Here is a 121,305-nt window from a genome sequence, read left to right as displayed (position 1 = left end):
GTTCTCCGCTAGTGCAAACTCATAATTGGGTACAATCGACTGCATTTAAACCTAATAGCTTACTCTGTGCTATGCTGCATTGGAAATATGGGTGCCCTCCAGTCTTGTTGAATTTCCCAGTCTAAGGTTCCCCGCGTTCAAGCTGAATGAAATGACATACAGAGAAGAAAGAGGGAGCCTGGAGACTAAAAGCACAGGCACAAGGTTGAAAAGAAAAAGGTTTATTTAAGAGACTGACATCTTCAAGAAAAAGGGATTAAGAAATATAGAATGCTATTTCAAAATGAAAATGACCATCTGGGAGAGGGACATCGCTGGTGTAGAATTCTATAGCCATACAAACTAGCTCTTGGTCAGCAAGAGATTATAATATAATACACATGTGTGTCTCTGCTTAACAAGAGATTTACTCTTTCCCTTCCCCCTGTTCTTTAGCAGGGATGTTCATGTTACAGAGACCCATTGCTAATCTATTAATTAAAATCATTTTTATTCATTCCAATTCACGGAATAAATGTGTCACAATGCTGTTGCACGTCAACCTACAAGTAGGGGTTCACATGACAATGCTTCTTCATATTTATCTTTCTGTGAACCCAGAGAACTAGCCTGTCAACCCAAAGGCAAGGCTAAACCCCTTTGCACTGGCACCTAATTTTGTCTTTGTGCTGAGAAGTTTTGCTTTTTTAAAAAAGGAACATTCTGTTTCGCTGCCTCTCATCTAAAGTCTGGATTTATTACTTCACTGAGAAGTGCGGCCAAGACTCAGCATCCTTGAGGCAGCTCAGAGCTGTTCTACTATCCTTAAGCCAATTTCACTTTTGATTTTATCACATGAGCCTCGGTCTTGCCATAATCACATTATTAAAAGAGAATTAAACCATACTGGTTTTGAAGCTTTTGTTACTATACTTCAATAGCATGAGAGGCCTTTTGCGCTATCAAGGGTCCTCACATGCTCACGAAAACGGGGAGAGGACTGTATAACCTATTCTCTACTAGCTGGAAGAGCTTTTGCAGCAGTATTTTGTGAAGTGTACTATTTGGCTTCCACACTTCCATGCTGCCTGGCAAATAAACTCTCACGAACTTAACATTATCTAGCCTTTGTCAGTGATAGCTACATGTTTAGTCCCTTACCTATTGGCTTTGTATTTTGCCAGTTGGGAGGCATAGTGTGAGAAACAGCATGTTTATACATCTAATCCTGAAAGGCAGAGCAGACTATAAGACACACTTCGCCCATGTTCCACCAGTAGGGCTACTGTGTGTTTGTTGTGTGCCTTCCAGTCATTTCTGACGTATGGTCATCCTAAAGAGGTTTGCCATTGCCTTCCCCTGAGGCTGAGAAAGCGTGATTTGCTTAAGGTCATGGTTGAGCTGGGAATCGAATTCTGATCTCGAGAGTTTTGTCCAACACTCAAACTATTACGTGATGCTGGCACTTGTGAAAATATAGCTGTATTAATATTGAAAAAATCCTGATAACACACAGGAAACAAGACATAATTTATTTTAACATACAAAATAAAAAGCAACAGATGTTTCTAAAAGCCTCAGTTACACATTTTTTTTGGAACGGTGCATGTCTGAGGAATTCTTACGGCATTTTGGATGGTCTTGTTTCCCTGCTAGGTTTGTGTGGCTATCTTTTCCTAATAAGAACCAAATGTTGTTTGTGGAAATGACTGGAAATGACACTCATGATCAGAATGGTCGGTTCTCTGCCCACTCTTTTGAAAAACAAATGCTAAGACATCAATTAAATTGTTTCAGAAAGCAGCAACTCTTGCATAGACTAGCCTCTTTAATCTTTGTAGACAGTGTGGGAGAGGGAATCCCAAATAAGGGCCTAAATATTAATTCATTCCTTCTGGCTTGGCCTGAAGAGAAAAGGAACCATACTGGATGCTGAGAAACTGTTTATTGATGTATTTCTTCACTACTACATTTGTACCACACCTTTCAGCACGGGCCAGATTCATACATAAAATGTTTAATGTGACTATTTTTAATTTCCTTGGCCATGCTACTTTTACATGTCTATGAAACTGCTCCTGGTTTAAGGACAAATAATGGTCTAAAAAAGCATGGGGGAGTGGTGTCAAAGTTGGGCCAATAGCTGCTATGGAATTTCAACCAAAGGTACATTTAGGTGAATTTGGAAAATTTCTGCTCACAAAAAAGGAGTTTTATTAGGAAGGGTCACTGGTCAATTATAAAATTCCAGGTTCAGTCCTAAGTTCAGTCCTTTGCTAGTGGGCAAGGAAAAACTCTTATCACAAGTAATGGAAAGTGCAACCTCCAGTCTTTTATGTGGCATGAAATGCACGCCCAAGCCCTGTAAACTGTCCACTTCCACACTCAAAATTGTTTTTACACCATTTTAGGGTGGAAAGCCACCTGAAAATGGTCCAAAAATGGTGTTCTTCCTACCCTAATGTTTTTCTTGTATATTTTCACTACCAATTCATTTTCTATTCCTACTGCAGGATGGGTTTTTCTGCCTTCTGCCCTAAGAGTTTCCAATACAGGCCAGGGTAAGTCTGTATCCACTGTTTCAATTCTTCACCCTGTATTTAGAGGCTTGGATTCCCAGGCATCTCATTTTATAAGGGAGATAACATATGTGGAAGCTTGGATCCAGTCCTGTATCAGTGATATGGGATGCCCCAAATCCCAAGCCCCTGAACTCTGGATAGTGAGTGCCAACCATGTTCCCAACAGACCTAGACCTTGAGCATTAGATATGCAGAAGATCAACCAAATGCCAGAGGTCCATGTAGGGATCATGGCTGGCATGGTGCTGCTCCTTCTCCTTTCCACCTGCAAAGGCTTGCTGAGCAACAATGCAACCTATCCATCTCATGATGGCTGGCTTCCCATTGCAAGATTTCCATGGGGGTTTGGGGTTCACACAAGATTTGAAATCACACAGGAGGCAAAAGCCTTATGAGACCTACCTGAAGTGTCTTGGCTATTCTTGAACTGGTCCACTAGTCAGGAAAAGACTGTCCAATATTGTTCTCAATAATAATAATAATAATAATAATAATAATAATAATAATAATAATAAATTTTACTTATATACCGTCTTTCCAACAGATCGAAGCGGTTTACAAAAATGCATAAACAATTACATAACACATACACAACTAAAAATTCATCCCCTTATCTTAACTAAATAGCATTAAATTAATCAGAAAACCAAGCAACCCTGTTTAGGGGCAGTTCACCGATGACATTTGGAATGGGAGTATTCTGCTGACTCTCATTCTTTGGTTACATTTCCAGTAATGAGACTGAATGTTTCTTCCCCCCTTCTTTTTAGCATTAAACTGTTAAAGCCTTATATCACTCTATCACTATTAGTATACAAAAACCTAGAAAAATATAGATGGAGAGTGGATACTGGGGGATGAGCATATGGGGAAAGGTGTTGAGTTCTTGGAGTAGGTGGTGGGAATTAATGCCCACACAGCACACATCAACCACACCTCTAGGGAGAGAGAAGAGTGGTGTGCAGGGGGAAAATGCAGATCTGTGGTATCACTGCAACCACAAGCAAAACAGGGCCAAAAACTTTGTGTATTTAGGGGGTGTCTGGAGACAGCAATGGAAATAATTATTACAAGGTATGAACTCCTGAAGGACTGCTTCAACAATTCACAGAACTATTGAGCAGTGTCAATCAGGCCTAGTACATACAGAGAGGGAGGGGGAGAAGAGACAGAGAGATCAGATTGTTCCAGAGGGAACTACTTCATTTCTTACAAACAGCAATTTTTCTTCATTATTAAATGATCTTGTTCTCTTGCGTTTGCTCTCTGGCTGGCAGGTTACTGTCTCTATTTTGCTTTTGATATCCTGAAGAATTTTGTTTTCCTCTCAGCCTTGTCTTTCTCAATCTAGCTTTTCATCTGTACAAATCCCAAACTGCACAATTCTTTTCCCATTGCCCTGTTAACTAACCCTCTCCCTTTCCTGACCCCTTCCTGCTTTATCTACCTTAGCATTCAGTTTCTGCTGCACTGTGATCTGAAAGCCTTGTGCTATAGAGTTTTTAAAAAGACCACCACTTCACTACTTTGCTGGTTTTCTGAGCATACCTGGGCAGAAACATAAAAAGAATTTCCAGCCACTGACTGACAAGAGTGCCTACCTATACACTTCTCTTCCCATTCTGCTGCCTATGCTGGAGGAAAGGGGCACTGTTGGCATATATCTCATGCAACCAGTTTTGCAGGATGAGGGGTTGCAAGTCAGGTGGTTTATATTATCCCTGCGTTGCCTTGAACATAGGAACAGGGAGAATGTGTGACGGCCATTCACACTATGGCCTGTTACAGACTGCCAAAATAAAGCTGCTTTGGGTCTCTTGGAGGTATGCTATTTAAATGATGCATGGGTCCTAAGAGTCCGGAGGTTGCGCCAAAGCCACACTCCATTCCTAAGCACCGGAGTGCAGCTTTTGGTGCAGCTTCCGGATTCTTAGGACGCATGCATCATTTAAATAGCATACCTCCAAAGAGACCCGAAGCAGCTTTATTTTGGCAGTCTGTAACAGGCCTAAGTTATTAACTAGTTTGCAAACAGGTTTAAAGGGGGGTCATTCACACTTTCGCCAGTTTTGTCTCAACCCAAATTCAAGAGGGGGCAGCGCAAATCCCCCTTAACCCAGTTATTACAAGATTGCGTTTTTTCCTGTTTCTTTCCCAAAATACCAGGTTTTATCAGGGTGCCGCCAATGAGAACTTGCTCCCAATCCCATTTGGGTTATCCAGGAGGGAAGGGGTTAATGTGCAGGGGGCAGATCATGCCCACCCCTTTGCAAGAGTTGCCAGCCAAGCTTCCCTCTCAGCACTGGGTTGCAGGAATTAAAAAAGCAGCTTCAGAAATGTAGTGGATTCAAACTTCCAGCGCTTTGGAAAGTGGTCTCTTTAAAGGCAGCCCGGCTTTTTTTTCTCTTCTGCCAGTGATTTAGTCCCCTTATCTGCACCGATGTCTAATTCCCAGTGTTCACCAAAGCCAGGGAGGGGGTTCTCCTGGAAACATCATTAGACGGTGTATTAAAAAAATAAAATAAAATAAAATTTGACAACTTATGCAGATATTTGCAAACTAAAGCTCTCACACATATTACATTACTGAGAGATTATATTATTATATGGCTGAGAGAGTGTGACTCTCCCAAGGTTAACCTATCCCAGGTTTTCTTGCTAAGAGTTGTTCTGAGGGGAATGCCATTGTCATTCTCTGAGGCTGATGGGGGGGGGTGTCCAAGAAACAGTGTGACACTTTAAAACGATGCAAATGGTAATGTGAACTTCATTAGGGATAAAGTGCCACAGAGAGATTCGATCAGGGTAAACAAATGGGAACTTTGATTCGGTATTGCATCATCAAATCTCCCCTGATCTACTCATCACAAAAAATGTTAGTGTGAATGGTCCCAGAAGAAACCTCTTCAAGATTGTGGTATAATCCTATTTGGTCCTAAATTAATACAACATTTACAGGTTACCTTTAGTAGGATTTATGCTACTAAAGCCAGATGAATTATAAAGGAAAAATTTGCATTCATTTGGAGTTTGAATTTTCAGGCTAATTCACTCCTCTAGATTTGCTTGTGGGTTTTGTAAGAGCAATTTTATTTTTATTGAGCTTGCTAGCTACTCAAGCATCTGGGTCTGGAATGGAGTAAGACTGAATGTAAACAAATGTGACCACTGTTGGCATGCAGTAGTTTTTCAGTGACTGATTTATCTGGAAAATTAGCATTTCTTTCAAACATACTTACTGGAAATGATGTCTGGCTCCCCATGCAGGCAATTGCAACTCCTTTTTCCTGTAGTAGGTACCTTGCCAAAGATCTCTTCTGTCTCCTGTTTTATGAGATAAATTAGCCTATCAAATGTAGAAAAAAATGAAGAAAAGTGGTTTTAAAGGTCATCATACCCTTATTGTTTGCCTGGTTTTAAGAATATCAGACCTTGAAAGTCAGAGAAAAGGCACTTAGATGATAAGTGGTGGAGCCAGGCAGATAAAGAGAGTAGAGGGAGGGTAGTCTAGTGGTTATGTGCCAGAGGCACTGGGCAGTAGTAGGGACAAAATGTGGCTTTGCCTGACAGAGGAATCTGACAAGCAGCAAAATATCAATCTAAGCAGAATGGCCTGAATCTTTTACACTTCCCTGGGATTTCACACCTTTTCCAGGAGACTTGAAGGGGGAGGCTTATAACTTCAAACTATTTTATTTCACAATATACAAATGGTTATGAGAAGCTTATGCCAAAGTGAGTTTTCATACATATATTGCAGCCAATGGCAGAGTCTCCATAAACTATATATGAAGCAAAGGTGCTAACATTGGAAGCAAATGGAGCAAAGGCAAGAAAAAACACTTTCCATTAAGTCACTATCCTGGCTGAAGGATTATTTTATGTTTGCCTCTGCAATACTCTAACTTTACCTCTAAATGGTTTGGCTTTGGACAGAGCCAGCAGTAAGAGCCTAGGCTAGGACAGCTGTTCTGCAAAGATTTCAGCTGCAACAGTAGGGGCTGCATTTGTTTTTCTCCTCAGTTTAAAAATAAGCATGCAACTCTGTACTCTGCTTATTAATATTATAGCTAGACAAGAATTTTCTAAGAATTAGATTTACCAGGAGGATTCAGGTGCTGAGCTGGGCTTTGGCTTCCTTTTCAACAGGGGTAAGGACAGGGCTAGGTTAGGAGGGTCACTTTCCCCTCCTCCAGACCCTCAGTGGCAACACCATTAAACTTGGCAGTCACTGGAAGTAACATTTCAGGCAAGTGATCATTTCTAGACTACCCCCTGATTTTTAGCCCATGTGCTTACAGGCCAAAATGGGCCTCTGGACTCTTTCCCAAGGGCATTTTTGAACATGTATATATTTTTAAAAATCAACATTGGGGAAAGGGCCTCATACCACCCATCAACCAGTCCCCACTCCTGATTTTCATGCTATTCAGAATAAAATTGTGAAATCAATAGCAAGAGTCAAAACATGGGGGGAACAATTATTTTTACAAATCCAGCCTTTATCTCCTATACTAAGCATTATCTCCCACCTCATTCTTAGTATGTTCCTCCAGTTCTGTTTTGCTCCTTGAAGGATCAAAATAAGAAAACCCCACCTCCTATTATTATTATTATTATTATTATTAACCTTTATTTATAAAGCGCTGTAAATTTACACAGCGCTGTACATACAATCTTTTTAATTGGACAGTTCCCTGCCCTCAGGCTTACAATCTAAAAAGACATGACACAAAAGGAGAAGGGAGTGGTGGAGGGGAAGGGGATGAGGGCCAGCAGTTCTTCTCCAAGGCCTGGACCAAGGCAGATGGACTGGAGGGAGGGCTTGGCTTCTTAACGGATGGTTAATCTTCTTCCAGGGAGGCCTGTTGGAGCTAGCCTGCCTCACTAATAGGATAATACATATAAAATACATAGCAATACAGGAAATGATTCAACAGGCAACAAAAGAACATCAGATAGTATGCAATGCTGGGAACGCTTCTCTGAACAAAGAAGGAACAAACCAGAAATAGTGAGACCAGCTATCACCCATATATCACCCAGAGAAGGAACAGCTATAGGGTGCTTGCTTCAACCATCTCTACAAAAAACATCAGCTTCAGCTCACAGTTGCCCTGAGACAGCAGCACTGAAGGGAAGACTTTGGCCTCCACAATAAGCCGGAGGCAGCAGCAACAACATAAGGTATTTTTTTTGCCCGAAATAACTCTGTTACTAAGATGTTCATTTCCTTTCTTCAAATCCTTCCTTTCCTTCCTTCACATCCCATTTAGGGCTGTAAGATTAGCAGCTTTCCATTTCCTGAGATTTCATCCCCAAACCTGAAGCCAGGGGTGGGGGGACATGACTTGTGATGCAACATAGCAGGTGTATGTGTGTGTACATGTGTGAGTGAAACAGACAATGTAGATTTCCTCTAGTACCTTCTAAACACAGAGATAGCTAAGGGGCTGAGTCCTATGTAATCTAAACCAATATAACTGTATTAATTTAAACTAATTAATCTAAACCAATATAACTATATCATCCATAAACTAATATATACCTCCTCATTTTGATGTGCCCAAAGTAGGACTGCCAGATGAAATATGGAGCAGGACCTTCAATGGTTATGTAGAAGATGGAACACCTGAAATTCCCACTTCTATGCAACCATTAAAGGTATAGGTGCTGAGTGCCTTATTTCACCTGGCAATCCTAGCTCAAAGAAGTGTGCATCAAAAGTAGAGATTTTCACCTGTAAGTAGTTATGCAATGACTTTGAAACCTCCTGCTTTTACTGGTATTTCATCTATTTTTTATTTTTTTAATAAATTTTATTAAATCGTTAAAATCATACATATACACAGCAAAAACATAATTCCACACACCTTACATTGCCAAAAGGTTCCATCATAGTACATAATACATATCCACATACAAACGTACATACATACATATACTCCTGATTGATATCTTCTCATAATCCGCAATATCTTTAATTCTATCTGTGCAACGCTATAGTTATATGATATACTGGCAGTGATGACCTTCAACTGTCTCGCTCCTTCTATTCCTTCAACTCATTTCCTTCGTTTCTCCCTTTCCTAATTGCTTTCCCTTCATCTGACTTCCTCATCTCTCCCTTCATTCTCTCTTTCTTTATTATTCTTCTCTCCTTCCTATTTATTTCTTTTCTTCAATTCTCCTTAACCCTATTTTAGCCTCACATTCACAATCGACCCCTTGGCTCCTCTACTCTCTCACTTTCAATCCCTTCTCTATATGTTTCTCATAGTACTCTATAACATTCAAGACAATTATCATGTTTTCTCTCATATATCTTCCCGATTAATTAATTTGGGAATAAAATTGCTTGGAAGGATGGATACTTCCCATTTTCAGTGTTCATGAAACAAAAAAGCTCACAAGTTACAAAGGTCCAAAACACACTGCAAAAATAATCCAGTTTGAGACCACTTTAACTTCCTTGGCTCAATGCTAGGGAGTCCTGGGAATTGTAGTTTATTGTGGCACCAGAGCTCTCTGACAGAGAGGGCTAAAAATACAGTTTGATGAGGAATACCATCACTCTTTTCTCCAGTAACTTTTCAGCCACTGCTGTAGTCTTGGTGCATGAGGCCGCACTACATGATGGAGGAAGAATATTTTGTGGTTCAAATGTTGGTTCATACTGTCCTTTGTATTCTTGAAGTCGACTTGAGGAGAGTTTATTACACTCCAAGAGAGTATGTTACTATCTCTCAGCTTATATTACCTCACTGGGGTGCTCTGAGGTGTGTAGGGGCATGTAAATCTCCTTGAGGTCATTGGAGCAAAGCAAGAAATAAAAGTGGGGAGTTGGTTGGTTAAATAAATGAAATAAAAGATCATATTGCAGACCGAAGTACCAATTAATAGGAAGACTTTGGGAAGTTACTTGCAAAAAATAATTATATCAGCTATAGTTTCACGTTCTCCAAACAGTTATTGCTACAGTTTTAAAAAAGCAATTGCTCCCTTTTCTGTCTCTTGGAAGTAACTAGCTGTTGCTTTAGTGGCTTTTTAAATCTTAATGAGACAAACTGCATATATGTGGTATCAAAGGCATTATCCTCCCGTCTGCTTACCTTATCAGGGCTACACCCATAACAAAACACAGCACATAAGCCATGTGGCATTCTTCCATCAGTTAGGTAATTAGTAACTGGTAATTAGTAACTAGGAAGTTATAGGTGCACTGCATTTATAATCATGTCCCTCTTTGAGTTAAATTATAACACAATTATATCTTTGTTATTCAAAAAGGAATTATTTATTCCTTCTGAAAAATTTTTATTTGTAACTTATAACTTCCATGCTCTGCTAAAACAATAGACAGTCTGAGGCCCTCTGAGGTTTTTTCTGGTTAATAAAAACATTTGGGGTGAATGACCATGGAGGATCTACCCAAATTCATCCTAGAAAATGAGGAAATAATAATAATAATAATAATAATAATAATAATAATAATAATAATAATAATAATAATAATAATAGAGTTCTCATACCTTGGATCAAACATTGATCAGACTGGGAACTGTAGTCAGGAAATCAAAAGAAGATTAAAGGGATGTACAAAAAGCCCTGAAGGGGCAGCCTCCAGCCTCCCCTTCTTCAGCCAGATTGGATCTTAGGCAACCTCACGCCATGGCCCCGATTCGGCCTTCTCAGGGCACAAAAAGGAACTGCAAAAAGTGGCTCCTTTTTGTACCCTCGAAAGGACACCATAGCCACAGTGGATTGGCTGTATGGCGTCCCTTCGGCGCTGCATCATCTAGTGTCAGGGCACCTTGGGGGCAGAGTCGGGCATGCATCATCAGGATGCTACGCCCAACTCTGCCCCCAGGCTGGCCTTCTGAAAGGCCGGCTTCGGGGCAGAGTCAGGGCATAGTGTCCTGACAATGCACGCCTGACTCCACTCCCCCAGGCTGCTCTGACACTGCACGCTGCTCCAGATGGCACGCAACAGCATGATGTGCTTCCGGTGCTGCATCCAGATGATGCAGTGCCAAAGGGGCACTATATAGCTGTGCTGCCACGGCTATGGTGCCCTTTCGAGGGCGCAAAAAGGAGCCACTTTTTGCAGTTCCTTTTTGTGCCTTGAGAAGGCTGGGTTGGGGCCATGGCATGAGGTTGCCGTGGCCCCAATCTGGCTGAAGAAGGGGTGGCATCTAGTACAGCCCCTAAGAATGGGGAGGGCAGCTATGAAAGAGCTAGAAAAGATCCTAAAGAGCAAAGACATACCACTAAATGAGAGTCAGAATTGTACAAGCAATTGTATTCCCCATTACCAATGGATGTGAGAGTTGGACAGTGGAGAAAATGGATGTGAAGAAAATCCATTCTTTTGAGATGTGGTGCTGAAGAAGAGTGCTGAGGATACCATGGACATACAAAAAGACAAATGGGTCCCTGAACAGATCAAGCCTGAAATTTCCCTCGAAGTCAAGATGATTAATTTGAGGCAGTAATGGGTCCAAACACTGCAGAAACAATCCAGTTTGAGACCACTTTAACTATCCTGACTCAGTGGTAGGGAATCATGGGAATTGTAGTTTATTGTGGCACCAGAACCCTCTGACAGAGAAGGCTAAATGTATCACAAAATTAAAGTTCCCAGAATATCCTAGCATTGAACCAGGGCAATTAAAGTGGTCTCAAACTGGATTATTTCTGCAGTGTGTTTTGGACCAATTTTTGACCACATCATGAGAAGGCACAACTCACTGGAAGAGGCAATAATACTGGGAAAGATGGAAGTAGAAAAAGAGTAGAAAGAGAAAACCAGAGCAGGGGAAGATAGGGAATGTCAGAGGTGTCTCATCCACAGGGTTGCCATGAGTTGGGATCAGTTTCAAGATGGTTAACAACAAGAAGTTTTCAACTGGAGCCAGTGTAGTGAAGCGGTTTGAACATCGGACTCTGCAGAACAGGGTTTGAATCCCACTTTGCCATGAAAACCCACTGGGTGACCTTGGGCAAATTGCACTCTTTCAGCCTCAGCAAATGGCAATGGCAAACCCACTCTGAAAAAACCTGCCAGGAAGACCCTGTGATACGTTTGCCTTAGGATCCCCATAAATCGGAAACGACTTGAAAGCCAACAAGGCAAACAACATTTTCAGCTTAGGTCAGTTTTTCGAAACCCCGGCCACTGTTGATGCTAGTCAAGTTGTGCAAAAAGGGGTTTGCATTGGGCAGGTGGCCGCAGCAGGGAAATCCTGGCCTGCGCAGTGGCCAAGCCCCATTAGCTCTTATTGAAATAACATCTGACCTCTGGTTAATCTAATCCCTACACAAACATCCCAAGAAGAGGTCAGTGGGTGGGCTCCATCCCAGAGCCTCCTTTGGACCAAAGACCAGCTTTGTCTTGTTTGACTAAGATAAAAAGCGAGGCAGGGAATATCCCCGCCAGTTTGCTTTTTTCAGGTGAACATGTTTAGCTTGGCGTCTCAGTTTGTTCTAGTCACTGCAGATCCCTTTCTAGAGGGTTTTAGCTGATTTCCCTTTGCTTTCATGGCAACCTTTGGCTCAGTTTGTTGTTGTTGTTGTTGTTCTTCTTCTTATTATTATTATTAGTGTCACTGCAGACCCCTTTCTAGAGGTTTTCTGCTTGTTTCCCTTTGCTTTCAATTGCAACCTTTGCAGGCACTTCACAGTCCTCAGCCCAAGAAAGAGGGGGAAGAAAACAAAAAATCTGGGAACTTTGCACTGGTCTGTTAGGCAGAGGTCTTCCTTTCTCCTCCTCTCCTTCTTCTTCTGGCATCCTGAGATTTGTTGTTGTTGTTTTTATTTGTAGGCTTTTGCTTGGGGTGAAAGTATTTAGAGAATTCCTGGAGAAGAGGAAACCTGACTCTCTCCAAAGGGTCCTAGCTGAAAGAAAGAAAGAAAACAAAGAGAGAGAGAGAGAGACTTGTGGAAAAGAAAAGCAGCCAGAGGGGGGACCCCCCCTTCCTCAGGACTTCTGACTTTGGAAAAGCCCTGCCTCCAACCTGAGGGTTGCTTGCTTCCTTCCAAGTGGGACAATTGAAAGAAGGGAACCACTTTGTGAAGGGCTTGCTTTGCTAATTGCTTTCCTCCTCCTTTCCTCTTTCCTCCTCCTCCAACTGGTCTTGGGCGGCTCAGAGGCTCAGAAGAGCCATAGCCATACCTATGTAATATTCCAGCTCACAGCAAGCAAGAGCTGAGTGCATTTCTGCCTTCTTCTGGGCTCTCTGTGCTGCTGCTTGCTTTCCCCTCCAAGAAGGTGGTAAGGATGATGGAGAGTCTCCCCTGGCACCAGTTCCTGCTGCAGCTCCTCTCTCTGCTGGCTCTGGCGCCTTTGCAGGGGGGGCAAGGTAAGTGTCCCAGGTTTGCAGGGCTGGCATGGGGCAAAAGAAAGGGAAAGGCTGCCTTCCCTCCACTAGGAGAAGCTGGCCTTTGGAGGCAAAGGAAATGGAAAGGGGGGCTATACCTTGAGGTTCCAAGTTGCAAGGGAGAAGCTGACCCCAAGGAACCAAGCCACCTTTTAAGGCCCCCCAAATATAGGGGGGATCCTGGACTATTATGTTGTTGTGGGTCTCCAAGTCATTTCTGATTTTTAGCTGAACCCAAAGGTATCATGGTTGTTGTTTTTTGTTTGGGTTTTTTGGAGGGCAAGTTTCTTCAGAGAGGGTTTGCCACGGCTGCCCTCTGAGGCTGAGAGAGTGTGACTTGGCCAAAGCTCCCTGTGGGTTACCGGCAGCATTGCCAATTTCCAGGGGATTCCCCGGAATCAGGGGGATTTAATTATTTTCTTTCCGGGGGTTTGGACTGAATTTTCCAGTAAATATTGAGGAATTTCAGGGATTTTGGATTTTGGTAAAACCTTCCGGGGAATATCTTCGAGGCTTGTTGGCAACACTGGCCACATGTGGGTTTGCGCATTTTAATACTTGGATGTTATTTTTATTGCTGTAAGGGAATTGTAATTGTGGCTGGGTGGGAGGGAGAGTGGGTTTTATTTTATATTGTTGTGCTTTTATCCTTCTTGTAGCGCCTCGATCCAGGTGCAGAGGCAGGGTAAAATTATTATTATTATTATTATTATTATTATTATTATTGCCAAGACAGGGTTCAAACCATGGCCTCCAGTCTATGCATCTATGTCTAGGAAAGCTCCTGCTGCCCACTTCTTTCTTTCAGTTAGGAGTTTACCACATTTAAAGCATCTTGCAAATAAAGCAAAAATAGCAATAGCAAGTGCATTTCTATATGGCTTATCAATGTGCTTATGCACTCCTGAAGTGGTTTAAAATGTGTAAGCTCATTGCCCCCAACAAGTTGGGTACTCATTTATCCACTTCTGAAGAATGCAAGGCTGAGTCGAGCCTGAGCCCTGGCTGGTATTGAACTCACAACCTTATAGTTTGTGTGTAACAGTGTAAGTGGCTGCAGTACAGGCATTTAACCATTACACCACCATGGCAAGTAATTGCACGAATAATTATCACATGCAATTGTGCAAATAAAGTGGTATCGGAAATGCATTGTCAATGAAATCCCAAAAGTAAAAAGATGTGCATTAATGCTTCTTTGTGACCACTTTAATGGCAGATTTTGTGCAACGTCGTGTGAAATCGTTTGCAATTTTTCTGGGGTATTCATGGGATAAACTCTCTGTCTCCTTCATGTGATAAAACTCCTGTTTCAAAGGTCCTACAAGAGCTCTCTACATACTGATTCTACAGCAGTGGTCTCCAAACTGTGCTCTTGAAGGGATTTTGGACTTCAGTTCCCAGAATCCTAGACTATTGGCCATGGCTGATGCTTCTGGGAGCTGATGTCCAAAATCACAGTTTGGGGACCACTGTTGTACAGACTAACATGGCTATATCATTTAATTTTACCACCATGCTCTCCAGAGTCCTAGTCCAACGCTCAAACCACAACAGCACCCTGGTCTTGGTTATTAAAAGTTGGCTTCCCCTAATGCATCCCTTCTTGGAAATCTTTAAACAGAGGCTGGATGGCCATCTATCGGGGATTGTTTGATTGAGAGTTCCTGCATGGCAGGGTGTTGGACTGGATGGCCCTTGTGGTCTCTTCCAACTCTATGATTCTAATATTATCCATACTTTTGTTTATTTTTGAAAATGGAAGACCCCAGAAAACGGTCCACAAATTCCATAGCAACTGCAGTAATAATCAAAGTCGAGTTAAGAAAACAATTCTGAGAATTACTCAGGTCAGTTTTCCTTTCCAGTGAGCATATGACAGATTTTATTTTGGAAGGTGTGGTGATCTCACTGATAATTTCCAAAAGAGATGGGCAGCCTTTCCACTTCCAGATGTTTCTGAATGACAACTCCTGTCATCCTCTATCATTGGCCAGGCTGGCTGGGGCCGAAGGGAACTGGGGGTCTAGCAACAGCATGGAGAGCTTGCTGCTCAACTCTAAAGGACTCTTTAAGCATGAGGGATGCTTAGTGTTTGCCTTTGGGGACTGATTTAGCCACCTGTTATTAGGGTCTTGCCCCTTTCCCATAGTGGAATCCATGTTTCATTGATAATACCTGGATCCAGTGATCAGGTGGGGTGAGGGGATCTTTTTGGACATCATAATGTTACTCTTGCTGACAGGCATCTGACCTAGTCATGCAACAGAATGAGGCGGAACCACGAGAAGGTGTTAAAATAGGCTGCACCATTTTAGACTACCAGTGGAGAAACAATGTCAAAACTCACTGAATAGATAACTAGCACAGTGGGCAAAGGGCTAGTCTAGAATCTTCCCCTTTTTGTTTTTAATGTGGGAATGTCTTCAGAAATCGTATGCCCTAATTATAGTTCAAAGTGATGCAATCAGTTTCATCACTTCAGCATTTACTTAATTCTCCTACATTCCTTGTTAGGTCCAGACATGGTGTCCTGTATGTTCTGTTCAGGGTTACATGTTGGTCCGTTGGCCAGGCATAAAGAAGGGGGAACTTGATGCAAACAGAGTGGATAAATTGGCCTTAGTATTAATTTCTAGCAGTACAGTTGTTGCCACCTCCGTGTTTCTGATTTGGTGTGCTAAACAATCCAAGAGCAGAAAAGAGAGAAGACTGATGTTTCTCACATGGGCATGGTATAAGCAGCCATGCTACTAGAGAGAGGTTTGGGTCAAACTGTATAGTTTGCATTTCAGAGTTAATATCTATCTGTGGGATTTAGCAACTAACATATGAATGCATTTGATACCCTAAGGCACCAGATCCTGTCTGATCTTGGAAGCTAAGCAAGGCCAACTGGTTAGTACTTGAATGGGAGACTGTCAACAAATATTAGGTCTGTAGGCTATATTTCAGAGAAAGGAACTGGCAAAAACCACTTTTGAGTAGCCCTTGCCTATGAAAACCCTATGAAATTTATGGAGTTGCCGTAAACCAAGAGGCAACTTGAAGGCGCGCATGTGCGCACATACACATGTGTAAAGTCTTAGCTTGGAGGATGTCATAACTCTAAATATGGCATCTGTACTCTTGTGAGGTAGGCTGTTTCTATGTCAGACTACATTTCTAGCAGCTGAAGATTAGAGTGACCCTGGAGCATCCAGACACTAGACATTACTGGTGCACAAAACTAGGGAATCACCAACACAAAACTCCACATCAAGTGTGCCTGTATCATACATACTGATTTCAAATGAATGTACTTCTCTAATTATATTTAGCGTTGTGGTGGTAGATTGCAGATCTGCAAACACTTATTTAAAAGTAAACATAGTTTGGAACACAGGGTGCCAGTCTTAGCCCTATAATCTGCATTTAACGTCCTAGAGTATATGGGGGGAAATTAAGGAGCCTTACACAGTGCTTTGCTTTACTGTTTTCTAGCTGTACTTAGCCTCTACACTGTTCTTGAGCACTGACATTCATTCTTATTTTGGGAACACTTTAATAGCATCTTAATTGAAATGATGCAGGCTTGCTTCAGAATAAATGGCATGGGAATGTAAAAAGCCAAATATTTGTAATACACAGTGTCAAATGACTATTAGTAAACTGCACTTCACTGTGCCTTCCTTGTACTACCACAGTTCTTAGATGCTGAGGTATGCTTCACATGTTGTGTGGTGCTGCAAGTATAAGAGAGCGGTGAAAATACCTGTATTGTAAAATTGAGATGCTTGTTTCTATGTGCTTAGGGGCACACCCTGGGAGCCACATCTAAGGATGGCACTTAGATGAATGTCTACCACCTTATGTTCCCAGTTTGTTGCTGTTGTTGTGATGGACCTTCAAGTTATTTCTGATTTATGACAACCCTATCCTATAACCCAGGTCACTCAGTGGGTTTCCATGGCAAAGTGAGGAATAATACCCTGCTCTCCATAATACAATGGTCATTGTACTATGCTCTAACCATTACACATGCTTCCTCAGTAGGAATGACTATTGTTTCTCTTCCATTCTATGAATTCACTGTGACCAATGCCAGTGTACTCATAATATCATATTATACAGCACTTAATATTGATAGCTGAATACCTGCCTACGTTAAGATCAGACTCTTACCAGACATTTATGCCTGATGTAGTGGTTTGTGTGTTGGACTGTGGCGCTGGTGACAATGGTTAAATTCCTTATTCAGCCATGAAACCCACTAGGTGACCTTGGGCACCTAGTGCTCTCAGCCTCGGGAAGGCAATGGCAAACCTCCTATGAACAAATCTTGCCAAGAAAACTCCATGATAGGTTCACCTTAGGATTGCCATAAGTCAGAAATGACTTGAAGGCACACAACAACAACTACCTGGATATCATTTGCTCCCAGCTTTCTGTGAACTGCACTGCTGAGACAGACATTGACTGATTTTTAAAAAGAAATTTATCAAATTTGTGGTCTGCAGGACTGTTATAAAGAAACAAACATAGATGAACATAAGGAAAACAAAAATGATGACTCTAGAAGATCTACATAAATTCAGCTTAGACAATGGATCAAATATTGATAAAAATGGAAGCTGCAGTCAAGAAATCAGAAGAAGACTAGTAATAGGAAGGGCAGTCATGAAAGAACTAGGCAAGATCCTAAAGTGCAATGATATAAAACTGAGCACTAAAGTTAGAATCATCCAAGCCATGGTGGATGTGAGGGCTGGATAGTGAAGAAAGTGGATAAGAAGAAAATTAACTCATTTGAGATGTAGTGCTGAGGAAAGGTGCTGAGGGTACCGTAAACAGCAAAAAAAGACAAACAAATGGATCCTTGAACAGATCAAGCCTGATCTATTCCTGGAAGCTAAGATGAACAAATTGAGTCTATCATACTTTGGCCACATCACGAGAAAGCATTGAAAAAGACAATAATGCTAGGAAAGGTAAAAGACAGTAGAAAGAGAGGAAACCCACATGCCAGATGGATAGACTCAATCAGGGAGGTTAAAAGCCTAAGAATTTACCCAGCCTAAACAGAGCAGTGGATGATAGGGTGTCTTGGAAATGGCTGAACCACAGAGTTGTTATGAGTTGGAGTTGAGGTCATTTAACAACAACAAGGACTATTTGCAAAACTGTGTATATGTCTTCTCAGTTTCCTATCTATGGAAAGAAAATTCTTACTTTTTTTGAATATATGCAAATAAGTTGAAAGTAACAGTTCAAAATAACATTGAGAAATGCACAAATTCTTGGAGCCTGATCTAAAACAAGGGGGGCAGAAACCAGAAAAATGCAGCAAAACAGATATTTTCAGACCCCTGCTTGATACTCATGTACACTGAAGGAGTGGAGAAGCAGACCCTTTGATACTACTTACTCTGAGAATGATGATGTGTAATAAAGGTACAAACTGATTTGGATCCTTCATAATTTGCAAGCCATCACCTGTGGGAGAAGCCTGTTAGTTACTGTAATCTGTGTAATCATAGCAGGTTTTTTAATGACTTTTCCCTGGAGCAATAGCAGTGACTCCTGGTCCAACTCTCATGTGGAGACCTTAGGTTAGACATCTCTACATTGTTGTCGTATGCCTTCAAATAATTTCCAACTTATGATTACCCTAAGGTAGCCTTATCAGAGGGGTTTCTTGGCAAGATTTGTTCCTAGGGGATTTACTTTTGCCTTCCTCTGAGGCTGAGAGAGTGTGACTTCCCCAAGGTCACCCAGTGGGTTTCCATGGCCGAGTGGGAACTCAATGGTCTCCAGAGTTCAGTGTTCAGATCACTACATCACTCAATCACTACATCACTCCAGAGTCCAATATTCAAACCATTACATCACACTGGCTCTCAAACACCTTTATATGGTGTTTCAAAAGTTACTTTTAAAGAGAAGAAATATAATGACATGCTGAAGGTATCCATAAGCGAGCAATGGTAGGATGATACTCTGGGACCAGTAAAATGAAATACTTGTTCAAACAGTGAAATTAGCCACCAAAAGATAGAATCACAGCCACCAACTTCAACATAAAAAGTGATTATATAGTTTCTGGGAGAATATAGTTGTCAAAGAACTCTTTCAAAATTCTGCTAATATTAGAGGCAGTATGTAACTTAACAGTTGTTGGGGGACACAAGCAGAATGCTTCTTTTGTGTTCATATCTTGCTGGTGAGCATCACACAGACATCTGATTGGACACTATTCAAAGAGAATGCTAGACTATATAGAACTTTGGTCCACTTTAGCACGCCTCTTGTCATATCCTTAAGCATGTATGTTACATTGTTGCTCTGACAATAAATTAATACATAGACTGGTGTGCCCTGCTTTGTGCCATCAAGTTGTTTCCACCATATGGTGACCTTATGGCAAAGCTATTGTGAGGCTTTCTTGATGAGATTTGTTCAGAGGAGGCTTGTTATTGCTTTCCTTTGAGGCTGAGAGAGTGTGGCTTGCCCAAGGTCACCTACTGTGGTGGACTGAGTGGGGATTCAAACCCTGGTCTCCCAGAGTCCAGCAGTCAAACAACTATATTACTGAAGGAATATTTATCCCTTATTTTTAAACTGGTATATACCTTGGAAGCTGAATGGTTTTTCAGGTAGTGTGAGAAATCCATTTTGAACATACCTTGGTTAGCTGTTTGTGGTCCCACATTGTGGTCTGAAGGCACAGGATGTTGCAACTTTGCTGATGCATATCTCAAGCTAGGATTTGGATGGAATGCTGTCTAGGAGCCCTGCATATGTTACCTTGCATTCTATCATGACTCGCAGCTTGTAACTTTCTCCAGAGCAGCAGTTATTTGTTCCTTTGGGGAAACATAAATACTCACTTGTGACAGTGATGGGATAAAAACTGAGACTTCATGAGCTTTAACAGGAGGGCAACCATATCTATGTGGTTCTCTTACCTCTTAGTAGCCTTGTACCTGGCCCTGTCCGTGGAATATGCTTTTAGAGTTTTCCTTCTCACATCTTTCACAGTCATTGTTTTTACCTGCCTTCAAGTTGTCTTTGACTTATGGAAACCCTATCCTTGGGTTTTCTTGGCAAGCTTTCTTCAGAGAAGATTTGCCATTACTTTTCTTTGAGACTGAGAAAGTATGAGTTGTCTAAAGTTGTGTGTGTGTTGTGTGCCTTCAAGTTGTTTCTGACTTCTGGTGATACTAAGGCGACATTATCATGGGGTTTTCTTGGCACGATTCTTCAAAGGGGGGGGGGGTTGCGATTGTCATTCTCTGAGGCTGAGAGAGCATGATTTGTCCATGGCCACCCAGCAAGGCTGAGCTGGGAAACAAATCCTGGTCTCCAGAGTGCTAGACCAGCAATCAAACTGCTACGCCATGCTAGTTCTCAAGATTACAAAATTAATTTCTATGGGCGAACAGGGATTTGAATTCTAATCTCCCCAAATCTGAATCCAGCACTCAGATCACTACACTACAATGGTCCATGGTGTGGGCATAAACAACATAGGAAAGAATGGAAGAAATAATCTTTGGACATGAACTAACCAACATCATTTAAAAAATGTCAAAGAAATCAGTTAAAGAGAGTAAAGGGTATGTTTACCATTCTGGTTTTGAGACAAATGGGGCTTCAAAGTGCTCAATTTGGGAAATATTGTCCCTTTTCTTTTTGAATGGAAAATGACATTAACATGTCAGTATTAGCTAAGGATCTGCAACTGAATATTTGCGAGATTACAATATCAGTTAATAATCATCAAGGATTCAGGTAGTTGTAGTTTAAAACAAACATACAAAAACTTTTCCAAGCTCTTGCCTAACTGTTCAGGAGCCCCAGAGAAAGAAAAGTTCTCCCTTCATGCTGGGAAAACATGATTATACAAGATGCTACAAGTATTCATGTCATTCTAGTACTTTTTGTGCTCTTTGATTGTGGACACATTCTGACTTCTGGGTTTATTTGAAGGAGGTTTGGTTATATTCCACATTACCAAATGGGTGACATCTGATGGAGCTAGGTTGTGTGAAGAGTCCAATGAACAGTGGAAGAGATCACAGAGATCGAATAGCTACATGTGAGACTGATTATATTTACCATTTTTATTTTAGTGCATTTGGATGTGCTGTACAAAGAATTTTGCATATAATTCCATCAATTCTCACAAGCCAGTACTTTCCCCATATTTCAGATATATGGATTGACAGGTGGCAGCTTGCCTAAAGCCACCATTATAATGTTATGACTGAGAGCACAATTGAATAGACGACTTCCAGATTATAAAACCCTTGTACTAATTATTCCATAGTGTCAGCAAAGCAACTTTGTTTAAATAAAAACCTTCTGATTCTCATTTACTTCTTCAGGTAATAACTATACATGGTAGATTAATTACATCTACTCTGTATAAGCAAAACCAGAAAAGATCACTACAACCACAATGATTAAACTGGAACTCCAGGTGGTTTACAAATATAATTATCCTATCAATAAAATTAAAAACAGTTAAAAGCATAACTATTAAAAAGAACAAATGTAAACAGAACATAAAAGGCCTTTCCCACCAGGAGTCATCCCTCAAAGGCCTTCTGAAACAAAAAGGCCTTTACCTGACTTGGAAAGGATAGTAAAAAGGGCAGTTAGTCTTAACTTTTCTTGGAAGAGAGTTCTTGGAAGGAAGCCTCCACCAAGAAAGTGCCTTCCCATGTATCTTTGAGGGTGGTGAGATAGAGAGAAAAGAAGATCTCAAGACATGAGTAGGCACATATCAATGCAGAAACTGATGCAGAAATCCATTCTGAAACGTATTGTTCTCCACTACATAATCCATATTTCCTGTGTTTAACCAAACATATATACCTTTTCAGTTTGAGCCATCTCACATTTTCCTAAAATGTATTATACTTCCATTATCCAGAATTGTCTGAAGGCAAAACTTGAAATTTATGTCTTCTGTTAATTCCTATAATGAATGCTGGAAATGTTGAGTGTACCAAAGATTCTTGTAAGCTGAGAGCACCCTTTCACAGAGGAAACTGTCCTTTGCATCTTTGCTTCAGGCTGCTCTGTCCTTGGTGGTTTTTACTGTTTTTCCTGGGCCACCATTCATGGAAGATTACAAGTGATCTAGATAATGTCCTTTCAATCTGCAGGCTTGCCATATTTTTTGAACTTTTTAATGTTTTTTTTTCCTTATGAGAAAAAGTGCAGCAAAAAAAAAAAAAAAAAAAGATGGAATAGCAGTACAATCCCTTTTAACTGTAATGAGTAAAGCGACCTTTTCTGGAAGTCCTCTTGCTTCTTTTCAGTCAGCCTTATCCAGATTCCAGGGAAATAATTCTGACCTGACTGTACATTATATGTGCTTGAAACTCATTCACAAAGCAAAGATACTTCACAATTTACTCATTCACAGCAGACAGTGCTTCTCTGCATGAGTCCAACTGGCCTTGCATTAAATTGGAAACATGTGCAATACTGGCTATGAGACTGATGTGAATCCCAGTGCAATGCAATCTGGAGGGCTCCAATTTACCAATCTCTTCATATCCTCCAAATCGAAACCTTTTTGAGTGTAAGAGTGAAGCATGCCTCAGGATTTAATTCAGTTTAAAAAGTGTGCCTCGGGTATCAGAATCTTGGACTGGTGTGTACAGAATTCATTTTCTGGCTGGCAGTTCAGAACATCTGGGTGCACAGAACTGCCATCTTACTAGTATAACTAACTAACCATATGGAAATGCGTGAATTGAGATTAATGAGTAAGTTTATGATTCATAGCAGAAAAAAGATGCCAACGATTTTGTGCAATTGTGTATGCGTTTTGTGGTAGGTGGATTTTTTTTGAGGCTTTGATTTGTCCATGCCTCTATAACAGTAATAAATTTTATGTGTGTTTCTCGCATTTGGTTTGAGCTTATAAAGGTCTGACCATTTAAGGAGTCTGTAGTATGTTGTTTTTCCAAACTGAGCAAAATGTGGCTATATTGACCAAAGAAACTGGAAGACCTTCAGAAATGTCACTTTAATGTTTTAATATATATTTTAATTGAAAAAGATTAGGAATGAGGATATTCTCTTCAAAGCCCCTAATGTTTGTGTTACACAAAGTGCAGTTATATTTTTTAAAATGTTCAAACTTCACTTCCTTATTAATAAAATATAGTATCATCCAAAATCCACAAAACAGTGATACCTTTACTGGGCCAACCAAAATGCACATTATACATTATACAAGCTTTTATTATTATTATTATTATTATTATTATTATTATTATTATTAACCTTTATTTATGAAGCGCTGTAAATTTACACAGCGCTGTACATGCAATCTTTTTAGTTAGACGGTTCCCTGCCCTTGGGCTTACAATCTAAAAAGACATGACACAGAAGGAGAAGGGAGTGGTGGAGGGAAAGGGTAAGAGGTCCAGCAGTTCCTCTCTACCTCCGAGGCCTGGACCAAGGCAGATGGACTGGAGGGAGGGCTTGGTTTCATAATGGATGGTTAATCTTCCAGGGAAAATACATACTCTCAAGTAGGATAATGCATATACAGTACATAGCAATACAGGAAATGGTTTGATAAACAGGCACCAAAAGAACATCAAATAGTAAGCAACAATTATGCAATGCCTGGGAAGGCTTCTCTGAACAGGATGGTTTTCAACTCCGTTTTGAAGCTGGTTAAAGAAGTGATGGCTCTTGCTTGTGGGGGAAGAAGGTTCCAGGAGTGAGGGGCAGCAAGTGAAAAGGGGCGAATCCGGGATGGGGCAGAGGAAATCCTGGGCTGGGACAGCAGACCTTGACTACCAGAACGGAGGGCCCTGGTGGGAAGGTGAGGAGAAAGAAGGTCTGATAAGTAAGGAGGGGCCAGTCCATGGAGGGCTTTAAATGTCGACATCAGGAGCTTATACTGAATGCGGAAAGGGAGGGGGAGCCAGTGACTTCTTCATCAGACAAGGTGTTAAAAATCATGCAAGAGAGAGAAAAAAGATATTAACCAGAGCCCAGATGTTGTGGTTGTTGTCCTTAGTTCAGGTAGTATGGAAGGGTATTCATGCAGGTGCGCCCTGTAGTGTACTGTCCCTGTATGTTGCAATATGGTCAACACGGATGCTCCTAGATATGTTTTATTTAAAAAGTGCCATTAGTATGAATGGGTCTCCACAGAGAGAGCAGCTTAAAGAAAGAAGTCTCTAGAACTTAGTAGGGAATGAAGACTAACCAAAACGTTTGTCTGAAAATTTGGGTTTTGAGCCCAGGTAAATATTCTCAAGGCATCAGATTCTGTCTGATCTCAGAATGTAAGCAGGTTCAGCCCTGGTTAGTATTTGGATGGGAGACCACCAATAAATACCAGGTGCTGTATATTTCAGAAGGAACTAGCAAAACCGCCTGAGTATTTCTTGCCTAAGAAAATTCGATGCTATTCATGGGTTTGCAATAAATCAAAAGTCGACTTGAAGACACAAACAGATACGCATAAGAAATAGATCTAGCACCTTGTAATTGTTCAGCTTTTAAGTGAGGAATTCCAAGCCTAAAGATCAGCAAGGGAGAAGGTGTGGAGTTGTTTACATGAACTGGACTCTGCAGGGCTGTTGACAGTGATAAAGTGAGAGAGAAAAAGACAGTGGACGATATATTGCAATATGGGGGCATTTCATGATCATAGAGAACTTGAAATGTAAGAACCTGAGGAAGCCAGTATAGAGATTACAGGGAGAAGAAATGCAGAACAAAAAGACGAATGATATTGGGAGCATTCTGACAATACTGTCTTTTATTGCTCAGAGAAAATGGATTATGACTGTAAAGTCCAAATTAGAGCTTGCAGCTCCCCTCATGTAAAGCTTGATAAAACTGGTTTGTGGAGATAGTGGGATGGTTGTATTCTGTGAGCGTCAGGCATATTAACGGATCTAACAATACTGGCTTTGGGGCTATACAGACCTCCCCTAAGGTGTGGTGGGAGGCCATACCTTTCCTAGCCAGATTGGGGCCACAACAACTTCATGCTGCAGCCCCAATCTGGCCTTTGGAGGGTGCAAAAAGGAGCTGCAAAAAGCAGCTCCTTTTTGTGCCCTCCAAAGGGTGCCATAGCTGTGGTGGCATGGCTGTATAGCACCCCTACAGTGCTGCATCATTTGGACGCAACGCCAGAGGTGCATCATGATGCTGTGTGCTCTCTGGAGCGGCGTGTGGCATCAGGGCACCCTGGAGGGATGGAGTCGGGTATGTGTCATGAAGATGCTGTGCCCTGACTCTGCCCCCAAGCCAGCACAAATTGCTGGTCTGTAAAGGGCCTTTGTGTTCCTTTTTCTGTTGCTCTTAAGCCACATCTGTTTTTCATTTGTGTGTATGATGAAATCACCTGTTAACATGAATTGATATTTTCTTAAATGGAACAGGAAGAGCTATAATTTTATTTGAAAGCCCCCCCACATCCCCCACTCAACTTGGCTTGAAAACCAGATCTTGAAGTTGATAAGCTTTGATTAAGAGGCAATCTGGTTAGCCTTAAACTGTGGTCAGAGTAAATGCCCAGTGCATCCCATAATTCTGATCATGATGGAAAAAGGGAAAGGTGTCTGTAGAGAGGGAAAAGTGTGAGGTTCTGTTGCCTGCTCTGATCTTTTAATAGCCATCAAGAGACTGCCAGATGTGGTGTTTGCTTAGTTTAAATGTGTGAATGTTAAATGGGATGGATGATCAACATCTCCACACAGCACATAGTTAAGGACAATACCTATTTTTTTCCATGTAACAATTAATAGATTTGACTGGGGAAAGAGGCCAATGATAAGGACAAATTATTAATTTAGTTTTACCTCTCCCCCCACAACTTTGCAATTCCTTTCCTGGACCTTTTCAGATTTTAATAGCCTGAATCTCTCCATTGGTACCTCCCACTAGTCAACACCTTTAGATTTAAACAGTCTTACTGCAGCTCCTCCCTCCTCACCATCTAAATTCCTTCCCCTCAGTGCAGTTCTACCCTTCCAAACTCCATTATATGCCTGAATGTTTTCCTCATCCCAAAATCAATAATATTAAGTTCTGGTTAGACTTATTCAGTATCTCTCATCCATGTTTAAGCGGAATACATTGAAAGGGGAGAAGTAGGACCACACCTTCTCTCCAAAAGCAGTTTGGAGTGGCGCATGGCATCAGGGCGATTTTTCCTATGGGAAAAATCTACTGCAGCATATAAAGACCAGGTTACCCAGAGAGCCTTCTCATTGGCTGCTCCCAGATTTTGGAACAGCCTGTCAGAGGAGATCAGATCTGTCATATCACCAGTCTTGACAGTTTTAAAAAGGCTGTCAAGATAGATCTCTCCCGACAGGTCTTCACTGAGTAACTAACTTGGTCACCCGCTAAAACAAACTACTATTGAATACCACTAGAACCCATCTTCCATCTCTGATTATTTTAATTGATTATTTTATGTGTTTATGGGAGGGAGGGGAGAATTGGGATTACTTTGTACTGTATATTTTTTTACTTTGTTAGCTGCCTCGGTCCTGGCAGAGAGGCGGGATAAAAATAAAATTATTATTATTATTAACCATTTTTGCTCTGGATATCCTCTACATTTGGCACAAGATCTGATATCTCTGGGCTCCTGACTGTGTGGGCAACCTATGCACAGCTCACTGTTCAAATAACACTGAATGTATAGAAATTGGGGGCAGTTTCAATGGCAGTGGTTCTAGAGTAAAATCCCTCCATTTTCATGAGGGATCCGTTCCAACCAACCCCCCCCCCATGAAAATGGAAATTCGCACATATTCAAACCCCATTGGTTTGAATGGCCACATGTTCCTGCGTGTGACTCTGCCCACTCACCATGATCATGCATGCAATTTTAACCCTCCCCACTTGCCAATCCGCGAAGGAACAAGACTGCGGACACAAAGTCCACGAAAATGGAGGGAGGACTGTATAATATTGTCTGGGGAGATGAATGAACTGAGCTGACATAATTCAGTCTTCCTTTATTGTTGGAACTAAAAAATGTTAGAATCTACACTACAGTGACCAGCTCTCTGTGTACCTGTGAAGGTGTTTAAAGTACATTTAACAAATGAAAACATATCCTTACCATTCAGAGTTGAACAAAAGTGCTGAAGAAGTTTAATGTTCTATTTCCAGTGGAAAGGGATAGCTTAGTGATAACTAGTAGTAACTGGCTATCTCTTCCTCATCCTAAAAATGGCATAGTCATTTTTGGGGAAGATGGTAGGCAAGTGTCCTCACATTTTCTCACCTTGCAACACATCTCTTTCCTCTCTAAATAAGTATAATGAGCTCCAGTTCCTCCCAACTTTTCAGCTGGAGAGCAGAGTAGGCATGATGATCTCCAGTTCTTCTCTCACATACCAAGACCCTCCACAGTGTAATAGAATCAGGGATGGCCCTCTCTCTCCCATCCACAGGAGAAGACTTGTTGCTGTCCACCTCATTGGGTGCACTGAGCCCTTGGAAGTGCATCATGAAATAGAAGATTCTGGAAATGGAGAACTGGGTGCTTCCAAGGACATGTGAAATAACATATTGCCATTCATGGGAAAGGAGAAGATATTGACAACCACACATTTCTGTTGGCTGACCAAAATGTATGAACACTTAGTGCACAAGGAGATCCAAGGGCTCATAGGCTTTACGCTTGATAAATTTGTATTCATTTATGAAGTTTTGTTGGATATATTCAGCAATACATGATTAAGGGCAGTAAAATCACTGTCTTGTAATGGATACATTACAAAATACAAATGTTTGCTATTTCCCATGTCTAGATTTTTATCTCAGCCTAGATTAGAAATTCAGATCATCTAATCAATTTTGACATCTGATACATGGCAAGCTACATTAAAGGTTGCTAACATCTTCCATAAGATACACATTCTAGCTGCTTGAACGTCTATCCAATAGTAATTGAAATTCTTCCAACTGAAGCTTTGGCCAACAAAGGCAATGTTCCTAGCCAGTTGTAAGACTGCCATACTATTTTTTAAAACCTTAAATCACTTGAGTTCCTTATCTTCCATCTCACTTACTGGCTTGCTGTAAGGTGTTTGTTCAGCTGTACTAGTGGTGCTGTTGTTAATGGTCTTCAAGTCACCCCTGTGAATGAGATACCTCTGAAGCACCCTATCCCCAGCAGCTCTACTCAGGTCCGTCAGACTCAAGGCTGTGTCCTCCTTGATTTAGTTTATCCATCTGGTATACAGTCAGCTTCTTTTCCTACTGTCTTTTACCATTCTAAGCATTATCTTCTTTTTAGTGAGTCATGTCTCCTTGGGATATGGCCAAAGTACAACAGCCTTAATTTACTTGTGTTCTAGAGAGAGAGTAGACTTGATTTGTTCCAGTGCAGTGAACCCTTGTTATACGCTGGGGTTTGGTCCCAAGATCCCCCATGTATAACAAAATCTGTGTATGCTCAAGTCCCATTAAATATAATGACATAGTAAAATGGTGTCCATTATAAAAAATGGAAAATCAAGGTTTGATATTTGAAATTTATACTTTTTTGGAACATATAAAATCAGTGTATAAGAAGGGCAAACTGTACTCATTTGTTTGTCGTTTTAGCTGTCCACGATATCCTCAGTACTGGGACTTATTTCTGGTTAATTCTGATTGATTCCCTCAAGGGAGGGGGTTGTACTGGGTGGCTCTTGGGGTCTTTTCCAACTCTGTGTTTCTACAACTCTATTTTATAACTCTTCTCCAGCACCACATCTCAAATGTGTTGATTTTCTTTCTATTAGCTTTCCTGTTGCAAACCCATACATAGTGATGGGAATTACTATGTTTATTCATTACTATGGAAATCCTAACTTTAATGTTTAATTGTGTATCTAGTCTAGATTGTCAGGGCAGTTATCTTCATTTATTTCAGGGGCACCAGGAGATTTGAAGCGCTCATGGGCAAGCTGCTTTCTTGGGAAAGGCCTTCTTTGTACTCAGATTCCTGTGACCCTGTTTCCCTCACTTAAAAAACAACAACAATACTTTGATTGTAGAGGCAACATTGGCACTCTCCTCCTCTTCTCCTTGCTCTTTGGGCTACTGTCAGTTCTGGCACTGAAATAGCAAGAAAGCAGACTTCTTATTTCAGTAGCAGCTTGAAGAAATATTTTAATTTCTTATGGCATGTAATGACAATTTAACTCTGCTGGATGTCATGAAAACACTTTCCATTACAAACAGCGTGACATGGCTTTCTGTAGGTTGTCAAGGCTGTATGGGTATCTGGAACTGCACCCTGTTGTGAATGCTAGTGGTGTCACTGATTCACGTTTCTGCTTTGTTTGTGTGTATATGTGGAAAGCAGGGAATTTCCCAGGGGATTTGAGTGTGGGGAGCAAAGTAGTTACACACGATGGAGGCCAAGTTGTATGGAAAAGTGCCTGAAGAAATGAGTGCAAGAATCAAGAGGTGTGTATAAAAAGCCCTGGAGGTGTTGGGGTTAAATGCCTGTAATGCAGCCATTCACAAACCACAAGGTTGTGAGTTCAATGCCAGCCAGAGGTTCAGGGTTGACTCAGCCTGACATCCTTCTGTAGGATGCTAAAATGAGTACCCAGTTTGTTGGGGGCAATTAGCTTACACTTTGTAGACTGCTTAGTACATTGGTAAGTGGTATAGAAATGTACTTGCTATTGCTATGAATAGGAGAGTGTGTGTGTGTGTGTGTGTGTGTGTGTGTAGGTTCAGCTGTCTAGGTGTTAAAACAGATATACAGTTGCCCCTCCAAATCCACAGACTTGATATCTGTGGACTTGAAAAAGCATGGGGGGGACTGGCATTAACCTTAATGGGGCACACGCCTGCGGCGCACCCCCCACATGCATGCATTCCATTCAAGCCTATGGGCTTGAATATGTATGAGATTTGGAACTTGCAGGGGAGTCTGGAACAGTTCCTCCGCGAGTTCCAAGAGGTGACTGTACTATCAGCACCTACCAGCACTTTAATGTGTTATGCACGTGACCAGGAGATATGGTGGCTTCATTTCTTCTCATTTGGCTCTGAGAAGGGGAAAAAATGAAATATTTTCTCAAAAGTGAAGCAGTACCAAAAATACTTCTTTGAAAAATCACACACCCAGAGGGACAGATGAAGGCAACCAACCAAGCAATGGAAAGAATATCAGTTGTTGTGATTTATTTTTACTCAGGCAAGCATACCTGCATGCAAAGTTCTTTCCCTCCCCATGTGTGTGTTGTTTTTGCTTGCATGAACAGGAATGTGTCAAATCACTGGATCCAAATAACAATTAGAGTGACACATTTATTAGTTCTTATGGTCCTGCTGCGTGGTGAACTTTTGTGTGCAAAATATTAAGTGTGTCTGTAATCCTGTTGCTTATTAATAGTGTTCACTTTGCTAGAGCTGGCCACTGGCCACAAATAATATGAAGTCCAGATAACTTCAGTTCCAATGTACACACAGTTGGGCAGCTCAAATCCTACGGTTTTAAGCAGTTTAACTATGTGTAGGATTGTAGTCTAGTTTAATTGTTTTGGGTATTACTTTTCCTTTTGATATGTCAGCCATATACAGTATTAACTTTTCCATGCTTTGTAATTTTCAGTTATTTAATTTCCATATGTTTTCTTTCACCTCAATATTTGGGCATCGTTTGGAATGGCTCACAGTTTGGGGTGTCATAAAAGTTACTATTGTGTAAGGTCACTATTTCTGCATCTTCCAAATCACTTGGATTGGGTAAATTGCATTTAATATGAGGACATTCCCTGATCAGTAGTTTGGGTGTTGGACTAGGACACTGGGAGACCAGGGTTCAAATCCCAGCTGGGCCGTGGAAACCCATGGGCAAGTCATACTCTCTCAGTCTTAGAGGATGGTAATGGCAACAACAATAATTTAAAGCAGGCTTTCTCATCTGTTGCCCTCGAGATGTGCTCTCATCTGGCTCTATGGCTCTCATTACCCCATAGCCCACATGGCAGGGCATCAGCTAAATAGGTTCTCATGGGCAAAAAGAAATACAGTCTCTTCCCTCAGAATTTGAAAAATAAGGTACTTAAGGAAAGGGGAAAGGGAGTTAGAGTTGCCATTTGTCCTGGAAAATCCTGGATTGAAGGGACCAAAAATGTCCTGGCCAGCTGAAGCAGTAAATCCTGGATTTCTTAGGCCGATGGGTAGGTAAAAATGTGGCAGTGGTGATGAAGCAAGAAACCTGCTTTGTGGGATTTCAAGACCCTCATCCCACCACACAGATTTTGGCTGCTACTTCACAGGCGTATCATTGCCACCTTATTCTTCCATTCTTCCTTGTCTTTCAACAACAGCCCCAGAAGGCAAAAAAGGAAAGGAGGTTACCAGAGATGGTCTTGTGTTGTGTCATTATTGTGTCAACAGCTTGAGATTGGGCTAGGCAGCACAGTGGAACTTCACTTCCAAATAGCCTGGAGAGAGTAAAGAGAGTTCCGTTACTCTCTGGGTCTGCTTGGAACCTCTCTTGACACCAGCTTGGGGGGGGGGGGGAGCAAAAAAGAGCTCTTAGCTTGGTCCTGGTACTGAGGTTGAACCATAGTGGTAGAAAAAATGCAGTGATTAATGGGCTGAATTTGCATAATCAGAATACAAATCAATAACATGCATAATTTCAATAATTTGTATAATATGTAAATTAGATGTTCAGGTATGAGGGACTGGAATATGACAACCCTAGTGGGAATGGATGAGAGAAAAAAATAGATGTGGACATTTATACTTAAAATCATCTATGTTTTTAATAATGAAAAGCTGGTTTCTCAGCTAAACATAAATGTGGCTTTGCTTCCATTTTCCATTGATGAAAGGGTGGCTAATAGGTGGCAGCTGGAGGAGAGTTTCTCAGATTTGCTAAAGGGATTACTCTGCTTCCCTCCTTTTCTTCTGCTGCAGCCTGTTCTCTCAGCATCTGTTCTGTGTATGATAGTTAAATGGATCCTTCCTGTTTAGAGGCAATATATCTATGACTACATTTGGGACTGACGACAAGGAACAATATTTGTGCCATATGTGGTGTGATTCCCCAATTGTCAGTTTCTTTTCAGACTTAATAATAAGAACTTTCTTTTATTCTGAAGATACCAATTGTGAAGGATCCAAGTTATGCCTATTCAGTCTTTTTGAAGAAGAAAACAACCTTCTTCTATATAAAGACTTTGGCCTGGTACAGACTGCCAAAATAAAGCTGCTTCGGGTCTCTTTGGAGGTATGCTGTTTAAATGATGCATAAGAATCCGGAAGCTGCACCAAAGCTGCACTCCAGTGCTTAGGAATGGAGTGTGGCTTTGGCGCGACCTCCGGACTCTTAGGACCCATGCATTGTTTAAACGGCATACCTCCAAAGAGACCCGAAGCAGCTTTATTTTGTCAGTCTGTAACAGGCCTTTGTGCGCTTTTGCATTGTGGCAGATCAGCTAGTAAAATGGTCAGAGCTACTCCTTATTTTCATAGTATAAAAAGTTATAGTTTGTAACCATTATGGAAAAATTGCCTTACAATATTTTATTAAGCAAAGGGGAAGCTGAATCCAATGCATTTTATTTAAGTCAATATCCTTTTATACAACATGTTAATAATCATGAAAATACAGATATTAGCATTCAAGATACATAGAGTAAAATGGTTAAAATAAGTGTAGTTGGAGGATTTATTTGGATATTCTTTGGTGATGTTTTTCTTTTAAGTATTAACTTGTATTATTATAATATCAAAGTTTATATGAAAGTAGAATGTTTGAACAGGAACCAATTCCATGAGATTCTTTTTCTTTTCTCTGTTGTATTAATTGTTAAATGAGTGAGTGAGTGAGTTTATTATTATTTTCACTTGAAGTAATATTTTAAAGTTCAAATACAACTATAACACAGATTTTAAAATACAAGGAAGAATTGTTGGCTCTTGCCAAATTTGGAACTGATATGTTAAAAGTAATAAACGTGACATTTTCTGTTTTGAGTTAATGTTGATTAAGGTCATTAGTTTTTAGCTCTTTAATGTTGTTATATTTTAAAATGTTGAGCATTGTATAGTATACACACAAATTTTGCTAGTCTCTGAAAGAGTCCTGTACTGATGATGATGATTCTCCCATTATTGCTGCTGTAAAGTATTTTTTTATTCTTTCTTATTTCTTTTAAACCAGAAGTGGACAAAGTGTAGCCTTGGGGCTGCATGTACCCACCTCCCACTGTTTAAGCCCTCACCCACTGAGATTCCTTTATTCTGCTCCCTTACACCACCTCAAGAGATAGAAAAAGTGAAGTGCTTTTCTTGTAAACATCCAGGAATGGCAGTTCACCTTTTAAATAGCCCCTTTGCATCTGTTAACATCCAAAATATCCAACCTCCTTTCATGTTGTTGTGTGCCTTCAAGTCATTTCCGATTTCTGGCAACACTAAGGTGAACCTATGACACGGTTTTCTTGGCAAGTTTCTTCAGAGGGGGTTTGCCACTGCCATCCTCTGAGGCTGTGAGCGTGTGACTTGCCCAAGGTCACCCAGTGGGTTTCATGGCCAAGTGGGGATTTGAATCCTATTCTCCAGAGTCATAGTCCAACACACAGTTATAGTGCCATGATTCCATTTTAACTGCCTTGGCTGCATCCTATGGAATCCTGGGATTTGCAGTTCAGGAAAGGGTACTTCCAATTCTCAGCCAGAGAGTTCTTCTAGTGCCTGACAAAACCCCAGGATTTCACAGGATGGAACCATAGTCCTATAATGGTGTGGTGTGAAGCAGCATCTCACCTATGGACACATCTGGTTTCCTCCCTTAACTCCTGTTTGTAGCGATCCACATGATTTCCAAGGGATCACAGGAACCTAGACATATCAACATTGCCCACCCCTGTTTTAAAACCAAACCATAGCCACATGGGCAGCTTTTGTGGTAACTAATAACACTCCAATAAGTCTTCTGTAAGTGTGAATATGTTAATAAGGCAACACAGTGCTTCCTTCACCTCCCTTCCCTCCCTGTTTTAATTTTGAAAGAAGCTTAAACTCCAGCCATATGGACACTTTCTGTAATGCTAGTATTACTCAGGGAAGCCTCCTGGCCTAGTTTATAGTATTGTTAACAAGGCTCATGGATCATGTGTGTGTTGTACCAGAAGCAGAGTGATGACTTGTGTGCCTAGCTAAACAATGTTAGCACTTTCTGGGACATGATTACTTTTACAGAAGCTGTCCAAACACCTAGAGTCTGGTATGAATGAAAGAAAATAATAGTTTTGGATGGTGGGGTCTGCATGGCTGTGAGACCCTTCAGAATATTTTTAGATTAAAATTAAAATCTGCTAATCTCAGTGCATTATCAGTGATAGCCAATATAAATCATGCAAATGTTTTACCTGTTAGAATGAAGTCTCCAAACTTTGGGGGCCTCGTTTAGGTTTCTTTTTGTAATAGTACAATTTCATGTGATTGCACACATGCTTACTTAGAAGACAGATGCTAGATTTCAAAGAAGCTTACTTTCAGGTAAGTATTTGTAGGATTACAACTTTATTGTGGTGTAAAGCTTTACATAATAGAATAAATTCAATCAAATGCATAAAGTAGGCAGCATGGACACATCGAAACATACCCGGGGGGGAACCTGTTGCCTTTAGGTACATGCAACGTCATATCATATTCCTCATTTTAGTATCTCTTTCTATTAAGGTCAGAAATACTCTGCTTTTAATGCTTGTTTAATTTATGCTTTGCTCTGTTATCTTTTTGGGAGATTATGATGAGATGGGATGAGAGAAGAGGATAGTGACTAGCTGAAATTTAATTCTCACAATGCCATTTGCTAAGTGCTTATAAAATATATCTCCCTTTCCTTGTTGCAGAAACGTCAGTAGAGAGCTGCTGCACACGTGGGTATGAGTGGGCAAGTCAAAAAAGAGACTGTAGTTCTCTGCCATTAAATCCTGATTCCAAAGAATGCAGGTATTCCTTAGTATAATGTGCTTACCAGTTGTCTTAGTAACATTTAAAATGTCCCTGTGGTGATGGTACTGGTCTTGAAGCTGAATGAACTGTATTCTGTGTTTTTTTCCTGCTACAGGTTTCCTTTATTTTATTGAAAATCTAATTTCAAACACAGATTTGGGATTTGGTGACATATTAATACTCTTAAATTGAAAAACGGTGTCCTCTAAACCTATCCAAGAACAGGACTCTCAAAAGAACCGTTTTTTGGGGGAAAATATGTTATCTTGCTTTCCTCTTTCTGTTTTTGAATGTTTAATTGTTGATGTCCTGGCTTCATTTTTTTTTTTAAGTATGGAAAGAATGTGTTTTGCAATCATGTCTGTCACTACTTTCTGAATTTTTGCGTTTATATTGGCATTAAAATCTGTCTCCTACACAAAGTAGTTGGCAGATAAAATGTACTTGCTTTAGAAGTTGCTGGAAGAATAATAAAAATGATGAAACTGAGGGCAGGGAAACAGAAATCACATTTCTTCATCCGTTTGTAAGTATTATGAAAGGATACATCTGATAATGTGATACTGTAGCATAACTCTTTATCAGAAATGATTTGGTAAGAGAAAATAAATTGCAGTTCTGTACACCAGGGGTGCACAAGTGCTGCCACTTGTACATGTGACACATTTATTACATACGGTTAAATAATATATATATAAACAAAAAAATGCATGGTGGGTGAAAATATTGACTTTTGAGGACCAGTGCTCCAGCTAGATAAGTGGGGATCAGATCACGGCCCACAGGCAGATTATGTGTTCATGGGGATTGTTGGAGATCAGGAACTGGATCAGGTGAACTAAGACTAAGAGCTAGTGGTAGAAAGATGGTCAAGGATGAGCCACGGTCATGTTCCAAGGTGCAAAGCAATGTAATTTGCTGTTACATGGTCAGACAAATAGTCCAGACCACATAATAAATTAAACAAGTAGCTTCAAGCTGTGTTTTTTTAAAACTTCTAAGAAAGCATTAATGTCTCCCTTATTGGGACCACTGTATTTGAGTATATATCCCCTATTCCATTTTCTCAAAATCCTCTGTGAAGGAATAAAAAAAACCACAATTTCTGTTGGTTCCACTGGAGGACTTCTTTCTTTTTAGTCTGTGCAGGATTCAGTTTAACCAAAACACCTGGGAGAAGGTTTAATCTTCTAATTTACATGAGCCAGCCCCTCTCTGGATTGGGCTCCACTCCAGCAGGAGTACACTTACAAGTGAAAAAGAAAGTAGAATTCAGCTTCACGCCACTTAATGTCCTGTTGTTTATGTTACTTAATGGCCAGCTAAACTCCTTTTGGTCCCTCAGATCCCATAGTCCTGGTTGGACTGATCTGTTGCAGTTCTAGGTCTCTCCATCATATCTGTGACCCTGAAGCATAATAGTGTTTGAACCAATATTCTGGTAGACGGAAGGGTGTCTCATTATTGTACAGAGTAAAATTGTTGTACAGAGCATTGTTGTCAGCTCCCATTTCAAATCGCTTACTGCATTGAAGGCTCAGAGGATGTATTTTCTTGGGTCCTCTGATTCATTTATCACAGGGCAAAGGATCTATAGTGTTCTCATCTCCAATTAGATGGAGTGAGCTGTATTTATAATGATATCTGCACTTAAATGTTCCTAAAGTTCTTTTATGAAAGAAAAATATTTATTGTCCGTTGTTGACATTTATACTCCACTTTTCTTGCGCCTTTTCTTGGCATGCATGGCTGCCTTCCTCCCTATTGTATCCCCAGTAGACTGTGAAGTAAGATTAAACTGAGAGATAGTGAGTTTCAGGGTTGTGTGGCACGTCAAATCTGGACACTTTAATCCAACCGTCTAACCATATTTTTAATTTGCATTAAATAAACACAATTCAAAATCAAATTCATCAAAAATAGTAGTAGTAATAGTAATAATATTTATTTATTTCATTTTTATGCCATCTTTCTCCCAAAAAGGGACCCAAAGAGGTTAAAAAACACACACAATTGTTTAAAAAACTATTAAAATAATCTGGTTAAAACAGTATAAAATTAAGATTAAAACATACAAAATGTAAAACACACAATCTATTACTATTACTGTTACTACTAGTATAATTTGTTGTTGTTGTTGTTGTTTGAATGCTTTAATTCCAAGGTCTGGTACAGGAGAGTGAAGATCCCAAAGGTATTTCTGATTTGGAAAACTGAAAAGCTGATACATTTAACTATGATTAAAAGACTGGGAGATACTACATATTCTATATCACTGTGTCATGGTATGATGAGCAGTAGTTGGCCAGTTATGGTTTGCATTAACAATAGCTAGGAATGACATCCTTATGGATCGCAGTTTTCTGTCACTGGAAGCAACTGTAAACCATATTTTAAATTCACATGTGAGATTAATCAAGCCATTTATGTTTGTACCAACCAAGCAAGAGAAATGTTGTATATTTTGTCTTGAGTGCTCAGTTCCAAGGAGTTGAGCAAGAAATTAGCATATCACCGCATTCCTGAAATAGCTTACTTACTTACAAGGAACATGAATTCTCTCTTGCTGGACTGTTCTATATCTATATGGATGGAAGAGAGGCTTACTTGTTGGAATTGGCCCTTTTTGTTGTACTACTGATTATAGTTACTTAGAAGAAATACTATCATGCTGACCTTCTCTTTGAATCAGAATGGCCACAGGAGTTCTCCAGAATTAAAATTTACACCCCAAAGCTGGGGGGGGGGGGACCGCAGTAAACAACAACAACAATATAAAAATAGTAATAAAATAAAAATCTCAACTAGCTCTTCAAGGAAGGAGATTAACCCAGGCTTTCTGGGTGTGAACCAAGATCAAGTTTAAAGCAGAGTGTAAAATTGGGTCTTGTTTCTAGGGCTGTCACTTCTCTGCCACAGTGTAGACAGTTTGGAAAAGAGAAATAATAGTGGGAGGAAAAGAAGGGATGGAATGGCAGGGTAAAAACAGTTGGACACCTTGCCTGGTTACTGTTTCCTTGCAAATGGTTCCCCTTCTGTCTTTGCTGCAAAGAGGCAGCAGCCCAGGTACCCAGGCATGTGTTGACTTTTGGCTTTTTTGTCTGTTTCTGACATGGTAGTTTCCTTTTTGTAGGGAGAGTACTTTTATTCATTTTTAATACAGTCAGACCTCCTTATCCATGGATTGAAAATATTCCAAAAAAGTATAAATTCCAAATAGCAAACCTTGATTTCCCACTTTATGTAAAGGACACCATTTTAATGTGCCATTATATTTAATGGGAGTTGAGCATCCATGGATTTTGTTATCTATGGGGGTCTTGGAACCCAACCCCAGTGGATAACAAGGGCCCATTATATATGAGAGCATTCAAAAATATAAGCACATGCTTGAATGCTAAAGTCATACATCACAGTAATATCTGGTACATTTCGTTGCTATTTATGTAGCTTGGCTCCCTGTTGACCCAATGGTGACTCAATGAATTTCATAGGGAAGGAAAATTCAGAGGTTGTTTGCCATTGCCTTCCTATGAATTGTAGCCTACAGCACCCTATATTGTTTAATGGTTTCACATTCTGGTACTAACCAGACCTGACCCTGCTTAGCTTCCAAGATGACACAAGATCTAGCACTTTACAATTGTTTATATAGAATATAAAATAAGAAACTGAGCAGGCTGGACTATGTGACAGCAGGGCCATGTTAAACTGCCATCTAATAAAGGTATAAAGATCCATTAGGCCATATAGTTAACAATATATTAAGACTGAGAGAGGGGGCAATATTGCTGAATGAACCTAGGAATGCTGCCTTTGTGTGATTCTTTTCTCTCTGTTCTATTTACTTACTTGTAGCATAGCCCAGCAGCAGTGCTGTCTCAATCAACTGGAAGAGTTACACTGTACAGCTGGAATAGATATTGCCAGTAAGCAAGAAGACTGTGACTCAGATAAGAGCAATGCTACCTGTGAAGACAAAATAACTAAAGTAAGACTGGTTGTCTTAATTTTTTCCCTCTGAATTTTACCTCTTAGTCTTCCTCACTTTGGTTTAGTGGTTTTCAGACTGTATTCCTAGAACTGAAGGGTTCCTGAGGAAACTGATTGGGGTTCCTCAACAGGAAAGTGGGTAATGGAGAAGACCTGCCTATCATTACTCATGTTCTACTGGAGTTCATGGACTAGTACTGGACAGAGCCTCCTCGTTGGTCATATTGACTGAGCCATTGTGGGAGCTGTAATCCCAAAACTATATTTTTCTTCAGTCTATGGTATTCTGTACACCCTAGGCCCAGGGCATTTAAGGGAGCATTCACACTATGAAAATAACCCAGCGTGAAACTAGATTATTTCCTTGGCATTCACTCTTGTTCCAAATGCACTTGGTGCATTTTGTGGGAGGGCTACCCCAAAACCCACTTAACCCAGGATATTTGATACAGGGTTTTTGTCCTCATCTTTTTGATGCATTGCCGCCCATGTGAATGTGCTATTGAATCGATTTGGAGTGCTTTGAATTGAAAGGAAGGGAAGGGGTTTCATATGGAAAGGCGGAACATACACATCCTACCTGACAATTGCCCTTCTACTTGGGGCAACTTCTTTCGCTGCTCCCCTCAGCCCAGGGTGACCAGGCATGGGATTGGTAGGATCGCCATAAATCAGAAATAGGGTGAACAGATGTACACCTTTTCCAGGACATGTCCTCCATTTCAGCCAGGAGGAATTCCAAAATGTCCTCCAGTTTATGTTGGGGGCGGTTACCACTGCTCTGTGTGTGTGGATGGGGTTTGCCTTTGTTTCCAATGTATGGCAAACCTACAGCCAGTTTTCTTGGCAACATTTCTTCAGAAGGGGGTTGTCATGGGCATCCTCTGAGGCTGAGAGAATGTGACTTGTCCAATGGGTCACCCAGTGGGCTTCCATGGCTGAGTGGAGAATCGTAGTCCAACACCCAAACCACTAAGCGGTAAGTTCAACTTTATCTCAGAATGCTTTTTCTCCCGCCTCCTCCTCCTCCAGCCAGTTTGCCTGACTCTCATGTCTCTGCAAGGTACTTTTGTTCCCCCCCCCCCCACACACGTGCACACACTCATCAAAATGGGGGGAGAGGGATGATGCAGATCATTTAACTATTTTAAATAACAACGATGGCATGTGTGAATAGCAACAGGGTTAATGCCTCTGAGAGATTTGGTAACCCAAAACATAACCCAAAGCGTAATTACGCGGTGCTGGAGGATGGGACTTCTGGGGGGAACAGAACTTCCAGGGGCAGGGACTTCCAGAGATGGGACTTCCCTGGAGACAGCTGAAAGCCCAGGAGGGGGGGGGAAGAGGAGGAACAGGCACACAGGGAGGGGAGGCAGCTGAAGGCCCAGGAGGACAGGGGAAGAGGAGAAACAGATGCATGCCTGTTCCTCCTTTCCCCTGCCCTCCTGTCTCTCTGTGTACTCTCATAAATGGCTTTGTGTGCCAAAGAGGGCACGTGTGCCATAGGTTTGCACCATTATACTAGACTGAAAACTGCAGGCCTTTAAAGGCTGCAGGCCTTTAAAGGCTGTGTAGAAGAATTTCAGCAGGTATTGCTTCTCCCTCAAGGAAATAAAGTAACAACTGCTGAAATTCCCTCTTCTACACAATCATTAAAAATACAAAATCCCTCTAGTTTTCAGTCTGGCAGCACTTGTCACCAGCCTGGCTAGTGCAAACTATGAAACCATTGTATACATACAGAAACACTTTGTAGATTTTACAAGTCTTCTTTGTATTTCTATCTGAATTGTTTTCAGACAACAAGAGACCTCTAGTGGCAGTTGCTAATATATTATTAGTGCAGTATATGCTCTGAGGCCAATGATGCTTGGGAATTCAGTTTTGCCAGCTCTTTTTTTCCCCAAATGAAGGAGCTAGATGTCAGGCTGCTACAAAAACTGTTAACAATATATAAGGCACCAGTTTTGCTGAAACTAAGCATGCCTTCTGCTTGGTACCTTGCTAGGCAACTGTCTTAGAAACGTATGATTTCTAGCATAGGAAAAAAGGAGGATAATACTTTGTCACTTCCATGAATTGGCAGTGGAATAATTCAGAAATGATATTCATCCTAGATATTATAGAAAAGAAAGGAGAAGGAGACATGGGGCTGCTATTGCAATGTCACTGAAATGTCCAAGTTCCTGAAATGGTGAGGCTTTCAGGAACAACACTCTAGTTATCTTTTGAAAAATGGCTATACACTCCTGACCCCAAACCCACCCCCCATGGGGAAAAATGTGCAGGGTAATATTGACATCTAAATGTGTACAGATCCAGCACAGCAACATATCATAGTAACAAATACCTGCTTAAACTTTGCTGGAGTACACAGGGTTTGTTGGCAAAAAGGTCACAGCATGTGCTGTCTACTTACAATTGAATGAATGACTGAGTAGAGGGAAAAGAAAGAGATCAGATATTGTTCTGACAAACCAAGAACAAAAATATAAGTTCATAACAGACATTGTGTTGGGGCCAGGTTGACCAAATGCAGGAGTAAAGCATCATTCTCTAGCTCAGACTAAGGTCTGAAACAGATGGGCAGACGAGCGGCTTTTGGCTGATCTGGGGGTGTGGTGTTTACACAGTGCATGCTCCCAGAGTGCCCTGAAGCCACACTAAGGCTACCAAAGGCAGCCCAAAACCAGCCCTAGGAGCAGAAAAGATCTGCTCCTATTTGAAGCCACAGGAGGAGGCACCCTCAGGGCTGCAGCATGTGCTTGCTGCAGCCCCTAGGCTATTGGGCTCAGAGCGGCTTCTAGTCGCTCCTTTCTGCCCATCTGCTTCACCCCTAAATAATCTTAAATGAAACAAATTCATGGGCCAGACAGAATAATGCTTATCCTGCTGCACAGCCTGTCACGTAAAGAGGAGTAGCTCATAAGAACTGGCCCCATCCATCTCATGTGCTTGGCCCTTCCTCTACCAGCCTCAGGAGGCGCCACAGAGATGGTATGTCTGATTAAAGTATCAATACCTAGGCTAAAATTGTTTGCAGTCTTCCTAAAGAAGTGATTGTCCTGTTTTGGCCTACACACATTAGCAAATCCTCCAAAATTTGAAAACCAGGACATGTATGGCCGTGCAACAGTAGAATGTGGTCAAGATGGCAAAAGTTGTTAATGGGGTGCCCCCTGGGAAAGGGAAGATTTTTTTCCTCTCCTATCTCCCTGCTCAGTTAATTGAGTTCAAACCGCATTAGCAGTTTTTACTCAGTTTGCAACAATTGAAGTAGACAGAGAATAAAGGTGGGAGGGGGAGAGAGAAATTGCACATGGAGACAATATTTAGTCATTTGGCTCTCATGTGGTTGATGTGAACCTACAGAGAGAAGCAGATGGGAAGGCTGGGATGTATGTGTTCCCTTTCTCATGATAATGAGATACTGGGTTGATAAAGAAGTACCATTCTATATTTATTTAAGAATCTTAACATACTTTGAATGTGTATTTCTTTTTGTTGTTGCACTCATCTAGTTACCCATTGGTAATTCTTGCTGAAGTCCCTTAGCAGGGGTCAAATCATCCTTCCGTGTGCTACAGAAATACAGGACAACTGACATTAACAGAATTAAAGTAAATTGGTTTTGAGGGCTTGTGAATATGATATTTTTCCTGAGAGAAGAAAAGGAAAGATTCTCAGTAGCTCATTGACATTGGCACTGAAACGAGGTCTAGATCAGATTTCCCTGCATAGTTGGTACTATAGCTACAAAGGTTGTTCCGTTTGTTCTTACCCAGGGAGTCTTTTGTCATCATGATAGCCTCAATTCTCTCCTCTGCAGTGCAGGTTAACAACACTGATCTCTAATAAGGACTACTGAGATGATCTGTGTGAAGCAGTTAGAGTATTTAATAAAGCACTTTGTTTCTGTTCTGTACTGAATGGAATATTGGGTACTCCAGTGTGCATACACATGTGCTTATATATATATATATATATTAAACTTTGTAAAGATGCCCTGCAACATTTGACTTAAAAGATGTGAAAAAGTAAGTCAGATAGATAAATAGTTTGGTCGTGGTGGGCAATGCAGAACTCTTTTTAAAGTCAGCATCTACATAATGGGAATCCATATCACCCCTTTATTGTTAATAGCACAGCCCTGGTGGTGCAGTGGTTAAATTCCTGTACTGCAGCCACTCACTCATAAACTACAAGGTTGTGAGTTCAATACCAGGTAAAAGCACAAAGGTGTTGCCCTAAACCAAAAGAACAGACTAGCAAAACAAAAAAAGTCTAGGGGAAAGTGTCAACAGAAAAATGCATTAAAAAGTTTTATTATCCAAAGTATTGAAAAAGTAATGAAATGGTGGGATACAGACTGCCCAAAAGGGTGGTCTCCCGTCGCCCTCATTTGTTGCGCAAGGGAGCTGCAGCGGACAAACCACACAGCTCCCTTGCGCAACAAAAAGAAGCCGCAAAAAGCGGCTTCTTTCTGCGGCACCATTATGACACCGCAAGGTGCCAATGGCGCACTTGTAGTGTCATGAAGGTGCCGCAACGTGCGGATGCTAGGTTCCGTCACGTCAAAATGGCGGCGCCCATGTGTATAGGGTGCCGCCATTTTTATGCTCCTATCACGTGCGAGGGGCATTTGAAAGCGCTGCCCCTCACATGTAACGGGGGCGCCTCATAGCACCCGTTTAAATAGGACCATATATTAGCTATAATTCTCTGTCATTCAGGCAAACCGTATGTATTCAAGGCTGTGTGTTCTGCCTGAAGATGAAAGCAACAGACAGTATACAATGTCCATTTGCATACAGAATATAAAGTACAAGTTTTGTCGATAAACATAAAAGACTGGAAACTATAAATCGCAAATGACATACAAGTAAGAAATGTCCAACAATCAAACTGCATATAATAGTATAAATGTATGCACTTTCAAAGGATATATAATAGAGGTAAAAGTAAATAAGTAAAAAACCAAATAAAACCAAATGCGTTTCGACTCACGTCTTACTCAGGGGAAAAAAATAAGCTGTTGTAGCAGCACAATGCTTTGTTATTAACATGGAGCCATCCAGTGTAAGTAGGAAGTAAATTAGGCAATCAATTCTTGATCCTGGTTGCTCCACTGGATTGTAGTGCTATTGTGAGTTCAATACCAGCCAGGGTCTCGGGGTCAACTCAGCCTGGCATCCTTCCACGGTCACTAAAATAAGTACCCACCTTGTTGGGGGCAATTAGCTTACACATTGTAAACCACTTAGGGAGTGCTTAAGTGCGCTGATAAGCGGTATAGAAATGTACTTTCTAACTTGTTAACATGTTTTGTTGAATATAATGAGATTAACAAAGCAACTAGAATGAGATATTAAGAAAAGGTAATAGCTTGAACATTAATTTGTCTTGGCCTCCTCCTGGATTCTCATGCCCAATATTCTCCATAACACATTCTCAATGTGTCAGGATGAATTTCAGAACAACATGTTTGATCATAATGAGAAAATATTAAACCAATAAAAGCGAGAAAAAATAAAATGAGAAAAAGAAGTGGCTGAGTAATAGTTCTAATAAAATATTAATGTTTGCTTAGAAAGCAGTTAATAGAAAATAATTGAAATATTTTGAAATGAAATACATGATCCACCCATTAATGGACCTCAAAACAGTCATCAACCCAATGGAAAACTAGAAATTTATAGAGAGGTACCCATCTTGCCAGCATGATGTAATGGTTTACGTGTTGAAGTATAACTCTGGAGAATAGGATTCAAATCTCTACTCAGCCATGAAAACCCATTGGGTGACCTTGGGCAAGTCACATTCTCACAGCCTCAGAGGATGGTCATGGCAAACTCCCTTTGAAGAAACTTTCCAAGAAAATCCTGTGATAGGTTCACCTTATGGTCACCAGAAGTCAGAAACAATTTAAAAAGGGAGCAACACACAACAACCCATGTTAGCTTTTTTATTTTTAGTATTAAAAATAGGGAATGAAAGGAGGGAAAATAATCTTCTGTAAACATTTGTATTGCTTTAAAAACCCTGTAGACTGATTAGAAATAAGATTGATAAGAGGAGGATTTACAGCAAATTTTATGGAAGACTGGAATCCTCTAACACATTATTTGAATTGAAGTTAAGGGAATATATATAGAAAAGGCTTTGAAGATTAAAGTACAAAGGTGAATTGATTAGACTATATAACACCATGATATTGATTGTGATATTGAATGATATGTAGTATATTAACATATATACCGTATGTATATGTATAGGAAATAGACTCAAAATGCTTTTAGACAATATGGATAGGAATACTGAAGAAGGCAGAAGCTTTCCGCCCAAGCAGGGGACCATAAGTAAATACAGTCAGACCTTCGTATTCATGGCGGATCTGTTCTGCTCCCCTCCCCCCGGATATGAAAATCCGTGAATGCTCATGCCCCGTTAAAAGTAATGTCATTGTGGCACGTGTGCACCCTTTAGCACAGTCATATATATGTGCAACCATTAACTAAAACTCGGGCTTGTCGTCCGCAGATGGTTAAAGCCACGGATGGCAAGTCTGCCGATAAAGGGGACAGACTGTAGTTTAAGAAAATGAGACGGGTTGGTTTGAGTAAAGCCAATCTTCAGAAATTAGGAACTACTGTATTATATAGTCAGCCCTCCGTTTTCGCGGCAGATCCTTTTCGGACACACACATACCTGAAAATGCCAGCCACAGATGCAGGCGAAACATCAGGAGTAAACTCTTCTAGAACATGGGCACATAGTCTAAAACCCTCACAAAAAACTATATTAATTCTATCAGTGAAATTTCTAAAGGATCAGACTCTTTCTTCAGCAAAGTCCTTTGGCATCTTTAAGCCTAATTCATAAACCCAATTGTAAGTCCAACTAAAACAAATTGAAACAATGGCTGACTGGTTAGTGAACCTGTATGTAAAAGCCATTAGTTCAATGGGACCTACTTTAGTGGACATTGCAGTCCATGAAAGTTTATGGCTGAGTGACACTTATCATAAAACTCTTTAATCTTTCCAAAGAGCTTCAGGTTACATTCAAAAGGAGGAGAAAGGAATGAAGTGAATCCAGAGAAGAGGGATAGAAGGGAATACACATTGTTAAGACTTATTCCTCATTTGGAGACCATGTTGGGAGCTTGAAAAAGTTAATTTCTTTGATGCTGCAGTTGCCACATTTCCTCTGCAGCTGGCGATTCTGTGGAGGTTACAGTCCAAAAAGCAACACTATCAAGCTCTCACCACTGTCAGTGGTACCTAAGCTGCCAATGGGCCTTGAAGACTTTTCTGTCCTAAATTGCTTTTAATTAGCATTTTAATGCTCTGTAGTTAACCACCTATTTTTATTTTCCCCTTTGTCTGGTCACAACATGTTTATTGCCTAAACTGCTGCTGTACTATTTTTAGACTGCAGTTTTATAGATTGCAATTATGTTAGAATGAATTTTCTGTTTTCAGTATGTTCTAGGTGTGAATTGCATTGGGAGCTTTGAAAGGCAGTACATAAATGTTCATATGGATCTTAAATGAATAGAAAACTTCCATGACTACAGAGTACCGCTGTCTTAAAAGATGGAACTAGAGTGTCACCTTTACTGTATGATATAAAGCTCATTGGTAATGTGTCAATTGTGTTTTGGCAGAAATGCTGTTACTGCTGCTTTATGGGGAAGGTTGCTCAGAAGCAAGGGAACAGCTGTGAACAGAGTCTGTTGATGGGATACCAGTGTGGATTGGTCTTCAGGGCTTGTTGTGTTGAGGGACAAGAAAGTGCTGATACTTTAATTGTTGATGGTCCTAACAAAGAATTGGGTAAGTATAAACGAGAAACAACTTTCTGAGGCAAAACCTTATATTTTTGAAATGAGTAAAGGGAGAATAGTTGCAGATTGTCAGTGAGGTGGTTTACAAGGTTCTGGAGAGTTTGAGGTAACTGAGGACTGGCTTTAGATTTCTCCGTTATCTAAGCCAAGAAGGCTATCATCTTGATGGCCATGTGTTAATTGCCCTGCTCCTTCAACAGTAGCAGTGGGGAAGACTCTTTTAGGATATCACCAAGAATTTTCAAGGTACTTAGGCTTCTTAGAATGCTCACACATATTATCCCAAGATTCAGTTTCCTTACAGATGCCCCTCCCTCATTTGCCACCTTCGGGAAACTTTCCATAGTTTGGTAATCTGAGGAATCCTCAGAGCATCTATCCAGTATGTCATCCACATTTCAAGGGTATCTTAAGGTGAACAGTTGATGGCCAAGTTGATTGTGCCCTCACTGTTCCTCACATTCCTTGGTGCTGCGGAAATCCATGCAATTCTCTGATGAGCCGTTTATCTTTCAATGAAACTTGTTTTTCATCATTGACAATGAATTGCTCAAAACTCTTTGTTGAAGTCACTCTTGTCAATCTGTGTGTCGTGAGTGAATGTAGGACCACGTGTACTGCTATAAATCATCTTTGTGGTGTGTGATTGTTCCCATGTTCATATGATATCACTAAGATTCTGTATAAAACATCTTGATACATACTATTGTGGAGGTTGTGTTCTCTTTCGCTCCTACATTCTATAGATTACACATTGTATTATTCACTTGCATTTTGAAAAGTTACAGTCCAAGCTATCACCTCAGGACTGTACTATTTCATTCAGAAGCATGCAGAGACTAAGGGTATAAACTGGCAGCTGATGCTGGATAGAAGTTATGTGCTAGGGATGGGTGAAAAATTCATTTGGTTTGTGTGTTTGTTTTGTTTAGAATTTAGCCAAATTTACAAAATCCTTCATAATTGAGATGGAAAATATCCATATTTTCCATTTTTAATTTGAATTTAAAAGAATCAAAATATGCAAGAAAGCAAAACTGACAGATCATTAGTCCACCCAGGGAAAGAACAATGAGTGCTTAACTCTTTAAAGTATGGTGTATCCAGCATGTGAGAGTCAGCATGCTGTAGTAGTTTAACTGGACTAAGACTTCAGGGGATTGGTGGTCTAATCCCTGCTCATCCACCAGACTTTGAGCAAGTCACACTCAGCTTCAGAGGAAGGCAACAGCAAACCTCCTCCGAATAAATCTTTTCAAGAAAACCCTAGGATAGAGTTGCTGTAAATCAGAGCTAATCTGAAAGCACACAACAGCACTGCAACATCTAGCCATGTGGTGCTGCTGAATTAGGTTTGCAACTTATTTTTTTATGGCAAGCACTTCATCACAGCTGCATGCCAGGCAAGTACAACTTAGCCGTACCTGTGTTGTGAATAGCTATAGCTGTCAAATTTGTTATGTAGAGATGAGTGAGAATTTTATTTAGGTTTTTCAACACATTAAATTCACAGATTTCTAACAAAATCTATGGTAAAAATGTGAATATGTTTTTTAAAAAACTGAATATATGAGAAGACAAAGCACAGATTAATCCATCCCTTCCATGTTGTACGTTTGCTCCTCCCCATCATAAATAATCATATGAATCTCAGGTTTAAAACAAACTAATAACAAAAGATAATGCAGATGAAGATGCTGTTAAAATGATAGACTAATATGTCCCCTTCCCTCTCAATCTCTATATCTGTTTTGTTCTTTAGATTCAGTATCACCAGTGGAGGTTGACCATGAAGATCATTATCTTAATGATCGTTGCAGAGGTGAGCTAATTTGTACTGGGGAAAGTGGGGAGGCAGAGACACAACAGCAACTTGTAAGGTCAGTTTGTGTATTTGGGGCTGAGGTGAGACATGTATTAAAGGTTTCCCAATTCACTGTATATATACTAGTTCTATATAGTATAGACAGTTCCTAAGACTAATTCTTATGCATTTACTGTAATTAAATATCCTATAAAATTAATTTTGTTTTCGTCTTCTCTTCATCAGTCAAGTGGACTGTGAGGGACATATTTTTATTGTCCTATTTACAAATTCTCAATAAAGGTTAGCTGTACCATTACTGGAAGTGTCTGCAGATGGAATTGATCCAGTCCAAGGCACTTTGCCGACTGAAGCAGAGCTGCAAATTTCACTGTCCTCTCCTGCCCCACACATTTTCATGCCTTGGCCAGCCAAGGCTTACCAAATTATTTCGGCACCTGTGACATGACCTTCTCTCAAACCTAAGGTTACCTTTACCTCCTATACACAGGAAGCCCCTAGTCATAGACCACTTGCCCTGCGTTTACCTTATTAACACTGTTTTGAAGTATGTAAGGGCTAGGGTCCCAATTATCCCACAAATCAGTTCAGTGTTTCAGAAGGTTGCTTGCCTTTACTCTCAGTAGGAATAACAAGCAGACCTGTCTATTCTAATTGAATCATGGTCCCCTCTGGACTAACTGAACTGAACTACCTAGCGACAGTGGCATCACCAGGGTGGTGCAGACCAAGTGACACCACTGCTCCTCAGACATATGTCTTTGGGCAGAAATGGGCTGTGGTGTTTGCCTGTGTCCCTTTAAAATGCTGAAGAGATGTGTGAGTGGAGTGAGGCTTAATAGGATGAGAAAAGGAAGGCCCCAGAGGTTGTTTTTTTTTTTTTTAATTTTTTTAAAAGGCTTTAAAAACATCACATTTTACCCAATTTTCACTTCAACCACAAGAAATTATGTATATGTAAACGCATTTAGTAATAATAATAATAATAAAATTTATTTTATATCCCGCCCCTCTGCGAGACGCAATCGTGGTGGCTTACAACATTAAAAATATACATTCCCAAGCCATCATTCCCACCTCCTTTAAAATACAATTAAACAATTAATTTAGGCTGTGTGTATGACATTGCAATGTAAAGGTAATTTTGCTAGTTGTTTATGTTACAATTACAGTACATTCATCCCTCTACGTCTGCAGCTTTGGCTTTTGTGGATTCTATTATTCACAGATTTTATTAATATGTTCTCTCTAGGAATAATTAGGTCCTCCAGCGCAACTCTATGGTCAACTGAAGGACCTAGAGATTCCTAGACAGAACACTCCACTAGGCATTGTAGCTCCCCCAGCACAGTTCTGTGGTCAATGTATGGCAGATGTTGACAATAGAGTTGCACTGGAGGACTTAGAGATACCTAGAGAGGTGTTCTTTCAGGTAAAAACATAGTATTTTTGTTGTTTGCGGCTTTTCCACATTCATGGGTGTCCTGTGCCCCTAACACCATTGAATGTGGAGGTACGAGTGTATTACAATTACATTCAGTAATATACAGGACTCAGATTAATGAGTGACATTAGTACAAAAAATATTACTAAGGATTCTGTACTGGGTACTCTGGTAGAAGGTCAATGAGAAGCAGGATGGTGGTGGTGGTGATACCATAGTGATATGGTGTCACTAGGTGATGCCAAACCTAGTGACACCACTGCCTAGCGATTTCATCACAGCACCTGATACAGAAAACCTTACAAAGGCTCCCTCCCTGGTAGCAAAAATCTAGTGAGAATGAATCAGTTTAACCATCTTCTGTCTTTCTATGACCACCAAAATCTGTTGCATGAGATATCCGCTTCATTCTACTTGCCTTAGGCTGTCTCTCACGCTGAACAGAGTGATTGTTATCATCAGCATGTACAAAGCAGCAATGTTGGCTGAACTTATCATCCCAGATTCTTAGTTTACTTTAAAGCAATAATGTGAACTTGTGGTACATGTAATCTGGACAGAACAGATTATTCTTCTCTGGTTTTGAATTTCTGAATTATTAATGTTACAATTTTATGAATTATTGATTTGCTTCTTCAGAAGATATTACAGGTCAAATGGTTTTCATGACAAACCTTTAGAAAGAACTGTATGTATCTTGTGCTATTGTTCCTCACAACTATCTTTTGTTCTGTAGGAGGTGGTCCTTGCACGCAGCAATGTAGGGATACTGGTAGCAGTGTCCTCTGTTCTTGCTTTATGGGGTACCAGCTTCAGCCTGATGGCTTCACTTGTGAAGGTAATGAATTGTTGTTGTTTGTTTTTATTTCTTTGCATGCTGAGAAATACTACAACTAAGATAACCAGCAAGAAAACAAAACAAAGACACCCATTAATCCATAGTTTAGCTACCAGAGATACTTATTGTTACTTACTACAAGGCTAGAACCTTGTTTGTAGTGGAGCAGTAAACTTGTTTTTCATTTCTAGTCTGCAAGTGGGAGTTCACATAACTGATTTTTTTTTAATGAGAAACAGCTTCTGTGCATTCCTATACATAGGAATGTGTGCTCCGGTACAGCTGGAATACTCAGAATCATTGATATTAATAACTTCTGCACAGGATGCATTACATAGTTATCCAGAGGCCAATTATTTTATCATATTTTATTTATATGTTGCATTTCTCCCAGATTAGGGCTCAGCGCGGTTCACAGATAAAATAGGTTAAAAACTTACCAATACAATTTGAAAAACAATTAAAATAATTTCATTTCAACGGTATAAAATTACATTAAAATACAAAAGTTAAAAATACACACACCCCAATTAGAAGGCTCCCTGAGGATTTATTTTATTTTATTTATTCAAGGATTTATATCCCACTTAGCCTCTGGTGGAAGGGAGTTCCAGAGGGTGGGAGCAGCTGCTGAGAAGACTCTCTCTTGTGTCCTCACCGAGGGAATATCTAGAGATTCCCAGAGAGAACACTCCACTAGGTATTGTAGCTCTCCCAGCACAATTCTCTGGTCAGTGTCTGGCAGATGTTGACTATAGAGTTGCACTGGAGAACCTTGAGATTCCTAGAGAGGTGATCTCTCAGGTAACAGATATTTCCTGATGTGCTTTCATAGCTTTTAAGAACTAAAAGCAAATTATTATTATTATTATTATTATTATTATTAAATGTATTTATTTATATCCTGCTTTTCTCCTGATATAGGGACTCAAGGTGACTCACAAGAAATTTAGAACAATACAAATTAAAAACAATATGAAAGCATTACAAAGTATAAATAACAAATTTAAAAAACAGTGCTGTGCCAGGCATCTGGGAAAAGTGCTGCTGCCACCCAGCAGCCAGTTCTGTGTCTGGCGAGGCTCCTGCCTAAGAGGAAAACAGAGGCGATGGCAGCAGTAAGTGGAGGACTCCATGGCCACCACTGCTGCCGCCACCAGCAACTCCCATTCCTGGCCTGGCCAGCAGCCATATCAGGCTACCAGGTAGCAGCATGAGCAATCCACCACTTTAGTGGTTACAGTGGGTGGAGGGCAGGGGAACCCAGGGTAGTGAAGTGGGGCAGCCAAGGATCTTGGGACAGACAGTGAGTATTCATCTCCCTCTGGTAGGGTCTGCACCTTCTGAACTCCCCTGATGCACACTCCTGAGGACATCCATTTGAGGATAAGGTACTAGAGCATGTGGAGGCTTTTCAGCTCCAGTCTGGTTTCAGACCTGGATACTGGACAGAGACAGTTTTGGTCACCTCGGTGTCTTGGGGCTAAAATTATGGATTTTGACATGACACATGGATACGTCGAGTGTAAAACTTAGAGGCTCCTTCAGTGTGTGTATGTGAGTGGTAAGAGGGAAGCAGCAATCAATACAAGGCTTCAGTGTTTCAGCCTTCACTCTGAGACAGCGAAGCGCATGGGCAGGAGAGGGTTTATTAAACAAAGAGCAATCAGTCACACCAAGGATTCTATCTGATTGGCTCAGAACAGAAAAAAACTGTACAGGGAAATCTGAAAGGGCTTTTGTCTCATTCCCATACAGACTCCTAAATAAGTCGACCTGGGATTTTGGGATCAATTTTTGGGCATAAATTTTTAGACTTATAGATGAGTATATAGAGTATTTTATCTCCTGGGGCCACTTAAGGCCCATGATATACCTTTTTCTAAAACAGGAAGTAAACAGGAAATGACATGGGGGTCACTACCGATTAAAAAAAGTGTCCCAGGCCCTTCAACAGAGGTTTGATAAAAAAAAAGTGTCCCAGGCCCTTCAACAGCCGTTTGATGGTAATCTGTCAGGAATGCTTTGATTGAGAGTCCCTGCATGGCAGGGGGTTGGACTGGATGGCCCTTGTGGTCTCTATGATTCTATGAGGGTGAAAATGGAGATGTCCCCAGAGGGCAATGGATTTGAACTTTTTTATTTTTCATATTTTGTGTGGGGCAGGTGATGTAGTTGGGGAATGTGGCCTTCTAAGATTCCCTGGGAGAGGGGGTTAATGTTCAACCCTAGCACTCCCCAGTTGTCCATACTTGTTATAAGAGAGCTATATTTTTATTGCTTTGATGTTTGATCTATTTATGCATGATGTTCTCCTCCTTCAACTGTTTGGGCTTTTTGTCTTTTGGATTATGATGATGATAAATTTACAGTTTCAGCTCTTTTTACTTGATTTCTCTCCCCTAGATATTAATGAGTGTATTACTACAAGCAATACTTGTGGCATTGGACAAATTTGTATCAATACCCTAGGATCTTTCCGCTGTCAACGTGAGACCAGTTGTGGAACTGGCTATGAATTAACTGACAATAATATTTGCAAAGGTATGCTTCAACATTTTCCTAGGAAAGATAGATGTTTGCTGAAGAGTACCAAAGTTCCATCTAGTTCACTTAAGTTTCACCGTGTTAGACGCAGTTCACCATTATGCCGCTAACATGCTTATCATGTTAAGCATGTTAGCCTCACAGAGAATGAATGGTTGACACTTTCCGAGAATGGTCATTCTTGTGAGGCTGATGAAACAATCCACCCCCACACATGGACAAAAGAAAAGAAAAGCGAGCGAGAGAGAGAGAGAGAGAGTGGAAGGAAGGAAGGAAAGTTCAATGAAGTTTTGACTGAAGTTGTTGAATCGGAGACTAAAAAACGAAAACTGAGGAGAGAGGGATTGGAGGCAACAGTTACAATGGTTTAGAAATTTTAGTTTCTGCCTGAACTGTTGGCATGATGGATTAGCCCATGTGTTGTGGATTGTGTCATCAGCCTCACAAGAATAACCATTCTTGGTAAGTGTCAACCACTCATTCTCTGTGAGGCTGGAGACACAATCCACAACACATGGGATATATCCAAGCCACCAAAGCTGGACAGGAATTTTGTGAATCTTGCCTGTCAAGGTTGGCATGAAGGATAAACCCAAGTATTGTGGGCTGTTCCTTCAGTCTCACGAGAATGATTGTTCTCAGTAAGTATCAACCATTCATTCTCCAACCATTGCTTTTCACTTACAATTTTACCCCTATTATGTTTTCTCCCTAAAGAAGGCTAGGGACTATATTTGATGAGCATGTTCATCCTCTCAGAACTTACCATTGGCAGACTCTTAAGGGGCAAGGACAGAATTATTATTAAACCAGTTCACAACCCTGTGCTTCTCTCACAGTGCTAATATAGAAACTGAAAGGAAAATCAACAGGTAGGAAAGAGCATTTCACTCATCCCGCCCTGCCAACTCACTACTGTAAATGTACTTTGAAGCCTTTTAAAATTACTTTTCCTCAGATGGAGATATTGTTCTGAAACAAGAAGTGAACCCAACATGAAGATAAATGGCCTTGGAGAACATTTTCTGGGGAAAAAGTGGTGCAAAGAATTTACAGACCGATTCTCCATCACACTTGCATCACAGATTCCCACTGTCAAATGCAGAAATAGATGTAGTCACATATAATTTCATCTCAGGCCTACAAAGTAGTGCTGTCCGTAGACTGGAAACAAATTTAAATTGACCTGCTTAGATGTTGCTTTTGTCTGAAGCATGACAAGACAGTTTTGTGAGATCTTCTGCTAACAAATTCTTTCTTTTGTGATGTACCAGATATTGACGAGTGTGAGACTGGTACTCATAACTGCCTCCCCGATTTTATCTGTCAGAATACTCCAGGATCCTTCCGTTGCCGACCCAAGCAACAATGCAGGAGTGGTTTTATACAAGATGCTCTAGGCAACTGTATTGGTAAGCCATGTTGCACCTGGAAGCCAGTTTTCATTGAATTGGATGTGTGAGTTCTCCAGTTACTACTTTATAGAGATTAAGGGGCAAAACAGACCACCCCTTTGAAGTGATGTCCCTCCGCTCCTTTCCTCACCGGGTCAGGGCCGCAGCAACCAGATGCCACAGCCTTGATCCGGTGCTTTGTTGGCGCTAAAAAGAATGGCAAAATGCCGTTCCTTTTAGCACCAGCAAAAAGGTGCCCTTGCCATCATCATGGTGGCTTTTCAAGGTTTCTTTGGCACAGTGCATCTAAACGCTGCACCAAAGAAATGGTGTGACTCTGGCATCGGCGCAGAGTCGGGGCATGTGGCATGCAGTCGCCATGCTCCCACTCTGCCCTGATGTCAGCGTTTATTGCTCGTCTGTTTAGCCCCTAACTGTCCCTTTTTTGCCACTTGATAATGTCCCTCATTTATATTTGTTGCTGCTCCATGAGCTTTGTCTAATCAGTGAACATTTTCAGTTAAGATTTCAAGGAAAACTCTCTTCTCTTGACCTTCTGAGTTTCCATTTTAATTTGGTATGTGTGTTATTGCAGATATTAATGAGTGCCTGACCGCTAATGCTCCTTGTCCTGTTGGGCAGACATGTATCAACACAGATGGCTCCTATGCTTGCCACAGGAATGTGCCAAACTGTGGACGAGGCTACCATCTAAATGAAGAAGGAACAAGATGTGTAGGTCAGTTGCACTTTGTCAAGTATACTGTTCCAACAGATTAGTTTATTATATTTATACCACGTTTCCTCCAGCCAACTCAAAATAGCATACATGGTTTAACTTTATTCCACTCTGAGATACCGTGATATAAGATGGGGTATAAATATTTTAATTAATAAATAATGTATGGTTCTCTCCTACCCCCAATCCTGTTTCATGTCTGTAGAGTGTAGGTTAGACTGAGAGTGACTTGTACATAGTTACCCAGTGAGATTGATAGCTGAGTATGAAATTGAATTTGAGTCTCCTAGTTCAAGTCCAGCACACTAACTACCTCACCACATTGAGCCTCTGGAGGCCTCTGGGCAGCTTTCACATGGTGCCATGTCCTTCCCTGTTTTTTGTTATATTGTTGTCCTTGCTACATGGTATTCATTGACATAAACTGCCTCTGAACATGGACATTTCATTTAGCAGTTGTTCTCCATAACTATGTCTGAATTTTAGATAATTATATTTGAAATCATTTCAACCTGTGCTAGTGCTTCATATATTAATTATGTGTTGTACAAAATAATATTTAATTTAATTGCCCATGAGATAAATAAATCCTCATCCCAGTTTTATCCCTACCCTCTTTTTCATATTGTGGAATAGAGCTGTCTTTTTTGGCTCATTTTTATTTTTGTTATTTTCTAAAACCACCTTGGAGTGAGTGCTTTTGACTGTTCCTTCAAAAATTTCATCTATTTTTCATTTGTATTCTGGCTGCTAGAAGGAAATATTAAATAATCCCATAGGTTAGTATGAAAGTTTCAATTGTATTGCCTGAGCTATTGGTCTACTACAGTGCAGAGATCGAAGTAGTTTCTGGAGCAAGGGAATAAAAGAGCTGTCAAATGCCTTACTCTGGGTTACTGAGAGGAGGAATTCATGCAACTTGAGTTTTCTCCTAGAGACAGGCAGGAAACATATTCTCCCAGGGATGGGAGAAAACCTAAATTGTGTTGATTCTTCCTCTCAGCAACTTAGAATGCACCTTTACAGTTTGTGACTAGTGTGGCATTCTGACCAAGCTGCAGGTCTGACCAAACTAAGGAACTTCTAAGTCTGACCAAACTAAGTCTTAAGAAAATGTTTTAAAGCCTTCCCGCAATTCTACTTACCATTATAAGGCCTGGGATAGGGCTTGGGAATTTGGGGAATTACAGTCCAGAATCTTTCCAAACTTTGGCCTGGGGAAGGGGGGCTGACAGAGATTACTATGCAGAGAATATATGGGAAGATTCTGCCTAAAAAAAGAGACCTCTTCAACAAGATCAAGAAATCAAAGGAAAATTTAATCCAAAAGTGAAGATGCTCTATGACCAGCAGAGGAACACATTACATGACCAAGAAGAAATAAAAAAGATGATGAAAGAACTGTATAAAAGAGATGAAAGAATGACAGATTCATTTAAAGAGACCCGTATGAAGAAGAACCTCCAATTTTGAAAAGTGAAGTGAGAGCTGCATTCAGAGCACCTGAGAGAAATAAGTCAGCAGGAACAGACGACATGCAAACAAAGCTACTTCAAGCTATAGAGACAGAATCTAACTAAAAACTATCACAAATTTGGAAAACAAAACAGTGACCCACACTGGAAACACTCAGTATACATTCCAGTCCCCAAGAAAGAGGACACCAGGGACTGCAGTACCCATGGGACCATTGCATTAATTTCCCATGGAAACTATGTGCTACTCAAAATTCTACAACAAAGAATCTTACCAATTATGGAGTGAGGAGTGCCAGGTGTTTAAGATGGGTACAGGAAAGAAAGTATACTAAGGATTGTATAGTAGACATACACTGTGGAATTTCAAAAGAAAATCAACCTGTGCTTTATAGATTATAACAAAATTGTATAGATGGTATAGGTCATGAAAAATTATGGATTTTTAAAGAAATGGGTGTGGCACAACATTTGATTGTCTTGATGTGTAACTTGTACTCAAGACATTAGGACAGAATATGGAGAAATGGAAAGGTTTCCAACTCACAAAGCAGTCAGGAAAGGCTGTATCCTATCACTTGATATGTTTAACTTAATATGTTTAACCAAAAATACGTATATGTAAAGAATATATGGCAACTATGAAAGAACTAGACAAGATCCTGAAGTGTAAGAATGTATCTCTGAATAACAAAGTAATGATGCCATAGTATTTCTCATTTCTATGCATGGTTGTGAAAGCTGGGCAGTGAAAAAGCTGATAGGAAGAAAATCAACTCACTTGAGATGTGGTGTTGGAGAAGAGTTCTGTGAATACTATGGAGTGCTAAAAATGGATAGGTCCTAAAGCAAATTAGCCTCAACTCTCTCCCAAAGCCAAGTTGACTAAAATGAGGTTGTTTTATTTTGGCCATATCATGAGAAGAAAGGACTCACTAGAATAGATGATAATGCTTGGTAAAGTGGAGCGCAACAGGAAAATACCAGATAGATAGATTCATTCAGAAAAGCCATGGCCATGAATCTGCAAGGCCTGAGCCGGACTGTTGTTGATAGGGTGACTTGGAAGTCTCTCATTGATAGAGATTGCCAAAGGTTGAAGTCAACATTAAGGCAGTTAACAACAATAAATCTTTGGCTCCTCCTAGTGGGAAACTTCAAGGTGAGGGATTTTGTAGTACCAGTACCATTTATCCCAATACTGGGGAGCATCTAGAAGCTGTGCCCTGGAGACTAATTCAGAGACTGTCCAATAACATAGATCGTTTGATGGTTTTTGCACAGTCCTCTCTGATGTAGCATATAGGACCTAGATAGAAAGGAGATGAAAAAGCCACTGCATTTTCTTGTAATTTACTTAACTCTTCAGTTAATGCAACTGGGATCCAGTTGTGATTTAGCTTGGCTGGGTCCGTACCTGTTAAAACCTGTTAAAGAAAGCTCTCCAGACTGATGACAATGAAACCAGCACTCTAGTGATGAGTATTCCTAACTAAGGCTACTTTTAATGGTTTATCTACCAAAAATTTTTTCCTTCTTCTTATGTTCTTATGTTATACTTCCACTTTAAATTATTTTTCTAACCTTTCTCTACTACAAGATATAGACGAGTGTTTGGCACCCAGTCAACCTTGTGGAGAAGGTCACATTTGTACCAATACCCCAGGAAGTTATCGTTGTGAGTGCCAAGCTGGCTACTATTTTGATGGAATCACTAGAACGTGTGCTGGTAGGTGGCATGAACAATTGTTGAGAAAGTCTTGGCTTGTTACTTCAGTCCAGTTTTCCAAACTTTTTGGGAAAAACAGAAATCCTATAATTCAGTGGCATTTTTTTCTTGTATTTGGCTATAATTGTATATGTATAGCTGTCATGCATGAATTGTTTATTTAACTAACCAACCATTTAATTTATTATCTATCTTGTATTGTCATACAGTTTGAATAAATTATTGTTTGATGCTTTAAAACTATTAGCAATGCCCACCTGCTACTTTCTCAAGACTTTTGATTTAGGCATTGCCATTTCATTTCTTGTAGATATTAATGGAAAAAGAAATTTTCTAAAGATACTATTTTTTGTTGATTTTAGTTGTACAGTATGTATGAAATATGTCTCCCCCTGTCCCTGCATATGCCTTTTGGCTTTTTTATGTGAGTGGTGCACAGTGGTTAACAGTCTCAAGATTTTGGTTAAGATCTCTTGGGCAGAATTTAAAATCTATTTTTGATATACTTGTGAAACTGCCAGAGTTGTCTTTAGTTGAATGAGATTGAAAGCCAGTCTGTGTATTATCACCAAAGTGGAATGATAACAGGCACCGAAACAAAAGTGATCTAGAGAGAATTTTCAGTGTCAGTTGGGGAAAAGAGAAGCCAGAAGTACTTTCCTGCAAAGAGATCTTTGTTGAGCAAGTTTTTAAAGGGTTTGTGGGTGGAATAGCTGGATAAAGAGTTCCTTTTTACTTTTCTTAGAAAATTAAGAAGACTTTAACAATAATTTACTCTCGACAGTTCCAGCCATTGATTGACATTTATCCCTTTTTTGAGTACCCCATATCCTACCTTTCTCCCAAAATGGGGTTCAAGGCAGCTATCTCTATACTATCTCTATACTGTAAGATAGCAGGTCGATAGGTTAGAACATATCCTCCTTCATGAGCGAACAGAGATAATAGGCCAGAAAAGCAAGAAGGAGAGAGTTCAGCATGAATTGATTACTTTTCAGTAGAGCAATCCTGGCTGAACCAGATAATGCCATCTACCCATAATACTTTGGTATAGGTATAGCTGACAGAGGAAGCAACAAACAGGAATGGAAGGTAAAGTTTCTAATTTCTCTCTGTCTACGCCATTTCATCCCATGTGGACAAGATAGCAGCATGAACAAACACAGAAACTGCTGCATTTTCTAAATTGTTTTAATTAATACAGTACAGGTTTCTCTTCTGTTACCAGTGGTAACCACTAAAAAAGCATGCTGGTTTAGCAACATATGGTCAGAGGGTAGCAAAGGTGGTTTTCTTTGGGAGGAGATAACTTCCAGCCTCATTCAGCCACTATTCATGCTGGTTGAAGGTATTCTGGAAGTTTTAGCCCAAAAGATATATTTTCCAAGCTCTATACATGATGATCTCTCAATGTGGAAAGACTATGCTCTTTCCATACTACTGATGTCCTCCCCTGCCATGGTGGCATGGGGTATTGAAGCTGGCACAGGACAGAATGCCTTTCTATCACGACATGGTGTGATTCAGGTGTCCTGCAATATCACGACATGGTGTGATTCAGGTGTCCTGCAATAATGGTAAGTCGTAGCATATTTTTTCAGCAGCTATTACATTACTTTCTCTGTCTCTCTGGCTTTACTTCGCAAACGAAGATTCAGGAAGGATTCATCCCGCGCTTTCTACAAGCGTGTTGATGACTAAAAAGGCCAATCTGAGATAAACAAGTCCAGTTGCAGAAAGCACAGTGGAAAGTCTCCTTGGGTGATGTTTCCAGGTTGTGGTTCTTTCTGTGTTGTCGTTTCTCTTCGAGACTCATTCAGCATGAACTTTCAAAAAGCTGCAGCATTGTGTATAGTGCGTCTCCATGTCTCCCGGTGCGAGGCCATGGCGGGCCATTGTTCGTGATCAATTTGGCCAAGACTGAGATGTTGTTTCAGGGAGTCCTTGTATCTCTTCTTTGGAGCGCCTCTCTTACGCTGACCCGTGGCAAGTTCACCATAGAATACTGTTTTTGGGAGGCGATGGTCCTTCATCCTAGAGATGTGTCCTGCCCAGCGCAGCTGCGTCCTCAATAAATAGCATGACCTCAATGCTGGTGATCCCTGCTTGCTCAAGGACAGCAACATTTGTCATATAGTCAGTCCAGTGTATATTTAGAATTGTGCGTAAACAGCGCATTCGAGGAGTTGTAAGTGTTGGCGATAGGTGACCCATGTTTCAGACCCATAAAGGAGAACAGACAGTACAGTGGCTCTATACACACTGATTTTGGTGCTTCGCCTCAGGTGTTTGTTACTCCAGACTCTTTTGTGAAGCCTTACGAATGCACTATTACTTTATCAGGTTAAGAATTGGGTCAAAGGTAGGGTGATCCATTCAAACAATCCCTAAATCACTTGTATGACACTGACGAAACAACAACACTTCATCTATATGTCCCTTCCCATAAAATTGAGCAGGAATCTTCAAAGTTATGTATTTATATCCATAGATGTGAATGAATGCCGGCGGTACCCTGGTCGCCTGTGTGCTCACAAATGTGAAAACACTGCTGGTTCTTACTACTGTAACTGTACAATGGGTTTCAAACTTTCAACCGATGGAAGGTCATGTGAAGGTAAGTTGCTCTGTGTTGCAAGTTCAGCCATATTGCAACATTTAAAGTGGAAACCTATACATGTTGACTGTGAAGTAAACTCATTAAGTTTAGCAGGATTTATGTCCAGATAAATGTGCATAGGATTATAATTTTAAAGAACCAGTGTGCAGTATACATTTGTGTGTCAAATGAGGGCTAACCTATCTCATAATATTCACCTAAGCAGTCTCATGATCTTAGCCCTAAGCTACTTCATAGTGTTGTGAGATTAAAATAGTTGCAGAGGGTAGAGGGAAGAGAAAAATATATGCCACTTTGAGTTATATCCTTAGGGGAAGGAATGAAATGAAATGGGATAAATTTAGCTCTCTATCAGTATTGTAAATGGCCAAAATGAATAAAATTGCTAACAAATAATAATAATAATAATAATTATTATTATTATTATTATTATTATTATTATTATTTACTTATACCCCGCTCTTCAGCCAGGCTATCAGAGCAGCTTACAAGTTGTGTTTTGCATTGATATATTTTTGTTTCTTTCAGACCTAAATGAATGTGAAAGCAATCCCTGTAGCCAGGAGTGTGCTAATGTGTATGGTTCCTACCAGTGCTACTGTCGTCGGGGCTACCAGCTTAGTGATATAGATGGGATCACATGTGAAGGTGAGCAGCAATCATTATATGTACTGTTCATACCAAGTTATAATATACTGACTTAAGACCATTGGTCCAGCTATCCCAGTGTTGTTTACTGTGACTGGCAGTAGTGGTGGCTCTTCAAAGGCTCAGGCAGAGTTTTCCCCATCTTCTGCTTCCTTGAATCTTTTTACTAAAGATTATGGGAATTTCTACCTGAAAAGCAAGTACTCCTCAACTGAGTTATGGCCTTCCCTATCATAGCATAATTCTAGCATTGACCCTTAGGCCTGATCCACACACAGCCAGATGTGTCACATGAAGTATACTGCAACAAATAGCAGATGACATAACATAAACCAAAGCACTAATAGAAAAGGTCACCTCAAAGTAATATGAACACTGTGATGCATACAGGACACACATACAGTATTTAGGGCAGCAATATCAAGTGGCTCTATTGTGTTTGCTGATCATTGGCTATACCTTTCAGATATTGATGAATGTGCTTTACCCACTGGAGGACATATCTGTGCCTATCGGTGCATTAATATTCCAGGGAGCTTTCAGTGTACTTGCCCCTCTTCTGGTTATAAGTTGGCCCCCAACGCACGAAACTGTCAAGGTATGTTGAAAATATAACACATTTTGGCATTCATAAGAATGGGTCCATTCTTATTCATTATGTGTTCATTCATTCATCATGTGTTGATGGTCTAGAGATGATGGCATTCCTTGAACTGTTGTAATGTTTTGTGGCAATGTGCATTGTGTAGGGGAAATCTGGAAATAATATTTTTGTCAAGCAACTTCATCATGAGACAGATATCCCTTCCCAGTTCCCTCTTGATTAGTAAATTCCATCTTTTTCCCCACACCAGATCCATCTCACACCATTTTGAGGGCCAGTGGTACCATATGATGGAGTGAAATGACTGTTTGTAGTTTGCCATTAATGACTAGCAAAGTTATAAGTTATTTGATTTATCATTATTGTTTTAGAAGCTCTTTTGCTTTTCCACCTTAGGCATCAAATCTGTTGTAGTAGTACTATTACCTTTCAGTCTCACACTCTACCCCTGTTGTTATTCCTGATATGTTGCCTTTATATGTGAAGGGTTTTTAAAACTATATAATGTAGTTATGTGAACTCCACACTGCAGTCTGACATAGTACAGCCTGATGTAGGTTTGTTGCCTCATTGTAAACCAGGCCATTGCCAACTCTGTCTACATACAGTAAGCATGTTTTTTTTTTCTCATGCCTCCATTTTTAAACAGATATTGATGAGTGTGTGGCAGAAATACATACCTGTTCATACAATGAGACCTGCTTCAATATTCAGGGTGGTTTCCGCTGTCTGTCTTTGGAATGCCCAGAAAATTATAGGAAATCTGGAGAAACGTAAGTACCTTTTTTATCCTAGAAAGTAACATGGTAGTCATACAAGAACCAAACCTGGTAGACCAAGCCACACAATAAGTCTCTTCCTGTTATGCACATATTGCTGTGGAGTAAATGAATACATTGTTGATTCAATAGTTAATTGAGGCCAAATATGGGAAATATAGGTCATAGGATGGAATGAGTGGCAATGGATATGATATGTTGTCCATCTTTTATATCAGGCTAAAGACATTTTTACTGTTATATCCAGTATAAGATCATTGCCTGATTATAGTTTTTTGCTTGTAAACATACTTTTGTGACTTTACTGAACTGAAAAAGTTTAAAGCTGCTGAAAGAGTTTAAAGCAAGGAAAGAATGAATGTTGTCTTCAATTCCTTTGTTTTTGTAATCTTGCTGGCACAGTTCTGTAGCTGCATTTGTTCAAAATGCATAAAAGTAGAGGTGGGCTTGTCTTCTTTACTGTGTTTATCACTGCAGGGAGGACACAAAATGTTCTCTGTTCACAGAGAAGTAGCTCTGTTTTGAAAAGATGCCAAGGTTGAAAAATAATTCTCTACTCTGCTTCACCTTCTGTCTCAGGGACCTATTTCTACCCAAACCTGGCTAGCAGCAGTTGGGCTTTTTGCATTCTATTTGACTGCTGACTATTCTGCTAAGGTTTCTAATATACTATGCCTTGTTCCAAACACTTCAAACATACATCTGAGGAAGTAGGCTCAACAATATGAAAGCTCATGGTATCGGCTTCTTTCTTTCAGTTGGTCCCAAAGGTGCTACAGGGTCCCTTGCATACTGATTTTCCAGACTAACGTGGCTATGTCTTTGAATGCTTTGTTCTGCCACTCAATACTTATATGAAACCCTGTTTCTATGCTGATGTCACAATAGCTTTATTGGCCACTGCTTAGAGAGATTTTAGCATATCTTCAAACAGATTTGGATTCAGTTGTTGGATTCAAGACAGGTGTCTGCTCCCCACTTGGTCCTCTCTAACATGGAAAGTTTGCTTTGAGATCACACTTTAATATAAATGCTTTCTTTCTTTCTTTCTTTCTTTCTTTGGAGCTTTCCTACTCAACCCATTAGTAGTTCACAGGTTTTCTTCATGGAGTCTGTATTCAGGCTTTAATATTTACTTTTCAAGCCTATAAGTTGAGATGATGTTGAACTGTAATTTCCAGCATTCCTCACCATTAGTTAAGACAAAGGATGACATGGCCAATATGGTGATTTCAGTACCACTGTAACATTTTTTATTTGAATCTTGGTTATCACCTTTTGAATGATGCAAATATATGAACAACAAGGGAGCCTTTTCAATACACTGCTATTATTGATTTTACAGTCTGTTCCATTCATTTCAGAATCTTGTTTGATTCTCTGATTAGAGGAAGTGACTGCACTCTACCTTGATTGTAAATGTATGCTTTCACAATTACATGATCTGTACACATTTGTACATGTTTGTCCTTGACAAAAGACACAAAATGCACAAGTGCCAAACAGAGAGCCCTAACAGACTGCAAGGTTTCAATTTTAAATCTTTCATCTTTTACCAAACCGTTTTGGAATTCCAAATCCAATACTGGACAATAAGTACCATTAGTTTTTGGCACCATAAACAAGAGAGAATAAAACCCTTTAAACTTGCTACTACATGAAACTCACTCAGTTGTTCCAAGTTGTAGAAGATAATCCTACAATTTTCTGTTTCTCTTTTGCTATCAGTATAAGTAAGGAAAAATACATGCTAAATGGCTTCCCTATAAAAACATTATGACATTGAGTAACTACCTGTAATTACCCAACAATCTGCTCCTCTCCTCACTTGCTGAAATTCTTGCCTCTTAAACTAGCTGTTGCCTCTAAACCACTGTCCTCTATTATAGTTGAATTCACATTGCCTTTCACAAGTTCTTCCTCCTCGAAAGGAAAAATGACCATGGGTCAGTGTAAGTACTGTACAGTACTTTAACTCTTATTAAAAAAAGGAATCATCCTCTTCTGTTTGTAGAGTGGCAGAAAAACGAGTGCTTAGTCCATCCTCAGAGCATGCAAAAAAAGCACCAACCCCCTCTACTCTCTCATCCATCCAGCCTTTAGGGTTAGCACAGTTATGCCAGATGGAAATTCTTTGGCATTCTTTTCCTTTGCTTCATCCTTTACATCCTTTGTTTCATACCCCTAAGTTTTACCCTCAACCTATCCATGGGCCATATCACAATCCATCATTTGGGCCCCAAAACCTGCCCTTGACTTATACATGAGCTCGATGTATATGGTATTTTAGCTTTTCAGTCTCTAAGCTCATGACCTGCTGATCAACAGAAAGAAAAAATGCATTTTAACTTCTCTTGAGCCTTATCACACCAGGTGCTCCCCTGCTGTATTTCCATGGCATGCAAAAAGTAGGATGGCATTCTCATCCCACATCTTCAGTCCCAATCTGGAATTAAAGTGCTGTTAACGTCCAAAACTCATTACACTGCAATTTCCTGCCTTCCCCATTTCTGCCCTCTCTACCTCCCCTCTTCTCAGTCCCCAAGGAAAGGCATGTGGCTGCTTTGGGAAGGAGTCGAGAGAGGAAGAGGGGTGGGAGAAAAGAAGGTGGTGTGTGTGTGTGTGTGTGTGAGAGAGAGAGAGAGAGAAAGAGAAAGAGAGAGAGAGAGCACTGCAGGGACAGTAGAGGACTCTAGAAAGGGGCTGGATCTCCCATCAAAATCATCAGGAAAGCGCAATTGAACTTTTCACACTGCAGATCAAATAAAATGGGACAGCAGTGCTAAGGGAAGGCTTTAACAGATTTTTTATGTAATTAAAAAGACTCACTTTTTCTAAAGTCCCTTACGGTTCAACCACACAACAGCTACAACATCATGTGGGAGAGAGGAATTGAATGTGTGGTTATCAAGAGCTTTGGAATATTGCCTGGCCAGCTTGGATGTAGGGAAGACACAGTGTTTCTTATGGACTGATCCTCCTGTCTATTCAAACAAAAGAGAAGAAAGCACACTGGACGAACTGAACATATGGTACCAAGCCAGAGAGAGGATCACACCATGCTAAGGATATGTGTGTGAAAGCTTCCTTCTCTGTGCTATGGGAAGAACTGGCACAGGGACCAAGAGTCTAAAAAGAGAATTGTTCAGTCATGTGACTCCTGCCTGGCCTGGCTGGCAATGGGGATTAACCCATTTATTGATGTTTCCTGGAATGGACCTTCACAGTTGTAATCATCATCACTTTTCCTAAGATGAACTAGTGACTGGAGTTGGAGGTGCATATTCACTCCAGTGTATGGAGTCAATGTTCTCAAAGGCAGTAGTAATGGAGATACCATTGCAATCTGTATTTACATTAGGGTGAGATTAGGGGGTTGAAGATCATATTTATTTTACCTGGGAAACAATTTTACAGAACTGAAGCACCTGGACTGGGCTCTACAGGCTCCAGCTCAGACATCAAAAGGACTGCCATACCCAGAAAAATCCGTAAGAGTGAATACAAACAACCACCCAAAGGGAATGTATTTTACCATACATCAAAGAAGTCACAGATAGGATAGAGAAACTGGTGAAGAAACAGTACCTCCAGATGGTCTACAAACCGACCAAAAAAATCTAGCAAATGCTGTACTCAGTGAAGGACAGGAGAGACCCTCTCACAGCCACAGGAGTTTACCAGATACCGTGCAACTGCAATCTACATAGGGACCACCAAAAGCAGCATCCAAAGATGAATCAAGGAACATGAGAGACACTGCAGACTGGGTCAGCCAGAAAAAATCAGCAGTAGCAGAACACGTTATAAACCATCTGGGGCATAAAATGCTATTTGAAAACACTGAAATTCTGGACCCAGATGCCAACAACTATCAGATCAGAATGCACAGGGAAGACATTGAAACCCATAAACACCTAGACAACTTCAACATGAAAGAAGATACTCTTAAAGTATACAAAGTTTAGCTAACAGTGCTGAAAAACACCAAAATCAACACCGAGCCCATGCAAATGAAAACCATCCAGGGTCAGGGGGATTTCCCTGCTGACAATGGATCATTAATTAAATAGACACCTTGAAGCCTTGCCTTTCAACACAGAGATTAACATGTAAATCACTTCTTCTCCACCAAGAGTCACACAATACACACACACACACACACACACACACACACACACACACATATATATATATATATATATACACACACACACATACATATACATACATACCCCACTCACTCCATATCAGCATTCTCTGAAGATGCCAGCCACAGCTGGCAAAACATCAGGAATAAACTCCTCCAGAACACGGCCACATGCCCAAAACCCTACAAAAAACTATAGATTCTGGCTGTGAAAGCCTTCAACTTCACAAATCGGACAAAAACTTATTGTTCTGTAAATCTTCATGTTCTTTATTTTAATCTGACAGTTTTTTTGTGTGTGAAAGGAAGACTGTAAGAATCCTGAAATATTCTATTTAGTTCCCCCAAAAGATTACTTGCTTGCTTCCTTTCCAAATTAGGTACATGACAAAAAACATGTTTTGTTCTTGGCCTTGTTCTTATTCTGAATTAGCTACATTTACCCTCAGTTATTTAATTGCATAGCTGCAAATAAATCGTGAAAGGTGCCAGTCAGTTAAACAAAACAAATAGTTTCCCGGGGAGCAACCAGTTGGCAGAGCAAAGATATTAACTCTAAAATGCCACATGCTATGTGACAAAGAGGAGAGTCATTCCTATGTGTATTTGTAGGGTGGTTAAATATAGTGTAGCTGAACAAATACATTTACTTCCTCTTACACATTGTCCTAAATATTCTCAGATGGCTGAATATTGGTCTTTTGTCTTACCATTAGACTTTAGTAGATATTGTGTTAGTAGAGAGTGAGTGCAAGAGCTGAAAAAGATAACAGATATAAAACTGCAAGTTAATGTTAAGTCGGTTACAATATGCCAATGAAAACTTGAAAAATATTAAAACAGCAATAAAAATATTCAAGAGTAGAAAGAGTTCAGCATTTTACAACTAAATGCCTTCCTAAAAAGGGAGTGTGTTTTTGTGGAAGGCCACTAGAGAGGAGACAAGATATGCTTCCCAAGGAGGAAATTCCAGAGTAGGACAGCCACCCAAAAGGTCTGTGATTGATTGTGGAAGTAAATGAGGCAAGTTGCCTTAAAGATCTTCCAAACAGATATGGAAAAGTTTCTCTTCTCCAGAACACTCAAAATAGCTTTAATATATATGGCTTCCAGAGATCTCCCATAAAGGCATTTAATTTGGTTCACACATGAGAAGTATCAACACTGTGATAGGATCAGATGCTCTGACTATTTGCTAAAATGAGATCAGAAATTATTATGAAGTATATATACCTATAAAGCAGGAAAAAGTTCCAGACACTTGGGGGCTCTGTTCGACACATAAAATTCAGCTGTTTATGAAAGAAAATGGTTCAAGACTAAAAGCAGAATTTTCCATACAAAATGACATTCCTTTGAGGCTAAGGTCTGGAATAATAGGTTTTGTACAACTAAACCATAAACCAAGTGATGCTGCTTCACAGCTTATTGCTGAGAATTTTTATAGTAAGCTGGGCAGTTCCAAAAGACTGTTTTTGTAAAGTAAAACTTGCAGTTTCTTTTATAAGTGTGTATGCCAGTGTAAAATCTTAATTCTTTCCTTTTTTTCTGGAATTAGTATTGTGTATGTGTATACATAACCTAATATTTAACATGTTGTTTTTTTAAAAAGCCCTTTAAGTTATGTGGCTCGGAATTAAGCCACATGTAATCATGGATGAGGAAAGTTTTTTTTTTAAAATCCCCAATGGTAAAGCTAAAATAATCAGAAATTAAACCCAATAGTAGTTTTTTATAATCATACTTATATTTCCGGTTAATGTGGCTTATATAATTACAGAGTACTGAAGGGTTACACAAAGAGGTCTTTAGACTATAGTGCTATAGGAAATCTTATCCTCTTCTACTAGCTCAGCAGTTGTCCCCACCTCCAGGTTTCTCTTCCAGCTTCTTGGGTTTATTCCATAGTGACACCTATAGATAAGTAAATGTACCAGACTGGTCAGTAGGAGAAGGTTGTGGGTTTGGACTCACCATAGCGGTTTCAGTTTGCTGGCTCTCCAGTATTAAACTAAAGGCCCCCACTGCTTTCTTACCTCTGCCTGTATCAGTAGCAACTGAATACCAAGGGTGCATTGGGCTTTCATTGCTAATTACTGATACTATTGTGGGGTATGACCTGTGAGTGAACCTAGGTCTCCAAAGCCACTTGTATTTGCAAGCTACACTTTGTGGCTACAGGAATCATTAGGACATGTTTAAGTAAACCGTCAATGAAGTGTGTGGGGAATATGTTGGGATACTAAATGATAAGATAAAGAGATTGATGATTTCTAAACAATTCTTAACTTCTTAGCCACAGGCATATCTGCTTCCAACAATATATTTCAGAATCAGCAAAATGATTCTCCTCCCCAGATTATTCTGAATAACATATATGCAGGAAGAGCACATTTTGTATCTTGATTTGAAGTCCATAGCAGATTGACATCCCAGAAGTATCATCATCTGCCAGTTCTCCTAGTAAAGGAAGTACAGCATAAGGCTTTTCAAAGATAGTCTTTATGGAGGGAAGATCATGGTCAATGAGGTAGGTAAGCAAACAGAAATGGTCAGGAAGTTAATATAATCGCCCTCCTTATCCATGGATTGAGCCATCCATGGCTTGAAAATAAGTGTTTTTTAAAATTTCCAAAAAGTAAACCTTGATTTTGCCATTTCATATAAGGGGCAGTATTTTATGTATTTAACGGGACTTGAGCATCCATGGATTTTGTTATCCATGGGCTGTGTGTGTGTGTGTCCTGGAACCAAACCCCAGCAAATATCAAGGGCCCACAAGTGCCTATTGTTTATATGTGGTTATTGTAACAATAATTTATTTGAACTGAGTTGGCCTACCAATCTCGGCCTTTATGCTTGGTTCAAGAAGATGCATTTCTGGAAAGACTCGATTTGTTTTAATCCCAGTTCACAAGCAACTGGTCTGTTGGATCTAGTTGCTAAGGATGGCTGTGGACATTACTACAGGAAATGTGCCTTCCTTGTAGTCTTCCCCTACTTCAGTCACTTTACCTTACCTTTCTGTAGTATGTGATAGTTTAAATGGTAACTGAAGGAATCTGAGTGAATGTATGTGAGTTTTGTTTTCCTTCAGAAAAGTCCAGTGGTTAGAGCTAGAGTTGTGTACAAGGCTGTGTCCTGAAGCTTTAAATAAACAAATAATATTTGTGCCAAGAGAAGCAAACCTTTTTGATTGGTACAAATTATATACATGAAGGAAATTTTATATTATTTTAGGTTTCATAGTCAAATAAGGGACAAGAAACTGAAGCCTGGATCCCAACCACTCACTTGTCCTTCTGGCTACAAAGATTTTAGCAGCCATCCCCTCTACACCATTCATGTTGATCATTACAGTTGTAAAGCGAAGAAATACTGGTTGGTTTGTTTTTTTAATAGAAGCAGATATCTCTCAGAAATCCACTCTTACTATCTAGGCTTCTTCTGCACTCTTATGGTCATGAAATATTCAGACATGTAGTGTAACTGCAGACTGTAGGGTGACTTGTCCCAGGTGGTGAGACTACAGACTTCTTCCCAAGTGATGATAAAAAGGTCTTTTACCCTGAAATATGTCAGTGTTAATGTAAGCAGAAGAAGACTTGATTTGCATCTGAATTATATTGTAGCCGGTGTAAGCATTGCATTCAAGCTACAGATGTGTAGAACATAAGAAACAGCTTAAACATGACTTGGATCCAGGGATATTGGACTGTTGGGAGTCTGAGGAAGTAGTTGGTTGTGATGTTGGGCTTTCCCAGCCTGGCCCCACAGTTCATAGTCTTGGATGCCATCTTCTCTCATCTTGCCACTTATGGTCCACTTTAAAATCTATCCATGGATTTGGGTCCTGAGGCCTTTGGGTGATCTCACTGTGGACATGTTTGTATGTTACCAGTGTGGACAGGTTTGTGTGTCAGCTTTGTGTTCGTTATGGTAAGCATCACTACCCTTTGATTCAGGGTGAAAGAAGTCAGACTTGAGTCAGAGTTAACCAAATAACAAGAGAGTTAATGTGATTTATTATATCCTGTAGAATAGTAAATGCTTGAACAAGCACCACAGTGCTTAGTTCCAACCATACAATAATGTTCAACCCAAGCTATGTCAGATCTTGCTTTCAATCAATTCAGGCAACCAGTACACATTCACTCCCCACTGACTTGTCCAACTGTCTCACCCAACTATCAACTGAACTCTCTTTCTAAATTCAGAGACCCTACCCTCCTACCACAGAGTTATCTGTGCAGGGATTGGCTGTCCCCTGTTGTTCCAGCTATTGCTTCATACCCATTCATCCAAGTATAACTAAACAACTCATTTGCAAGCTGTTTTCTCTTTGCTTTTCCTGTTACAGTTTTGGGATGTGGTGAGGATGGAGGATTTGGACAGTGAGAGGCAGGGCAAAGCAGCTCTGGAGTGTCTCAACTGTGTGTTTAAAACTAGAGCTAAGCGGTGGGAGTGTGGGGACAGAGACAGAGAATGAATTCTGATTGCTTCTTCCTATTTGAAGCCTATAGAACTGAGTGGATTCACTTGTGGAATGAAAGAAAAATGCTACAAGGAAGGGTAAATGAGTTCAGGAAACAATAGCTGCCAAACTTCAGAACTGATTGTGCCAAATGCTTGGAATGAAAGCGTTCTGTGTTTCCCTACAGCAGAGGTGTACGTTGCCTCATAGGCTCACTGTGGCTATTCCCTCTCACCTCAAATGCACCCTGCTGCAACAAAAACTGCTCCAAAATACTCTTAAGAATGTGAAGCCAAAGGCTTTCATGGCTAGCATCCATAGTTTTTTGTGGGTTTTTCGGGCTATGTGGCCATGTTCTATAAGAGTTTATTCCTGACGTTTCACCAGCATCTGTGGCTGGCATTCTCTAAAGATGCCAGCCACAGATGCTGCCGAAACATCAGGAATAAACTCTTATAGAACATGGCCACATAGCCAGAAAACCCCACAAAAAACTCTTAAGAATGTTTTCCCCTTTAAAATAAGGCTGAAAGGAGGATTCATACAACCATTGGACTGCATGTTGCCCTCCCTGGTCTAGAAGATTTTTAGAATTAACTGGGACTGGAGCCATAGGGATTCTGTTAGGCCTTAATTATTGGCTGTACTCAGCCCTGTGGCTCTGCAAGCTGGCATACCCTGCTACATGCCAAACCTAAACTGCCACTGAGCTGTGCCCTATGTTATGTGGGGCAACTGCCTTTAATACTTGGTGAGTGCAAATAGGCTTGGCTTCTCCCCCTTTGCTTGCCTATCCTTTCCTCTCTTGCTGATAGAATGGTTGCTAATCTCCCTCCCTTGTCTTCTCACTTTTCTTGCAGTCGTTGCGAGCGCTTGCCTTGTCACGAAAATAAGGAATGCCAGAAGCTGCCCTTGAGAATAACTTCTTATCACCTCTCTTTTCCTACCAACATTCAAGTGCCTATTGATATTTTCCGTATGGGCCCTACCAATGCTGTTCCTGGGGATAAAATTCAGCTCTCCATCATCAGCGGGAATGAGGAGGGTATTTTCACTGCAAAAAAAGTGAGCAGCCACAGTGGTATAGTGACCATGCAGAAGCAAATCACAGAGCCTAGAGACCTCCTCCTGACCATTGAGATGCAAGTCTTCCGCCATGGAACTATCAGCACCTTTTTAGCCAAGCTGTTTGTCTTTGTCTCTGCACAGCTTTGATCCCTGCATGCTGGCATCCCTTGCTACTGTCTCCCTGGGCGGTGGCTTCCTTTTTAATCATTATAAAAATAAAGTTTTATTGATAAATCACTTCCTGCATGATGCACTCACATTTTATTTATTATTGAACATGTTAAAAAAAAATTGGGACCTATTCATGTTACACAGTTGTAATAGTACATTCCACTTTAACTGCCATGACTGCATCCTGGGATTTGTACTTTGTTGTGAGACACTAGAGATCTCTGGCTGGGGAGTCTACATGTCCCTCTGCAAAGTGCCTATCTCAGAATTCCATAGAATGGAGCTGTGGCAGTTCAAGTGGAACCATAGTGCTATAATTCTATAGTGTGAAAGGGCCTCTAATCCCACCCACCACCCACCTCAGTTAGATGAAGTCTACATGGCAGTAAAAAGGAGCATTTTCCCCTGGGGAGCAGTGAAGCATTTAAGTCAGGGATAGGCATGAAATGATTATTGGTGAGGAGGTAGGTGTAAACCACATCTCTTCCCATCTGCCTTCCAAAATATTCTCTGCCTGGAAGGATTACCTTTCAGTAAGCAATTCAGTTGTTTTCTTCTTTTCAAGCCAAGCCACAGATGAAGGACCATTTGACCACCACCCTACTGAATTCATTATTTACATGAAGTTCTAGATATAGGCATAGCGTTCTTCCCTGTCCCTAGTTTGCCGACAAATGCAGGAGCAGAGGGGGAAATGCTGGACACAGACTGTTGCTCTGTGCATGTTTGTACATGTATGTTTGAGTGCTTTTAGCTTGAGTGTGGGAACATCAGTCAGCAAATCCAGTTTTGTTACCAATCAAGATTTGCTGAGCTGAAGATAGATTGTAAAAATCTGAGCTGCAACACAAGACTAGAAAAGTTAAAAAGTCAGCAAATGCATCAGTGCACCCTGTTCATAACACTCATAGCAGCTATGACTAAATTAAATTAAGAGGTGATGTGATAGCCTTTTATAAGTATTTGAAAGGGTGTCATATTGAGGATGGAGCAAGCTTGTTCTCTGCTGCTCCAGAGAATAGGACATGGAGCAATGGATTCAAACTGCAGGAAGAGCAATTCCAGCTCAACATTAGGAGGAACTTCTTGACAGTAAGGGCTGTTTGACAGTGAAACACACTCCCTCAGAGTGTGGTGGAGTCTCTTTCTTTGGAGGTCTTTAAACAGAGGCTGGATGGCCATCTGTTGGGTATGCTCTGATTGAGAGTTCCTGCATGGCAGGATAGGGTTGGATTGGATGGCCCTTGTGGTCTTTTCCAACTCTATGATTCTGTGAAATGTATTTTACTGCTAGATTTTGAGTGGTTAAAATTGCTGCCCTACAGATGTTGACTAACTACTTTTCCAATAATTCTGTACAAATACAGTGCAGTCTAGCTGAGGTTCATGGGATTTAGAGTTCAACAGGGTCACAGTTTCCCCAATTTTATTTGAATACTTCAGCTATTTTATCCAAAGTTGTGGAATGTGGAATGTTGCATTAATGACATAGTGGGGGATGTTGTGGTCAAAGCTCAATCTCAACCATTTGATAAGAACTGAAATCTTTGAACCAGAATGGATACTACTTGCTCTGGCTTGGGGATTCTGGGAGTTGTAGTCTTAAGGTAAGTTTGCCAGCTGCAGAAAAGAATCACAAGCACAGCTCACAAGTTGATGGTTTCTCCTACTGGGTTGCCCCATATCCTTGCCTGCCTTCCTCTTTGCAGCATATTAATATTCTTTACCCTATTAGAAGAGGTTTTCTTGCTTAATTCTCCATGCCTGTGCAATCACTGACAAGACAAGCACTTGTGCCTTAACACCCTGTATTTTTCAGTGCAGCACAAAGGTTCACAGTGTCTCCAAGTCAGGTTCTGTTGTAGAAGGTGTGAGCAGCAGCAGCAGCATTTAAATACCCAGTAGCTGATGTAACTAGTTTGTGGAAAGGGAAGACAAAAAACAGATCAAATTGCCTAGCAGGTCATCGGTTTTGTGCCACTGCTGATACTGTTGCAGAGAAAACATTTGTTGTTGTCACTGTGCTCTTCATGGTTGAAATATTTGTTGTTTCATGATGGAGGTACATAATAAGGGATTATTATTAATGCTTTTGACTGTAGAGCAGGACTGGGGAACATGAAACTCCAAATGATATATCCCACGATCCCTCACAACTGTCTATGCTATTTAGGGCAGATGGTGATTGCAATCCAGCAACAATCTGAGGGTTACACTTTCCCATTCCACAATATAGTCTAGAGAAAACCTCTCCAGCCACTTTCTATTTCAATCTTAAACATCATCATCTGAGATAGCTATTTTTTTATTCTATGTTAATTAACCAGCAGGTAACCTTCCTGTTAGATTACTGCAAAAGGATATATGAGAATGCCTTTTAAAATAGATTGGAAACTTCAAGGCCCATACAGACAGGCCAAAATAAAGCTGCTTCTGGTTACTTTGGAGGTATACTGTTTAAATGATGCATTTGTCCTAAGAGTCCGAAAGCCATGCTCCAGTCCTTTGACATAGCTTCTGGACTCCTAGGACGCATGCATCATTTAAACAGTATACCTCCAAAGTGACCTGAAGCAGCTTTATTTTGGCCTGTTTGTATGGGGCCTCATTTAGTCTAAAATGGCCACACAATGCTGTGAGTTTAGATGTGTGATTAAGGTTTAATACATTGGTTTAATACAACAAGAAAGTATGGGAATAAATCTGAAATTACAGATGTTCATACAGTCTAACATTGGAACTCAAAATAGAGGAGAGCCAAACAGGGAACAAGAATGAGACAAAATGGGTTAAGCACATCCCTATATTTAAAAAAAGAATCCACTATGACTACAATACACTACAGAGTTATTGTATTTGAATTTAAGGGCACTGAATTATGGCTAGTGTATGTGTATGCCTGCACTTTATTTTCTAGGTTTACTTTCTTTTAGTACCAGTGCTGCTCTTAATTCATATTTATTTTCAGATTTAAAATTGTAGAATTCAAACATCTCTTTGTATAATCTGGGGTTTTTAATGCCTTGTATACCCTCTTTCTTTGTTCTGATCAGTGTTCACTGAATTCTGTGTGTTTGATATTTTCAGTTTCCACATAGCATTGAATACATTTTCTCACTGATCCATCCAAAGCACTGATTCAGGCATGCCAAAAATAAGAGAGTAGCATGTTAGAACATTGACTATGGGGCAAAACAGACCGCCCCTTCCGAAGCCAGATCGGGGCTGCGGCAACCACACGCCGCTGACCCAATCTGCCTTTTTGCTAACTGAAAAGGAGCAGCAAAGAGCCACACCTTTTTGAGCCAGCAAAAAGCCAGCTTTTCTGCCACACTGGGACCGAAAGCCGACTTTAAGTCACCCTGGTGGCACATTGAGCTTCCGGGCGGCTTGAAGGCATGCGTTGTCTGTATGTCACTGCCCTAAGCTGGCTGGAAACCAGCTTTTTATGCAATCTGTCCCACCCCTATGTTGTTAGATGGAAGATCATGTTGTCATGTTGTCACAAAATGCTTTCAAAAGTCTCTCTTGAGCAAAGACTTCCCGCCTGGGAATGGAGTTCAGGAAATCCAAGTCCAAACCTTGATGCATTATTCCTTGGATCACTGCTATTTTTAAGTATATAGGAAATGATTGCAACAGATATGTCTACTAAGACATCTGTACAGAGATATATTTATCAGAGAGCCAGAATTTGATCAAACTTTGTCAAATGCACATTCGGTGGCATACCCAGCCCTTAAGCTCTAAAGACACTGTGCACAATGTAGATGTGGTTACTGGTTCACTAAACGGTCAACTGTACATGAGGCCAGAGCAAACTAATGGCAAACCCACAAAACCAAATGGCTTCAAAATCGTAAAAGAAGGCCTTATATGAGTTTTTTTTAAAAAATGAGACCTTGGCATAGTGCCTTGCCAAATCATGCTGTATTGTATTTTATTGAGTGCCTATATTAATCTTGTGTTTTAAAAACACACTGTAGCCCAGAATAAATCACATTAGACAGATAATTCTATGTTACCTCTAACTGGAATGTTTAAATAGGCATAATTATATAGCACCAACGAGGTGTTTTCCAGATGAGAATGAAAACAAGGTTTCACACATAAGAGGCTCACAGATTAAACTGGACAGATGGCAAAAAATAAAATAAATGATGTAGCAAGCAAAATAGCTTGAGATGAGAGTTCCATATTCCACAATAAAATAAAATCTAGGTTTGGTCATTCTTTAATGTTGACCTATATTTTTAAAATGAGCAAGAGCTGAACTAAAGGTAATTTGAGGGAAAGGTGAGTCTAATCAATATATCATTATTGGAATACTGGAGGAGCTACATCCATTCAGCTGGATCTGGCATTGTCTGTAAGGAGAAACCAAATGGTTAAGGCACTGGTTTCTGGGGCCTTCACCTGACCGTGATCCTGTGAGGGCTGCATGTACCTGTCCAAAACACCAAACACCAAAAATACCTGGAAGTCCACTTCTAGTTTTGAAAAATGGGTACTATTGGATTTTTAACAATAGTGGGGGAAGGAGACCTGTAACCTATTTAAAAGGTGAATAACTGCTCCCAGGATCTTCTAGGAGAGCCTATGGCCTATTACAGACTGCCAAAATAAAGCTGCTTCAGGTCTCTTTAGAGGTATGCTGTTTAAATGATGCATGCATCCTAAGAATCCAGAAGCTGCACCAAAGCTGCACTCCAGTGCTTAGGAATGGAGTGTGGCTTTGGCGCGACCTCCGGACTCTTAGGACCCATGCATCATTTAAACAGCATACCTCCAAAGAGACCCGAAGCAGCTTTATTTTGGCAGTCTGTAACAGGCCTTTCTGTCCTTTCTTTTTGCCACAAAAAGTGTGGTCCTGGGTACTGAAAACTTGAGAAACTGTGTCCATTTCTTCTGGGTTAAGGGGTAATCCTAGGTCCTTCCTAGGATAGCATTTTCAGTGGCTGTGATTGAGCTTGTGTTTGCACTTTAGATCAGATTGAAGCTGTAAGCATCTGTACCCAAATCCTCTGGTTTAGGATTCCTCAGGAGGAAACCTAATCTAACAGATGTAGCCTGAATATAACACTCAGCCCTGTATTGCTCTGCACTGAAGGCTAAGGTGAGCTTCTAGTGTTTGTATTAGCCTGGCCAGTCCAGTGACTTTACGTTGCCTGCTCTTCACAGCAGGGGATATTGATATAGCTTTATCTCTCTCAAATACCTACAATCTGTGGAAGGCCATTAGTCTGTGCTCCATACTTATAGTCTTAAGATTATCATTTCAGATGTGGCATCCCTGGCAAGAGGGTCTAGCAATCTGGGTAGTGAAAGAAAGCCACAATGTTTTGACCCAATACAGTGGTTCATTTTTGCAGGCATTACCACGGTGTGGGATCCAGCCACTCCAAAGTAGCTCATACCATTTCAATACTGTATCACCTGGTTCACAGAAGTCAGTTAATTGCCAACAGTGTCATTCCTAAAGAAAGCCAAGGTGTTTGGAAGGTAGAAAAACTGTGAGCATGTGTGACAGCTCAGAGGCAATGGCCTTGGTTGAAACATGATGCTATACTAAGGACTGGAGTGTGGCTTTGGTGTGGCTTCTGGACTCTTAGGACGCATGCATCATTTAAACAGCATACCTCCAAAGTGACCCGAAGCAGCTTTATTTTGGCCTGTCTGTATGGGGCTTAACTTACATGCTTCTAAATGCTACACTTCTGCAAGCATTGTAGCTTCGTCCCATAACTACTCCTTTCACATATACCTTAATCTCTGCCTAGTCTCTATTATCTTCTCAATTCTCTATCCCTATGTATCGCTCAATTTGTGTACCTCAACTGCTTACAGATAAGAAGGATTGTGTTTGTTTGTATCCATGGAATAACTTCGTGGATAAGCTAACATAATTTAAAAAAAACCCAAATCTACAAATTGCTGATGGAGAATTTGGGGAGCTGATTTTATATGAAATGTGCAGCTTCGGGGGTTCTCTGCACTAACTGCATGAAGCTCTGGTGGTAGTAGTAACCTGGAGTACTTTTTATCACAGGGGTTGGCTCTCTACCTGCAGCTTATTCTAGAGAGGTTGAGTTTTGCCTCAGCTATCTATGACTAGCAGTGTACTTGGCTGGACTACTATTGTTAGTGCTGTATTTAGGAACAAACTAAGTTACAGTGCAGGCCCTTAGACTCTGAGAAATCTCTATACATACACATAGACTAACATTTTCATGTTTTGGTAATACCAAGGGAAGTCTTTAAATTTGACCTAGTGACCTAGTGTAGGGCCTCTAAGTAGTGCTCTGTATGCATTTAAAAGCTATTGAGAAATTTCAGTTTGTACAGAATTGGGCCACTCATATGTTGATGTCAGCAAGGAAAGCACAGTTCAAACCACCCTGGAAAATATCAAATTATGATAAATTAATTCAGAGTTAATTCAATAAATTAATGTTATGATCTGAACAAGTATGGCTCCCTCCTTCCTCTGCTTCCATCAGCAACTGAAAACATTCTAATTATTATTATTATTATTATTATTATTATTATTATTAATAGCCGCCCAATCACTAGGAATCCGGACGGGTTACAACAGTAAAAATACCTTACAATAAAATACTAAATGGTCCCTTCCCAACCCCCTCCCCAATATTAAAACTAGAATTAAACTATCAGAGTTTAAAAACAATAAAATGCAATACAGCATTAGGTTAAAATTAAAAACAATTTGGCAGGCAGAGAGACATACATCAGAAAATTGAGATCATATTCATAAGCATACACAAAGGGAGGAAGCTAGAGTTATTAGCTAGGTTGTGCCACTTGGCTTTTAGAAGTTGAATGGAGTGTTTATGTTTTATGGTCCGTATAATCTTTTAATGAATGTTAATATTTTTAATGTTTAATGTTTTAACCCAATAGATAGTTATTTAATTTTTTTAAAGATAACTTAATATTTTTATCAATATTTTTGTATACTTATTAAATTGTATTATTTTACATATGTTGTTAGCTCCCTTGAGTTCTATTGTTGGGAGGAACAATGTTGATGTATACATGAATAATAATAATAAGTTGAAAAACCAACTGTAAGTCTGGTTCAGCATCATATATAACCCTGCATGAGGTGAGTCAACGTGCCTTGAATTCAGATAGAAAGTTGTTCATGAGAATCTACCCTAAATAACTTTTCATGCAAATTGACTTTAGGTTATGGCTGAATAATGTTGGCAACAGACACAAAAACTATAATTAAAAAATCTGTTCGGAAGGGGTGGAAATTGAAATGAAATGGTTGCACATTAGCCACGCAGTAATTCATTCTTCTTGGCTGCCTGCTAACACCTGCTCAGTTGTTATTTTCATCCTACCTCCTAGATTACCTGGAAAACGTTCAACTTGTTATACAAAACAATTAGATAAAATCTGAAGCTAAACGCCCAAATCAACTACTGTGTTGGGTTTAGGGCTTTCACCTGGAGTTGTTCCCCCTGCAAATGCCCTATTTTTATTTAACTTATTTTCCAATCTTAGCTATAACTCCTTCAAAGATGTTCCTGTTTGCTTCCTGCATGTATACTGCAATGCCTTTTTTTTAAAGGACTTGACAAATAGCAAAAATTCTTATTGTAATATTACCATTGGACCAAGAATGGCTATTGCCAAGTCCCATATACTGAAGCCATTTTGAGAGTGAAGAAAAGGCAAATTTTTTGACTTAAATGTTGTAGTCCTTGCTTTATTTTCTTTCTTCCATAAATGCATGGTTCTTTAGTTGGCTTTATTCTGTTTAATAATTATTGCTCACCCTCTACTAAGGGGTCAGGAAATATTACTGTAATTTAAAGGTAGAAAGAGTTTCTAGTCCAAAGGCTTACTACCAAAGCTTATCCGCTCTCACTTGACTTCTCCAAATTGTAGACCACACCCATCCCACCAGTTGCAGTTAACAATTTTGGATTTCTTGCATTCTGATACCAGGGTAAGGCAAGGGATGGGACCAGAAACAGATGAAAGCCTGATGGACTCCAAAATCAATATAAAACATCAGAAAACAAAGTGTTTGCTACCATGTCTGGATAAGACAGTTTTGATGGGATGGTGGCGCTTGTGGTTGTGTTATTTTCTAATGGGAGGCAAAGAGGTTGCACAGGAAACAGAATATTCAACAGCAAAATTCTTCCATTTGCACACATAGGCTATACGTATACATATATTGTTTGGGTACAGCAATACCTTCATTCCAAACTTCTCTATGGCATTTACTGGACTTGGAGTAATTACTACAGGGAGTATAGACATTGTAATCAAAACAGAACATATCCACACTCTGTTCAAATGAGTCCTTGAATGAGATGAGATTCATAACTCAAAAATGAGATTACCTGAAGGCAGTTGGAGCCTAGACATGACTACCTAGAAGTGAGCTCCATAATTTTCAATAGGATTCACTGCCAATTAAGTGTGCAAACTAAAAAAAACAAACTACAAAACCTGATAAGAGTCTCTTTATCTTTGTGCCACAAAACGCCTTGTTTGGCAAATGTTTTGTACCACGTATTATTTCAGGCTAGATCAAAATAAGGAACATTTTATGGTTTAAGAAGATTCATTTTGGTATGAACATCTGATGGATAAAAAATAATGCTGATGGAAGTAAAGACTGAATCTGCATGAGAAAAATAAGGAATCTTAGCCCCAGTGTCAAGCTTAAATGTGGCACGTTGCCATTCTGAGTCCAGACTACTACTTTTACATGCCCATGGGAGAAAATGCAAGTTTAAAGAAGTTTAATCCATGTTTTTGGAGATGAACCAGATTATTTTCCTAACTGATGCAGTGTGTTTTACCACTTTAATTAGGATTTGGGTGAAATTAGTGGACTGTGTGAAGAGGATCATGTCAGGAGGCCCCAATATGCCCTGTGGGCAAAGATGATTCAATACTGCCAGCACATGACTACAGCAGATATGTCCCATTAAGCCGATTTAGCTCTGTGATGGGGACTTGTGTCACTTCCAATTCCAAGTTGCACTGAAACTGACATGTACACAGTGGCATCATTCAGACTATTTGCTCCAGCTGTGGCAAACTAGTTATTAAACACCTGTCTCTCAACACTTGGCTATGATATCACTCTCTCTACTGTCACCGCAACCTCTTTCAGCCAGTCTTCTTCACTTTGGAGCTTTCCTTCTCCTCAAAAAAAAATATGGTGCTTTTGGGTGCTGCCATTTCCTGGAGGAGTAGGGAAGTGCCAAAGTGAAAAAGACTGGCTGAAAGGGGTTGCAGGACAGCAAAGAGAGGGAGCTCAGAGACTACTGTAATTAAGTCAACTGGTAACTGATGATCTCCAAAATAGAAAAATATAACTGGTTGTTAATTATTTTGAAAATGAAATGTGCGTGTGGCTTGAGAGGAGCCAAACCGAAGCAATAATAACCTATGCAGGGACACCACAATTCAAAAAGAATGTTAACAAACTGGAGCGTGTGCCGAGGAAGGCAACCAAAAAGGTGAAGAGTCTGGAAACCATGCCTTATGGGGAAAGACTTAGGGAGCTAGGTATGTTTAGCCTGGAGAAGAGACTGTTAAGGGGAGATATGCTAGCCTTCTTTAAATATCTGAAAGAGTGTCGCATTGAAGATGGAGCAGGCTTGTTTTCTGCTGCTTCAGAGACTAGAACATGGAACAGTGGATGCAAGCTACAGGAAAAGAGATTCCAGCTCAGCATTAGGAGGAACTTCCTGACAGTAAGAGCTGTCCAACAGTGGAACACACTTTCTTGGACAGTAGTGGAATCTCCTTCTTTGAAGGTCTTTAAACAGGCTGGATGGCCATTTGTCAGGGATGCTTTGATTGTGAGTTTCGGCATGGCAGGGGGCTGGACTGGATGGCCCTTGTGGTCTCTCCATCTCTATGATTCTATGACAGCAAACTTCATATAGATTCACTCCTGGACAGAACTGAAAATTCAAGGCTGAAATTCTGTGCATATTCACCTGGGAGAAAACTGGACACCATAATTTTGGGGAGTTTTATCCCACTTTCATCAAGAGTTTGAAAGAGAATTTATTATGTAACTTGGTAATATTTTTCTTCATTCGGGAAATATAAATATATATTTTTCCAGTGACACAGCTCACTTTGTCCCAACAATCAGAAACTGTTTCATAAATTATCACATTTATATCATTGTAGGACTTTGAGCAGGCAACTGAGCATGGCAGTGCACAGTGATTCTTAACCATTCTAGGTTTGTTCAGAAAAGTATCCTGTTTTTGTCATTTGTGATTAATATTTAGTGATAATTTTCTGAAATAGGGGCATAATGAATTGTATGCATATTTTACATGCCACCAACTGAGCATGATAGAACACACAATGATTTGTATAACAATTATGCACTTTCTCCAATAAATATGATACTTTTATAGAAAAGAACATGGTTGGTTGGCTGCACCACTGCAATAATAGCATGTATATTAAGATAGACTTTCCACAGGAGGCGACAGTGTTTGTGAGGCACCACTTTGCTACTGTTCTGTAGTTAAATGCAGTGGCAAAGCTGTGTAGGCTCAGATTGCAAAATACTGTTTTTTAAAAAAGAATACAGAGAATTTCATGCCTGCAAGCCCCTCCAAACTCTATGAGAAGAAAGATGAGGAGAAAGATGGAAGGATGGAAGGAGAAGGTGGGGAGTTATGCTTTCTTTTTTCAGCAGGATTTTTCTGTGGTTTATCATAAGTGCAATTATACTGTATATGTGTGCATTGAAAACAACAAAACCAATTCCTGTCTGCAAATCCAATTCAAACCTAAGTGAAGAGCTGGGAAGGGAAAGGAGAAGACAGATGTGGGAGTGTAGTGTAGCTGGGTGCAGAGCTATAAATAGGTCCTACAGCTTTACCACCACTCCCACCATTAAGAGCCTAGTTCTGCTAGAATAGAAGGTGTGTAACATACAACACACAGGATGCCCAGAAACTGCCATCACTGGAAAAAGAAAACATCATTGAAGTAGTTGGGGGATCAATAGCACCAGGATAATTGATTGTACAGGTATATCATTAAATACCAAAGACCGACCAAAGAACCAAGTCAGTTGTGAAAGCTGGACAGTGAAGAAAACTGGCAGGAAAGAAAATCTGCTCATACGGAATATGGTGCTGGAGAAGAATTCTATGGATCCCCTTGACTGTTAAAAAGACAAATTAATGGGTCTTGAAGCAAATCAAACCCGAACGCTCCCTAGAAGTCAAGACTGTTGTACTTTTGACATGTCACGAGAAGGCAAAAGTCATTAGAAAAGACAATAATGTGTTTTTCGGGCTATGTGGCCATGTTCTAGAAGAGTTTATTCCTGACATTTCGCCAGCATCTGTGGCTGGCATCTTCAGAGAATGCTGACCTGGAAGAGAGTGGGTATATATATACTGACCAGGGTCACACAGTATACTGTATATATACCCACTCTCTTCCAGGTCAGCATTATCTGAAGATGCCAGCCACAGATGTGAGCAGAGCTATTGATAACTAGGACTCTTGGAGGACTCTCATTTGGTTGTCATGTGCTGAAGCTGATCTGAAGGCAAATAACAATAACAATAGATTGGGAATAGATTGCATAATGATAATGTGAGCTACATATTGTATTCCTAAAACAGAATTTGGTAACTGTCAGGGTAATTGCCATTTTCAAGTCAATTTCTGACATGAGACATAGTCATTTGTGATTTAAAAGCATGTAATATTGGTCCAACATACATTGCTTGAAGCTTTTCTTTTCTTTTCTTTATTTTGTGGATTGCAAGCTTATGTCAGGCCCAGTGATTGTTGGACCAGCTCAGGTCTGCTTTAGAAATAACTACATTAATTTTGCCGGATGGAGATCCATAAAATCAACCAGACTAAAGAGACTGGGAAGCACACCCATGTGAGAGTAATGATTTATAGTAAGATCAGGATGCAAGATCCACATTCAGAGCTCTTTCATTTTTGATCATTGCCATACAAAACAATCAGTTTCATGTTCAACATTTTTATTTCCTTTCTTCCCGTTAGAGTCAGGCAGGAGAAGACAGATACTGTTCGCTGCATTAAGTCCTGCCGACCGAATGATGTCAACTGTGTGTTAGATCCAGTTCATACCATTTCTCACACAGTAATCTCGCTGCCTACATTCAGAGAATTTACAAGGCCTGAAGGTAAACAGTTTTTCTTAATCTGTAGAATCAACTGTAATATAACCATAATGGAATGTCCTCCTGTAGATATTATGAAGAGTCAAGTGACCTGCTGCTACAGAAAAATGCATCCATAGAGCTATGGAACAAAGCCATCACATACACAGAAAGCAGCATATACTAACATAGCTTCCTTTAAAGAAAGATACCTATAGTTTTGGTGTCATTCCAGACCAGGCAAAAACACTCTCAAATCACAGATCACCTTTATTAATGTACACTAATTTCAATGTCTTTTTCCAATACCATATTTAGCTTACTTAAACCATCTTTCCTTTCAGAGATTATTTTCCTCCGTGCTATCACACCAGCGTATCCAGCCAATCAGGCAGACATTATATTTGATATAACAGAAGGAAATCTGCGAGATTCCTTTGATATCATCAAGCGCTATATGGATGGCATGACTGTTGGTAAGAAAGTATTCCTCTTTTAGCTACCAGGGAAAGTGCCAAAGAGCTGCCACAGCCACCAATGTTCTGCCCAGGCATTCCAAAAGGTCAGAAGTGGGGCCGCAACAGAGCAAGTAGAGGGGGTTGGTGCTTCTTTTAGGTGCTCCTGGGATGGACTAAGCTCTTACCTTTCACCACACAGAGAATGGGATGGTTCCTTTTTTGATGAGGCTTAAAATACAGTACTTATATTGATCTGTGGATAAGTCAATTTTTCTTGGGTCAGTTTTTTGACTAAAATTTCTTGACTTATACATGAGTATACACAGTATGTACGCACTATATTCTGCGCTTAAGAATGTAATGGCTCTGTTACTGTAAAATCAAAATACAACAGTAAAATTAGAATAAAACAATACTGAAAAATAATAAATATTAACCTAGCCCCACAAAGTGCCATTCCAACCACTGTTTTGGTTGTTTTGTCTTAACTTATATTGTAAGGTGCTTTGTGTCACAGAGTGGGAGAAAGGCAGGATATCAATCAAATAATTAAATATCAAGATCTTGGAAGTGAGTGTGTGTGTGTGTGTGTGTGAGAGAGAGAGAGAGAGAGAGAGAGAGAGAGAGAGAGATTTTGTTTTAAGCGTGTGTTAAGCAGGGCAAGACTCTAGACTCTCCAGTTTAAACCATGGTGATATTTTGGATTTCACTGCCTGTGAATGAGCAAGTAGAGGTCTGGGGATTCTTCTAGATTCAAGATGGCTCATGGGAGAAGAAGGCAAAATACACACATGACTTGGAACATCCTGATTACAGTCTTGGAGCTGTACACATGGTGGTCCCTAAGGAGCATTTGGAAACTGCAGAAGGTGCAGAATGCAGCAGCCAAAGTGAACTGAAGTCTGGTTTGTGTTAATATGAGCATATTACACTGGTTTGCAAAATTTACAGTAGCTATCAATATATTTCTGAGCTAAGTTCAAGGTGCTATCTGTAGAAACCTCAGTGCATACCTGCCAACATTTCACAGATGAAAACCAGGACACATATGGCCAAACATCATCAGAATGTGGTCAAGATGGCAAATGTTATTAATGAGGAAGAATACACAAGCTAGTTTGCTTTTGCCTTAGCCTACTAAGAAGTGCAACATTCATCTTCTCTTCTGTACTCCCTGCTGAAAGTAATTGAGTGCAAACAACTTTTGCATGTTGAACTCAGTTTGCAGCAGTTGAAGTAAGCTGAGGACAAAAGGAGAAACATCTGAAAAAGTGGGACAAAAGAAGATTAGCTTCTCACAAACAAAGTCGAGTTCATCCACTGATTTAAATGAGTGAAAGCATAGCATATCCTTTCTTTTCCCATTTAAATCCATTTTAAAATGCTGAATGTTAACAAAATCTTGTCCCTGCCAAACTGGAAAATTTGGAGGATATATAAATGGCTTGGGCCAGAGCATTTGAAGAGTCATCATATGAGGACCTATTTTAAGTTCCACCACCAAATGAAGTGGAAACTCTGACAGAGCCTTTTTTGATATTCTATGAAACTATTTTCCAAAGGGTTAAAACCACATGCTCTCTGCTAGTGTTCTGATAAGCAATGAGTATGATATTATTTTGACTATTTGGTTATTCAGTATCTGTACCATAACTATTGGTAGATGATTATTCTTGTTAGTATACATCATGACATTGACTTCAACAGTCAGTTTTTCATAATTTTGGTTTAGGAAGTTTAACATTTTATACTGGAACCATACTACCATTGTCTGAAACAATGGACTTCCCTGTTATTTGGGCAACACAGCTGTGGAGTATAGTCTCTCCTCCAGGTAAACAAAGAGTTGATATGTGATGGGTTAGGTTATCTTTATTGGAAGTCAGCATTATGTAGGGGCAACAGAAATGACGAGAGACAAGAATCACCTGTTTGGGAGATGTGTAGAAGCTTTTGAGATGAGAAGTTATAAAAGCATGTTTCCAGGAGACACGAGAGAGACTTGAGACTGGAGGGACTACTTGAGAGACTTTGGGACTGATGAAGGAGGTAGGGGAGATGCTGCCTAAGGAAGCTTGGTCATAGGCTGGACAAAAAGATCCAGACTTCCAGCTTTCTATTAACATCCAGAGACCCAGAACACCATCTGTATCATGAGTACAGTAGGAATGTTCATGTAGTCACATTTCAGTTTCAGAATTTGAAAATCACTAGCATGAGCATTAAAATTTGCTGTACAGATTCCTATCTGGTCAAATATATGGCAGTCTCATATATTCCTGGGCTGATCAGTTAGAATTGGCCTGGGTTGGCATAGACATACCTCAAGATAGAAATAGCTGAAGATGTTGGTATTGTTATTACTGCTGCTGCTCTTACTACCAAACTACTTACTATAGTTTAAGCAAAGTTTCAATTTCTTCACCATAGAAGTAGGCCCTGAAATTGCTAGGACCACATATTTTGTGCATTTTTTGAAAGAGACATGGTCTAGATTGATGACCTGGTTTATGGTCTGGCCTAAGAATTGTGAGGAGAATTAGAGATCTGAGCAGATTGCATTGTTATTTTGTGGGCATTGCAGAATAGGATTAGTTGCCTTGGTAACACTCCCAAAATAAGAGTCACACAATATTTTTTGTTTTAAATGTAAACATCTGCATTTATAGATTTTTAAAGTACAGTATTATTTTGAGATGCACATGAGAGAACCAATTTGCCTGAAGGTGGTGCTGTTGTTTTATTGTCTTGTAGCAAATCAAACCCCTGTCATACTTTATCTAGCAAAAATGCAAGGTTGGCTGCCAAGAGAGAACTTGTTAATGCAGGCTTGTATGTTTTCAAATCCTAGATAGAGATGTTAAAAGAAAGAATGTTACTTGAGGATGTTTTTGTGTCTGTGCTGAAAGTGATATAAAAGTGATGGACGTGGAGGGCAATTTGTTCAGCTATTTCTGTATTGTGTAAGTGCATGTCATGTGTGGATGTTTTGGTTGGGGTCAGTGGGAGAGATGACATATTTTAGGGACCTCTTGAGAATGTAATGTGATGGTGCATATGATCTGTACACTGCAGCCCCTTGAATGATCTCTGTAAGGAGTGTGTGTGTGGCAGTCACTCAGACGATTCCTAAAGCTGCTTTCCAAAGTGCAGTCTGGCATGGGCCTTGGCAGCAACTTTTGCAAAATGTAAAAATTTGAATAGCCTCAAAGTTCTGTAGTTCAACTTGCAAGGTGTCACTTGCAGCCCTAAAACACAGCTGAACTAAGGGAAAAGATAAACAGAAGTAAAGCCTCAGCTTGTTCTCTTTAAGCCCTTTTGCAGACACTGCGACATATCTTTTTTGTTTTGGTCCCCCCCCCCCCTTTAACCAGCTGTCAGTGAAGAATTCGTTTTCAGTCTTATCAAAGCCTGGGGGTATTATAGAGCACCATAAAGCTTTTTCCCACCCTTAACTCTGTACTACAACTCTGTAATACCACATTTATTTGGGCAGCATAGTCATCTAAAGGCTATTTTTCCCTTGTCCCCTCACTTCCTAATTCTTTCATATAGCTAAAAGCAAGGACTTATTTCATGTCACTTTTAAACCTCTCTTGAAATCAACCAAGGAGGCAGTGCTGCTGTTGCTGCTGATGGTGTTCAAGGTATGGCAGAGCTGGCAGGTCATGGGCCTAATTTGATCTTGCTAGTGCTTAATATGAGTGAGCCAGTGTGGTGCAGTGATTTAGGTCTTGGATTAGGACTGAAGGAAACCAGGATTTGAATCCCTGCTCTGTCATGGCAATTTGCCAGATGATCTTGAGTAAGTCACTCTCTCAGCTCAAGAGGAAAGCAATACCAAACCCTCTCTGAATCAGTTTTGCCAAGAAAATCCTAGGACAAGCTCATCATAAGTTGGAGTTGACTCAAAGGCACAGACGACGAAGAAGAAGAGCTTAATGCCCAGATATGCAGTGTGCAAGCTCTAGCACTCTAGAGGCAAATTTTCAGCCACTAGGACCCATCTAAACTGTATCAAACCCTCCAGCCCTTCAAAATAAAATTGAAATGTCATATTCAGTTTTACCAAATCTTTTTTTTTTGGAGGGGGGGAATTACATGTTGGATGGGGGGGGGGGGCAAGCTTTATTTCAAGTCAGAATCTCCGCTCCTGCAATCATTGAACTCATATGCCTGGACTGATCTTCTGATTAGCTTTGACACAAATTAAATCCTGTAATCATCCAGATGAAGACACAGAGCCTTTTTTTACACTATGCAGTTATATACTTCCATATTGCACTTTAACTGTCATGGCTGCATCCTATGGAATCCTGGAATTTGTAGTTTGGTGAGGCACTGGAGCTCTCTGGTTGAGCCCTCCCCAAACTGCAAACTCTATGATTCCCTAAGGCAGAAGAACCATGGCTGTTAAATTAGTATCATAGTGCTATAATGGTGCAGTGGTTGTCAAACAGTGGGGTGGGACCCCCCAGGGGGAACATAAGAGTTGCTCAAGTGGGGTGCAAGACTTGGAGTTTCAGATCTCTCCTTCTACTACTAACTTTGTTTTATGTGTTGAATTTACACATGCGTTGAGTTAAATTAAGAATTTACTTAAATAAAACTCTTCTAATTTGAAGAATGTTATTTCCTTATAAAATGCTAAACTGTGAATACACATGAATGTGTGAATGAAAATACACATAATAAATAAACAAAACATTTTAAATCAAATACTACGTCAAGAGTTGGCGTGTGCCATCCACATGTAGATGTAAATGGGGTCTCGGTAAAAAGTCTGAGTACCATTGGTTTAGTATGAAAGGGCCTGTAGCAAAATGGATATACATATGTGTATGTAGCCAGAACTGTGTGCGTATACCCCACATCTGTGAAGAAATGGTAAAACATGGAATTGAGTGCAAAATTAGAGCTTAATCAAATGTGAATAGGAGGCCAGTCAGATTTGTGATATCACCATTCTCACTGAATTAATTGGGATGTTGTTGTTTTAATGGCATAAAAGTAGCAGCAGATCAAGGGAATATTGGTGAGGAACAAGTATGGTAAAATGGCAAAATAATCAGTATAATATCAGAATCTGCAGAGCCAGGTAAAATAATAATAAACAAGTACTTAGGAAATGGTGACTCTTGCTTTCAGTTAACCTTTTTATTAAGAACAGTGTTTGATTACTATCACCATGATTTGGTTACTGTAATACACGGAGGCACTTACTCTAAGAGGAACCATACTGTTGGTATTTATCCCTTGGCAAGAGTCCTTCGTCCCCAGTTATTTCCATGGATATCATGGTAATATCACTATATTTAAAGAACTTAAAGAGGATGTTGTGACCATGGACTCTAGCCTGTTTCTTAGAATTTGATTAGGGGTTGGCATATATTGCAGCCCAGCAGGCTTCTTTCTTTCGACATTCTATTTAACATATCAACCGATCTCTCATCTCCAGGTGATGATGGATTGATTATCCAATAGTTTCCAGGCCAAATCCTCTTTTCTTTTAAAAAAAAACCAAGAAAAACACATGGAATCATACAGCCACAGTGCATCTAAGAACCTAGACACAGTTCAGGATTGGGGATACGTTTTCCCCCTTTCCTTGTAATGCTACAATTTGGGGTTACTGGGGAAAAAATGAGTTGTCAGGAGAAATTGAAAATATACAAAAGGGAGCACTTTCTTAGACAACATATCATTAATTTATGGAATTCAAAACCACAAGATGTGCTGATTATGTTTAAAAAGGATTAGGAAAATAGCTAATTGATGGAACTTCCATGTTCATAGACATGGTAACTGAGTATCAGATGATGAACTGAATCTAAGGGGCCTTGATGCCATGGAAAAAGTGACTTGCACCTTCCCATGGGCATCCATGTGGCTACTGTTGTAATGTTATACTAATAGAGTATTTGTGTGATCCAGACAGGTTGAGTCTCCCTTATCTGGAAAAGCAAAATCTGAAATACTCCAAAATCCAAAATTGTCAACATGAGTGACTAAGATAGTGGCCCCTTTACTTTCTGATGGTTCAGTGTACAGAAATTTTGTTTCATACACAAATTATTAAAAATATTGTGTATAAAATTACCTTCAGGCTGTGTGTATAAGGTATATAAGAAACATAAATTAATTTCATCTTGGGGCTTGGATCCCATCTGCATGGTATCTCTGTATATGCAAATATTCCAAAAGCCAAAAAGACCCAAAATCCAAAACGCTTCTGGTCCCAAGCATTTTGGATAAGGGAGCCTCAACCTGTATACAGTAGACCCTTGGTATCCTCTGGGGTTTGGTTCCAGCACCCCCTGTGGATACCAAAATCCGTGGATACTCAAGTCCAATATAATGGCGCAGTAAGATGGTGTCCCTTGCATAAAATGGCAAAATCAAGGTTTGCTTTTGAGAATTTCTATATTTTAAAAATATTTTCAAAACTGTATATGCTTTTATCCATGGATATGGAGGGCTGACTGAATGTAATTAAGATATCCCAACAAATGTGGCTGGCTCAATGACATTACTAGGGAGATGCAGTGGTGTGTCCTGCACTGGGTGACACTGCAGAAGAGGGGTGACACCTGATTGGGCCCTCCCCCACAGCTGTCCTGGGGCGCTCCTTTCACCTTGTGCACCGAGGCAGGCCACACATGCAGTGTCTGGAAGCCGTGCTTCCAAAGCTCCATCTCCTGCACCTGGTGATACCACTGGGCTGGCTAAAGGACACCCCTTACTGCTGTCCGTTGTATAGTAGATAGCAGAATTCTCTACCAGAGACCTTTAGTGCCTCACCAAATTGAGATAAATTAATTCACATCAGGAGTTCCAGGGCTTAAACTAAGTATTTTCATGGTCTGAAGTTGGAACTCCTGGATACTGATAGTGCTGTTATTGGCTCTCTATGCTCAGAGCCCACCTTGGGCACAAGAAAAAAGTCAAGCATATCCAATATCAGGCTCTGCAATTGGCAGGCAGTAATAGCTTCTCAGTTTGGTTGTACTCAGTTTAAGTAATGGGTTACTAGCCCACTACTTTCACTTATTAGGGATACGGTGGTTTAGTAGTTAAGACGCCAATTCTGACAAGTGGAAGATCAGAATGTTAGCAGTTCGAGGTCCAAGTGTTGCATGATGAGGTGAGCTCCTGTCACTAGGCCCAGCTTCTGCCAACCTAGCAGTTCGAAAGCATGCAAATGCAAGTAGATAAATAGGTACCACTTTGGTGGGAAGGTAACAACGTTTGGTGCAGTCATGACCACCAGAGGTGTATTTGGACAACACTAGTACTTTGGCTTAGTAATGGAGATGAGCACCGCCCCCTCCAGTCAGTTACGACTAGACATACATGTCAAGGAACTACCTTTACCTACCTTCACTTAGGTCTCTTACATTATACAATTATAGGACTTGTGCATATAGACTCCTGGGATTTGTAGTTTCATGAGGCATAATATTTAGAATTCTCTGCCAGAGACCTTTAGTGCCTCAGCAAATGAATTCTAGGATTCTGTACGATGCAGCCACGGCAGTTGAAATGGTATCAAAGTGCTATAATTGTGTAGTGTGAAAGAGGCATGGAATGAAGCAAGCAAGCTACTCTGTTGACTGGCCTAGATGCCAGGTCCTCAACCCCTGTCACAGTTCAGGGGAACTGGAAGGAATGAGTTAATTTACAGAGTGGCTCTTTTGAGTTCAAGAGGCAGGCTTATTAACAAACTGGCTATGTGATACAAAATACAAGCAGGAACCAGACATGAAGGTAAACTGCCTGAGGGGCTTGCATATTTCACAGGGGGCAAAGAGGAGGGAAATGTAATTATATCTTACAGCAGCAGAGACAAACCAAAAGAATACCTACAACACCTGAGCAGAATACCAGAAACGCTGAGGAGGAAATTGAGAAGATTAAAAATATTAAGATCAGTACCATCAGTATCCTGGCATCTGTGGCAACCAATGTCCATGACGTCTCATGGTTTTGTTGGTGGCCTCTTTTTCTATTATTAGATATCATAGCAATAATACTAATAACAATAATCCCATATTTTAGTTTTATACAACAGGGATGGGCAAATCCTCTTTCATTAAAAGCAGGAGATTTGTGCTCCTGGAAGCCTCCAATAAGCACATTTCTTCTCTAAACTAAGACAAGGCAGTCCTTTGCTCTTACATTTTTGACAAATAAAAGGGATTGGGGGAAAACTGGAAGTGTCTGGACATGTTGGTTGGGGAGGGGGCTATGACTGGCTGTAAAAGGAGAGAGAAAAATTGGTGTGTTTTTTCTTATGTGCTCCCAAAGCACTTTTAAGTGCACCATTTCTGCAATCCTTACAACAATCCTGTGAGTCCTAAAAAAACGCCCTGTGAAAGTGTGTGGTACAGATGGGCATGATGCTCAGGAAGTGGCTGTGCACAGTATTCTGCAACATTTCAGAGGTGATAGATCTGACACCACTATCCTTTAATGCCATTTTAATTGTCAGTTTTGTAAGTTTTTAATTGAACTATGTTTTTAGACTAAGCCGCTTTGAGTCCCAATTTTGGGGGAAAGCGAGGTATGTATAAACAAACAAATAATATCTTCATCTCAACAACCATGTCTTGATTCCTCCCACCTTTGCCTTCCAATATTTACCCATTTTCCAACAGTCTGTCCTTCACTGACTTCTGTTTTATCTATTCACTGAAAACACTTTTAGTCAGTTTTAGGACTAGTCCTCCTAAAATGACCAGAGTAGGATTGCTTTGAGAAACTGTACTGAAACAATTATGGCATCAGTGAAAGGCAGCATTGAATGAATAAACAGAGAGGGGACAGTAGGAAGGGAGTCCCACTGTTTTAGGGGCTGTCACACTTTGGGGCCAGGAGTACATAGAATGGATGTTTCCCTGATCTTGTGGTATGGGATTTTAATAATGCCCAAGTGAAGTTACAATAAACATTTGAAGTGTAACCCTTGATCTTGTCTGTTCAAGTCTACCACAGGTATTGCAATCTTTTGAATTCTCTAGACATTAGTATTGTGGCTTCTGTAGTGCATGGCTCAGATGCTGGCGAAACGTCAGGAAGAAACTCTTCTAGAATATGGCCACATAGCCCGAAAAACCCACAAAACCTATGGGTGCCGGCCATGAAAGCATTTGACTTCCCATTCTGGAAACAGTTTATCAATTCTCATTAAGCTGCTTTGTTTAAATGTTGTCAATGTTGCTGAAGTCATTAAATTTGTGCATATTGTACTGCCAGATTTAGTAGGACAGGAAGGCCTACAGAGAGAGAGAGAGAGAGAGAGAGAGAGAGGATTGGCCGAAGTGCCTCAACTAATGCTCTTTCTAGGGAGCAGAACCCAGATGAACAATAATAGAGAAGTAATTGAAGAGCTGAGATTGGGGAGCAATTGATAAAGAATGAAAGGAAGGAAAAAAAGTGAGAAATGGAATAGGGTGGGGAAGTGATTTATTTGCCCTCAAGAAGTTGTGGCAATTCAGGTCCTTTAGACCTGATAAGTTACTGCCAGTTCCCTTGATCTACTGTATATATTCATGTATAAGTCTAGAAATTTTGATCGAAAAACTGATCCAAAAAACTGAGTCGACTTATCCATGGGTCAATGTAAGTACTGTATTCTAATTCCTATTTAAAATGGATCCATCCCATGGTGAAAGGCAAGAGTGTAATCTATCCTGGAAGCACTGATCCCACCCCCATTCTCTCATCCATTCGGTCTTTAGTATGAGCAGAGTTATGCCTGCTAGAATTTTCTAAGTTCTTTGGCACTGTTTTCCTTTCCTTCATCCTTTAGATTCCCAGGGCCCAGGTTGACAACTTCTCTACCATTCTCTGTAAATCCCATGGTCTACTCGAGAAACGAAAAAGTTAAATAACAAATTAATCCATGGTAGCTCACCTAATTCAAACATTTCTATAATGAGTATTACTGGCAAAGAATTAATCCCCTGATTTCTAACATTTAATATTATCTTATTTTCAAATCTAAGTCATGCTCTTGCTTGACTTACACAAGATAGCTTTACAAGCCATTGAGATTCATATTGCCAAACCAGGAAACATGCATTTGGCAATTTGACTAGCAAGATACATTCTTCTTGCTCCAAAACATTTTGGATCTATGTTTCCAAGTCAGTGTGTAGTAATTTGCTCTGTTGCATGTAGAATGGTAGATTTGCTAGAGCTGGCTGACTGTGTCTGGATTTTTTGAAAAAGTGGGGAGAGATATGTCTGCTTCTGTGGGTGTGTCAGCAGTGTTGACAGTAGCAGCATCAAAACTTGTTGAAAGGAGAGGCACACAGCAAGGCTACCCTTTGACACCACAGCTGATATAGTGCAGCCAGAGTCCATAACATAGCCAGATGAGCCAACGGTCTGATTCTGTATAAGGCAGCTTCCTGTATTCCCACGTTCCATATCCTGTGTCTCAATGCTCAAGGGACTGTCCACATCAAGATCCACAACAATTTTCTCCAGTTAAAATGGTTGGTTTTGTGTAAGATTTTTAAAATGGTGATATATGTATGAATAAGAAACTGAAGGTATATGCATTCAAAATTAACCTTTATCTCCATAAATCACATATGGGTTCATCTACTCAGTTAACAAAATAGATGGGTTCCTGGGAATTCTTTAACAGAAATTTAGGTACCAGAGGCAGAAATAGCATGGGAAGAATAGGAAAAGGTTCATACAGTATAAAGAAAGAAATGAAAAAGAAACAAAGAAAGTTTAACATGTTTCAGCATATGTGAAATAAAACAAGCAGGTCAGGTCAATCTTGCATAACTTTTTATGCAACCCCCTCACACATGTTAAACCTTCTATAGGTCACTTTAGGGCTTTCCAAAGTTCATCCAATTATGACTTTTACTTTCAGCAGCCTCCAGTTTTTCTTACAGTTTGCATATTAGCAGCCACACTTAGAGATCTTTGCTTTTCTAACATGCTGACAGTAGCTGGTAAGGCAGCCTTATCTGCTTTCCCCTTTTTGCTCTCTTGCTTGTTCATATATGCTCAGGAAGGAATTCTAGAGGTGGTTGTCTTGCCTGTTGTAGGCAAGCACACATAGCTACAGAAGGACTGATTAAAGTAAAATCCCATTCTTTTCCAGTTCAATTTATTGTTTACTACAGATGTGCTGCTGCAACCTGATACTGAAAGTATGTGTTTCTCCAAACCTCCTTCACTATCCTCCTAGTGCAGATGCTGCTAAAAACTTTCAGCTAGACAGAGAATAAGGTAGAAAGAGGGAAGAATTGACTTTAAAAACTTTATTAAAAGGAGTGCCTTTGTCAGAGGCTTTGTTAACTGACGTATGCCTATACTCATAATTTGTGGGGCATCATTACTCCTAATTCAATCTGGAGTATACTGATGAATTGTAACTCCCATGAATCCTGGATGGCCTAGCTAGCCAGTAGGGGTGATAGGTATCACATTCCAACATGTGGAAGGCTACATACTCTCTATGTCTGTTTTAAAGGATGTTGCAATAAAGAAGCAGGGTTGACGGAGCAGTGTTCTTGTAGTTCTCAGAGTTACAGAGTCATAGGATATGGAGCAGTCCAAATCTTATTTTTGGATGGAAGGGCCTATAAACCCATTCGTGCTACCAAGTAAACTCTTTGCTGTTTTCATGACAGTAAAGATCTATGAACGAGTATCACACCTCACACACCTGAGTACATAATAGGAGAATATTTTTTTTCAGTCCACATATGTCATGTTGGGAGGATGTTGCATTATTTGCATCAGGTTGAATCCAGAGATGGGGACAGTGCTGGTCTTTCAGACTTGGTGCAACTCAAATAATACACTTCCAAAGAACTAGTTGCCCTCAAGTTGACACATATACACACCAGATGTTTCTGTTTACCTCTTGATGTGAGTCAAGACAGCTGTGTCTCCTTCCATGTGATCCTCCTCAAGCAGTCTCTTAATGTCTGTAACAAATATGACTCCAATGAAGATCAGCCAAGGAGAGGCCATGGAAGATAAGAACAAGAAAGGAATAGGGAGAAGAGGGTAAGGCTGCTCTGGCAATACGAATTGCTGATCACACTTTCCATACATGCTTGGCACATTGACAGTATAAATACAAAATTTTGTTATATATTCCTGTGCTCACAGGTCAAACATAAAGAGAAAACATTTCAAATCCTTTCTTCCTAGCAAGGGCTGAATGCCAGGGAGATTCCCCATCCACACCCTCCATTTTGGCTGTTGACGAAAAGAAATCAATTTTATAAGACAGGGAAATCAATCCAAGAAAATGAATCTGATATGTAACATTTTCGGGAATGGAAGGGATACGTAAAAAGAGAAGAAATGCATTTATGAAATATAGTAAGGGAAATGAATGTGGTGAAAAGTGTGCTATTTTGCCACATGCTGAAGATATTAGTCAGTATTTAAATAGGACAGAACTTTAAGGTCATCACAGCATCCAAAAAAGGGTGCTGACAGCTGGCATAAGCAAACATTTATGTCTCCCATCAGATCCTAAGCCAATGTGTGCTTAGGGAACTACTATAAGAGAACTTCTGGAATTCCATAAATGCTGTTCAGCTCTCCACTTTTGAAACACGATCTTAGCTTAGATCTAAATGGGATATGTATCAAATAATCCTTCCTTAAATTGTGTGTTTCCTTCCAAATCAAATGCCACATTTTAGAATCCAGTAACTAAGTGAAGGAATTCTATACCAAAATGTTCAGCTCAGCAGGAGTTTTGAATTTGGGCGAACCATCATTATCATATATTTTGCACTTTTAAAACACTACAGCAATAGCCGTTTGCTCTGGGTATTGTGGAGGACAGCAGACTTCATGAACCGAAAGAAACTTGGAGAGGATACTGTCAGTGAAGCATAGGCTAGAAATAACCAATATTTTTCTTCTCAGAGTAGAAATGGTTTGAAAAAGGGGTTTCTGTTTGTGATCTGTATCCTTACCCTATTATTGCTTCTGACAAATAGATTTTGCAGGATTTTGTAATCTGTAAACACATGCCAAACCTGTTTAACCAAAGTCTGCAATGAGACAACAGAACTTATTATAGTTTGCATTAACTGTATATTAACATATAGTTTGGATTAACTATAGGATTAATGCCAAAATTGTGTCTCAGAGGATGATCTTAAGGGTCAGATAAATTCATATAATTGAAAAGAGATCTTAAAATCCTCAAAAAGCGGAGCTTGGAGAACATACAGTATTTGGACTATTGCACCCAGAATACTTCTGGCATCATGTGGCCTGGGGAATCCAAAAATGTCATTTTCTCAAGGGCCTAGTCAAGAACAACATGCCTGGCTCTTTCAATTGAGCTCAAAAATGGACTGGTAAAATATATAATGAGGTGATTCAGTACTTATGTTTTATGATCTGGTCTACTAGCTCTAGCTAACACTCTGGCAACTGCATTCTGTAACAATTACATTCTGTCTAGACCAAACAATAGTTCCTGACTATCTTTAAAGTTAGATCCACCTAAAGGTATTGAGTGCATCCATTACCATAGCCAATCTCTCAAAGAAAAGGGTCAAGTTGATAGGCTAGCTGAATTTAATGAAAGAACTGCTAGTCATAAATTCACTCTGTTAATCTGAGAATAAGGCCCCCAGACTTTAATGCTTACTTCAAAGAGAAGTGCAATCACATCAAGACTAAACACCTAGTCCCGGATTGCTGTAATCCATAACTAACTAATATTCTCCTTGTTTGGATTAAACTTCAGTTTGTTCACCCTCACCCACTCCAAAACTGATCCCAAGCACTGGTTTAGAACTTCCATTGCCTCTGTGATACTGGTAGACTGACACGAAAATCAGAATTAGATTTCATAGCTGTCACCTTTGGATGACCTCTCCTAGAGGTTTTATGCACATCAGGGGTAGGCACCTTGTGGTTTTCCAGATGTTGGAGTGTGATTAACAGTCAACTACATCTCTGAGCCGCTGGGACTGGCAATCCACCAATATCTGGATACCATATGGTCCCTACCCTAATGCAGATGTTAAGCAGCATGGAAAATAAGACAAAAGCTTGTGGCATCCTGTAAGGCCACTAGATGTAACAGAATTCTTCCAGGAACAACTCAGCCAGAATGACTAAATCCATTATACATTATGGGATAGAGCTTGGGAAATAATTCAGTATTTTTTTAAATGAGTATAGTTGTTAATAACTCTTTAATTACTGTTTTAAAGCTACAAGACATTAGTCTGCGGTACAAATGACCCACAAGTGACATTTTAGATTACAATTACAATTTTATTGTAGCTTTACTGTGCCTATGTTTTTGGGGAAAGGGGGTTAGTTAGAAATAACACATTATTTGTGATTTATTACATCTGGGCTCTGAGAGAGGTGGGAGCAGTAATATCTGTGGCACTAATCTTAATTTTTGTTGCCTTCTCCAACCCACAGGTGTTGTTCGTCAAGTGAAGCCCATCATTGGCCCTTTCTATGCCACCTTGAAACTAGAGATGAACTACGTTGTAGGCGGTGTCGTCTCTCACCGTAATATTGTCAACGTGCACATCTTTGTTTCCGAATACTGGTTCTGATTGGTCCTGCCCTTTTGATGGAAGCAGGAGGGCTCCAAGAGAGACTCCACCATGGATCCCTAGAATGGTGTATAGCTTTTTGGACAGGGTGGGATGGAAAAGTAAAAATGAAATAATTTTCTTGTTTTTAAAAAAACATATCTGGCTCATTGTTTAATTAAAGGACAAATAGCAAACTATCTAAAATAGATGTAGGGTGGAGCAATATTCTAGAATCCACTCTAGTCATACTCTGTATATAAAACAAATAGTGTGTCTAGCTGCCCCTCATCTTGCTCATTGTTTTTTAGAGATCCATAAAACAGGGTGATACATGCAAGATTTTGCAGGATCAGAACCTTGCCTGCCCTCACCCTTGCCACCTCCATTATCTCAGAATAGCTGGCCTGTCCATAAAATCAAATTTTCCCACAGTTCAGTGCCTTCAGGGGCAGAATCCAAGCCTATAACTCCCTCCACCCATGCATTGACACTCCATATATTTTCCTACATGGGCAGGGAGTGTCAATCTGTATGTCTGTGTATATTAGGATTTCATTAAAAGGGCACTGAGGTCAAGAGAATATCAGTTAACATGATTGTAGAAGATGAATACAGTGGCTGAGATACATTGCCTCAGATCCTACAGGTAGTCGCAACTACCATAGACCCTTTGACTCAGTAGGATTTATCCAAGCACTAAGCCACCATTAAACAATTGTTGCAACTGGACAACTCTAGCTGGGATCACCAACAAGGCTTAAATCGGTGTCCCCAAGATATTGAGGCACTAAATGATAACATACGGAGCGTCACCCAAGGAACTGTTAATATTTCCGTGACCTGGATCCAAAGAGTTGCATGGCTGTTTTGAATTGAGTTTTGGACTTTCCCCAAACAGCATTGGCTCATGTTGTGTGGCAAACCAGTTTTAAAACAGAAGGGAGGGATATGGCATGGGAGTCTGCTGTTCAAATGGAAAAATAAGGAAAACTGCTTAAGGCTTTCTGAAGCCTTTGAACAACCAAAATGTAGTTGTTTGGCACTTCCTTAAAGTCAAAGAGCCTAAGGTTTTAGAACTGAAGGGGCAGACATACATGAATTTGGAACTTTAACTACGAGTTCCATAAGAATTAACAACTCAGGGCATTTTTGGCATAGTTGGTGCATTGCATAGTGTAACTACACTGGCAGTGGCAGGAGTACAGAGGCCACAAGTACAGAGTCTGTGAAGGAAGGGAGGCATTGGGAGAAACAGACTGCTCCAAGATAGCAGATTTTATCTATCTTCCCTCACCATCATTGCATGACCAGGCAAAATGTGCAGTTGCTAGCATAGTGTACCAAATGGATTCTAGCCACACATCTAACCTCTTCATACAGATATACTCTTTTCTGTAAGCATTTTGAATTTTCACATTATATTAATATAGTGAGAGAGAGATTGGGTGTGTGAGAGTCTTGCTATGTTGATTTTAGTGTAGAGAAGAATTTTTCATTGACTGGATGTTTTTGAGAAACAGTAGGTGATATGATAGACCTAGCGCTGGCATTGCCCAGAGCACAGACACATTTTTTTCCTTCCACTGCATCGCTGGTGAAACATGTTTTGCAGGTTTATGAAACAACATAAAAGCCTATACAGTCTGTAAACAGAGCTTATGATAGAATTCATATGTATTCCATCGGAAATTATGTCTGCATTGCAACATCTTGAAGCATACTCCATCTCTAGTCTTGAGCTGATCATGGATACAAAAGAGAAATCTGTTTGTAGAACTGAGATATGAAATCTCACTAAAATGGTCCTGTTCTATATGGAAACTTTTGGACTTAGTATATGGTAAAGAGATGGTGGTGGTACTGAATTAAGCTGGGTGTATAACTACACTACATACTATCATTTCTTTCTATTCCAAACAGGCCTGGGATTTGAAATTCAGCAATGTGTTCAGAGAATTCACTTGGAGATCCCTAGCCTCTTTTAAAAGAATTACATGTACTAGTGTTCTGTGAGGAAAAGTACCACAACAATTGTGCTCAAGGCTTTGCGTATCAAACCTAGGTGTGAGCCAATAATGTAAAATAACCATCTTCAATAAATGAGTGTTGTATGTATTTACAATTTCTAATGATAATGTTTCTTTTTTGTTACAAATATGAAAATAAACTTCCATTTTTAATTTCCTTTTTTAAACCACTGTTTACCTAATTTTTTTACCGTTGTTTATGATAACTGCACAACAGTTCCAATATATATTATAACAAATAAGCAGTTTAGTATTAACTTTTGAAGGGAGAATATAGAAATAAAGATAGGATACTAAAACAGAAATAAATATGGTAAAACCTTTTAGGATTGCTATCCATCAACATCTGACAGGTGAAAGCATACAGTCCACCTTTACCATACGCAGGGGATCCGTTTCGGACTCCCCACCCCACGTTTGTATGAATGGGACATGCTCCTGCATGCAGAGCACGCAAGTGCCCCATTCATTCTATGGGGACTTGTCCTCCGTGTGACCATGTATGTTGTGGGCATATTGTATTTCTTGAAGTGAAATACACATTGAGTCTTCCTTAACCAAAACGTTTGGGACCAGAAATATTTTGAATTTCAGATGTATTTGTTTTATTTTATTGGATTTTGGAATCTTTGCATATACATAACATATTGGTGATGGGACCTTAGTATAAACATAAAATTCATTTATGTTTTTATACACACCTTATACACACTATTTTTAATATTTTAATAAATTTGTTTATGAAACAAATTTGTGTCCCTTGAATCATTAGAAAGCAAAGGTGTCACTATCGTAGTCACTTATGTGCACAATTTTGGATTTTGGAATTCCAGATAAGGGAGACTCAATCTGTAATATAGTTGCAAAAAAACCCAAAACACACTGAACAGAATAATTTTCTTTTTTGCTAAGACCATCAAGACTTGATCTGTGGAAACTCAGTTCTCTCCGACCCTGTAGGTTCTGCCATACTATCTTTCTATTGTGAGGTTGAAGGCTTTCACAGCTGGCATCTATAGTTTTTTGTGGGTTTATTTGAGCTATGTGGCCGTGTTCTGGAAGAATTTATTCCTGCTGTTTCACCTGCATTTGTGGCATCTTCGGAGAATGGTGGCATGGAAGTGAGTGGGGCATATATACTGTGTGATCCTTGGTTGGGAGGAAGTGATTTATATGTTAATCTGTGTGTTGGTCTGTTATTGAATGGATGTAACAGCTCAGAATCAGTGTCAGTAAAGCCAGCAGATAGACTTGTCAAGGACTATACAGCACTCAGTGAATAGGATCCAAAGAGAAAGACAAATTAGCAATATAGGCTCTAAACAGTTCTGTTCAGAATATCAGGTAGTGAAGAGAGTACTAAAAAGCACGTTAAAGGCAGAAAACAGCAAGGAGACAAGCTTCTCCAAAAATAGGAAATAGACAGGACTACTCCTAGAAAATAAAACTGTCCGGCACTAGGGGCATGGGCACACAGATCAAGCACAAAAAGTGTCACAGGAAACAAGGAATATAGAAAGATCAGGCAGATCTGAAGGTTAAGAACAACACTGTTCTCAGCACCTTGAGACAGCTCTGAAGATTTGATACATATTTTGCCTGAACCACATCCAGAGTTCCAGTGCAGATGCTCCTGCATTAAGACCTCTTTGTCCTGAAAGGCCCCTACCCCATGTATCTTGTAGTTTACCATGTACATTCCTACTGATAGCCTGTTGCAGGTTGCATTTGGAAGATTGGCGAGGAGTTTAGCAATTAGGCCTCTCATCCATTCACATGCATTTGTTGTAGTATTCTCTCAGGTATATATTAGCTTAGTTTAAGGATCATTTTTACAGTTGCTGATGAAATGTCAGGAATAAACTCTTCTAGAACATGGCCATATAGCCAGAAAAAAAACCACAAAAAACTATCATTTTTACTGTTTCATAACTTTACTGCACTCTATTCAAGTTTTACTCAATAAAGAAGCCTTCATTATACATGTAAACAGAGATGCAGTTGGTATGAGATTGATCCAGCCTTATTCCTGATAAGAAGTGCTTTCTTTCTGAGAGTAGGGTTTCCCCCCCCTCTCAGTCCTAGCAGGAATAGAAGTATGTGTGCATGTGTGCGTGCATGCACACCTTAAAGTCACCTGTTGACATATGGTCAACCCATGAATTCCATAGGGTTTTCATAGCCATGGAATGCTCAGAGGTGGTTTTGCCAGTTCCTTGCTCTGAAATATAGCCTACAGCACCTGGTATTCATTGTTGGTCTTCCACCAATGCTTAGATCTGGTGCCTCTAGGGTATTTAGACTGTTGTAGGAGGTATTATACCTCCTCCCAAACTTGTGATCTCATTGTAGCTACAAGAAAGCCAGGCCTATTAAACCTTACCTGTGTGAGCTTTCCTTTGTCCTGATCTTAGAATGGCTCATGCGAAGCTAAGATAGACCACATTATTGCATTACATTCTTATAGTGCTGCTATTTTAATTTTACTGCCCTGGCTGCCTCCTCTTGCATTCTGAGACTTGTAGTTCAGCTAGGCCTAAGAGCTCTATGGCTGAGAATTCTAAATGCCTTTCCCTCAAATCCCAGAATACAACAGGAGGCAGCCAGAGCAAACAGTACCGTAAGCATGTAATGTGGTAATCTAAGAGTGAAACATCTGAGCTTTACAGACCTGGGTACCAGAAGCGATATGAGAATAGTTTCTTTGTTTATATCTCCTGTAACTGCACTCTGTCCTCATCTGTTTGTCATCAGTGAAGTTATATAATGTCTACTCTCAGTTACTGAGAGTATCTTTTGACCCTAAACTGATCAGGATCTCAGTGGATGAGATCCTCCGGACCACAGTAGAGCCTCATGCTGAAACTGCCTTCATATGATATCTATTCTGTGGACTAGGTAAGGGACCTGCCTTCTTGTCAGATTCTTTCCTCACTCTGTCGCTACCTAAAGATTCAGTTCCCTGTCCTCCTGTGGGTCCTGGGCCTATAAGAGCAGCTGGATCCTCACCATCTTTGGACTCAAGGTGGTGGTAGGGAACGTGTCCTCATCCTCAGTGGAAGAGTCCTTCAGGAGGGGAAGAATAACATCTCACAGCAATGCTGGTTGAGACATGCAGAGCAGTCATTGCCTGCCAAACTAAAGTGAACAGCACACACTTGATATGCCATTGGAGCTAGTGCCAACATTTCAGAGAAGTGTTTCTGTGGTAGTCAGCATCATGGAGAGGACAGGAGAGGAGATCTATTTGTCAAGCCATTGGTGAATCAAGTGTTATTCAACTATTTTAGATAGATTGTTGCTTTATTTTAAGGAAAACATAGCTTTTCATATTTATATTTTTCATATTTCCTCCTTTAATAGGAAAGACTCCACATGCCTTCTTAGATTGTTGAAATTCCTAGGTGTAATGCTCACCAACCCTTTCACTCTTTCCCTTTCTTCTTCCCTTTTGTACTTGTCAGTCTATTCTCATTTTTCCTATGAGCTTCCAAGCAAGTAGGACTATGTTACTCAACATGGTGGTTCATAGATTGGTACCAAAGTTCTTGGCTGTTGGTCCATGGTGAGTTTCCAGGAAAACAAGCAAGCAACCATGGAGATCTTGTAGTACTCTTAAGACTAACTGAAAGAAATAAGTTGGTAGGATGGGATTTTAACTCTACTTCCTCATATGAGGAAGGAAGGAAGGAAGGAAGGAAGGAAGGAAGGAAGGAAGGAAGGAAGGGTTTTAGTCAGTGGGCAAGAATGTGTTGCAGGTCTCTGGCACACTGATGGGGGGGGGACTATTGACTCCCCACATCAGATACTTTAAGAAGCACAGTCGTAATCTTGCTGTTACTGTTACCTTCAAGGCTAAATCCACCTCCCTGAACAATTTCAGGCATTTTAAAAATATGGCAAACAGCTTCTCTGTTGCTGGAGCCAGAAATCCCATAGCTACTTGTGCCTTGTGGAAATTATTTTCACTAATCCGGGCCACTAGCCATGAGGTTAGAGACCTCTGTATCTCACTGATCAGATAGGAAACTATTCAAGCCCATATGAATTTCTTTCAGTCTACCCTATCCTCAACCTCTGACCTGATCTAAAAGACCACCCTGTCCTTGGATGAGGAGTAACAGCTAATTATACACTGCATTCTAAGACTGCCAAAATGTGGGGTCAGAAGTTGTAATAATGACAAAAAGACATCAGTGTAATGGATATCCTCATAACTCTTTAACTATAACTTAGGTTTGGAAAATTACTGATGTGTGTTCAAGTAAGGCCAACCAGAAAGTATCAGATGGTGTCTCAACAGGGGCTAAATGTAGAGCATTTAGGAATTAGAATGGAATGTTTTGCCATTTCAGTGTTGAAAACACTGTGATATTTATTTTTTGAAGCAGGGGGAGATAACATACTTAGTATTTGAATTTTAGGCCAGTTTCAGAAGACATATCTTCTTGAGCTGTGTGTTCATCACTATATCAGTTTCAAAGAAAAGAAGAATGATAATTGCATTCACACCTCTCACATGTTGCCTGGTGTTTTCCTGTTCCTCCGTCCCCTAGTACTAAGCACACTTGCTCACAGTTTGTTAATCAAACAGAGTGGGATGGCGGAGGGGGAGGAAAGAAAATATTTTCTTGTTTGGAAAATGAGGCAGAAATCTTAGCTAAGGGGGATCTCTCCAAGGTCAAGCTGAAGTTAAGGCATTATTCCTTCTCACGTACTTAAGGATAAGGAACATTTAATCTAGTTTACTTGCTTCTAGCCAGAAGAGGACCAGCCCTCCCTTCAGCCACCATCTGGGAGAGAGAGGCAGGTGAGCTCCAACTGCCTTCCTCGAAGAGGACCAGCCCTCCCTTCAGCCACCATCTGGGAGAGAGAGGCAGGCGAGCTCCACCAGGCCTGCCTGGAAGAAGCAGAGCCCTCCCTCCGGTCCATCTGCCTTGGTCCAGGCCTCAGAGGGAGAGAAGAATGCTGGACCTGATCCCCTCCCCCCTCACCATTCCCTTCTCCTTGTGTGTCGTGTCTTTTAGATTGTAAGCCTGCGGGCAGGGAACTGTCTGGTTAAAAATAATAATAAATGTAAGCCGCCCTGATAGCCATTAGGGCTGAAGGGCGGGATATAAATACCTAAATTAAAAAAATAAAAAATAAGGTGGATGCAGAGCAGAATGGAGGGTGAGTCCTGGGATCACAATGATTGAGAGAAAAGGCAGAAGCTAACATAATTACGTAGGCTATCCTGGTCACAGAAGCTTCATGTAGGAGAGCAGAAGGGGGATGCAGGACTGGAGGAGTAGGGTGGAGGAGAAAGTGCAAGCTGTTTTGTTTTTGGTTTTGTTTTAGGGTGGATTTTTTTTTTGTCTTTTCCACTTTCAAACTTCTGTCTAGAAGTCCTCTAGATCTCTAGATGCCCCCACAGTAGGTGGGGGACAGAAAAATGAAGGGCAGGGCAAGGAACAGATTCCCTACTTCTTTCTGTCTAGCCCCTATGAAATGTCATGTCCCCCCCTTCCTCCGTGTTCCTTCCCCCTTTCACCTAGGGGCAGGCTTTCCTTCCTTCTCCAGGGGCTAGAAGACTCCTCCAGGTTATATGTATTCTGCCATCTAGGCTCCAGGACACTAGGAGAAAGAACTCAAGAACTGTGGTAGTGTGAATCCAGCAGAAGAGCCCTGTTGCATGCCTCAAACTACAGCTCCCTAGATGCCCCTTGCAGCAGATGCCTCTGGCTCCCATCCCACCACCTTTCCTGCCGATGGGAAGAGTACTGCTCTGAAGGGGTCAAGAAGGCCCATTTCCAGCCAACTGGCTGCTGTGCACCTGCTTCCCATCAGCTCCAGGGCAGCTCCGATGCAGCATTGCCTTTAGGAACATTTGTCAAAAAACAAATAGTGGCTCTGTACCTGGCTGGACTGAAGCTGGGCTGCCAATCCTCCTTCACCAGGCTGCTGCAGGTGCTGTTCACAGCCTCTGAAGCATCTGTTGAGTCCTGTGATTTAGAGGTTGTTCTTAATCTGTGCATTCAATCTCTGGAAACCAAAGAGCAGGATGGAGTTTAAGAATAAAAGATGTCATGCACTGAATAAGCCATTCCATACAGCAAGCTTTGTAATAAATTTGAAAATTTGGCATCGCTAAACCACCTCTTGAAATTGGATCTTGCATCACTTTGTACCTTACTCTCGGTTTTTGCCCACTCTAAATAAATTTAGAAAGTTCTTTGTGCCACAACTTAAATGGCTTATTGTTTATAATAATAGGGATATTCTGAAAGAAAAACATAAGCTTTGGCAATATTTTCATTTGGATCACTGAAATCTTCCCAAGCCATGGCAAATTTAATTTATCCCACGTCTTTAAATCTTTCTTAATTTCTCCCCATGCTTTTTCATAGTTGTTTTTAAATAAATCAACATTCTTAGCTGTCAACCAGACACCTAAATATTTAACTTTTTTACATATTTGAAAACCAGATATTTCGTTAATCCTTTGTTTCTCCTCTTTTGTCAGGTTTATAGTTAGAACCGATGTTTTATTAATATTTATTTTTAGCCCAGAAGCTTAACAGTACTTTGTCAAGGTGTCTAACAGAAATTTTAGATCATCATTAAGGTCCGATAATACAATAAGCAAATCATCTGCATATAATTTCAGTTTGAATTCTTGGTTTTTGAAATTTACTCCCTTTATTCTGGCTTCTTCCCTGATATTATTGTTAAGAGCTTCTATCACCATTAAGAATAATAGAGGTGAGAGAGGGCATCCTTGTCTGGTGCCGTTTTGTATATCAATCCTCCTGGTCTTTTCTCCATTAACCAAAATCTGGGCTTCCTGTTTAGTATAGATGGCTTTAATCCAATTTATAAAAGTTTTTCCTGCTTTCACTTTCTCCAAAACCTGGATCAGAAAAGACCAGTTTACTTTGTCAAAAGCCTTCTCAAAGTCTATAAAAATCATAGCTAACTTAGAATTGATTTTACGCTGCACTGACTTGAAGAACCATGACAGGCCAGGTGGAGGTGGAGAATGGTGTGTTTTTGTGCATCTCTTTATGTGTGTTGGTGTAAATATGAGTGAGTGGTGGTGCTGTTGCATGTATGAGGTTTGTATATCTTTATGTGTAAGAAAGTAGTTTGACCACAATTAAGACACTCACCTCTGATGATCAATTATTACATCACAGGGAACCGATTCCAATCCGTATCCTGTTCACACTAGTGCTGAATCGATTTATTGCAAAAGATGCGGGGAATTCTGTGGCTCCGGAATACATGCTTTAAATGGGTCTAGTGCTGGGGACCCCTCAACAAACCGCTGTCAGGGATTTGGCGCAAGTGTGGAAAAGGGCCATTTAAACCACTTCAAACTGGTTTGCAAACTGGTTTAGCATGTAGTGGGAATGAGGGCCAAGAAAGAAGAGCGTGCATGTTTGTGGGTGCAAAATGGAAAGAGAAGTGAGGAGGCAAGGGTCACTAGTGGTTTATGTGTTACACTTAAACTAAATGCAGCAGTTTCTTTCTGACAGTCTTTTTTTGTCTACTTGTTTTTAAAACAAATTTCTTTCTGCTCATCCCTTGTACACTCTTTCCCCCTACCCTCACTTTAACCAAACAAGAATCTTGTGAAGTCGGTTGCAGAAGGAGGCTGCAGTTGGTCCAGGGTGACCACACCAGTTGATAGAGAAACTGGGATTGGACCCTGGCGATCCTGTGAATCTGCAGAGTTATACAGTTGGACAGCATTCCCAAGGGTCCTCTAATCCAAGCCCTGCCAATGCAGGAACCTAAAACTATGCTATGGCTGGGGTTGGGTTCCATTCGGCCATTCCAGCTCAATCAAGATTGAGGAAAGTTGCAGAAAAGTTGTAGAACAATGTCAGATGGTTTTAGTTTTAAAGGAGGCTGCCCTGGAGGATTGAGTCCTCTCCCAAGAAGTGAAAATACCTAAAAGCTCTTGAGTTGACTTTCCATACCCTAAAGTGGAGACAAATAACCTAATTCCAGTTGTTGTTTTTATTGTGTGTGCCTTCAGGTCATTTCAAACAACAAATTCTTCAAATCTGTTGCTTATCCTGCCCTCTAGATGGCATTGTTATACTAAAGGTCACAAATACCACCTATCATGATTCCAGAAGATGTCTTTCTATCTACTTCCACCAGAGGGAAAACTTTCTTTCTACATCCTCCACCCCAACTTAACTCTGCTACAAATGGTTATACTATTTTGGACTGTTGGGGAAATAAGATCCTTTGCTTGCTATCTGTGTTCATCATCTTTGCTCCTGTCACAATCCTCTTTCCCTCATTCATCCAAGGCTATTTTAGAGCTCTTATTAATGCATACTGATCAAAACAAGAGCAGATGCTTTATATGCAGTCTGTCACCAGTTCCTCCTTGAGATACAGTGTCCCATGATCGAAACACTGATGAAGGAGGAAAGACACAGAATCCCTAGGGTATAACGTAAATATCATCCTAGCATTATTTGAAAAAAATAAAGAAAAAATTGTCTAGAGATGGTAAACAAAATTAAAGTAAATAAGATTAAAATAACAGTTTGAAAGTGTATTCATTTTATAACCTCCAAAAATGGTGATCAGGGCCTGGTACAGATGGGCAAAATGTGGCGTGGTGGCGGTGGTACTACGGTTAGGGAGCGCACACCATGCAGACACTCCCTAACCCTAGTATGTATTCCGTACGTCAAAATGGCGGTGCCCTGTACACACGGGCACTGCCATTTTGACACGACGGATGCTTAGCGTCTGCACATCGTGGTGCACTTGTGATGTCATGAGTGCGCCAGAAAAAGAACCCGCTAATGAGAAGGATGGAGACTTTAAATGTGATATGCTGTTACAAAAGGTTTGGCATCTATTTCCTCATAAAATATGTAGTCTTGCTTTCTGAAGTGCACCTTAACCAAAGATCAGCAAGATGCAAAGAACCTCAATGGTATATCAGCAATAGATAGATAGATAGATAGATAGATAGATAGATAGATAGAGATAGATAATATATTCATTGATTATTTTTACTGAATTTCAAGTCATTTCAAACCCAGACAATCTTTTTAAAAAATCTTCAATCTCCAGTTAAAAAAAGGCAGACAGAAGTGCTTAATTTGGGCAGGATCATGCCAGCCAAACACAATGGCTACTATTGCTACTACTAATACTACTAGCAGCAGCAACAGTAGTATTTCTGCTAGTAATACTGTAGTTATCTGATGTAGCAACAGCAATATTATTTTAAAGCATCTAACATTTTCTAAGCTCTGCATAAATACTGATAGATAAAGTGGTCCTTTCTGGCAGGCTCACGGGTTTAATAGACGTGACACAAAAAGAAAAAGTAACAAGGAAGGAAGAAGAAATGAAGCTCAGGATCAGCAGCTCCTTCTCTAACTGATGGATGAGGTGAGTGTGGCCGCTCTCTTGCTCTTCTTTTTCTGGGAGGCAGGGAGGGTGTACTTCCTCAGGGTCCTTGTACTCCTGGCCAGTGGCATAGTCCAGACTGTGGGCCCAAACAGACAGGCCAAAATAAAGCTGCTTCGGGTCATTTTGGAGGTATGCTGTTTCAATGCTGCATGCGTCCTAAGAGGCCAGAAGCCATGCCAAAGCCATGCTCCAGTCCTAAGGACTAGAGCACAGCTTTGGCGCAGCTTTTGGCCTCCTAAGATGCATGTGACATTTAAACAGCATACTGTACCTCCAAAGTGACCCGAAGCAGCATTATTTTGGCCTGTCTATTGGAGTTCTTTCCTCTTTATAGTCTCCAAACAATACAGTAGCTGTAATACAAACAGTATATTCCATATTCAACAGCCAACTTTTTAATCACCTTTGCTCACAATCGAAGAGCCTTTCTCTTTCTCCCATGGAACTCTGAAGGCATTGTCATCAGAATTCCAAATGCCTGAATGGAGCAATGTGTAGAGCATTTTTGTTACAGGCTGTCAGGCTACAGGTTGCAGAGCAAAGTGAATCATCATAGTTTTGCTTCCTGCATTGATACGAGTGCAACTTTGCACTTAAGAAATCAGTAGCATGCATTTATGTGTTTTATGCTTGTTTTTAAAAACATGGGTCTAATCCAGCCAAGTTAAAGTATGATGAGGTTCTCTTGGTTTCAGTGATTAACTTTCTCTCTGAAATAATGTGGATTTAAAATACAGACAAAGGATCTTACTTACAAATTTGTCTACTTGTCTGCAATCAATGGATACCTATGCAATCAATGGCAACCCTATGAATGAGAGACCTCCAAGTCCTCCTGGCATCAACAGTCCTGCTCAGGTCTTGCAGATTCAGGATTGTGGCTCCCTTGTCTCTCCATCTGTTATGAGGTCTTCCTCTTTTCCTACTGAATCTATCTTGAATCCTATTTTAGGAGAAAGATGGGCTATAAATCCAATAAATAAAATAAATATTGCCTTCTGTCTTACATAGCATTGTTGTCTTTCCTAGTGAGTCATGTCTTCTCATGATATGGCCAAAGTATAACAGTCTTGATTTAGTGATCTACACTTAGGAGAGTTCAGGCTTGATTTTCTCTAGGACCTATTTATTTGTGTTTGTTAAGAATTAATGGTATTGGTAGAACTGCTCTCTGGCATCACATTTCAAATGAGTTGATTTTCTTTCTATCAGCATTCTTCACTATCCAGCTTGTTGTTGGTAACTGTCATCAAGTTGACTTGGATAGAAAATTCAAGCTCTTTCATGACACTCATTGGGAAAGATCTTGTGCCAAATCACTGTTGTTTCCAGAGGAAAAACAATGATGTATATTTTATAAATGGAAAAATATATCATCATGACAATGCTACTGGATTATTGATGTGATTAAAAGCCCACATTCACCATGTTGTTAGTTAGAAGAAGCACTTGTCAGAACTTCAGAATAAAAGAAGTTAAGCAAAGAAAAGATGTAGTAACAAATCTGTCGGCCAGTATAATACATTTGAGCGAAGGCCAACTCCTAGCACAGTCTGGGTAAAAATCACCCAGCTATAGCCAAAACGATGTACACAGCAGAGTATACAAACAAACAAACAAACAAACAAACAAAAACCCATTGGCAGTGCACTGACCATTTTTCACATTCAAAAGAAACAATCACAGACAGTTGATCCATCCAAAGCCCTGGAGATTTTTGTCTTCAGTTATAATATGTTATAATAAATTTCTGAGGAGTTTCAAGGGAAGCAAACTGCTTCTGAACATTTTTGGGAGAACCACAGAGAGCACTTTGGACTGCATGTTTGCTCCTGCATTTAAAACAAGATGGGCAAATCAGAGTCCATCAGATGTTGTTAGACTGCAGCTCCAAGCATTCCTCACCACTGTGTACTGCTACAGGAAATTGCAGACAAGCAATATTTGAGGGGGCACAAGTTGACCACTCCAGTTTTAAATCAACAGGAAGCTCCTCCTTGTGCATAGAAAACTAGCATACTGCAAATCAGCCTAGAATAGATGCTTTTCATGGTGTGGGTTTCTGCCTCTTTTGTGTTACCTGTTCAAACAGCCTTCAAACATGTGATACTTCACCTACAGTTGGAAGTGGCACTGTCCATGTTTCTACTGATTAGGAAGACTTAGCTTATCAGCAAAATGGTAGTCATGTCCCTCTTGGTTTTGCTTCCAGTGAAGATTTGAGCTGTGAACTACTTGGGGGGTGCTAATGATTATTATTACCCAACCAGAACAGGTACAAAGTTCATAAACTGGAGAACAATGCTGTTGTATCCACATGGCTTCTAGACTGAAATGTTAACAGACCGGTATGGGAAGCAGAACCAGGAATGAGATTCTCATACTCTGCCAGTAACAGGAATTATTGTCGCTGTGCCGAAGACTGGATGTCAAGGGCTTGAGTCTTACTAGTACCTCAAGCATTTTTCCTAATTGAGGAAGAGAAAACATCACATTAAATGGGCCATTGGTCTGAAACAGTAGGAATTTTTTGCTTTATGTCTTGTACACCTGTGCAAACACATATTTTGTATATGTTAGCATTGTGCAGAACTTTTCATGACACTTTTTTTTTTGCTCTAGATGTTGCTATTTCAAGGGGGCTGTGTGGGAGGAGGAGAGAAAATGTATTTATTTTATTTATTTCTATTCACCCTTTAACCCAACATGGGACCCAAGACAATTTAGAAACAAAAAAAGCTAACAACCTGTTGATTAAAAAAAATGCTACCTTACTAAAAGACTACAATTTAAAACAATAAAAACCCACTTAAAAACATAAGAATAAAAGTGCATCGTACATGCCATCTCAGAACACTCTTCTGCGCAATCAGCTAATAATTGCCTAATGACTGATTCAATACAGAGGTCTTTATGAGCCACCAGAAGGACAGCAGAGTGTAAGAATTAGAGATGAGGACAGAACTAAAACACTTCCTCAGCAGCCACTGAATGGCTGTGGAGAGGGGGCTATCACCAAGAAACAATGAATCTTGGGAGTGGGGAGAGGGAAGATGTACCATAGTTCTGCCTGCAGAATTTTTATGCATTCTTGGGCTTCATTACCACTTACAAAATATTCAGTTTGCAATCCAAATCGATGGATCGGTTCAACATCGTGTGGTTCACACTGCATTTGTCCCAATCGCATTTTCATGTGGCTAAAATAACCCACTTATCATTCATTTCAAAACAGACCCTCTTCAGCAGACTTTTTTCCTCTGTCCATCGCAACAATCGCATTTTTGTACTTCTGCCAATGCTCACATGCGATGACATCATAGGAAATTGATTCCGATCCACATCCTGTTCACTCTTGTGCTGAATTTATTTATTGCAAAAGACGTGGAAAAATTAGTCTCAAAAAGATGCGTGTTAAATCGGTCTAGGTCAGAGCCACCCTTGCCAAACTGCATCAGCAATTCAGTTCAAGTGCGAACAAGGATAATTTAAACCACTTCAAAACTGTTAGCAAACTGGTTTATAACACAATGCAAATGATGTCCTTGTCTTGAACTTGGAGTTTCTGATAATCTGGTCCCAAGCTATACATGTCTTCATAGGTGACAACCAGCATTTTGAATTGTACATGGAAATAGACTGGCAGCCATTTTTCCCACATTGGTTTGTAGCTATTGTTTCTGATCTACTCTTTCTGTTTTATCTTCATTTAAGAGAACAGCCTCCTTAAATAACTTTTACTAATGCCAATAAATGAGTGATAAAGCGCTGAATGTTATGGCATCACTGTGCCACATAACCAATCAAAGGTGCCTGAACAGGGTCCCCAGACGTTCTCCTTTTCCAGGATATATCCTACATTTCAACCTCCTACCCAGGAGGAATTCCAGAATGTTCTCCATTTTGAGCATGACTAAGAAGCATGAATTTATATTTATATGAGTGTTTTAAGCTTTTATTTGGAATGTGCTACATTTTTCTTGAATGCCCTACATTTTGCGGTGCCTTGTGCTCCTTTATGGTTATGACATCTGGTCACCCTGTACCTGCATGATACAACTGCATGACACTCACACCCCTTTTTGTGGAATGGATGAGGAAACAGAGGGAGTGCATTCCAGATAGTCAGAATGGGTGACATTTGGTATATTGGTGTTTGAAGAGTAGCTGTCCTGGTTGTTGAATTGCTTAGTTAGTGTGTGTAGAAAGTGTGTGTAGTCATAGTGCCAGTCTATTCTGCTTTGGTCAGGCCTCACCTGGAATATTGTGTCCAGTTCTGGGCATCAAAATTTAAAAAGGATGTGGAGAAACTGGAGCGTGTCCAAAGAAGGGCAACTAAAATGGTGAAGGGTCTGGAAACCATGCCCTATGAGGAACGATTTAGGGAGCTGGAGATGTTTAGCCTGGAGAAGAGAAGGTTAAGAGATGATATGATAGTCCTGTTCAAATACTTAAAGGGATGCCATATTGAGGAGGGAGCAAGCTTGTTTTCTGCTGGTCCAGAGAACAGGACCTGGAACAATGGATGCAAGCTACAGGAAAAGAGATTCCACCTCAACATTAGGAGGAACATCCTGACAGTAAGGGCTGTTTGATAGTGGAACAAACTCCATTGGAGTGTAGTGGAGTCTCCTTCCTTGGAAGTCTTTAAGCAGAGGCTGAATGGCCATCTGTCAGGGATGCTTTGACTGAGAATTCATAAAGGCTCTAGTCCTCCACTGCAGTTAATTACTAGATCTAGACCTTCTGAAAGATTGGATAAAATATGAATTCAGCATCTAAATAAATTCTGTACAGAGAGGCATATTCTCTCTTTGCTGCAGTGTTTACTCTGTTGCAAACTTTTCTATGCCCTTTTTCAAACAGGTCCAAGATATCACGCCCACCATGGGACAAATTTCCCCTGTGTTTCACAGGGGAGGGAATACCAACAAATATATTCTCCTCTCTCATCCTAGGATTGTTGATAACTTGGGTGTGAAACATACTGCAGAAATAATCCGAGTTGAGGCTGCTTTAATTGCCCTGGCTCAGTGCTAGGGAATCCTGAGAATTATAGTTTTGTGAGACATTTAGCCTTCTCTGTCAGAGAGCTCTGGTGCCACAATAAACTACAATTTGCAGGATTCCCTAGCTCTGAGCCAGGGCAGTTCAAGCAGTCTCAAACTGGATGATTTCTGCAGTGTGTTTTGGACCTTGGTTTCTAGATTTTGCATGACAGTACGGTAGTTTGCTGAGCAGAGAGTAGTGCTTGTGTGTAAGATGATGCACAGTTGCTCCCAAAACTCCAAGGTTGAAGAAGACCTATCAAATATCTTTTCATGAGGAACAAGAAGAATCCACTGTACATACAGCCTGCTAGGAGTGCTAATGCTATCTGTCTTGTGGATGAATCAAAAGGATTCACTTGGTGGTACATTTTCAGTAGCAGCAAAAAGAGACACATACAAACCCTCTCCAAAATGAAGTCCAGTGACTACTCTGAAAGTGCAAGGACTGAGGTCCGTACAAAAGCCTGTATACAAAAAGTGGCAGGTATGCAGGCTTCCTTGCAAGAAGCACGTAGCTACTGGGGGCAAGGAAAAACATGCAGGCATTGGATCTGCACACAGCCCCATTGCCCCTTTCTAAGCATGCCCCCCTTCACATGAAGATCTGCTTGAATTGGCTTCCTTGGTGTACTTCCAGATCAGGTTGGCTACCAGGCACCATGACATCATCCCATTCATCATATGCTTCCCAGTTGTCTGCAGATTCTTCAGTTGACTGATCTATTAAAAAGAAGGTGCAGCAATTAGAAGGAAAACACTTAGTACCAAAGCAGAAACAGCAAAAGGGAGGACCAATGATGACAAACAAGAGGTTTTTTTAAAGGGAACATTTTCATTTTATTTTTTAAACTTTTTCACTTGAGGGTTTGGGGCATATATCCCCCCCCCATATGCCCTATTTCAAAAACTGTACTTCAGTGTAAAAATTGACATGAGCGGACATTTAGTCCCATATATCTTCAGATCTGATGTCAGTCAACTGCAGTATGAGCAGGGTGCAGTCTAATGCACTTTAGTCCCTCTGGTGTTGGCATAAGATTGCAGCTAGAATCACAGGGCCACAGTAGTAGGGAGTAGGGAGAAAGTAAGATTCAATATTCACAACTCTCTTCACAAAAAAGGGGGGATTGCTTGTCCCTGGAATTGGTTTAGAAGTGTATATATCAACTTTTTCTTTACTAATATAGTGTCAGCAGTCTGTTTCATAAATCAAAGGATCTTAATAATAAAACAAGAGAAACCCCAAGTTTGTACCAGGTCTCTTGGACTGCAGGATCCTATGGTCCAAAATATCTGTTTCAGTGCATGATACACCATTGTATATAATGGGAATTGAGCATCCATGGATTTTGGTATCCATGGGGGTCATGGAACCAAACCCCAGCAGTTACCAAGGGCCCACTGTACTCAAAGGTGATTTGCCATATAGCACCCCCTAAAAAGCTTTTGTGCATGTGTTGCTCTATGACAATTGATATAATGTGCCCTACCACTTTCATGCCCTAGAGGAGAGCCAAAACATGATTTTGAAAAAGGTGGAAAGACTCAAGTGGGTTTTAGGCAGATGATGAGAAGAACAATCTCAGGTACACTTTGGGAAGGGGATGCCTTAGTTATGCTTATTACATAAATGCCAGCCATTGCCACAAGTTGAATGAGAGGGAAGGACCTCCTGTTTCCAGGCCCTTGAAAACAACAGATACACTTGGCAACAAGGGGTCCTCCTTGGTGGAAGCTGAACTACTCACAGTCAAATGCAGGTAACTCAGAGGGGGTAGTTTTATCTCTATATACAGCATTTTGCTTTCGTGTTCCCACACGCGTGGATGGAAGCAGTTCTCTTTTGTAGGAGAAAGCAAAGAGGTGTTCCTGGGGACCGGACTGGAAATGAAGCTAGACCTGCCCTTGTCCAATGCTGACTTTGGTGTCTGGGGAAAGGGGTAGATTCCTCACCCAGCACTATATGGTTCAAAGCAGTCAACTTAATCTATGATTTAATTTATATGGTCCTTTTTATGTATGGTCCACAGTTGGGTATAACTTTTTACAAAGGTTCTTCCAGATGTACGTGGGCCTGTTACAGACTGCCAAAATAAAGCTGCTTCGGGTCTCTTTGGAGGTGTGCTATTTAAATGATGCATGCATCCTAAGAATCCGGAAGCTGCACCAAAGCTGCACTCCAGTACTTAGGAATGGAGTGTGGCTTTGGCGTGACCTCCGGACTCTTAGGACCCATGCATCATTTAAATAGCATACCTCCAAAGAGACCCCAAGCAGCTTTATTTTGGCAGTCTGTAACAGGCCATAGATTTCTTGAGTGTTCTCTCTGCCTAAGATAAGAGCCTGTTGTGGCTTCACAGAGGACAGAGACAACCTGGATCCCAAGAGAAGTTATTTCATTGCTGCTAATGGAGTTTACATTTCACTATCCTTTGCCTCAGTCCCCACAGTGGCCAAGAAGAGGAGTAGCCTCTGTCTGCATTGAGATCCATCCAAACCAACTGAACTGCAACATAAACATCTGATATAAAAGCTATCCCTGTGACTGATTATCACTCTTCTTCTCCTGAATAATTTTAAACATATTTTTCCTGATGAAGATGCCAGTCGAACTTTGAATGAAGTATTTTGTGCAGTTTAGTTGGCCAATAAAGGTATAGTGCTTTTGTGGATTTTGTATTTTGTTGGCTTTTGTTGCACAGCCAAAAGGGCTACTCTTGAATAGAGTTGGGATAAGTTACCTTCTGTATTACAGCTCCCAGAATTTCCTAGCCAGCAGGGCTGCTGTGCTGAATGTCTCTTATGGAAACTTAGGAGGGTGCTAACAACAGAGCCCACAATATAGTCCATTGCTTCTTTCTCCACAGCTACACCATGTGTTCCATGGTTCTCCCTGCAATAATAGAAGGTGATGATGGCACTAGATTAGTAGATTATTTATAAGTGGCAATCAACAACAAAAAATATGGATGTACTTTTGCTTATGTTTTCTGAGCCCACTCTTTATTCTGTCCACTCTGGCCATCTGTCGGGGATGCTTTGATTGAGAGTTCCTGCATGGCAGGGGTTGGACTGGATGACCCTTTTGGTCTTTTCCAACTCTATGATTCATACTAGTCACATGACATACCCCATGTAAATAGGCCTGGACATTTGAGCAATGCCTAGTAGAATGATGGCTGCTAAATAAGAAGCTATGGCCAAAGGGCTTCAGTGCCTTAGCACCTCTTCCCTCTCACCATTAGAAAGGGAATCATGTGTGCAAGGCAGAAAATGTTCCTGTGTAAATGGTGCCAGTGTAAGAGCCATTGCACCATCGTGCCCAGTTTGCATATTTCAGAGGCTGCAGATTTGTGTTTGAAAACCTTTGTTTCCTTTTTTTCACAGGTGGTGCACATCCTTTATTATATCTCTCTCTAAAATGGAATCAAGTGAGGATCGACAGGCCACATAGACACAGACATCTGTCAATATGCCAATAGGTTGTTATATCCTTCAGGCACACTGAAGGCCCACTGAAAAATATGAAAGAAAACCAGTGACAAGGCACATATATTTAACACATAACACTGGCATGGTTTGCAAAATATAGCATGGGAGGAGGAGGAAGGGAGTTGGACTGGATGGCCCTTGTGGGCTCTTCCAACTCTATGATTCTATGAAGTAAGGCTGCAGTTTGTTACATATAACCATTTTGACTCATTTCAAAGGTTTCCCTGTTTAATCAGGGATGGAGGGTGCTATTTTATCCTTTCAAAGAATACCGATTCTTGTCTTACTGTTTCTCATCTTGGCACCACAACCCCCACAAAAATGTAGCAGTGGAGTGGAAAGGTAGATTAGAAATTTTACCAATGGAACACAACAAGGATTTAGGCTTCCCCCAAAGGTCCCCATTTTTAGGGAGGTATAATAAAATCTGTGCATCCTCTGAATATTAAAGTAAAAGCTCGCTGACGGATTCTGAGAGTTGTAGTCCTCCTCCAAAGTAACCTTTCCTATCTTCAATAAGTAACTTTGATTTGCACTCTACAAATGTGCATTCTCCAATGCTCCCGCACAGCTCCATGTTTTAAGACCATTTCTCCTGTTGTTACTGTAATAACGATAACAGATAGACTTTTAAAAATGTTGGTTCAGTTAAAGAGCTCAAAGGGTTGGCAGATTACAATATATTTCAAACAGGTTTAAGGCATGTGAAGTCGAAGGCTTTCATGGCTGGCATCCATGGTTTTATATGGGTTTTTCAGGCTATGTGGCCATGTTCTGGAAGAGTTTATTCCTGATGTTTCGCCAGCAGCTGTGGCTGGC

The 121,305-nt window shown here is 40.2% G+C and overlaps 1 protein-coding gene across 1 annotated transcript; it reads left to right on the top strand.

Moving 5' to 3' along the window:
- Positions 1-12,840: 12,840 nt before the first annotated feature.
- On the top strand, positions 12,841-103,159 carry FBLN1 (fibulin 1). The gene is made up of 17 exons (XM_089527216.1): positions 12,841-12,922; positions 34,816-34,915; positions 38,777-38,909; positions 46,584-46,752; positions 48,526-48,585; positions 50,769-50,870; positions 53,277-53,414; positions 54,692-54,829; positions 55,407-55,550; positions 58,626-58,754; positions 61,246-61,371; positions 61,903-62,022; positions 62,489-62,620; positions 63,276-63,399; positions 85,332-85,474; positions 85,795-85,926; positions 100,360-103,159. The coding sequence occupies exons 1-17, from the start codon at positions 12,841-12,843 to the stop codon at positions 100,497-100,499; spliced, it is 2,112 nt and encodes a 703-aa protein (XP_089383342.1). The 3' UTR covers positions 100,500-103,159.
- The last annotated feature ends 18,146 nt before the right edge of the window (positions 103,160-121,305 follow it).

Source organism: Sceloporus occidentalis, unplaced genomic scaffold, assembly GCF_023333645.1.
Source record: "Sceloporus occidentalis isolate IW3139 unplaced genomic scaffold, rSceOcc1.0.p SCAF_5, whole genome shotgun sequence".
In the NCBI taxonomy this organism is placed as follows: Eukaryota; Metazoa; Chordata; class Lepidosauria; order Squamata; family Phrynosomatidae; genus Sceloporus; species Sceloporus occidentalis.
This window is presented reverse-complemented; position numbering and strand designations above follow the sequence as displayed.

What these genes read in the sequence shown, in the direction of transcription:
- FBLN1 (XM_089527216.1), top strand. Translation starts at nt 12,841, where the DNA reads ATGATGGAGAGTCTCCCCTGGCACCAGTTCCTGCTGCAGCTCCTCTCT. An exon ending in GTGAAGACAAAATAACTAAA is followed by an intron (nt 38,910 to 46,583) that starts GTAAGACTGGTT and finishes GTGTTTTGGCAG; the next exon opens with AAATGCTGTTACTGCTGCTT. An exon ending in TATGGATGGCATGACTGTTG is followed by an intron (nt 85,927 to 100,359) that starts GTAAGAAAGTAT and finishes TCCAACCCACAG; the next exon opens with GTGTTGTTCGTCAAGTGAAG.